This window comes from Sebastes umbrosus, chromosome 19 (assembly GCF_015220745.1).
Source record: "Sebastes umbrosus isolate fSebUmb1 chromosome 19, fSebUmb1.pri, whole genome shotgun sequence".
Classification (NCBI taxonomy): domain Eukaryota; kingdom Metazoa; phylum Chordata; class Actinopteri; order Perciformes; family Sebastidae; genus Sebastes; species Sebastes umbrosus.
In genome coordinates this window covers 8,964,824-9,091,913 of record NC_051287.1, presented here as the reverse complement: position 1 = coordinate 9,091,913, position 127,090 = coordinate 8,964,824, and the positions used below count along the sequence as shown (strand labels likewise).

General features: G+C 40.6%; 6 protein-coding genes across 8 annotated transcripts in view; 4 read left to right on the top strand and 2 right to left on the bottom strand.

Moving 5' to 3' along the window:
- The window catches only part of ssna1 (Sjogren syndrome nuclear autoantigen 1), a 5,159-nt gene extending 4,368 nt beyond the window's left edge, over positions 1-791 (top strand). Inside the window, exon 3 of the mRNA XM_037752798.1 lies at positions 552-791. Within this exon, the coding sequence (XP_037608726.1) occupies positions 552-644 (93 nt within the window). The 3' untranslated portion in view covers positions 645-791. The remainder of the gene's footprint in view (positions 1-551) is intronic.
- A 3,597-nt stretch (positions 792-4,388) lies between these two features.
- Positions 4,389-30,856, bottom strand: tprn (taperin). The gene is made up of 4 exons (XM_037753124.1): positions 28,470-30,856; positions 7,575-7,776; positions 5,008-5,132; positions 4,389-4,840 (listed from the first exon to the last, which is right to left on the bottom strand). Exons 1-4 carry the CDS (start codon positions 30,672-30,674, stop codon positions 4,778-4,780), a joined length of 2,595 nt encoding a protein of 864 aa, XP_037609052.1. The 5' UTR covers positions 30,675-30,856; the 3' UTR covers positions 4,389-4,777.
- A 3,368-nt stretch (positions 30,857-34,224) lies between these two features.
- tmem203 (transmembrane protein 203) lies at positions 34,225-37,078 on the bottom strand. Its single transcript, XM_037753112.1, has 2 exons — positions 36,943-37,078; positions 34,225-36,119 (listed from the first exon to the last, which is right to left on the bottom strand). The coding sequence occupies exon 2, from the start codon at positions 35,846-35,848 to the stop codon at positions 35,432-35,434; it is 417 nt and encodes a 138-aa protein (XP_037609040.1). The 5' UTR covers positions 35,849-36,119; positions 36,943-37,078; the 3' UTR covers positions 34,225-35,431.
- Positions 37,079-38,137: 1,059 nt separating this feature from the next.
- alad (aminolevulinate dehydratase) lies at positions 38,138-44,395 on the top strand. Of its 2 annotated transcripts, XM_037753110.1 has the most exons (12): positions 38,138-38,291; positions 40,382-40,507; positions 40,720-40,770; positions 41,314-41,410; positions 41,600-41,735; positions 41,859-41,942; positions 42,417-42,505; positions 42,956-43,011; positions 43,104-43,191; positions 43,270-43,356; positions 43,495-43,624; positions 43,773-43,831. In XM_037753110.1, exons 2-12 carry the CDS (start codon positions 40,389-40,391, stop codon positions 43,829-43,831), a joined length of 996 nt encoding a protein of 331 aa, XP_037609038.1. In that variant the 5' UTR covers positions 38,138-38,291; positions 40,382-40,388. The 2 variants fall into 2 exon arrangements, with proteins under 2 accessions (XP_037609038.1, XP_037609039.1); XM_037753111.1 differs by lacking the exon at positions 38,138-38,291 and having other exon boundaries at positions 40,389-40,507; positions 43,773-44,395.
- Positions 44,396-48,198: 3,803 nt separating this feature from the next.
- On the top strand, positions 48,199-115,178 carry LOC119478336 (atrial natriuretic peptide receptor 2). 2 transcript variants are annotated; one of them, XM_037753006.1, is made up of 22 exons: positions 48,199-49,157; positions 63,288-63,469; positions 64,858-64,971; positions 66,297-66,432; positions 67,324-67,418; positions 72,275-72,410; positions 74,918-75,002; positions 82,067-82,187; positions 83,410-83,484; positions 84,491-84,568; positions 87,850-87,954; positions 89,982-90,053; positions 91,413-91,572; positions 91,680-91,844; positions 97,591-97,759; positions 105,705-105,851; positions 106,572-106,695; positions 109,193-109,261; positions 109,461-109,635; positions 110,813-110,911; positions 113,214-113,305; positions 114,582-115,178. In XM_037753006.1, the coding sequence occupies exons 1-22, from the start codon at positions 48,473-48,475 to the stop codon at positions 114,642-114,644; spliced, it is 3,147 nt and encodes a 1,048-aa protein (XP_037608934.1). In that variant the 5' UTR covers positions 48,199-48,472; the 3' UTR covers positions 114,645-115,178. The 2 variants fall into 2 exon arrangements, with proteins under 2 accessions (XP_037608934.1, XP_037608935.1); XM_037753007.1 differs by having other exon boundaries at positions 48,200-49,157; positions 91,689-91,844.
- A 5,368-nt stretch (positions 115,179-120,546) lies between these two features.
- Positions 120,547-126,770, top strand: spag8 (sperm associated antigen 8). The gene is made up of 6 exons (XM_037751956.1): positions 120,547-120,755; positions 123,594-123,753; positions 124,027-124,072; positions 124,812-124,926; positions 125,796-125,858; positions 126,318-126,770. Exons 1-6 carry the CDS (start codon positions 120,705-120,707, stop codon positions 126,423-126,425), a joined length of 543 nt encoding a protein of 180 aa, XP_037607884.1. The 5' UTR covers positions 120,547-120,704; the 3' UTR covers positions 126,426-126,770.
- Positions 126,771-127,090: the final 320 nt, after the last annotated feature.

The following is a 127,090-nucleotide window of genomic DNA, read 5'->3' as shown; positions in this document are numbered from 1 at the left end:
GTTGATCTTTGAGTCCAAGTTGACCTTTGTGCAGAATTTGAACAAATTCCCTCCAGGCGTTCCTGAGATATCACGTTTACAAGAATGGACCGGACGTACAGACATGTTTCACTATGTTTATTGTTAACAGGCTGATGAACTGACTCTGCTGTCTTTTGGTACAGCATTATGTTTTCGGTTACGCACCATGATGTTGTTCTTCTGCAGCAGTTTCATCTCACACAGGCACATCCCACTAACTGATGGCGAACTCCCTGAGCACCCCCCCACTAATCACTGCAAACAAACCCTCCAAAGCTGCTCTTATTAAAGAACAACAAGACAGTCAGCCGTGCCTGCCACCCTTTTTAAATTACTTTTACAGTATATACCACACTATCAGCTGTACGTTGTCTACCTAGACAGGTCTAGGCACCCCTTTTTTATCGTTGAGTAAACTGACGACCCCTGACTAAGTGACATATTTTATGGATATTTCATATTGTATTTGATGCTTAACAACAACAGCGCTACTTATTAATGTGATTTTTTTTTTTTTTCTCCACCTATAGATCTTGGAGAGTTCACAGTCTCTTCTGTGCGTCCTGAAGCAGGAGGCAGGAAACCTCAGTAAAGCCACAGAGCCTCGGAGGAAGGATCACTAATGACGATGAAAGGTCACTGAACATTGACCACAACAGCAACGCTTGACTCTGCACTTTTACCAGTTAATACTCCACTCTGGACTAATTTGAATACAATGGATTGATTTATTGTGAGTTTCTTATTCTAATAAATGTGTTTCTTATCACTCCCATGACTCTTCCTTTTAGAAAAATTGGACAGATTTGTATTACTTCTGGCAGTTTTTGAGATTTTTTAAGCCATTTATCTCCAATTTTAAACTCAGATTTTCCTAGAAAAGCTAAAGGTGGTGTTTCTCAGGATGGAAATGACACATATACAGTATTTACATTTGTTCAAGTTTTCTATTTATTGAGCTTTCATTTGTACAAGTATGACATCACTTTGTTTTTTTTTTGTTGTTTTATTTGCCCAAGTCATTGACAATAACTTTACAGTAAGCACATCTGCTGCGATGTAGATTTACAGACGAGGGGGGAAAGTAAAGGGGGGGGAACAAGATGGAGCTTCTAGCACAGAGTCGCTACGATGTGACCAACACAAACTGCTCACTTTGCAACCGGAGTAAGCAGATGGGAAAACGCTGCAGTGAGAGGCCGCACGTACACTTCAGAAGTCGTATGTTCCACTATAGCGGCCATCAGAAAAGTCCTCGCTGGTGTCATTTAAGACAATTAGTGGAGAGTCCCATAATTCACTCTGCCTTTTTGGTCCTTCAGTTCACAGAAAGACAGAGAGATAAAGATTCCCACAAAGAGGAGACGTCCTCTTTTGGGGTTTTGGACATTTGAAGGCAGCAGTTACCACAGATGGATCCACAGGCGTGTCATGTGACCGCCATGTGACCACGGCTCCACAGCAGGTCCAAGTGAAAGAACCATACCAATGTGTTTGGGGACTTTAAGCATCTTAATTACAAATCACTGGTACTGATTGACTGTATATTTCCTACTGTTTCAAGCAGCCATTGGTTTCCATTCATTTCCTCATGGTACGAAAATGTATTAGTGGATTCTCTTGAGTTGCGTAATCCATCACAGTGAACATCAAGTCTGAATTGATTTGTCGGTTACATTATGATAATGTAGGGTAATGTAGTTGAAGTTAGAGCTGGGCAATATGGAGAAAATCAAATATCACAATATTTTTTGACCAAATACCTCAATATCGATATTGCGACAATATTGTCAGGTTAACCACTGGTGCTTTCACAAAACATTTACAAAATCAGATTTTTGATAATCATCAGTAATATGGATATAATGACTAAAAGCAAATAATAGAACAGCTCGAACAGTCTGGTACGTTCAGAAAATGACATCACTTTACTGTAATGCAGCCTTTAAAACCAGAGAAAAGGTATGTCATATTACGATATCCAAATCTAAGACGATATCTAGTCTCATATCACAATCTTGATATAATATCGATATATTGCCCAGCAATAGTTGAAGTGTAGATTGATTTGAAAAGTCTAAACTGCACACTATAGGCCTGGATACTGAACGTCAATACTCGGGGAAGGTCTCAGTTTTTTAAGTTACATTATAATCTGTTCACACAATGGCAATACAAAGCAATTAATACATGTAAATTGTTACATATAGTACCTTTTAACCATTATTTTTTTTGATTAGACAATTGATTTAAATTAAAATGTTGCCAGTTTTAGACTAACTTGAGATGTTCAGCCTCACTAAAGTGTTAAATAATGTAATGAGGTATCAAAAAATATGTAATTTTGATATGGAAATTCTTAATATAGTAGATTTTCATACCATATGAAATTGAGTGGAAATCAATGGACGTATGGAATGGTTTAAAAAAAAAAAAAAAAAATACATTCAAACTTCTAAACCACAGTAGCACGGTTTTGCAAAATGGGCATGCGGTTTGTACAAAATGGGCTAAAAATATACAAAATCAGCCACTGGCCAATAACGACAACTTAAAAGAAGGACTTTCGGGGTAATTTCAGGCCATAGATGAAGCCCTGGACCGTAGTGGTTTGTGGTCACAGCGACGAGGCTGACAATCATAAGACTTTTGATGCAAGGCTGTGGCAAACAGTAAAAAAAAGTGGACATGGCATTCATCGGCAGTGCATTCATCACGTACAGTTGAAGAGTTCTATTTCATAATGCTAATCAATCATTTTGATTAAAAAAAAAAATTCAATAGCTGTAGTCTAAAAAGTGTTATTCCACCAACCAAATCTCCCTCATCTACTGTACCTGACATACAATCAATGGTTGTATAATAACTATAGTTTTGAAACTCTTCAACTAGACTTCTTGTTCTTTTAAGTGCACATATCCTCTGTCGCCTCCTCTTGTTCCTTTCTCACGAGGTGCAAAACAAAGCTAAAAAGCAAGACAGTGCAAAGACATTTAACATCCAAGACTCCAGACGAAACAGAGAATTCCTAAATTCATCAGACAAAGACAAAACATCTCATCTCCTAACGGCAAAAATCCAACCTTTGAGGACTGAACAAACTCCATCTGATTGGAGAAATGAGAGAAATGACAGGAGAGAAATAAAAAATCTTCTGAAAATATGGAGGAAACTACAACAATACTGGCCGAAGGGGGTCGATCCTGGGCGTGTGGAGAATGAACGTGACGCCGTTACAGCAACACTTTAATCACTTGGCATTATGAGTTTAAAAAAAAAAAAAAATCATCTGGAAACTTGGTGCATTCTTGTATATAAAAACAATCTGAATTAAAAAAAAAACCTTTCAAAACACACACAATCTTGCATTCGCTCTCACAAACGTGCCATATTATGAATGATCATAATCGTTGTTGCCTTCGTTACTTGGATGGACCGGGTTCTTCTTCCTCCGTGGAATGTGAAAGTACATGAGGTCCGACTAGAAAACAACAACAACAACAACTAAACCATCTCCTTCCACACCAGCAAATTTGTCTTTACAAAAATGATTTTTTTTTTGTACATGAGCAGGTCTCAGACATGCAAACTTCAACTTTAAGCAGGAATAAATACACGAGAAGCCAGAAAAAATAGGTGTCAGGAGGTCTAACAGCTGATAAACGTGACACAGACACCTTGATAGAGGATATACAGAAACATTCTACAGTATGATGATTTTGTTTTTGTCACCAGCAATACGGACGTACAGACGTTATTGGCCAAGGTCACTTTTTCAAGCGTTTCCCTCCCTTGTCACAAACAAGGGAAGTGTGTTGAAGTTTGCTTGCTGTTGAGACTCCTCTACTGAACGTCCAGCAGCTTCGATACAGCATAGTTCGCCAGAAAACTAAAAAGGCATACAGAAGCTTTACAGTAAAAGAGAACCAACCGAGCTGTTGGCTGAAATCAAAACATGCAGGTACAAAAAAAAGACAAAAATGAAACTACAATTGTGGCACCCTTTCACCATGTTTTTGTTTCTGTTTGAGTGTGCCAGCGATCTACACAAGCATGTCCTCCACGTCCTAAATGTCATGTTTCCATGCTAACACTGAACTCTTGTCACCGTGGCGTTACCTATACGTGGGCACTGGTGGCTTCCTGTTCTTTTTTAAGGAGTTTGGTCACTCGCTTTTTAAGCTCCTTCGCTTGTCAACATCTCCCAAAGACCTGAAGCAAATGTTGAACGACTTGGAAGCAGAGAATCACAGGAGAAGGGGGGACGTGAAGCCAGCGGACGTCTTCCAGAAGTCCGGAGAGGAAGGCGGACGTCTCGGTAGATTTTTCGATTTTGATTCAGTCTGATATTTCGTTAGTGAGGATGAGGAAGGAGGGAGGTAGGGAGGGAGGCCGACAGGTCAACTGTCCAGGATCGTAGGGGGAAAAGACAGTCCAGCTGCTTTTGGATTTGTTGCGTCGGGTCAGGAGGAAGGTGGGAATCGAAAACACCGGCCACCCTGGCGAAATCTGCTCCGATATGCGGTTGATAACGTGGCGTGTGGTGGCTCCGTGGCAGGAAATCAGCCAACAAACAAACAAACAAACAAAACAGAATACTGTTTCCTGTCAGATCAGGAAAGATGTGCTTAGAGAGACGGCTGGAGTGTAGAGCTGGAGGCAGTTCAGGCCCAGGTGTGACGGACCTCGCTGGGGCTCTGGCTGCAGGCTGGTCCCACAGGTGTGATGCTACTGTACAGCTGACTGGTCCCACTGATCAGAAGTAGAGAGCGGGCTCGCTGCTGTAGTCCGACAGGGAGGAGCTGTCTGCCGGCGTGAGCTGAGGAGAGAAGACGAAGTTTAAATAATGAAGAGATTATTGATCACACAAAAGCTCCACTTTAAATCTGGCGTTGTGCTCATATGTTTCTTGCAAAAGCATAAAAATAGACTGAGAGGGGGCAGCCCCTAGCAAACAGTTGGATGAATGGAGGATTTCTCTCTCACCATAACTTCCTCTGTCGTCTGTGTCTGTTGGGAAGTGGAGTCCTCCTGGTAAACACTGTCATCATGTTTGTGCTCCTGCCAGGCGCTGAAGTCCACAGAGTGCTTGGGAATGTAGCTGGAAAGGTCTGCACACAATAAAAACACACACACACACACAACGTGTTACTAAAATGTGTTGTTGCCACTGTTAAACCTTCATGCATTGTTGTATTTTTATATATCTGGTATACTGATGTGCTTGTACCTTTCCCTTTTTTAGTCATTTTTGATTTATGATTTATGAGATACTACTTTTGAGAACCAGTTCCCAACCACATAACAGTAATATTTATTAGGAGAAACAAATCTCACAATTGCCTTCACAATAAAAAAAAAAGCCTCTCAATTATAATACAATGAGGTATCAAAAGGGCCTAAAGATCAGAGTTCCTGCTGTGTGAGGTCTGCATTAAGTGGAGGAAGGATCAGATCATGTCCTGGGTGAACAATTCCCCTCCTCTCTTAATCCCTAAAGAAAGGGCGTCGTCACACCCTGATTGGTCCAGAGGGGAAACGCACCAAGCTGCTCTCAGTTCTTAATTAGGAGCCAGTCCCCTCCTCCCCACATACATCCTGCTCAACAGGTGATCTGAATAAAACCTCCAATCAACTCAGGGGAAATGTGACAGCAAGTAACAAAGAATGAGGGACGGCTGCAAAACACACTGTGTGAAATGTGGTTCACAATTTGTCCAGTAGAGGTCTCTGTCATCATACCTGATGTTATCTGTTTCTGTTAACCTTGCACCATCCACATGAGGGTAGTGATGCTCATATAATACAGAATGACCTGATCAGACAAGTAGTATTTCTAGTATTGATATGAGAAAAAAAAGTGTGTTTAGCTTCAATCAAAATCTCTCTCTCCTTTAAATAATTTTTTCCCCTCAGTCCCTCTTTGTCATATTATCTTTTACAGCCAAACCATATTATTCAAAAAGGCAGTAACACAGGTGCTTAGTCTAATGCCAATCATTGTACATGAGCTTTAAGAAGGGAAAACAGCAGTTTTATGTGCATTTTCTATGATTTTTCAACACAAAGTGGGAAAAAGAAATCATTAGAAAAGCAACGGTGGACACATAAAACAGAACTAGACTCAAAAAAACTACTCAAAAGCCCCCGTGACTATACGTCAACAGCTTTACAAGGCAGACAAGGCAGATGTTAAAGGATAACTTTGGTACTTTTCAACCTGGACCCTATTTTTCCATGTTTCTGTGACTCGTTTAGGAGCTGGTGGCTGCATCTTTAATCACTAAGACACAAAAACATGGGGAAATAGGGTTCAGGTCCAGGTTGACAAATACAGAAGTTATCCTTTAAGGGATGGGCTGCTATATGTAAACTGATTAGAAATATAAAAAGTAATACAGTATCCCTGTTTCCCTTCTTCCAAGATCTTACCGACATATCTACCGTTTAGCAGTGGTGTCATTTACACCGAAATTAAGTTTCCACTGCCTCTCTAATCTTTTTATTCGGTCATCAATGGTCCATTACGGAAATGCAGAGTGAGATCTTCACTTCATCCCTCAGGGAACTGGAGGATATCCTGATTCAAATATGGGCCAAAAATACCACTGGAGTTCAATACTTTCCTCATATGTCTTGTAATGCATTGTGAACCTCTCTTCCAAATAAAAGTACGACATATGATGCTGTTTTGCTGCAAATCTTTCATTTAAATGCACTTTTTGACAAGAAGTAATTGCTGTTGATCCTGCTCTGTATGGATTTTTTGGTTCTTGTTTATCTATTCTCACTACTGTATGACATTGTCCTACTTTTAGTGTTTTTTTCTCTTTGCTGAAGCTTCTGATTTTTTTCATTTATTTTGTTTTTCTTGATCCAATGTGTCCCAGATGTGCTTTTACATAAGTGCTACATAAATAAACTTCATTACACGATTTGTATTTATTTCCATCCAAAGAGGAAAGCTCATGGTCTGTCCAAAAAGGAAAAAGTTCATCCTCTGAGGAGCATGTCAATTTAATGACAATGCTGCCAGCAAATTTACATTTTTTGTGTATAACAAGTAGACATTTTGACCTAATGGTTGAGTGAGAGTCACCAGCATAGACTGTATATAAAGATGGACGACATGACAGCTCCCCAAAAGTGAAGCCAAAACATCTGGATTGCACTCTGGTGGCTGGCTGCAGTATAGGTCATAAGTCCCGCCCCCTCCATGTTAGCGGATGGGACATGGGCTAAACTAAGAAGTCAAAGTACACGTCAAATAAATGTTTCCCAAAAATGGTTTCTGTCATTTTAGGTAGTTGTTATCACGCTGACGTATGTTCAATTGTTCATTTTTCTGATATGTTTGGTTTTAATTAGTTATTTGATGCTTTAAAAAAAGGGGTGAGACATCATATTTGACAGCTGTGATTGACAGCTGCTCCGAAGTAGTCATAAAGCTGAAGGCTCAGGAATTGTACGAGAGAGGAGATGTAACTTTAGCTTTCATCTTTTCATCAGATCGACCGTGTTTCTCCCCTCCGTCACATTTCAGGTTGTCTCACCGTTACTGTTGTTCGTGTGCGTGGGCGAGCTGGTGAAACTGGGTCGGGGGATGTGGATGCGCCCCACCATGCTTGGCTGTTCGTCCGCCACCCTCCCGTCTCGTTTCTCCTCCTCGTCCTCGTCCTCGCTGTCCCACACGCTGCTCTCTGACGGATACTCGTACGTACTGTGGAGACTCGACTCATTGAACGAGATCTTGAGCTGCAAAAGAAACAGACAGGAAAATGGGAATAAGTGATTATCTGTTATCTTCAACATGTTATTGAACTGCTTTGATTTGGCATTTTTGTTTTTTGCTGTCCTCATACAGTATTTTTCCTCATTAATTCATAAAAAAATAACACTACGAGGAACAACAAAAAACACAAATATTACCAATGGGACATCGTTTTTTTCCGTTTGTGTTGTAGATACATGGTGACACTGATTTCCCCTGCCTCCATATTTTATTTTGGCTTCACTGGCACCACGATAAAGAAAATAAAACCAGTCACCAGCCAAACTAAATTTGGGCTGGTGCCTGTCCATGATTTGGAGCCAGTATTTTATTTTTATTTTTTTTATATAGCTGGCTTTGGAAATAAGAAAAGGAGATAATAAGGTACGGTTTTTCCTGATAGGAGCGACTGCTTTCACAACATTTATTTTACCCCCAAAGGCCACTGTTCACACCTCAGACACTTGTCAGTTTACATAGGGCCGGCTCAAGGAAGATTTGACCCCCCCACCCAGCAACAGTTAACTGAAAATGATGCCCTCAAATCCCAAAACTTGGTATAGGGACTCTAAAATTCACCTGCAAATTATTTGTTTGACAAAATAATCTTAACTCGAGGTCCAATTACTAGCGTTTCCCACAGTCGCTGTAGCAAAATGCAGCCTGTGTCAAGAAATTGAACAGCCACCTCACTAATTTAACGCTAAAATACTAACAAAAAACAATGTTTGCATTTTGGATCATAAATATGTATCATCTTAATTACAGAAAAATGAATGTAAAAGTAGAGAGGCCAAACTTTACAGGCTTTAGCCAACATTTTAAAGTATCAGATTTCAAAGCACGTTTTCTGACATAATACTGACATCACTCCTGTCTGCATTTTATGAGCGCAGTAAACATTAACAGGTTATTACTTCCTTATTGCTCTGTAATAAAACCATCTATACTGAACATCATCACGTATCTCAGCCCTTTGCTCACGTTGCAGTAATGCCAATTTACCTAGCGTGCCTCAACACCGACCAACTACCTCATAACTTATTCAAAGGGGCTTTTAATTGGGATTCTTGGAGAGCCAGCTGCAGTTTGTTTAGGCGCGTGTTTCGCAGCATGTATTGTACTTTAGGTGTGGGACAGGTGGCAGCCTCGCAGGAGCTCTGGGCCTGTGATTGATCGTCTCAGAGCGTTCGCTGTAAGACATGTCTGTTTGGCAACGCTTCAGTGGTCTGCAAACATGGATCCGTGGGGTGAGACGGGCCCTCGCACTTTGCTGCACCGTGTAATCCAACATGAATGGCAACTCTGCCACCAGAGACTTCCGTGGTTTTAGCTGTCAGGGAGCACACCGACTGGCACGTATTCTCAACGGTGACATCTCGACCCTTTAGAGGAAGAATGTAAAAGCTTTTCTGAGAAGTTACTGCTGCAATAACAATTTCAAGATACTTTTTAAGTTGCTGTTGTAACATTCAAAGGGAATTCAATTCTGTTTGGAAATTTTGAGCAATCAACATTTGTCAATTTTTTACAAAAACTGATAACACCTTCTTGATTATTGTTTATATATTATAGATGTGTTTCTTCTTTTCTTTTGTTTCTTTGCCACATTTAAATTTTCTTAAAGCTGAAGTAGGCAAGTTGGAGCAAATACGATTACAATTTTTTTATTACGGTCACTATATCATGACAGTAGTGCATGAGACAGGTAATATGAAAAAAATGTATGTGCCTCTGTGTCCTCCGGTGCTTGTAATGGCATCTGCAAGATTTCACAGACCGGAGGAAAACAACCAATCAGAGCCGAGCTGGAGCCTTTCGTCTCTGAGCAGCTGTCAATCACTCGTGAACTCCGATCAAACGGTCAAACTAGGCAGCGCTTATCAAATATGAATCAATATTCTGTTACTGAAATGCCTATTTCTCTCCTCAAATGTTTTCAGAAACATCTTTTAGTGTACTGTTTAGCTGTAAAATGAGAGAGTTTGTGACCCGGCAGCCACGTTGAGATCTGTTGAGGAAATACCAAGCATATTTCTGAAAACATCTGAGGAGAGAAATAGGTATTATAGTAACAGAATATTGATTCATATTTGATCTGCAGAGTTTGAACTTTTGATTGAGTTTGCGAGTGATTGACAGCTGCCTCCGTTGAATGAACAGCCAATAGGAATGCTCTCTCTCTGAAATGACCTGTGATTGGTCAAAGTCTCCCGTCACAGGCTAGATTTTGTAACGTCTAAAAACAGAGCCATGATGAGGTGCAGAAGTCTAGTTTTCTCTCAGAACACTTGAATTACAATATGCTGAAAGGTTATTATGGAATTTTTGCCCAAAGATTCCAAAAATGTTCTGCCTACTCCTGCTTTAACTTCTCTTTTGGCCCTCACAAATCTGAAGGATACCGTTTTAGAATGACCAAAAGACCACAGATGGTTTCTAATAAGTTACCATTCATGTGTTCTGGCCACAAGTAGGCGCTTTATTTTTTCTCCTGGGTTGCCATGGGGATGACAGCCGATACGCACGCATATAACAGGCACGTTTTTCCATGTCTTCCCCGAGGCCGTCAGCTGACTGCTCTTAAAGTATTGTACCTGGCTCCATCTACTCTGCAGGCCGTGATCTAAATCTGCCCTAATCTCCGTCACAAGGCCACAAACCGGCAGCGTCACCTCCGAACTCGAGACCAGCCAGGGTTCACTCTCCACCTCAATTTCAAAATGTCATGCTTGCTCCATATCCTTTATGACTTCCTAATGGTCCATACCTGTGAGTATGGTGACGTCTGTGATGGTGGAGAAATAGGTTTTTGCAACATAATATGTCAGTCTGCACGTCAAAAAGACGGAAGTAATTTTTCTTACTAACTCAAGAACCTTGGAATTGAACAAATTTCCTGACATTTACAGACATCATAGAGTCTTCTGAAGTCCTCAAAACCAGCACAAAGTACAGATGCTGTACTGTTCAAGTATCATCACTGCGGTAATATTGACACAATACCTACCTATAAAAAAATGCAATTTTCGGGTATTTAAGTGTATTTTAAAAGTTCTTAAAAGTCTCTTCTATTGTATATATGACACACAAAAACATTAATATTTTACAGTACAATGTATTTATATTTAATCAAACAAGAAAAGAAGAATAAAGTAGCATCTCAGCAGGTTCTGATATGATGACTGACTAAAGGTTTGGAGGCTCAGGACAATTTGTTTATAGATTTAGGACGAGGTTCTTTAGATATTAAACAAGCGTCTACAGAGGATCTGTAGTTTCTGGATGAGGATCTATAGATTACAGACTAATGGTCTACAGATTCAACAGACGAGGGTCTATAGATTACGGACGAGGATCACTAGATTTAAAAATGAGAATTTGTAGTTTGAGGTTGAGGTACTCAAGATTTAGGGTCTACAGATTGAGAGCGAGTGTGTACAGACTCCGGACGAGGATCTATAGTGCAAGGACGGTGGTCTAACACATTATGGACAAGGGTCTATAGATTTCAAATGAACGTGGACAGATTAAAAATGAGGGTCGGCAAAGGGGATTTACAGGTTTACAGATTAAAGACAAGGGTATATAGACTGGGTGAGAGTCTTGAGGCTCAGGACTATAGATTAAAACAAGAGTCTTTGTACGGTGCAGAGTCTACAGATTCCAGATGAGGCTCTATAGATTCAGAACAATGGTCTATAGATTAAGAACCAATGTCTATATATTGAGGATGATAATCTAAATGAAGACAATAGATTCAAGTTGAGAGTCAATACTGTAGATTAAAGAAAACGGTCTATAGACTAAGGACAAGGGTTCAGGACTATACAAAAAACAACAAGGGTCCATCGATGAAGATCTACATATTGAGGACAAAGACCCATAGATTCAGGACTAGAGTGAATAGATTCAGGACACAGATCTATAGGAACCACCTTTAATCAGTCACAGATTTCTCTTTTTAAACTGGCTAGAACATTTGAGGAATCCTGACAGATGGTCAGAGGTATGAAATGTTCAAAATGTCCTCCACTTATCTCCACCGGAACTTCCTAATCATGTTTTGATTGTTTAATAGTTGCTGATTAGGGCTGATAAAAACAAAATAAAATGAATTGCATCTATTGAGATAATGATATCAGTGAGGAGGCTGTATGGTTTTGCTTTCCCATCGGTCTTAATGTCATGTCAGGGTTTGTGAAAACTGCTCAGCACATCACCAGGACGGAGCTGCCGTCCATGGAGGACCTCTACACCCGGCGGTGCAGGAAGAAGGCCGACAGGATTATTAGAGAGACCTCGACCACCTTAGCCAAAAACTGTTCTGCCTGCTGCTGTCCGGCAGACGGTACCGCACCACCATCACCAGGATCAGGCACAGCTTCATCCCACAGGCCATGAGACTGCTGAACTCTTGAGCTCCTGAACTCATCACTTTGACACTGTCACTTACATATAATACTTAATAATCACATGCAGTTTGAGGCAAATCATAGTCAAGTCAGCACACTGACACACTGACAGCTGTTGTTGCTTGTTGGGCTGCAGTTTGCCATGTTATGATATGAGCATATTTTTCATGCTAAATGTAATACCTGTGAGGGTTTCTGGACAATATTTGTCATTGTTAATTGATTTCCAATAAGATATGTATACATACATTTACATATAGCAGCATATTTTCCCACTCCCATGTCGATAAGAGTATTAAATACTTGACAAATCTCCCTTTAAGGTACATTTTAAACAGATAAAAATGTGATTAAGTTGCGCTTAATCGCGCTTAATCGATTGACAGCCCTAATATTATTGTATGTTATATTTTAACTTTGCACTTTTTTATCTCTTAGATTCCTTTTTTGTACTTATGTGATTATCTTTTTATGCATAATGAGCATTATCGGAGGAGATTTTCATTGCCAACGACTGCTTCCCTGTTACTGTCGTGCACATAGTGACGTAATAGGCTGTGTGGAGTAGGACGAGGGTTCAGAGGCCAGTCTGTGAACCTTGTGAACTAAACAAGCAGCCTTTGCAACTGTGACCTTTCAACCAATTACTCACTAATGTTACCTAATGAGAAGTACTTTAACGTTTAGTGTGTGATTTCTGGGGTTTTACTCACAACGCCACAGTTTTAAGATACATCAGTTGTTTTACATTTCTGTCTAGAGTTTCTTAAAGAATACTATCGATCTCTTCTGCTAGCTGGAAAATTAAGAGAGCAGAAATATCAAAAAAGTTCATGGATAATGGCTCGTTCTTTGAGAAGATAAGAAGTGAAGATAAATGTGATAGTTTGAGATGACGTCGTTCTTTTAATTTGAAAATATTCAAGGTATAAGTAACACCCTGGATCTTTCAATACTGACCAAACTACAAGTAATGTTTCAAACCTGATAGATTTTCAACAAAACAACAGCATCTTTTCCTCCTGACAACCCGACTAGGTTTCTACATTAGTATTCATCCATAGTAACAGTACAATCTACAAAACAAATCAAATCCTTTGTATAGATACTGACACTACCATCTTTAAAAAGAGCCCAGAGTCCCACGCGTCGACTATTTTTAGCCCCAAAACCTCCTTTTTTTAGTTCCTGTGTTCAATCTGACACCATACAGAGCGTTTCCTTGCTAAATGGGCATCCTGTCTTAGAGGAAGTCTCTGGATGCCAAAAGCGAGTCTATCAATAAATCAGGCTAGCCGCTGGGCTCTCTTCCTCTTTCACTGTCTTTCACTTTTCTTTTCGTCTGGTCCACCAGCACTCTTCTCACATGAGACTCCTCTGCAATGCCTCAGTCCATGTCCTCGCTCTGACTTTACGTTTTAGCTGCAGCACTGATCCAACTTAGAGGTAAAGAGAGAGCAACGAAAAAACAAATTGGGGGTAACAGAGCTGTGATCTTGATATATCCCAGCCTGCTGCTGCTCATGTCTGAGCTTCAGTTGTGGGTCTTTTTCATCTCCGTGATGAAAGCCTGCATCATGGAGGCAGACGTGATTCGTCTTCTGTCCTCGGGCTGTAGGACGGGTCGACGGGGGCCCCGACTCAGCCCTGTTGTCCTTCTCGTTCACCACAGGCTGCTCAGACAGGACGCTGCGGCATTGACAGGCCACCAACAACTGACTAATTGGTCTGGTTCTGTTTTATATATATCAAAGTCTGACTGTGTACCGCAGTATACGTGCTCATATGTGGTCATACGTGCTCATACGAGTGTGAGAAGCGGAAGCTTTGCGTCAGCTCGCATTATTCTTTTTTAAGAAATGCAGCTTGATTTGAAAGTAGCACAGGGAAATCCTGTTCAGTAGGTGACCTCCAACTCCTTAACCTATAGAAAAACACTATTTTTGTAGACATTGCATTGTTTTAGCATGTTATTATTAGGTGGTATTATCATTAAAACAGGTCATTTAATGTAGCAAGTCTTACAATATGACCAATAAAACTTGGTCTGGCAAGTATGGCTATGAGTTTAGACATTACATACTATAAATACACCGAGCCTCGTATACATTGCTGATACTGGTTTAAGCCACGCCGCAAAATCTTGGTTGAATAGCCTATTTCCCCATGTCATCGCTAGCTGGCTAGCAGACAATGCATCTGTTCTGAGCATCCCAGCTGCAAACAAAACATGAGTGTTATTGGTTCCCCCATCCTGATCTGCATGACGTTAATGCGAGAGGAATTTGGTAAATTATTAATTATATAAAATAGTCAAATTAAGGAGAAATGAAAGAAATGGGAGGGAAGATTTCAAAATAAAACAAAAGAAAGAAAGGAATCCTTGCGACACAGTTAAACAGGAAGCTAGTAGAGTCATTTCAGCTCTGTGGAAGACTTTTTTGCTTGCTCTGAAAAAAAACAAGATGGGTTTTGAAGCTGAATACAAAATGAAAAGGACTTGTTAGGACTGCGGTTGTCTGCAGAGTCAGGAACTGCTGCTGTTGCTGCAGCAGCAGCAGCGGCTTCAACTCCACCAGACTGAGACATCAGACGGAGGAAGACGTCGAGCTGAGTAAATAATATTTATCCCACAAGTTCCTTTTACCCAGGTTCCATCAGCTCAGTTTTTTTCGTTGTTTGCAAGTTGTGTATGAGACACAAAGGAACGTGGGAGAAGACAGACAAAAGAAGAAGTGAGGGAGAGAGGAAGGAGAGAGTCGGCAGATGAGATTATGTCTTCATCAGTGTCCCTCGGCCAATAGGCGAGACGGGAGCTGTGCCAGGAATTTTTTCCAGGCCACCCAGCATGGCGTGTCCTCGTTTGGTGAAAAGTGGTTTCTACTGAATGAACACACACACACACACACTGGACTCCGAAGCTGCTGAGTTACAGTGGAGCTGCGACACAATAGCGCAGCTCTCACTAACAACTGAGGGTGCAGCAGCATGTGAGCGTTTGTGTTTACATGATGTGCGTCTGACTGGGTGACGCATCTCTTCAAAATGCAATTCTATAGTAATCTCAGTGGGGCCAGGTGGCGTAGGGCGTGGTGCGGACCGCCGTGTTGGTGTTGGGTGTGCACCTGCCCATATACTGTGGTATGTGTTAGGGCTGCACAATTAATCAAATATTAATCGCGATCACAATTTTGGCTTCCAACAATTAAATAAACACGATCGCCTGCGATATTGACGTTTAAAATGCGTGTTCTGCTCATAGAAATCTCTGCTGCTTATTAAATCAGCTGGCGATCGAGATGTTTTGAAGGATAGATATTATCTATACAACCATTGTGTTTAGGATTAAATAAAGAGCATAATAAAGTGTTTATCTAGCTCTTATTGTCGCTAATTTTGCTCTTGAAGTGCGCCGGATTGAAGCATTTCACTTTAAAATGTAGCTAACAAAGGGGCGGGGTGTATTTTCTCATATTGCAATATATATAGCAGAAAAAAAATATTGCAATGTCAGTTTTTTCCAACATCGTGCAACCCTAATTTGTACATTAACAGGGATGTAGCACAGCATGGAAGTGAACACAGCGCTCTGTTAATGTAAAATATATTGTCGTTAAGATCAATGAATAATCGTGATATCAATATGGATGAAAATAATCGTGATTATCATTTTGGCCATAATCGTGCAGCCCTAGTATGTGTAGAAAAGCACTGGATACCTCTGGTGCATGCTAAAACCGAATTATTTCAAAAGTTTTGCCAAAGCACTGTTATAAAGTCCTTCAAAAGCACTAACGGTTCGTACCTGCACAGAAGAGACTGACCAGGTGATTAGAGCTAATCTCCAACTAGGTAGATAATATTAGAACAGCACCACAATGAACCGGCTGAGGAGTTTAGCTGCAGCTGCATTAGCGCCTGAAGAGAGGGATAATAAAAGCCTACATGTTCTCTAACAAAGCATGCGGTGTACCTCTCCACTGTGCTGGCAAATTGGGATAACTAGTGTGAACCGGAGGACCTCATTTGGGGAGACAAAGTGACGGGCGCATCATTAATGATCAGATGGAGAACATATTCCCGTCACATTTCAAACGTCTGTTCTTTTCTTTTTATCCGTTTTGGATTGTGACCTACATTTAAGACATGAATAGAAACTCTTCCACCTAACGACTTCTTACAGCCGCACCAGTAAAATAAGCGTAAAAGAGAATTTTAATAAGAGAAAATCAGTATCAATTTCCTCTCTGTATGTTCAGATTGGCCCAAGCATTAACACTGCAAGCATGGGGACACTGCTAGAGGAGCTTTGTCAGAGATGCCTTCTGGCAACACCAAATAAAGAGATATTGTGGTTTAATGGGTGTTACCGCTTATGAGGCTGATGTTAGCTGACGTATTTCAGGCAAGGAGATATAAAAGACTGCCGCTATGCTAACAGTTATGACATTACAGAAGAAGGACATTCAATCACACAGAACTTCAAAAGGATTATATAACAAAGTCCAATACTTTTTCTATTGTGGATGTTGACGTAACCAGCGACCAGGTGGCTTTGACATCTTACTACCCACAAAGCAACACAGTAAATACCTACATACTTTCATAAATGAAATCACTCCAAGTCCTCCAAAACAAACAACCAAAACAATTTATCCAGGTTCAGAGACATTCATCTCTGACATTTATGTCTTCACCCCAACACAACAGAGTTGAATGGAATTTATAGTTTAAATAGTGACTTTTTCTTTGGTAAAAAGTAGTTCCAGTGAAAACTGTTGACAATTAGCGCCTTTTAGGACAACATTAAACATGCGGCCCTCAACATGAGGACAGCTGAGCTGGCGGCTTGCAGCTAACAGTGCTACCAGCGCTAACAGTGGAAATAAAGGCAAAAGTGCTGACAGAGCTAACAGTGTTAACCTCAGGGGGTTCAGTGACGCCGCCATCCGTCGGGGCGGCGGTGTCAGCTGTAACCGCCGTATGAGAGCAGTGGAGAGCGGCGAACGTGAGCAAGCCAGTGGGGCCCGGCTATGTCAACGAAGCACAGAGAAGCTCTGATTACAACACACACAGAGGGAGAGCGACTTCATTCTCTGCTCAGGTAGACATTCCTCCTCTATATCTTTACATAGCAAATAGTTGTTTGCTGCTATATTAATGCTCTGGATATCGTATGGAGCGATGGTTCCCAAACTATTTTCCTTGAAGCCCCCCTAGTTGTATCGAAGAAAATTTGAGCCCCCCCAACATCATTACACTAACAAAAACTACAAATCCTCGAACAAAATTTGATTCAGTGTATTAAATGAGTAAGTCTTTTTATTAAATCAACTTTCTTTAATGAACAGAACTTGTCAGTTTTGTCAACATAAATAAAGTGATGACGTCTTGATGGATTCGCCAAGCAAATGCAAATACATATGATCTTTTTTTTTGTAATGACTTAATTAACTTACTATAATAGCATTAGACCCAAAATATTTTTTTTGTGATTGTGCTAAAATAAATGTAATGGTATTGTTAGATTGCTGCTGGACCGCCCCGTTAACACAGGTGTGCATCAAGCAGGCGCACAAATAGGTTTTTGACGGCAGTGAAAATGTTGTTTTTGAAAGGCTAAACGCCAACAAATATGGATTGAAGCTGAATATTTTGTTAGATTTTGCAACTAAGTAGCAAAGACATATATATTTTTAAATAGATTTATATACAGACTTCTAAATGTATAAATTATCCAGTAAGTGTGTTATTATGATTTTAGTTATACATGAGCAAATCGAATTTTGACAACCTCAGAGTAGAAAAATCTTGGCGCACCCCATTTGATCTGTGATCTTTCGCTATACCAGTGGTTTCCAACCTGGGGTCCGGGCCCCCCTTAGGGAGCACCTTCATCTGTGAATAAAATGTCAGTGAGTATTCCTTTCAGGCTGCATAACGCCCCAACAACCTTCACCAATGTGGCACACCACTGTACCCGCTGCTGCTTGTTAAGCTTATTGCCCAGAGGGCATGGTAATAATAACTGCAGGTGACTCAGATGAGTGGACAACTCCTCTCTCTACGGTGGCAGGACAGCGAGAGAAGGGAACGGAAGAGATTTAAATTAGAAAATCAACCTGAAAGCTGAAGTCTAGACGGATATGTACTGGGAGGAGAGAGGTCGTGGTGTATTTGAGGACAAAAGAAGTTCACCTCTGTGAAGCACCGTAAAGTCCCAAAACACAATAATACATCACCAAATAGGCCGTCAATGGTACACAATGTGTCAGTAAACTTTGAAGTTCCTGTCCATGTGTAATAATTGGGATACTTGCTGCAACCGTAATTCATTAAGTAACCATTAAATGTGCTTTTTGTTGTTAATAACTGTAATGATTACTCTTCTTTGCAGACAATAATGCCACAACAATACAAGCACACAACCCTCTCCTGCTGTATATAAGTGGAATGACGTCCTGCCAGACTGAAATGAGGCCCAGATTTGTTTTAAATCATTAGCTTCTGTTGGCGTTACCTGTAAGCACATTCTTTCCAGCAATTATGAGTAATTTACTGAATGTCAACAGCACCCAGCTGCCAATAAGACACACCTATGATGAGACAGCAAACTAAATAACTTCCTGCAATGTCCAGCTCTAATCCGAATATCAGAGATTCAGGCTATCAGTGACCTAAAATATGTCAGTGAAAGGTCAGTGCACATACCGGAGCTACACCTACTGAATACCCCTGCGGCTGTGATCCATGCAGTAGAGTCAAACATGTACATCGTGCTCTTGTGTAGACTTCTCATCACATACTGTATGAGGTTAAATCAGTTCAGTGTTTATATGCAAATGCTCCCAAGTGCTACAAAAACCATCAATGATCACAACACTGACACAACTGCGGAAACTCGTTTCTCGAGCGTAGGTGGTTGCTGCTTGCAGTTCTGGCTGGCGGCGTGGGCAGCGAGCAGAGCAAAATGTGAAAATCTGTGTTTACACACTGCCATGTCTCAAGACTGCGTGAGTCACTGCTGTAATAGTATGCCCTTTGTAGCCGTGTGTATGTGTTTAAGTCTCCCTGCACTATCAGGGGCTGGATTATCTGACTGATAAGAAATGGATGGAAGAGGAGACATATTTCCAAAACTTGTTTGTATCAACAACCCCTTAAACAGATCAGCCTCAGACCAGTGGAGCTGTCTTAACAGTATCTTTGTCCAAGCTAAGAACATTTTTGCTGATAAGAATGAGCTGGCACAGGCTATAATATGACACATTGTATATGTAAGGTGATACCAGCAGGGTGGAGTTCGAAACCTGTCAGCAATCCACACACACTGTCATTGTGGGAGCGTTTAGGGCGTTTGATACAGAATAGCTCACTTCTGGACTGTCGAATGAGAGTGTAAATAGTCAGGCGTGTCTTAAACGCCACAATCAGGACAAAAGGATGGGATATTATCCCACACTGGATCAGGATTAAGGACATTCTCTGGGGTCCGTGATCTACGTTAAATCAGAATCTCATTGTTAATATAATGGTTTGTCCATTTATAATCTATTTCTTAACCTTTAGGAAGTGAAGAAGAGTCGAGGGGTGTGTCTCACACTGCTACTTAGTTCAACTGGTGGTGAATGGCTGTCCAGTAAATTGGATTTCCGGCAGAGATAAGGCTATTGTCTCAGTGAACTTTGGGACAGAAATGGGTCAATGATCGACACAGTTTCAAGGCAGCACATACTAAAGCTGTCACATACCAAATACGGTTGGTAGTGTGCACATTCAGGACAAAAGCAGCATGAAGAAGCCATGGAAATGATGTAATAATAAAGATTTTTTGGCGGAGCTTGCAATATTCTGTGTAAAGGCTACTTCTCTTTTTTCTTTGAATGATGTCACGTATGAGCAACATCTTTTCTAGAATTTCGGTGTAAATAGTTTTTCACAGTGATGGTAAGTGATGAATAAACTGAACAACCAGTTTAGTCATCCACTTGTAGTTGTTCTTCTCAACTGACCTCTTAACATAGCCTAATAAACACAGCTGCAGCAGCTAATAACATTAATAAAAGGGTATGTATGTCTGATTTATGTTATTGTCAACTCTTGCTGAATGACAAACTAAAATCCAAACATTTCTAAATCAAAGTTATGCTCTGACATTTGGGGGGAATACAAACATTTGCTGTTGTACCAGAAGGACATTAAGAAATACAATGTAAGTCAATGTAAGCTCTTCAATAATCATATTTAAAGCTAGGGTTGGTAATGTTGAGAAACTAGCAAGAGTACGCTAATTATCCAACCCGAAAGTACAGCCCAGTGTTGCCAACTCTTAGAGTGACACTAGCACTAGCTCCAAAAGTCCCTAAATCTAGCTAGAAAGTCACCAAGTCTGTTTCAGCGCACTAAATAGCATGTTAGTATGGAATTTCGGATGCAATCTGAGACTCGTGGGTACTCATAGAACCCATTTTCATTCACATATCTTGAGGTCAGAGGTCAAGGGACCACTTTTACGATGGCCATGCCAGTTTTTCCTCTCCGAAATTTAGCATAAGTTTGGAGTGTTATTTAGCCTCCTTCATGACAAGCTAGTATGACATTACCTTAGGTTTTCTAGTTCCATATGATGCCAGTATCTTCACTAGCCTTAAAAAACTGAGCCCGCTACAACCTCCGAAAGATCGATTGTGTTATTATTGCGTTAACCTTGACAGCCTTCGTTCTAATAAAAGCATCCTGGACAATAAAATGGTCCACATAAGTGAACAAATGAAAACAGAAACATGTTTTGACTTCTTCCAATCCTGCACTGGGATAAGTAACCTTGGCTTTGCACTGGACCTCATGAAAACACACCAGTCCTCTCTTAAACATCAGAGGGCTGTTTGGGTCTCCACCCACAGAGAGGCTGATTTGGGTTTGCTGATTACAGAACATGCTCACCAGGAAACCCATTCAAACGTCTTTATGAGACGATATCACTCCTCGTGACAACTACGTATCCACCACTTAAAAAATCTACAGCATCAGCACTGATGTAACGACGTGTGTGTGTGTGTGTGTGTGTGAGAGACACAGAGAGAGTGTGTGTCCTTATCCTGGAATCGTAATGACAGGATAGAATGGCCGCGACTCGCGTTGCCCCGGCGACAGGCGCCATGGATATGTGACAAAGGGGAAACGGGAGAGTGGAAGTAGAGACAGACAGTCAGAAAGAGGCAACTATGGCAGTAAGACAGACGGCTTTTGATCATGTAGACAGGAAGACTAATTATTGAGGGGCATCAATGATTCGCACGAGGACAGTGTGCAAATCAAGAGCAGAAAATATTATTTATTTACATGCTGCACATCTCAGGCTTAGCACGAGGACTTGCTTACCACCAAAACAGTCAGGTACTGTGGAATACACGCAGCCTCCATGGAGAGAGTATTTGAATAAAATTTACATTATGCACAAAAAGCACCACATACTGTACAGCCCCAGATTCCCAACAGTGTTTTGCATGTGTAATGGAGGAGGGAGAGAAATGGATGTATTCTTCAGTCATCGAGGCTTTTTACCAAAGATTTCACTTTTCAACCATCAATACAACCAAACAAATTGATGCAGGAAAGATGTATGTCACAGCAGATGGTGGAAAAAAACCCCCACTACAGCTATTAAAAGTCAGTGGCTTTCTACCTGCCTCTGTCACTCGCCCACTCTGCTTCTTTTTATAAACTTTCAAAAAGCCCCTTCTGTTAACGTCCTCCGCTTTTAGTCTCTTCATCTTCTTACTCATGCACTCTAAAAAGACACACACATGGACACACACACACACACACACACACACACACACACTGAATTAAACATGACTATGATAGTGGGGCTTTGCTGGCTGAATTCTAATTACACTGACTTTGCAGGGTTGCACATGTGCCTGAGGCCTGTGTGGGAAACCTGCGAGTGTGTGTTCGTAGGGGGGCAGAAATTAGGCATGGTGCTGCTTGTGTGAGTGTGCATGTGTGTGTCCACATCCTGCAGCCACAGAGCCCTCGGAAGAAATGACTGTTAAGAGGAAACCATATTTGCACCGCCTGTGACAACAGTCATAAAAAACAAAACTAGCACCTCTCTCCAAATAAAATTTAAAGCAACTTTAAACCATCCTCAGAACATCCATCACCTGTATAAGTAGTTTAATATCTGATTAGAAGAATGGTATACATGGAAACTGCAACGTTTAAGACTTCAAAAACTGAATTCAAAGCTGCACTCATTCATACTTTTATATTGCCAATGGATCAAATGACTGTGTAATGTGAAAGGGGGTGCTTGTAGAAGACAAAGAGAATTATCACCCTACACACTACACCGATCCTCAGCACCCTGCGCTGGCTACCAGTAGCTACTAGAGCTGGGACGATATGCCTATCTCTCGATTCGATACTATCACGATACTTGGGTGCCGATTCAATATGTATTGCGACAATGGCTCAACAATGGGATTCCCGGTGGAGCGCTAGACCCAAATTCCAATAAGCATAAAAATGTGATAGGGTACCACATTCCCGATGTCAAAATCAAGGAGGACAAAATACTAACATTTCACTTGATTAATTGGCTCCCATCACAATAGATATACGCTTACGCATTTCGTCCGAAACTACACTAAGATGCTTTTAAAAGGCTTTTAGCTCATTTTATAGCCACGACTTTCTTGTTTTGGTTGAGTCTTACTGCTCTCATCAACTTTGACCAAACCAAAGTTAAAAAAGGACAGTGAATATTTGACTTATATTCATCAAAGCCAGAAACACAACTGCAAAATGAATGCTAATGCTGGATGTGTAATAGGCAACTGTTTGCTAAAATATTAGTCATAGCATGTTTCTAAGGAGATAATACTGTTTGTCAATGTTGTGTTTAAAGCTTGTTCTGCTGCCCCCAGGTTTCCACATGAAAAAGTCAAATCAATCAGCTTTAAGACGTAAAATTCCACATTAAACTGTATCCGAAAAACTATTTCAGACAACATAAAACTTTGCCAGGTGCCTGATAATGTGTAAGCGCTTCTTGTTTTATCTTGAACACATCCTGACTGACAAACCCAGAATCTTTGCAGACTTGAGACTCTCCACATCACCAGGAGAGTTGCTTTCTGTCTTTATATATCTTGATTGGAGGGTGTTGCCCAGATCAGTGTCAGTGACGCTGCCTTGGACTTTGGGGATGTGAAGTACAAGGAAACATCACAGAACAGATTTTGTTTTGGTCTACGGGGCAGCATTACTCGATTTCATTTAGAAAAAGACAAAAACACTGCTGTTGAATCAATTGATATTATTATAGTACAATAAAGAAACTATAGATATAATTTACTAACACAGTTACTCTTCAAAAATGCACTGTCCCAAGGCTATTTTGTAGATACACCTCAACTTCAACATATCTGAAACGTTTCTCGTGTCGCTTCACCTCAGCCTCAATAAAGAAAAAAAAAAGCATGCAGGGTAATAAGTGGCCGGCTTTTATTTTGAAAAAAAAAAGCAAGGGGGTGGGGTGGTAGGTTTTCAGGAAGTGTAAGGGAGGAGAGATGGGGAATGTCTGCTGGGTGGTAAATAATTAAACACAATGGACTTTCACACCTGTAGCCCAGGCGCACAATGTAAATGTAGGAGTGTGCCCTTTCATTGGCCTTCCTGTGTTACAGGGAGCTTTTACCCATTTAGGTTTGGATATTTTTAACCTGCTGCATGCATGACATTTAACCACGGGGAAAAAAATAGTGCTTTCTAAACACGGATGAAGATAATGTCCTTCACATGCATGCAGGGTGGAGGAATGTAGTCAGTGCTGCAAAAACATGACTTTGATATGACTGGTTTAGAGGGAGAGAAGTCTAACTTTCTCATGAAGCACACAAGTTTAAACTTAACTGTTGCAACAATGCATGGCAAAAAAATTCTGAACTAGAAAGATAAATGCAAGTCCATTCATCTTTTCTGGTGTCATAAAGAGCTCAAAAACTAGTGATTATGAGCATTATTAGTCGAGACTGCAACTGGACTCACTTTCTGACGTATCAGGATCAACATGCCTGCACCCACGTGCTGACTGACGCACATATGCGTTACCATGGTTACCAAATGATCGTGTATAATTATAAACAATATTTATACTGAGCGCTTAGGACAGTGGTTCCCAAATATTTTTGTCCGAAGCACTCTCACAGCCCCATTAGATGGCTTCAAGTACACATTCGATAGATGAGATGGCCTTCGTGGAATCATTCAACAGAACAAAACACTGGCTGTGGGGGATCCTAACAGAAAAACTAAGATTAACAGCAACTGAATAATTCTCACTGTCAGTAAAAAAAAGCACAAACCTAATCATTAGCTTGACAGAATCATCATAATTAGCAGCAGTTTAAACAATTAGTCATCTGAGTGGTTCCTATGTGCCAATACGAGGAAACTAGGAACACTGGAAAAAGGCGGGTGAGCTCATAAAATCTCTTCCTCTCTTTCTCTCTCTCTCTCTCTCTCTCTCTCTCTCTGTGGATGTTGTGCTGACGAACACATGGGTTCGTCTCCCTTTTCCCATAATAACCGGTCAGAGGGAGCAGAGACTTCAAAAACAAACCACCCCCTCCTGTGTCCTGTTGCCAGCTGTATCTCTCCTTGACAGAGAGTGGCGTCGTCTACCACAAGGAAATCAAAAAAAGTCAAGTCAAGAGAACCCAATCCAATCAAACTGCAGATGAAAAACCGAGTCAATCCTGGCCTGTGTATTTCACTAGAAAGCCACAGTCGATTTTATGCAAATGTAGGAGTGATGCGGTACAAGAAGCTGCACTTGACCTACATAGCTCTTCTACAATTCCTTCCCCAATAGAGAGGAGGAGATCACAGGAAGCTGGAAGCAAGAGGACCGGCCTTATTAACCACCACCGCACAGGAATAAAGCAGTGCACTGTGGGTAGAGGGGGGGGAAAAAACAAAGCAGAGTGGTGCTTGAGGAGCGATAAAGAAAGCGAGTACACGAGACCGTGCTGGATGTGGTCCAGCATTCAGTCTTGAGAGAGTTCAAAAATCAGAACATGCAGCAAGAGAGTGTGTGATGGATATGGTAAAATATTTTTGGAAAATCTCGAGGAAGAGTTGATGATCTGCTTTGGTTAAGTTCTCAAGTACTGACGTGCATATGGAACATTCTTTTTCAGCCAAGGTCCTCGTAAAAAAAAAAAAAATGGTTTGGCTGGAAACAGAGCGCTCAAAAAACCCAACACCAGACCAGAACGCTGAGCCGAGAGGCCATTCTCGGAGACTGCTCTCGCACAGAAGCGGCACTGAACAAAAATTCCGCACAAATTATACAGGCCAGGCCAAGCCTCGGTGCTTTTGTAATTGCCTGCGCGGCCCTGCCCAGAAAAGAAAAGGGCCTTGATGATGACCAAGAAGAGCAGACAGACGACAAAAGGAGAAAGTGTTTGGTTTGTGAGCGACAAGGACAAAAGACAGGATGTGATGATCATGTCTCATGGCCACGGTCACTTGTAGTCTGCATGCAATAAAAACACCACATCCAGGTTGCAGAATGGGTTAGGCTTACTCACACAAGTCAGCAGCTTAAATATCCGTCATTATAAAGTCATGATCTGCAGGCGAGCATCACTCAAACCCACAGGACTTTATTTTAAATTCTTGTTATGATCACAGAGCTTCTATCGATACCAAAAATAAGATTTTTTCGATGATGAAATGTGGAGAAAATGCACAGATTCCCATTTTAAGTAATGCTGCAGCAACAAAAAAATATGCCAATATGACAGTTGATAGAGTTTTAGTCCCAATACCAAAGCAATACTTTACTGATATCCAGCCCGTTCCAAGGGTGTCAAATACCGACGCTTTGTCACGGCCATTGGCGTTCGATATTGCCACACAAGGCACCCTTTAGCGCCAGTAAACCCATCTGCGGCAACAGTAAACGCACATGGAAAATGCTGTAGTGGTGACGTAGTTTAAAGAGCGAAAGAGACACACAACAAACACAAGGCTTTCATCCAGGAGACCGCTGTTCGCGTCCCGTGCGTTACGTTTCACTTTCACTTTACAACCAGCTGTTCGTTCGTGTCACATTTTCCAGTCACATTTTCACGGTACAAACGTAGAAGTTTAAAGCCTAACCATGTTGTTTTTTCCTAAAACCACTAAGTGCTTTTGCTGCCTAATCTTAAGCAAATGTTTTTGTTTAATTCACAACATTAAGTCTTTACTGCGAGCGAGAAGTGATGCCGAGGGGTCTGACAAAGCCTCAGTGTGATAAGCTGGGATGAGAACGTGTTATGATACCTTGATACTTTGAGAAATATAATCAGGATTTTCTCCAAAATGCTTTTTTTTTTCATTTAACAAAAGAAGCCAAAGTCAAATGTATTTGTCTAAATAAAGTAACCGAGATGTATTGAAGTTCAATATCCAGCCCCGCACGGTATAAATGTGATACAGTTTCAATAAAGTGACTGCAGAGTATATTTCCATTTGCTGGTCACTGTTTCCACCTGATAAAATCTTGAGTAGCCTGAGTTTCATGGCCCAGTTGTAAGAGGTAGTTGGATTTACTTGGAGAGCAGAGGATTACAGCAGACCAGGTCAAGGAAACAGGACTGCCGGCCAATGTCTGGAAGGATACCGGCCTAGATTGAAGAGCTGCCAAAAGGCTCAAAATATTCAGCATTAGAGGCGATGCGGTGCGTCTTTGTAAATCGCAAAGGGTTGTGATGTAACTGAATGCATATGACGTTTCCTCTTTGGCAGACAGAGTACAGTAGGCTAATAGGAAGGGTGAGGCTGGACTCATACCCAGCAAGGATGCTGTGGTTCCACACCCCCACACCCTGAGCATCTGAACCATTACGATGCTCCTATAATATGTTATGTTGGGTAATAATTCAAGCCACAGGACAGGCTGAGATCTTTGGCTGTCAAGAGCAACACAAACATGCTGAAAATAATGCTCATCACTCGTGCTGATCCGGAGCGGAGTCTGAAAGCAGCCTGCAGCAACTCTCAAAATTAATTAGAAACATTCTCTGATATCTAATTAATCCTCTAATGCTGATGAAACAGGAGCAATTTGCAGCAAGACCTTCGCCAAGCAAGCACCAGATATCTGATTATGATTGTAAGATAACTGTGATGCCCAAAAACAAAAACTTTGTTATCATTTAATTATGATTTAGGACCAGGCCTGGTAATATCTCTCAGCTTTGGGCAAAAACACAGATGAATTCATCTGTAAAAGAACTTAATAAATGTGTTACTCTGGGACAGGTTCGCAGAGTTGGCCCCAAAATCCCTGCGGCAAATCCTGAGAACTGAATACAGCCTTGATGAGATTGTTCAGTCAATAGGCTTGGAGGGCCACCTAACCCAATAATGTGCTCTGTGACAAATAACATGCCTTTGTGGAACGGCAGTCCGCAGGAAAAAAAAATCGCTGTGTCGCTCCAAGTGGCTGTGTAAACACACGCTTTTAATCCACTTAGGCGTCAAGGCCTGAGAGCGGGTCAAGTGATGGGGGCGTGCAGATTTAGAGGAGGAGGCACACCCACTCGCCACAACACATGAATATAACTGGATTTAACCATTGAGGTGGAAATGCTGCTTGAACCCGTAAAAAGCGCAGGTGAGCGGAGTAGTGCACTGGCTTGGTTAAAGAACAATAAAATGATGCACTGAGATAAAACACAACACAAATAGAGCCTTTTCCTGTGTGACGCCCGACTACTAAATTTAGATCAGAGGAAACTTTCATGATCCCTCATGGGAAGATTTGGTGACACATGTTATGCATAAGATTGTAAGGACACAACAACTGCGTTGCTGCAGTGTCGACGTGTTTCCATTTAAGAACAAAGATCTGGCAATTAGGTCAGCAAAATAATGAGTATTTTCCTCATTAATGGATCTTTCTGGTGTGTTTTTCATTAACTGATATATCAGTTAGTCTTTTAAATATCAGAAAATATTACAAAAATGCCCATCACAAAGTCCCAGACGACTAAGGTGATGTCCTCACATGGCTTGTTTTGACTGTTAGATGGTCTATAACCCAAAGATATTCAGGTAACAGCTATTTTGTGGGCATTGTTGCTTGATAAATTAGATTATTAGTTGATAATCAAATGGTTTGACTAATCAATTAACCATCTAATCTTACTGATTCCCTACATGCTCAGTACACAGTTTGGTTCAGTTTTTGCTCTCACCTTCTTGCCCATGGAGCCCATCTTGGAGATGCAGGACTTGGCGAGGGAAAGGTACCCACCGACGACCTCGATCTCCTCCACAGCGGGGTAGCGTTTCTTCAGCAGGGAGCCCAGCTGAGCGTACGGAGCCTGCGGGGGCGTGGACCCCGGCGGGGCCTCACTTGAGGCTTCCTGCTGGGGCGGCTCAGGTGAGCTTGGCTGGCCCTCGGCCTCCGCCCTACGTTTAGGGACCACCGTGAAGGTGTTCCCCTTTCTCCTCTGCACCCCGGGGCTGGGAGCGGGGACACGCTGCTGGGGCTCCACCTCAATGTCGTCTATGTTTGTTACCGGCAGCTGATCCACGGGAGGTTGTTCTGGAGCCGGGGAGGGGGTAGAAGGGACGGGGGACGGGGCTGGGGAGTCTGAGGGAACCAGAGAGAAGGAGGGTGAAGATGGGACAACCGGAGAAGAGGGTGGTGAAGACAGGGCAGGTGGAGAGTGGGGAGCAGGAGATGGAGACCGAGGTTCAGAGGTCGGCGGTGGCGGAGGACTTGTGGCAACAGGAGGAGATGGTTCAGGCTTGGATGGCCTCTCCACTTCCTTCTCCTCCTGCAGTTTCTCCTCAATCCTCATTGAGGGTGTCACCATGGGCATGGGGGCGTGGGAGGTTGGCACTCCTGGCGTGGACACCTTTGCCACTCTGTGGGAAGGGGAAGACCTGACGGGGCTGGATGGCGTTGGGCTGCTCGTTGCAGATGATGGAGCAACACGGCGCTTGGGGATCACCGTGAAGGAGTTGCGTGACTGCAGGCGCAGGTTCGCGAGGGCCCTTGCTTGGGAGTCCCCATCTGGAATTTGGGTGAGGTCTGGCTTTGGGGAGGGACGGATCTCAAAGTCAGACGAGGAGCGTGACACCTTGAATACGATGGGGCTTGTTGGGGACTCAGCACGGATACGACGGGTCTCTGGAGAGCATGGCACCTTGGGTTTGGGTGGCATCTCGGAGCCCTCCCAGTCTCTCTCTCTGACGGGCTTGGTTTGCCCCCAGTCTGGCTCATCACCTCCACTCTCCTCGAACCGTTGACGGTAGGAAGACACAGGCTGAGGGGACCCGGGAGAGCGCTGGGGGCTGCCCAGCTCAGATAGTGGCTTTGGTTTGGAAGACGTTGGACTCTGGAAGACAGGCGACGATGGCTGGCTGCTGCTGACCGATGGCGACGGGCCCAACGGCCTGACCTTTGGCACCAGATCTGGCTGTGGCCTGGACCAGAGTCGTGGAGGTGGCCTGCTGCTGCTGTCCAGATCCAGCAGGTTCTCCGTGCTGTGGGACTTCTTCTGCAGCTTCCCGTAGTTGCTGTCAAACTTCTGCAGCATCCGGCTGACCCTTCCATGCCCATCACCTGTCCCATATGATGATGACGATGATGATGATGATGGGGCCTCATGATGATGATGATGATGCCCCAGGGTGCTCAGGTTCTCCTCACTCTTGCTCAACGTGGTGTCATAAATGACCACTTCCTTGGCTCTTATCTCGGTGACAGCACTCCCTCTGCGGTCCAGGAGGTCGTTCAGAGAGCTGTAACTACTCACACCGTTCTGCTGCCACTTGGATGGTTTAAACCCTCCAGCTTCCGGGAAATAATCCGGATCCGACTCGATTATGATGATGTTCTCAGCGCGGATAGTCCGGATACCCGGTACGCTGCCGTACAGCTCCAGGATGTGCTGCACCGGACGAGCTGTGGAGGCGGTGGAGGCAACGGTTTCTCGGTCCTGCCGCCTCCTGCGCTCCTTCTCCAGCTTGATGAAAGGGTTCTCATCCAGCGGGCCCAGGCTTTCCTGGAGCACCAGGCTCTCATGTCTGTCGTCCTCTCTCTCCAAGGCGTCCGTCGTCTCTTTGTTGTTGGAGGAGAAGTGTTGACTGGCCGTGGTGATGGTGTAGCTCCGCCCGGTGCCTCCGCCGCTCTTGGGTCCACTGTTGCCGTTAACATTCCCCGTTTGCTCGCCGTTAACCCGCGGAGACGACGAGCCCGCACCGCCACTACCGCCGCCGCCGTTGGAGCTCGTGCTCGTCGTCGTCGTCGTCTCCACGGCAACAACACCGGCTCCTCCGCCGCCCTTCGCCTTCCTCCTCTCCAGGATCTCGCGCTTCCAGGCCGGCATCCTCGGGCTCTCTTGGCCGGGCTCTTGGCGGAGGACGCGTACCTCTCCTCCGCCAGACATTTTGGGATGAAGAAGAAGAGGAGGAGAGAGAGGCAGTGAAACCTGTATCTGTGTACCTGCAGCACCGATCACCACATCTCTATTTTTCCTCTCCTCTCCTTCTCTGCTCTCTCTCTCACTTCTCTGACTCTCTCCTCTCTTCCACACAGACCCTGAACGCGGCCCCGCCCATCCGCAGCAGCACGGCTGGTCCCATTCTGCTTCCTGATTGGTCGTTACTGCTTATAAGACACGCCCCCTTTTCTTTCACATATGACGCAAACCACGCCCGTTTCTATTGTTGACCGGGCAAGGAAGGCCTGTCAATCAAAAGTGTTGCGTTCATGGTCAACCCGCCCCTCCCTGTTTTTGTTTAGTACTGTATTTAATACTATACCAGTGGATGCATCTTTTATTGAGTGATTAAATATAGATTCGTTGTACTCACACTGCTATATTTAATACCCTATTTAATTTTTAGAAGTTGTAATTGTTGAATTACAACCCTACTGCAAGACTAGGTTCATTTAGCACATTAGAAATGTGTGAAATGTTATTATTGCTAAAATCCAGTAGCTTCTTTTTTATTATTATTTGACTACATATAGTTTTTCAATAGTTGAGAGACTAAATATATATTTTTTTGTACTCGTACTGCTATATTTAATAGCCTATTTAATTTTAAGAAGTTGTAATTATTGAATAACAGACCTAACCACACACATTGCAAAACTAGGTTCAATTAGAAATGTGTGAAACAGTATTATTTCTAAAAAAAACAAAGCTTTTTTTTATTATTATTTTTCTACATATATTAGTTCAATAGTGTTCCGAATTCATTGTTTTTTTTTTTATTTTCTTTGTATAATTTTCCTTTTAAAACCGCCTGCAGTACTTCATTTCATTTCAAAATTTATTTCAAACATGTAGAATACAAATAAATAAAGAAAGAAAGAAAAAATAAAGAAAAAGAATGAACATACCAACAAGTGGACAGTCAGAAACAAGTAGTATTTACATACAATGAAAAGCATAAGAAAAATAAATTGTCAACACTTGATGCCTCGATTTACATATTTCTAAAAGGAGTGAGAAGAAGTATAAATGTATTTAATCCCACCTCTTCTCCATAAGTCAATTATTAATTATTAACCAGCTTCCTTATTGAGCCATACATATACTCTAATTAAATGTACCTACATTTGTCTAACTATAATTATTATTATTCTAACTATAATTATTACCTTTAATCTGTGTCATACAGAAATATTAATTAATTACTGATATAATTATCCTTACCAAACTATAAATTTGTTATCAATCCAGAATTCTTCTCATTCTACTTCTGTAACCAGTGTTGCAGTTGATGCAGTATAGGGATACTTTAGCTCTAAATAGTTTTTTGTTCAGGTAAGTAGTAGTATAAGTAGGGAATATCCAGTGCCTGGTGGAGGCCGACGACTATTCATTCAGCATTTGATGGTGATGCCACCTGTCGATAATCCGGCTGCAGTAAACACCTGAGCTGAGAAGTACAGCCTGCTGCACATGAATCAGCACTAAGAGGTTCTATTCTTGGGTACTACAAGCAATTACTGTACCTCATCAAACATTTATCGCCGAGCCATAATTAAGAACAGCAAGGGCTAAAGAGGACAGGGGAGGAAGATAATCAAATGCATAAAAGAAATAGGTCAAAATGTGTCTGCAGAAATTAAAGTACAGCTGGTGTAGCTGGTCATGCTAATATTTCTGGGAATTTGATTGGTGACGTCAAAAAGAAGGAGTTTTCATTCTATCACAGACATACACTTTTATTTTTGGCTGATTCTAATATTTCTTTGGGGTTAATCTATTAAAATTTGACAGTTTAAATCTGTATATTACATGGGCAAGATATTAAATCCACTAATTTAACCTCTTTTTTAGAGGGGTAGGGGTGGGGCACAGGGGATGTTCAGGGCGAGATAAAAAGTCAATATATGTTACATAGTAGTGGTGTACATCATCTGAAAGCTGAGAACCTGAAGATTAATTTGAGGTGCAGCTCAGCACTTGTGTGTCAAGTTGTTCTATTCATTAATAAGAAATAGAAATTAATAAATTAATTAATTAATTAAAATAAACTGTGAAAGTGTATGAGGGTTTAGAACATTATGATCGAAGTATATGATGGTCATCCTCATGCTCTATAATGTCTCATAAATTGTTGCAGCAATTTGTGGTTTGATACCATTTGTTACACAGATTTGGTGCTAAATTTAACAATTTTTTTACCATTTGAGAATTGATAAAAAATTATCAATAATCCCTCCAAAATACCACATTAAGACACCAAGACCTTGAGGAACACAATAGAAAAACCCATGCTGTGATTTGGTTTCAAAAACTTTTGACATTTGGAGATTTCTGCAAGAACTGCATTTTTATTGGATGGCGAGCACTTCTGTTCTGGAAGCTGCTCAGAGACCCTTTTATTGTCAATCTAGCTAGGAAAGCTAGATCATCTGAATGCTCTAGGTCTGTAGTTTGTGGCTGTAAAGTTTCATGAGGCTGTGATTATCATAGAGGTCACCACAGGTCATTTTAAAAAGTGAGGTCAAGTTTTAAAAAAATAGTCTCTCTACAATCAAATGGCTACTATGGGGACTAACATCATCACGCATGAATACAATTGGGCTTTGATACCCAATTTATGTAATCCCAAGACTGTTTTGGGACTCCAGTATGCAGAAATATTCAAATACACCATTTTAGAATAGGCAAAAATAACACATTTGTACTATATGCAAGAAACTGCATGTGATTATCATAAAGTGGGCATGTCTGTAAAGGGGAGACTCGTGGGTACCCATAGAACCCATTTTCATTCACAAATCTTGAGGTCAGAGGTCAAGGGACCCCTTTGGAAAATCACCATGCGAGGGCTCGCCTTTGGAGTTTTAAGGAGTTAACACTCAATCCATCACTTTAATTGACTTGCTTGGTTAAATAAAGGTTAAATAAAATAAAAAAAATAAAAAAATGAACATGTCTACATGCAACAATAATGCTGTTTATCTTTGAAAGAACCCTAATAGATGTACAGGATATGCAGTGTGTTGCATTATTTAAGTAAACTGATTTTCACCACATGCTGAAGTTACAGTAAAACACAAGTAGGAAACATTAATATTTAAAAATAAAGTTATGCTTTGGAAACAGTATTTGCAGAATTTAGCTACAATGTGCAAATATTTTTTTTAAATCGTTAAGGTCATTTACGTTGTGGTATACACCATCCATGGTATTTTAACTGCTGTTTTTTTGCCTTATGCATATACATGTGTGCACTGTCTGTTTATGTATGTATATATGTATATCTTGTGGTTTGTGTTGTTTCATATGCAAGCTGATGTTCCCTACATGAGTCTGTAAATGAAAAATGTAAAAAAAAAAAATATGGTCTACACACACATATAAAAGGCCAGTGGTGCCTCCTGGTGGCCAGGGAGACCAAACCCAGTAACAGACTACTGTATATCTACTAACACCCATTACCAGACTTAAATATTCATTGGACGACATTGGATAAATGTTGATGGTTTATTTACATGTATATACAGATGACAATAAGGGTGCCATAACAAGAACATAAATAAGATTCGGGGAATTTCTTTCCAAAAATCAACATATACATATTACACATAATTTCACAACCTTAAAATGAGGCCTTAAAATACATGCAGCACATACACAAAGTAGGATCACGCTCAAATCAAATTACATTACATATTGTACAAATAAACAGCAATATTCAGGGAAGACGTGTGCACACAATTGACTGCTTGTGGAAATCACATTCAGTTCCTCTACATTGGGGTGAGGCTGTGAGCTGACAGCAAGTTTCAGAACCAGCTTCTTGCTGCTCAGACCATTCTCACTGATGGAATTGACAAGCTAGGCAACTTGGGGGTTGGGGTTGTGTGAGCAACACTCCCTGTAACAGGCAACAAAGTGAGACACATGATAATAAACCTAACCAAGTTGTGCTGGCAAGCAATGTCTTCTTCTTCTAAGGGAAAAAGCAATAAAGCTGCAGCAACTCCTTGAGCTCTGTTGCCCAAAAAAGGTGCCTGGGGCATTACAGCCTTTCGGTTTCACCTGTTTATTAAATTTACATGTGATGTGTGCACATGTGTATTAAAACATAACTGGTATACATTTTCCTCATGGCTCATTGTCTACCATTGATTGCACAATATAAAGGCACACCATGTCCCAAATACACATTTACTGCCCTGACTTTTTGTATTCCTAAAAGTATCAAAAACTTACAGCCATAATCCACCCTGATGAAAAGGGAGCTTAGAAAATATTATTATTATTATTATTCATTTTCTAGTTACAATTTGCTTCCATTCAGTCCTCAGAATCAATTAAAGGTTCACTATAGCAATGGGTAGCATTAAGTATGTTTACACTACGCGGCCAAAAGTGAAATACTTTTCAGTATACTGAAATACTGCATTATAACTTAAGCGAGCAGTGATAGTTTCAGTTCATTGTGAAGCTATTAGAAACACAAATGTATACACACTCCATTATGGACCTGGGAACATGTGTATGGCAAATTGTTTTGGGTTTTTTTCTGTAAAAAAAAAAAAAAAAAGGTAGCAATGAGCCAAAACAAAAACCACACCATTGTTATGCTTTAAATCTCTAATGGCAGATGAAGATTGCGCTCTGTTCCTGTGTTGTCTGTGATGTGAAAACACAACTACACTAGCTGCCTCTCCTCAGTTGACGCGGCACGCTCGTATCATCAGCAGCTGCAGCAGGATGAACAGCGGCGAGACGATGAGGCCATACCACAGGTCTCTGGCTTGCTCCTGCTCCGCCAGCTTCTGGCACAGCAGCACCTCGCACACCAGCTTCAGGCTGAGCACCGTCAGCACCCAGAGGAGCCGCAGCACTGCAAGGCGCTTCTCATTCTCCTGGTAAAGACGGATGGACACGATGGCCGTGAAGTAGGTGCTGAGGCCGTCGGCAGCAAACAGCGGGACGAACACCAGCCACCAGCTCAGCGAGGGGGTGAACAGGTCAGCTCGCAGAGCAACCAGCATGCTGAAGACAAGCAAAGCTAGCAGGTGGAGGAAGAGTTCAAAGGTGGCAAAGCCCAGCCACTGGACCAGTTCCCTCAGGGAGAACAGCATAGCTGAGGACAGCAGGGTCTTCAACCAGGGGACGGACTGACTGAGGACGGCCGAGTCACGCACTAGGCAACCCTGGTAAGGGGCCAAAGTGCTCCACTTTGTTAGGGTGGCAGAGGGTGGGGAGGTGATAAGTCACTGATTATGCCTGGGCAGGAATGGTAAGGTACTGCAGAGATGACCCACTGCACTCTTGGCTACATCTTCAACTCCACCCTGAGGCGGATGATGATTGGGGAGGTGACTGCAGGACTCCAGTCTCTGGAAACCCTTCCTTTTGTACGATAAAGAAAACATAACATTAGAACAAATCCACAAATCAGTGGAGAACACCCTGCCTGATGATGTGAGGAGCTGCAGCTCTATCAGCATTTTCAAAACCAACTTAAAACGTCTGTTGAAAGCTGCTCATCTCTGTACTCACTGATCTTTACTCCATGGTTTTCATGACTTGCTTTTACCTGACAAGCATACTTTGTGATGTGCTATTGTGTGTAGCTGTGTATTGTATGTTCTTTCTTGTATGACTGTAGTATGTTTCTTTGTTTTGACCTGTCAAGGGACTTACAGATGTGAATTAGATTAAAGCTATAATCTGGTACGGTGCATCAAATGGTGACATTTATGTTTTAAACTGTACATGGTCCCTTTTAAAGAAAATAATAATAAAATAAAAGAAAAGAAAAGAGGATACAATGTGCTACATCTGACAGAACTGATGAAGAAAAGGAAAACACCCACACATTGTCTAGTAAAGCATGAGTAGACAGGGCCCCAAATCACATCACATCACTAAATTAGTAAACAGCTAGTGGGAATAGGCTGTGATTCCAGCTATATCATTCTTTCACCACATTGTCAGTTCAATATTCAGACTGATTAACCTCAGTTAGATACTTGCTGACTGGCAGATTGACTTTAAAGTGACACTAACAGTGTAAATATTAACATTACAATTACATGGATGATACAGACTCCTAGCTATGTGAGCTAACCACAGACAGTCAGAGATGACACAGACCACCTAATTACCAACACAACACACGTATATAGGCTTATAAAAAATGTATTTTTACTTTCATCCCACATTAATGTACCTTAATAACAGAATAACGTTGTCTCCTCCATCCAGCTGGACGCGAAACTGCCAGAACACAAAGCTAACAAGTCGTTAGCATGGCAGCTTCTTCTTCTTGTTCTCGCCTTCTGGGAAATCTCGCGGGAAGAGAAAAAAACGGGATTGTACGGTGGCCGAAAGGACTAGTTTTGGGTTTAATTCGCAATTTTTTCCATATTATGTTTTTTTCGTGTTTTAACATGTAATAATCACTGTACGTTGTATGTTTTATGTTACATATATATATATATATATTAATACGAATACAATATTTTATATTTAGTGGTTTCTTTATATAGTTCAGTTTAATAAACATAAGACTCCAGTCCAGTAGGTGGTGGTAGTGCACCCCAAGTTGCCCGCAAACCAACGAAGAAGAAACACTGGTTAGTGATGGGGATTCAGGCTCTTTTTAGTGAGCCAGATCATTTGGCTCAGCTCACCAAGAAGAGCCGGCTCTTTCGGCTCCCAAACGGCTCTTCATTTGACTACTTCTGCCTTTTATAATTCAGCCAAATTTAGCGCTGTTTTGATCTATGATTAGTATATGTGCAGATATATTACTTAAATTATTCAATATAATTATACTAAACCTTATAATTAATCAATTAATTAACATTATGATAATCACATGCAGTTTGGGGCAAAACCATGCAGTTTTTTTAATGCAGTGTAAATGTGTTATTTTTGCCTATTCTAAAAATGGTGCATTTAAATATTTCTGCACGCTGTGATCCCTAAACAGTCTTGGAAATGCATAAAGTGAGTATGACTGGAAATGAGCCCAATTGTATTCAGCAGGTGGGTTTTAGGATGTTAATAATTTTAAAGATAACATAATATTCAATTAGGGGAACTTGGGATCCTCGCACCATTTTGCGTCTTAACAATACAATACATGTTTACTTTTGGCCTGTGGTCCACCATTGAGTTCCAGTTTTGGCCCTCCAAGGGAAAAAGTTTGGGCACCCCTGCTGTACACCGTCAGCGCGCCGCGCCCCCCCCCCCCCCCCCCCCCCCCCCCCCCCCCTGCTTGATGGTATGATCCTTGTCTGTCATCACCTGATTTGTCGCACTGACGTCATTAACACAACATTCAGTCACAGTCAGTGCATGGAGTGCCCGTGGCGCGGAGAAGATCGTCCCCATCATTCTGCCTTGAATTAATAAAAAAACAAAAAAAAAACGGCTCTCGGACGGTAACCGGCTCTTATCTTCACTTAAAAGAGCCGGCTCAAAGAGCTGACTCGTTCGTGACCGACACATTACTATCACTGGTAGTTGACTGAAGTGTGGAGAAGAAGAAGTCGCAGACCCTCACACTCAGAGGTAAAGTACACCGTCTTTATTTAGCATTTATGCAGTGTTCATTGATATTTTTGGATTGTAATAACACCAGTTGAAGACATTAGTTGCTATGGGTCGAGGCTAAAACAGTCCCAGTGCAGTACACAGCTAGTTTGAAGGTATTTTCCCCAGTCAAGGTGACAAAATGACATGTTGTAATAGTAACTAAGCCTGTTCTGGTTGAATGACACATGAGCAAATAGAGCAGTCATTAGTCGTGTGTTTCAAGCTCATGTATAAAATATAAATGTATTTAAGTTCACTGCTCCATGTAACAGAAATGGCTTGTCATCTTAAAGTTGTAGTTTGGCATTTTTTTTATTATTATTTTTTTAATTTATTTTGCACAATTTAAGATCACACAACATAACAAAAAATGAATATGAATAATATATGAATATGATTATATAAATACAAATTATTCATATTAAAAAAATGAATATGAATAATAAAAATAATATGAATTCATAATAATGAATAATATACAGTGCAGGAAGGTGACATAATGACATGTTGTAATAGTAACTTAGCCTGTTCTGGTTGAATGACACACCAGCAAATTACAGCATTTTCAAGCTCATGTATAAAATATAAATGTATTAAAGTTCACTGCTCCATGTAACAGAAATGGCTTGTCATCTTAAAGTTGTAGTTTGGCATTTTTTAAAATTTATTTATTTTGCACAATTTAAGACTACAAAGCATAAAAATTAAAAAAGAAAAAATAATATACAGTGCAGGAAGAGGCAAAAAAACCCCACTGGCCTTATCTGAAGCCTCCACCTAGAGACAAGATTAATATAAAGAAATAATATGACTACATAATAGTGATAACAAACAATTACAACAAGATATATATAATAACAACAATAACAATAGAGTAAATATATTAAAAAAGACAAGTATGTGTGGGTTTTTATTTGTTTATTTTTTGTTTATTTGTTTTGCACAATTTAAGACTATACAACATAACAAAAAAATGAATAATATACAGTGCGGGAAGAGGCAAAAACCCACTGGGCTTATCTGAAGCCTCCTCCCAGAGACACGATTAATATAAAGAAATAATATGACTACATAATAGTGATAACAAACAATTAGAACAAGATATATATAATAACAACAATAACAATACAGTAAATATATATTAAAAAAAGACAAGTATGTGTGTGTTGTGTGGAAGTGTATGGTTAGTGTTTGTGAGGAGGATATTGATTTAAATATCTATAAAGACTTCTGGGCAATCGTAACCAAACAACATTGTGAGTGGGAAAAAATAAAAAGCATAAAAACAGATACATGGACAACATGAGGAAAGCAATTACAAGACAGCAATTAAATGACCCTTTAAGCGACTTTTGAGACATTTGACAGATGAACAGTTTTTTGATAGATGTGAAAAGCTACTCCATAATTTGGTTCCCCTAAATCTTATTGAAAACTGACCTCTACTAGTGAGGAATTTAGGAGGATGAAGATCTAGAGATTAACGGGTTGAGTAAGAATGGACCTGAGAATTTGTTTTAAAATAGGTCTTGAACTACTCAGGAATATAATTGTTATTATTGTTATAATTATTGCTGCCGCTTTGCTTTAATATCCGAGGTCATGCATTTAATGGGAATTATATTATTGCACCAAGGGTAACATCAGACCATTGTTAGCAATGCAGGCCCTAATATCACAACATTGTATAAATTATACTATTGAATTATTGCCCAGCCTTATTGTCCCTTACATAAAATGTATTCATAATTCAAGAAAATTATCTTTGTTCTGCTTTGAAAAACAAAAGTAATATCATTGGTGCTCAGAAAATGCATGGAGAAAAAAATGGTTACCCATTAAGATAAAAGGTTCATATTTAATAGAGTTTGAAAACCTGCAGCCTGCTTATTCTGCAGGGAGACAGAGCCAAGCTGCTGTTTAGAGAAGCAGCATCACGCATGCCTGGTCAGTTTTAACGGTGACTGAGCTGAGATGAAACACAAGAGTGTGAGAGCGGTATTCTGACTAAAGTCCCCTGTGGAACTTTTTGTTTTCTATCACTAACGGTCTCTCATCTGTCTCAGAGGAAAGATGCAGACACCAGCGGAGTCCATCCTCCACAGTGGCTATTTCCACCCAACACTCCGATACTGGCAGACCTGCGCTGCCGATTTAAGACCTGACAACCTCATCTACCCCATCTTCATCACGTAAATTAAATTCCTATGTTTCCAAAAATGTATCCAGATTGTAATCACATGAAAGGACAAATAAATTGTAGAGGAGTTTGACTGATGTCCCAGAGATCAGGGGTCAACAACTATGTTTTCACCACGAGGAGTGGAATGTAGTACAATACTTTGGACGTTACGCTTAAATGAACTTGGTCTCTATCTTGGTTCTTTGTCACTCTCTCCTACAGAGACAGTGCAGATGCTGTGGAGCCCATTGGCAGCCTGCCGGAACAGGCCAGGTAAGAATCATAGCAACACATCCCATCATAGCCATCCCATAACTGCAACAACAAAGCACCTGTTTTCATGAGCAATTTAGAGCACTTGTTTCTGCCCATAAGTGTGTTGATTGGGGGGGTTAAAGTGTTCATTCAAAGAAAAATCACATGACACACAGTGTCACCCTGCAGCTGTGAACCCACTGGGGGTGTTGTCTTCAGATAAAAGCAGTCAGGCAGGGCGGACCCAGAGCCAAACACTGGACCTGGACCAAGATAAGAAGAGAATCCGTTAGACCTTTATTCCTCACTCAACAAAACCAAACTGCAAACCTGCCTTCACATTTTGTTTCCTTCTGAATTACAACACACAGGGACGGAACTGCACACAGTTCTTGGAAGTTCCTGTTGGAAATGTGATATTTTCTGTCAATATTTCTAATAATATAATTTCTGGTTCTTGAATAAAACTTGATGAGGATGATCATTTTCATTGTGATTTCAGGCATTCCCTGAAAGACCCTTTTGTGTTTTGATTAATATTATATGTATTCCCATCCGTAGATACGGGGTGAACAAAGTGGAGGGGATGTTGCGGCCACTTGTGGAGAACGGCTTGAAATGTGTGCTGCTTTTTGGTGTCCCTGCAAATATAGAAAAGGTATGTAAAACTAAAAGAGAGGGGGAAAGACAATTTAAAGAGGCCTTATGATGCTTTTGTACTTTTTCTCTTTTTTTAGTTTTTCTAATATTTATTTCTCTCATAAATGAGCAACCCAGCCTCTGTAAATTGGCAGCAAACCTGCTTCTTTACACTCAAACACACTGTGATCTCGTCTTTTCCCGTTAGGACGAAAGGGCTTCGGGTGCCGACTCAGACGACACGCCGGCTATACTGGCGGTGAAGAAGATCAGATCTTTGTTCCCGGAGCTGCTGGTGGCGTGCGACGTCTGCTTGTGTCCCTACACATCACATGGACACTGCGGTCAGTGTCTCCTCTGACGATTTATCTTCATTTCACTCAAAGAGCAGCGTAAAAAGGACAGAAATAATGTGCACACATTTGGATTTTATTACTAATGTTATTTTCTGTTTTTGTTTCCTGCAGGTATCCTGAACGATGACGGTACTCTGAACAATGACGCCAGCTGTCTGCGCTTGGCGGAAGTGTCTCTTGCTTACGCCCGAGCTGGTAAATCCTGTTTCCAAACATATAATAGAAATAAGCACTACTCTTCCTTCTCCTTAGTGAGCCTCTCCATTTGGTTGAAATAATCTGTGAGAGTTAGGGATACACCTGTGTTTGTATTTATTTATTGAGCCTTTATCATCACATATTTTCACTCACCCATATCTCGATAGAGAAGCTGATATGTCTATATCTATGTCATTTTGGCTATGAAACATTGCAAGTGGAAAAACAAGCTTTTCAGTTTTGTGTATGTGTCGTTAAGTGAGTTCTAACACATGTCAGAGCCAGAGCTACCATGTAACTTGTATTCTGGGATTTGGGGGAGGTAGCAATTAGTGGTAGATACACTTTACAGTTAAAAAGAAAGAGACCACATATCTTAAATTTGACTAATTTAAGACCGACCAAACTGATCGATAATGACTGACAGGTGCGTCCCTAATCGTGTTGTCTTGGTCACGTGTTGCTCTGCAGGCTGTCACATCATCGCTCCCTCTGATATGATGGATGGAAGAGTGAGAGCCATAAAACAGGCCCTGATATCCAATGGTTTGGGAAACAAGGTAAAGGACTAATCCCTGCAGTTTTAAGGAGTAGATTAATACTCATTTGGTGCTCTAGTGCAGTGGTTTTATGGGTATGTGGACCCACGAGGGTCCTTGAGGGGATTCCAGGGGGTCTCCAGCAAAAAGGGAATTGAATTTCACTATAAGTAGTAGTAGTAGTAGTAGTATATGTGTGTGGGATTGAGTCAAAATAGTCTACAGTGTGTGTTCATTGTAATGAAGGACATGTCATCCAGTGCAACAGTGTGACTCACTGATGTGTTTTTAATAGTTTTTGCACAACAATGGAGCTCTAAATCACAGAGGAAGAAACACACAACACTTATTAGTATGATCTATTCATTGTTGGTTTTGGTCTTTTCATGGGATTTGTTGACAGTAAGAAAGATATAGTATATATATATATATAGTATATATAACAAGATGTCTCTTTACTCTCTCCTCCAGGCGTCAGTGATGAGCTACAGTGCAAAGTTTGCCTCTTGTTATTATGGTCCCTTCAGGTGAGTAGGCGCTCCAGCATCAGGTGTAAACTCATCAGTGAAATAGCACTTTGAGGTGAGACTAGACTGAAGCTGCTTTTTTTTGTATACAGAGATGCTGCGCAGTCCAAACCTGCGTTTGGGGACCGACGCTGCTACCAGCTGCCTCCTGGAGCGAGAGGACTCGCCCTCCGAGCTGTGGTAAGTTGATTTTGCGTCTGTGTACATTCGGGTTACGGGTGTTACGTAGAAGATCTCACCGTTGTTCTGTTGCTGTAGGAGCGAGATGTGAGAGAAGGAGCTGATATGCTGATGGTGAAACCAGGTCTGCCCTATCTGGACATCGTGAGAGAAGTCAAGGACAAGGTCTGTAACTAAATCAAATAATGTCATGCAAAATGTCAGAGAGATATCTTTTAAAATATTTTTGAATATAATTTTCCATTTGGAGGAAGTGTACGCACTGTGATTAATCTTAGTTTTTCCTCACACGTCTCTCTTCAGTTCTCCACTCACCCCCTGGCTGTGTACAGCGTGTCGGGGGAGTTTGCCATGATTTGGCATGGAGCGCAGGCCGGAGCGTTCGACCTGCGGACTGCTGTGATGGAGGCCATGACCGCCTTCCGCAGGGCAGGTGAGAGGAGGAAGAAGGGCGGGGGGGTATATATGTATAAGTGCAATAAAACAATTTTGTCCCCAAATATGGATACATGTTATTGTAAATTGTCTCAGTTCTGCTCTAGATGTAATCTGACTTGATGCAAAAATGCTCTGTGACGCAGGTGCTGACATCATCATCACCTATTACACACCTCAGCTGCTCAGCTGGCTGAAGGAGTGAAGAACCAAAGGCTGGGCGGACATAGAGACGGACCAACAGACAGACTCCTTTTAAAAAGAACAAACCTGCAGTTGACTCAATCATGCTAACAAAGAACGCTAAGGGAAATAAAATGAATGAAAACAGGCAACCTGTGAATTTTTAGGCCTTTTTATTTGACTTTTTCTGTTCACGTTTTGAGATAATTCACATATCAGTATGCACGTGTTCATCTGTGCAGCAGATTGATTTGCAGCAGTGATTATTTTTAAAGAGTCCTGTATCCATGTTATATTTCTGTTTTAAAGCTTTTGAAGGGCTAACATGGAGCTGAACACTTAAAATGTAAAAATCGACAATCTTGTTGGTGTTTTCTATCAGGAGATGTCTCCTGTGTGTCATTGGGATCAGCATTAAATGAAGCCAGTCATCTCTCTTCACTAATGGGATTATGGAATGTATATTTGTATGACTCGTGGGAACACAAATGTCTGATATATATGTTACTGATGCCTCAACTTAAGCACTGTCATCCCCTAACAAGCTCTTATTGACCAGAGGGAATAAAATCATTCATTCAGAGCTCCAAGTGTGTGTATTTTTTTCCAAGTTAATGCATATTTAGTAATGCACCACCTTTTTACTTTGTTAGACAACCTTACCAAGACTGTATTAGATACCTTTTTGCACGTCCTGTCTGTTACGTAGCATCACAGCGTGGCAGTTTAAACAGCCTGAATGTCATTACGTCAGAGTTGCAGTTCAAGTAATATTCAAATATACTGACAGTGATATTTTGACAGAGGATTTCCTTCTCCGTAGGTTGTTGGGTGTAATTCTGGGAAATCTAACTGAGTCTAACTGAGGAATAGACTAGCTGAGGGTTGAAATTGTGTACAGTATACCACAAAAGTAACTTCTGGAATAGCCTACTATAGACATTACAAAATCAGTTTGCTCAGAACTGCTCTATTCTAGCTTGATGATCCGTTCAGTTTGACACCAAACAGAACTACAGCCTCCAGCCGCTTCGTAGTACAGGCCTCTAGCGTCCAGGTGGAGGGGTCGCACAACAGCAATAAGTATAATTTAACATCTTTATTTATTTATTTTGATGGAGTAGTTTTTTTCTGTCTGCTGCAGATGGTTGAACTCCCACACTCCTCTGGAATATTTCTGCGTTGCCATGTGTTGATGACAGTTAAATGACTCATTGCTAAACTAAATGAGTTATAAGTTGAATGCTTTTGCAGTGAAAAGCCCTTGACTGCTGACGTACGATGAATCATTAATGTCTAATTTAAGGTGCTGCTGTGGGCGGAGGCGATTACAGCTTGACAAAAAAAAAAACATACAGTAATACAAGCAGCAATCAACAGCATCCAGGCACACATGAGGGACTGGAGCACTGACCCCCAAACTGACCTCTGACCTCACCAAAGACATGCATGTGCACAGACTGTGAGTTTCTAAGGAGGGGTTGGACAAAACAATTGATGTTTTCTGTGCAAACCAACAATAACATTCTCTTGTAATATGTCTAAAGCATCACACAATGTTGATGCATTTTACCTTACCCAGACTTTTGGGTTTGTTACTCCTGAAAATGTTAAATTTGAATGATTTTTTATGAGCCACTCTTGCAGCTAAGGATGGCAGTGTCAGTAGGTTGGTCCACCACTTTGATACAGGTGCCAGTCAAATAATTGTCGGGCTTTTGGCAACAAATCATAATAAATAGGGCTGTGAAGGGAGACTTGAGCCATAATCCAAGGCGAGGCCAGCAGGAGGCGCAATTCAGTCACTTTGATTAATATGCAGCCATGTGTAGGCAAATCAATCAAATCAATCAGTCAATCAACCATCAACAGGCAGCTTATTAACTAAAAGTTGACACCTACAATCTGCTAGAAACCTATGAAATCCAACCTGTTAATAACTGGCCACACTTCACTAAAAACCCACTGGTTGCTCAGCAGTAATGATGCACTGGAGACTGTAGCAGCACCTAATGCACTCTGGGAAGTGGCAGGCAGAGGGAGACTCACACCCACTTTGAGAGCTTTACTCACACACTGCAAAAAATTAGGTCTATCAAATAGATTAACATGTAATTTAGTCTCCTGCAATTTGCTTTACTGTCACATTTTTCATGAAACAGGAACAGCTTGGCTCCATGTCCTCACGTGCTCCTCTTAATTCCCATGCAAGCGAGTTTGTTTTAAGAAAGTCAGTCATGATTTACCCTATTATGTAAGGAAGTAGAATAAAAACACATATCTCATTTGATAATAACATTTACACAAATATGATGTACACTGAAATCACCTCAGTTCACTGGAAACACATTAGGTAACATACAGTGGCGGCTGGTGGAAATGTTTCTAGGTAGGGCTGTGGTGCCACATCCAATCAATTTCAGCAATCATCCCGGTATGATTTAATGCAAATAAAAAAAGTGAAGGTATCAAAAACACATTACTACTTTGCAGTTCAATAATTAACAATTATTTTATTCCAACAGGAAGAGTAAAGAATGCTTTGAAAAACACAACAGTATAACATGTACTCAGTGGTGGAATGTAACTAAGCACTTTTTTGAGGTACTTCTACTTTACTTGAGTATTTCCATGTTCTGCTATACTTTCTACTTTCTACTCAACTACACCTCAGAGGGAAATACTTTTTACTCCACTACATTACATTACATACTCCTCTACATCTGACAACTTTAGTTACTTTACAGATTCAGATTATTAATACAAAATATAATCACATTACAATCAAATTACACATTTTACTGGGTGCATTCCATATTTAAAGGGACTGTTTGTAACTTTTTACAGGTATAAATCTACCGGGTCGGGATCCCATGCGCGCGCGCATATGCGCGCTTGCATGGGTCTCCGCTGCGCTGTCTGCTTGCCTTTACTCACACAACACGCGCGTTCTCGCTCTCTCACTCTCTCGCTCCACCTCTACAGGTGCATGCGCGATCACGCCACACTGCAGAAGAGTTAGTAGCTCTGAGAATATCTAGTGAATGTACAGGGGACGTTTGTGCAGAAATAACTGCTGCAGCTCCTCCAGACCAACAGAGGTTTCCCGTGTCTTGTGAAGTGACGGGGCTCCGCAGCGAGAAACGTTATCGTCTCCCTGCGGGCGCAGTCGGGAGACAATAACGTTTCTCTTCCTGCTTCAGCCCCGGCACCGACCCGCTTCAACCCCGACCCCTAAGAAAAGCGAACACTAGCTTACGTGTGTTGCCTCACTGTTTTTCGCTCATAACAGTGAGGCGACACACGTCAGCTAAAACCACAATATCACTCTATATTTCAGCTGCTTGGCAGTAATGTTAGCTGACCAGACGGAGGTCTCTCCATGAATCACTGCTGATCCTAGTGTTGGCTTTTCCTGCTTCAGCTGAAGCAGGAAGAGAAACGTTATCGCCTCTCGACTGCGCCCGGAGGGAGGCACCGGAGTTTTGGTCGGACACGATAACGTTTCTCACTGCGGAGCCCTGTAACTTCACAAGACACGGGAAACCTCTGTTGGTCTGGAGGAGCTGCAGCATTTATTTCTGCACAAACGTCCACTGTACATTCACTAGATATTCTCAGAGCTAAACCAACTCTTCTGCAGTGTGGAGTGAGCGCGCATTCACGTCTAGAGGTGGAGTGAGACAGCGAGAACGCGCGCGGTGTGTTAGTGAAGGCAGGCAGCGGAGCGGCGACTTCAACCACACGCGAGCGCGCATATGCGAGCGCGCATGTGTCCCGACCCGGTACATTTATACGCTTAAAAAGTTACAAACAGGGCGGCTGGTTAGCTCAGTCGGTAGAGCGAGCGCCCATGTATCGCCAAGGCTCAGTCCTAGCAGCGGTGGACCAGGGTTCGAATCTGGCTTGTGGTCCTTTCCGCATGTCATTTCTCTCTCTCCCCCTTTCCAACACTCTATCCACTGTCCTATCAATAAAATGCTTAAAAATCACCCCAAAAAATAACTTTAAAAAAAAAAAAAAAAAAAAAAAAGTTACAAACAGTCCCTTTGACGGCCACAGGTGTCGCTGTTAACAAGCATTTCTGAAAGTTACAAATAGTCCCTTTAAAACACACAAATATTGACAATTTGTATAATTTTTATTATTATTATTAGTAGTAGTAGTAGTAGTAATGTTTTTTTTTGTGTGTGTGACTTATTGGCCCCCACTGGAAACACATATTTACCTGAGGAATAATCATTTTTAAACCCAATGGTCAACTGATTAATGGAGGCGGACTTTCTTTTCTTGCAGTGTGTGACGTGTGGTGTGTGTGTGTGTGTGGGGGCCGAGCAGCAGAGAGTTGCTGCTCTGATTTAAGTTGCAGTCATCTGTTTGGATGTTATCACTCTGAGAGAGAGAGAGAGAGACCAGCAAGTGAGAGGTGAGGAACCAACCACGCTGGAGCGCTGCAGGAGACGCTTTGGGAACTTCATTTAAAGGTGGATTTTACGCATTTGGAGACGCATGGCACCACCGGGTTGGCACGACAGGATGATACCTTTAACCGAGTTTATTTGACGCTTGAAAGAAAAGAGAAAGAGAGAGAGTGAAGACGGATACTTATGGTGTGGTGTCAAGGTGCGCACAGCTGTACTTTCCTCTCTGCTTGCACGCGAACATGGGATGCAGAAGCGCGCTTGGATGCGTCCTCTTCCTCCTGCTCCTCCAGAGCTCCAGAGGTAACATCACAGTGGCCGTGATGCTGCCGGACAACCACCACAAGTACCCGTGGGCTCTACCGCGCGTCCTCCCGGCCATCCGCATGGCGCACGAAGACCTGCACGGTAAACACGGTCTGCTGCTCGGCCGCACCGTGAACATCCTGAGCTTCAGCACGGAAGACCCCGCAGCGGGCTCGTGCGCTGAGAGCCGGGCGCAGGTGGTCGCCGTGGACGCCAAGCTCTACAACCGCCCGGACGCCTTCTTCGGACCCGGGTGTGTTTACCCGCTCGCCTCCGTCGGCCGCTTCGCTTCGCACTGGAAACTCCCGCTGATAACAGCCGGTGGACCCGCGTACGGCTTCGACAAGCGAGAGGAGTACCGGACCATCGTGCGCAGCGGACCGAGCACCACTAAGTTGGGCGACTTCGCCAACGTGCTGCACACGCACTTCAACTGGACGTCGCGAGCGGTGGTGATCTTCCACGATCTGAGGCAGGACGACCGGCCGCACTACTTTCTGTCCGAGGGGATCTACCTGAACCTGAAGGAGGAGATGAACATCACGGTGGAGGCGCTGCCGTACGAGGACGACTACAAGGACCACAAGGATCTCATTAACTTCATGAAGGAGCGCGGGAGAAGTAAGTTCAACGCTGATGGAAAGTGTGATTTAAACTTTTTTTTTTTTTTTTTTTTTAATTCATTTTTATTTGGAGACTAAGAGTTTCTATTTTTTTTATTTTTTTTATTTTTGAACTTAGTTTTTATTGCAGTTTCAGCAACTTAAAGCAACTTAAAGGTCCCATATTATGACTATTACATAACATAAATATAACGTGACATATAATGACTTATAACTAATCTATTAGAAAATTATCATTGATATTATAATATATTATAAGTCTCATTGTCACAGTGAGGTTGCCAGGTTTGGTACCAACTTGCTTGTGCAGAGATCAAAACCAAAACAACTGTATCTGGCAACGTGCTGTATAGCCGGAGATGCTGCATAGAAGTAGAGCTGGAGTCTGGAGGCGATTAGCTTAGCTTAGCATAAAGACTAGAGGCAGAGAAAACAGCTTCATTCAAGGTAAAAAAAATAACACCTGACAAGCTCACTATGCATGTTGGATCTTGTTTGTTTGACCTATACAAGAACAGAAAAGTAAAAATGACGATTTGCTGTTTTAGAGGAAGTTGCTGGAACTATTTCTCGAGCAGCCGGGTGCAGTGACAGCTTCCTCTAAAGTCTCATTGTCACAGTGAGGTTGCCAGGTTTGGTACCAACTTGCTTGTGCAGAGATCAAAACCAAAACAACTGTATCTGGCAACGTGCTGTAGCCGGAGATGCTGCATAGAAGTAGAGCTGGAGTCTGGAGGCGATTAGCTTAGCTTAGCATAAAGACTGGAGGCAGAGAAAACAGCTTCATTCAAGGTAAAAAAAAATAACACCTGACAAGCTCACTATGCATGTTGGATGTTGTTTGTTTGACCTGTACAAGAACAGAAAAGTAAAAATGACGATTTGTTGTTTTAGAGGAAGTTGCTGGAACTATTTGTCGAGCAGCCGGGTGCAGTGACAGCTTCCTCTAAAGTCTCATTGTCACAGTGAGGTTGCCAGGTTTGGTACCAACTTGCTTGTGCAGAGATCAAAACCAAAACAACTGTATCTGGCAACGTGCTGTATAGCCGGAGATGCTGCATAGAAGTACTTGTTCGTCTACTTCCAGCATGTAACTCCCCCTAAAAGTGCAAATAGTTATTTTAAATTTCTGTTCATGTACAGATTATGCAAACAAGATGCAACATGTTAGTTATATATAGCTTTAGAGGTGTTGGTAATCATATCTATAAACTTTGGGGAGAGCCAGGCATGTTACTTCTTGGTTTGTATTCCTTTGTACAACCTGTCAAACCAAAAGTTAATGACTCATAACTGATCTATTAGATAATGATCAGTGATATTTTTAACCAATAATAAGCCCTTCAGTTTCAAGTTAAACCTCTTTCTAAAAAGACTAGAAATTCATATCCATTTGCGTCAATCCTTTGGATCAGAAATTTATTTGCAACAATGGAACGATTTTGTGAATCCAAGAAGAAATACTATTACGGAAAAAACATAGTGGTGCCTTCAAAAAAATGAAAATCTCCCAAACTAAGATAAGTATCAATGAAATAACTAAGTGGAAGAACTTTCCATGCTTTCAGAGCAGTTAGAGGATTACTCAAGAAAAAGATATTCAGTTTTGTACCTAAACCTAACCAACCTTTAACCATTAATGTTTTAATGTTTAATGTTTTCCCTCTTGTGTGCCATTAAAGGTCCCACATTATAAACAAGTGAGATTTCCATGTTTTTTATATTATAAAGCAGGTTTAAGTAATATATAAATACTGTGAAAGTATCAAAACACTCAATCCATGGAGAAATACACACAGCCCGTATTCAGAAACTGTGCGTTTGAAACAAGCCGTTATAGGATTTCTGTCCATTTGTGATGTCACAAATATACAATATTTAGACCACATCACAGTTTTAAATGTAAACATACTAAATGTGTCCCAGTTTATTCCTGTTGCAGTGTATGTGAATGACATCAGCTGACAAGATGTAAACATGGACCCAAGCTGTTTCCTAGCAAAGCAATTTTGTTGCCATTCCGTTGAAATGCGCTAAAACGGAGCGTTTCAGACAGAGCACGAATGCAGGTATATTCAGACAGACAGTATGAGAAAAATAATGTGTTTTTTGAACATTAAAGCATGTAAACATGTTCTAGTAGAAACCCAAAATACAAGCATGAACCTGAAAATGAGCACGATATGGGACCTTTAAATCCATGCGCATACTCAGACCCAAAAAACAAACTATAAGCTATCACCTCCAAAAACTGTTTTTGTGTGTTTCTTATACAGGTTTGAAAAAAAAATAAAGCATGAGCTTGTCTTTGAAGTGACATTATCTTGAAATAGAGCAGATCACCAGCTGGTTACTATAAAGATAATGTCAGCGGATGGAGAAGGAAATTCCCTCTATATCTGATCTGGGAAACAGTTTAGTAACATTATCTAACGTCTGCAGGCAGATTTACATTTCTTGTTTCTGCATCAGTCTATCTTTGCTTTAGTTTAAAATATATGTCTATTTAAAGTTGGAGCATTGAGGTGTTTTTAAGGAATGATGCAATGGGAGATTCCGCTCTTTCACAACGAGGTCACACTTCCCAGTAGATACAGACAGAGGTGGACTGGAATAGGTGCCTGTTTATTCCGAGTTATTACAGAGGAATGTTTAGGCTGTGGGCAGTCTGCTGCTGCTGCTGCTTTATTGCCTGCAGAGGACCACCACCTGTGCTCTTTACAGGGAGAGAGAGACAGTGATCATATGGGTGCCCTCTCAGTCTAAACATGCCTTGTTTGCATGTGTGGGTCACTTTACGCTTTCTTGCGGCTGCTGCTGCTCATTTACATGGAATGACAATCCAAAGAGGAGTCAATGTAAGCTCATTCTGTGAAGCCAAACTTTTTAATTTCTTAGTGGAGATGCCAACATTTCCAAAGATACCAAATGTGTCAGGATGAATTTTCAGGAATTTGTGTAAAATGATGCACAAGACATCTAGAGTATTTGTATTTGATGGAGTGATGCAGGCATAAAAAACACACAGAGTCTTTGACTATTTCACTCAACTTCATAAAGCTTCAATGAGGATCTGGAACAAGAAAGAATGTGGAATAACAAAGATCCCCCACCCTTAAAGCTACTTAAGAGGTAATAAAAGAGTAATGCTTGATATAATTCATTTTGAAATATTTGATTTGAAGTTGCAAAACAGTCATTATGTTTATAATAAATGGAAAGCGCAGCTGTTTAGCTGATGAGGCGTAAATCACACAGCAGAGTGGCTGTTAAATCACTCGTCACTGTTCTCGCCTTAAGTTTAATTAACTGGAAACATTGTGAGGCTGACTTCATCATCACTGCTGTTGTGAGAAGTTAATTGTGTGACTGAGAGTCTGGATTATGGCTCGTGCTGCAGCTGCACATCTGTTTGTGTGTGAGAGGAGGAGAGACAAGAGATCAGCTACACCAGAGCTGATGAAGCGCATCATTTGTAAAAAGCTGCTGAAGCAAAAGTGTGCAAAATGACTCTATTCCTTCTTAGTTGTAACTGTTGGCTTTATTAACGGTAAATGATTCATTGCTTTATCAGTCACAAGCTATTAACAGGAACATATTTTGGGTTTCCAGGTTGTGAAAAAGCCCTCATCCTTTCTTTTTGGTAATGTTTTTAGTTATAACTCCCATGTCTGTGTGTTATTAAGAGCTGGAGTCTGGAGGCGATTAGCTTAGCTTAGCATAAAGACTGGAGGCAGAGAAAACAGCTTCATTCAAGGTAAAAAAAAAACAACACCTGACAAGCTCACTATGCATGTTGGATCTTGTTTGTTTGACCTATACAAGAACAGAAAAGTAAAAATGACGATTTGTTGTTTTAGAGGAAGTTGCTGGAACTATTTCTCGAGCAGCCGGGTGCAGTGACAGCTTCCTCTAAAGTCTCATTGTCACAGTGAGGTTGCCAGGTTTGGTACCAACTTGCTTGTGCAGAGATCAAAACCAAAACAACTGTATCTGGCAACGTGCTGTATAGCCGGAGATGCTGCATAGAAGTACTTGTTCGTCTACTTCCAGCATGTAACTCCCCCTAAAAGTGCAAATAGTTATTTTAAATTTCTGTTCATGTACAGATTATGCAAACAAGATGCAACATGTTAGTTATATATAGCTTTAGAGGTGTTGGTAATCATATCTATAAACTTTGGGGAGAGCCAGGCATGTTACTTCTTGGTTTGTATTCCTTTGTACAACCTGTCAAACCAAAAGTTAATGACTCATAACTGATCTATTAGATAATGATCAGTGATATTTTTAACCACTAATAAGCTCTTCAGTTTCAAGTTAAACCTCTTTCTGAAAAGACGAGAAATTCATATCCATTTGCCTCAATCCTTTGGATCAGAAATTTGTTTTGTAGCAATGGAACGATTTTGTGAATCCAAGAAGTACTACTATTACGGAAAATACATAGTGGTGCCGACAAAAAAAAAGAAAATCCCCCAAACTAAGATAAGAATCAATGAAATAACCAAGTGGAAAAAACTTTCAATGCTCTCGAAGCAGTTAGAGGATTACTCAAGAAAAAGATATTCAGTTTTGAACCAAAACCTAACCAACCTTTAACCATAGCAGTCAGATGAGAAACACTGATATTAATGTTTTAATGTTTTCTTAATGGTACTCTGTGGCAGTTTTGGAAGGCATTCACAAACAAACCCTTCCTGCCAAGAAGGACGTCAGAGCAGAAACCACTTGTATAAGTTGTTTTGGAAATTCATAAATGACGTATTTTGTCCTTTAGTTTGGAGAACGTGTTGGCTCCTCTACATGTTCTAATAGTTCTCTGAAACACTTAAAATAACGTTTTGCTCACTGTGACTTTACGTTGTGTCATCACACGATTGTTGTATTTCCAAAGTTAATATATATATTTATGGAAAACCATTAGCCCGACTGGTGTAAGTAATTGGAAAAGTACAGTATTTCCCTATAAAATGTGTCAGTTAGAGTAAAAGTTCTTCCCATCTGTGCTTGTCTGCTACACACAATTATGCCAATCCAATATTTTTAGCTGTTTTTAATGCGTAGCTGATCCTGATATTCATCTATATTGCATGGGTGTGTACAAAATATTTATCTCCCTATCCTCCTGACAACGTCTGGAGGGAATGATATTTGGAACCAGCTCAACACCTCAGAGCAAAGTTTGCTTCCAACCACTAAAGTACCAGAGCATTACGGTGTCTGGCACTGTGTGAGACAAATAAGACAATCTGTTGTTACAGTAACAGCATCAACAAATAATGGAATAATCACAGCGTAAAGGTAATTTAAGGGCGGCGCAGCATCAAGGAAGAGAGGTGAGAGGTGCGAGCCGACAAACACCCCCCTCCTTTCCCAAATGAATTATGGAGCTACCGCAGTGAGCTGGAGGTCACGGAAGCTAATGGTTTTGTCAGGGCTTGTCCTGGCTCGGCATTCAGCTCACTTTTATCCCAGCAGATAACCTGCGGGCTATCAGCTCTGTATAATGTCACCCCGACTGCCGGCTGGGTTCAAACGGCGAGAGGCTGAGCCGAGGTGGTAAAGGAAAAGTGGGGCTTTTTAATGTGAAACCACACATCATTGGAGCTTTGACAGCTGACCAAGTTAATTGCGTGCTGTTAAACGCTCCTCCCACCACCACTTCTAATTCCTTGAATTCCTCATTTTAATACCTGGAAAATGCAGATGTGAGACACAACAAGTAGACTTACTCAAGTTTTAGGAACCGTATGAGTATTTTTTGAGACTTTATTCCTCCACTGCATTCTTTTTACTCCTTCTGACAGCTGGAAGTACTGTACTGATTTAACATTCAACATTAGATAAGCTCATTACTAAACACCCAGACTCTCGAGGCCCTCTGGGGCCCCAAAAGTCCAAGGTTCTCCGCATGTCAGTGTTTTTTGGTTGTTTGATAAATTGCACATCTGAAGGGAATTTGCACCACTAAAGTACAATATCAACTAAGGCAAGTCCTGCATTATTACTGACTGTAATTTGGTGGCCCTGTCTTGTTGAGGTTCCAGGCCTCTAAATCACTGCTTAACAGCTCTACTGTTGTGCTAATTGAACAAGACTAAGAGTCTACAGCCATGCTATAGCAGCTCTGTGAGGCTGTACTAACCTCAGTGTGCTAACATGCTGATGTTTGGCAGGTGTAATATTTACCATGTTCACCATCTCAGTTTAGGGTGTTAGCATGCAAACATTTGCTAATTAGCGCTAAACACAAAGTACAGCTGAGGCTGAAATTTGCACAAATTGGTGATCCTCGACTTTTCATCTAGTGCCATCATCAGGTCAAAATTTTTAAATCATTACAAGTCCTCCTCTACGTACCTTAAAGAGGAACTATTATGCTGATTTTCAGGTGCATACTTGTATTTTTGGTTTCTACTAGAACATGTTTGCATGCTTTAATGTTAAAAAAAAGCTGTATTTTTCTCATACCGGCTGTGATCCGGCACCTCTTTTCGCCTTCTGTCTGAAACGCTCTGTTTGAGCTCACTGGCACACTCTGTTGTGATTGGTCACCCGAACCAAACTCTAACTAGCTTCGTTTGAGGGCGTGCCAAACTAACTGCTTGGCAGGTATTATGCAAATGTGTTACTTGGTGACATCACCACATTATGGACGAAAAGGCAGGACTTCAAGAAAGGTGTTTCAGGCAGTTCAGGAGCAGTGTTTCTTTGGGGGAGAGTAACTCCCTTTGGTGTGGACTTTGGGTTTTGTAACTTTGCAGACCTTTTACATGCACAAAAAAAAGACACTAAAGGAAAGGGAAAAGCGTAATAGTTCATCTTTAAATATCTGCATCACATTTCACAGCAATCCATCCAATAGTTGTATAAGATATATCACTCAAAAACAAAAAGTGATCCCCAAGGTGATGCTTGAGGTAAAGTCAGGGGATCACCAGTTGATGGATTCATCCTTTGGGGCCGTGAAATTTCCTGGCAAATGATCTAATAATCTAATATAGAAAGACCGACATTGCCACCCCTAGAACCATGCCTTTAGAGGTGCTAAAAACAGTCAAGCAAATCAGAGCTTTGTAGGCAGGATTAAGATTGACGACTTTATCTTACTGAGTCAGAAAAAATGGCAACAGCGAAAATTGACACAATAATGGGGACATGGATGAGAATGAGATTGACGTTGCTATACAAGTAAGTCCACTTACAGAAATAACTCTTGAATTGGCCTATTTCTTGAATCGTGGGAAAAAAGTTAACTGCTTTGGCTCTGCAAGGAAACACTATCCGGGGATTCAGAACGAGGACATTTTGCACTAAAATGACTAACTTTGGACTTTACACTTACCAATTACTCTTTCACAGTACATATACATGAGAGAGTATTGTATTAAGATACACTTGATAAACGTGAAACTTCTCTAAAATGGGAATTTGGTGATGACAGGGTACATACATAATGCATAGTGGATGGTAGGTGGTGGTTGGGGGTCGACTGGGGCCTAACAGTGAATTTGTGTTTTCAAAAATGTCAACATTTCAGAAATTCACTGTTGAAGTCGATGCCACGATCCATTTTAGACATATCAAGTGTTTTCTCATCCTGTAGAGGAGAACGTAACCTTTCGGCTGATCTGAAAATCTATCTCATTATTATCTCATTGGGAGTTTTCATTTCCATAACACTCTGACAGAGACCAGTCTTCACACTCTCACAGTCTTGACTGAAACTGCTTTTTTACCAAACAGATAGGTTGATTTTTAAAAAAAGATATTTTTCTATGTAGTGAGCATCACAAGTGGAATTCCATTGTATTGGGGGTGGAGGTAGAAATCTCAGAGATGGATGTCTAAAAACCAGGACAGATAAAACACATTCTGTCTGTATGACTGTCTGACCCTTTAAGTAAAGGTTTGAAGACCTTCTTCTCGCTCGGGGGCAGTGTGAGATGAAAGCAGTACTCTGAACACTGTGAATATATTGCAGCTCCCATCACATTGCCCAGTGACATTCTCACCTTGATGCTTTTCAGTCCATTAATGGCACACAAGAGGGAAAAAAATTCAGCTTTATGACTGGAACAGTACATCACGCTGTGTTGCGTTATTTTTTTTTTTTACAGTGCAGTGGATTGTAGCTCCAAGTGAGTGATGAAAAGTGTCTCTTCACAATGAAGCCCGGGTAGTGTAATTACAGGAATCCTGTGTCCTGTGAAAACACTCCCAGGATGCAACAATAGCAGACTAGATGTTGCTTTCACAGATTTAGATTTTGCCATGTTTTCTGTGCACACAAATGCTACAGAGGCAAAGCAATAAATCAAGTCGTAAAAAAGCCCCCCAGACAGATTAGAGCATGGAGAAACAAAGAGCCGGAGGATAATCGTCTTTGAAAAAGATTCTGCTACAAGACAACCACGACACAGAATCATGTTAGAAAATCCAGCACAATACAATGGAGTATAGTGCAGTAATTGGCTTGCTTTCTGTTTGTGCACTTGCAGTGATTCTCCAGCTCCGCTTTAAGAGTCTGCAACTCGTGTTTTCTTAAAAGGTGTGGAAAAATGTGCCGCTTCCAATACAAATCAGCTTGTTTTCAAAACTTTATATAATATAGTGTCATTTAGGCATATACTTGATAGTTCATCCATCTTTTTTTGTCTTGTTTCATGACATTCACCTGCTGGGCTTCTAACTACCTCAAACAAGAGGAAACTGTATTGCAAACAAGTAAGCGATAACGTATACTGATGTGTCCTATAAGAAAATAATGACAGTGTTCAAAAAAGTGTTGAATCAACTTTCTAAAATTGTGTCCCCATGTATGTAAGTTGGTGAGGTAAGTTTAAAACCTGTAGGCCTATGAAGGAAGGATTTATTGCAGGACAGTTTAGCAAATAAACGAGCAGAAGAGAGTAGGTTTCACACTGTGAAAAGCACTATTGGCGAAATAGCACAGACAGAGCCAGCCATGGTGACAAGTACATGCGGTCACAGCTGTGAGTTTATTGGCCTGCTTTACAACGGCTCAGCCAATCATAATCAAGGGCCGTAACTATCCCAGTGTTTCCCCTTTAACCTACCATTGCCTTGGGGTTGAGAAAGAAACAAAATATTTAATTTACCTAATTTATGTGCACTCCTTTCATTTCAACGACGGAGTATTAGGGCCACACTGAGGGGGGAAAAAAATCAGAGATTTCGAGAATGAAGTCATAATATTACGAGAAAATTGTTGTAATTTAATGAGAATAAAGTCAAATATTTACAAGAAAAAAGTTGTAATATTACGAGAATAAAGTCATAATTTTACGAGAAAAAAAGTTGTAATATTACGAGAATAAAGTCATAACTTTACGAGAAAAAAAAGGCATTTCCTCCTCCACAAAAGAGGCAATTTCCCCCAGGCCCGTGTGGTTCTTTCTTCGGAATAAACACAGTTTCTTGCACAATCTTTTCAAGGTCCTGATACTTATGATAATGTGGTGCTGATGTGCCAAAAGATTAAGTATTTCCTTATTTATGAAACCTATACTAAAGTATAACTTCACAAGATGCTCCACGTTCCTCATTTTCACACAGCTGCTCTATTTCCCCTCTAAAATAACACTTAAAATTACTACTTTATACTATTATGATTTTATTCTCATAATAGTACAACTTATTTTATTCTCGTAATCTCAGATTTATCTATATTTCCTCAATGTGGCCCTAATACGCCGTTGTACACTTCAGCTCAGTGTGAGTCTTTACTGCGTTTGTTTTCGCAAAAGACTATAGAAGCAAAGAGATGAAACTGTGTTTTTTTACATTTTGGACTGAAAAACGCTTATTATATTATAACATTTTATTATTCAACACAGGCCATTTCGGTAGAATATGACAATAGAATAGAAATAATTTTGTTTTATGGTTGTAGGGAACTCTTTAGCCTGGCGATTTACTGGCTTCCAGTAGTCGCTTTCAGTCCAAAATTGCGGAAGGGCCCTGATGTTGCAATGGAACATCTCTGTTTCACCGAAATATTAGCTAGCTGCTCTGTTTCAGCAAGTTTCAACAAAGTTTAAGCTGAAGAAACGTGCACGCAGGTTTAAATTCAACCGTGGTGTTCTTTCGGGAGATGCAGGGACTTAAACCAAGTAATAGTAACGTTAGACTCATCACTTATGCAGAGTAAATAACCATATAATGCCATAGCATAGCCCTCACCCCCCCAAAACAACAAGTGGAACGCTGAAAAAAGTCATATGGTCTGTTATTCAGCTCTCGGGGGTTATTTTTCTTATGAGGTGAGATATTTCCATATGTTTTATCACTTTGTTCTCCTTGGCACAAATCTGGAGGCTCATTATCTTGAAACATGGCGGACTTTATTGTTATCAGGGAGAGAGCAGTCACACATCTGTCATCTATATGTTCATTATCGTAAGTGTTATTTTTAATAATAGATGTTATTTATGATGCATTCAGATCTGGTTCAACATCAAAATACACATTGAAAAAGAAAATCACTTGATTTAAGCGCAGTAGTTCATAAGAAAAACAGCAATTTTGTTATCTTGAAATGTTGAGAAATACATATTTTTTAAATATCCTGCATCATAAAACAGTTGACTTGTGTTTTGTGTCAACCTGTCAACAGTTTTTTTGCGATATCTTGCCAAATCAGACAAAAAAAAACAAAAACAAACAGTATTGCAAAAATGAGTCTTGATTATGTAAAATTATTCAAACATGTCTTGTGAAAATATGAATATGGGACTTAATAACAGGCTAAATTATACAAGAAGGACATGTTCTGCAGCGCAGAGCAGGAGCAGGGCTGATTACCATCCTGGAGTTTGAGAAGTGGAACAACTTGTACAAAACAATTTAATGTGCTTTTGTGTGAAGTGCCGCCTCGGCAGGTCCGTATACTGTGCGACTGCTACAACACAGGAGGACATTTTCCCCCCGGCTGTGTAGCACATTTATTTTGGGAGCGGTCCAGGAGACAGCAGGACTCCTTGGCATGGTGAACCATGTTGGAAGAGATGAGAGTTGGGGTCTAAGCAGCAGCAGCCGACTTTGGTCTAACACATGAGGAAATGTCTGCTAACTGGGAGGACTGCCTCGCAGCTGGCAGCAGCCAGGCCTCTCTGACATACGCTGCGAATGGAAATAATGCTACGTTTTTTGTTTTTTTGTATTCATGACTCAACAGCGGGAGGGTGTAGGTGGCAGGGTGAAGGTAGTGGGTAGAGACACTGTCAGAGCCTGGAACAGAGGTCTCCAGTTTGATTCCTGCGACGGCAAACAATGAAATGTTGCAGCGTCTTTCAGCAAGACGGTGTCTACCTGCGCATTGAGTTTAAAGCTAAAATGTTGAATATACTATTCATGTTTGAATAAAGTGTGGGTGGTGAAACTCAATGCTTTTTTGGTGCAGATCAAAATGTGTCTGTAGTATCAAGTATCCAACTAAAAGTTGACAAAAATAAGGTCTAAAATGTTATACTCTACAGTACTATTGTGCAGCTGCTTGTGTTTAGAACATCCTTGAACGGAAAAAAAGGCTTTTGTAGTATTTTTAAAAACATGTTTCTATATATATGGTTTAAGTGGTTACAGATAATGGATGGATGGATGGATATTTCTATATATTGTTTTCTTTTTGTTGCCGAAACTTGGGTATTTACAATAGCACTGATTTGACGCCACAACAGGATGACATTGCATTTTGGTTTAGGCACAAAAATTACTTGGATAGTGGGAAAGTTCAAGGTTTGAGTTAAAATAAGTATTTTGTTAAGGTTAGAGAGGACTTTTGTTGTCATGGTTACAATAATCATAACTTGGTTACGGTCAGGGAACGACCGTGGTCCTATAGTTAAAAGAGGGTGCCCATCCACCCAGACTCTCTCCTCATAACTCCTGCAGCCGCCACAGAGCTTTGTCACTTTAACGTGTTGTTTTGGGGGCATTTCCTGAAAGGACTGATGCTGTTGCTTTTTTTTTGAGGACAGTCTTGTTTGAATCCCTTTCCTTCCTTTGGTTGTTTCTGCTGCGAGAAGTCCTCTGAACCAACATTAACCCTCAATCTTTGAATGATTTCTGTCTCCATTTTGGCTTCTTTGCTGCCTCTGATAGACGTCTTGTTTATTTATTTCATTTGTGCATATGCTGCAGAAGATTGTGTCAGACTCTGACATCTATTATCAGACATTGCAAAAGTTGAGATACGCAGCAGCTATATTGTTTATGTCTAGAGCAAATGATGAAAGCTAGACGACTTCTTTGAAATGTCTAAAACTTGTTTTTGTGATAGCAACAAGTATATCGACAGAATCAAAGGTCACTTGAGGCAAATATTTGGACTGAAATGTTTGGCTGAATATTGTGTTTCTCCATCCAAGTGTACTTTCCCTTCCTCGTGTTATGCTGTTGATTTCAATATGTGTAACTACTATTTTTACATGTAAAAATGGTGGAAAATATGGCTTTTTTAACAGACATTATAGGTCAGCTAGAATGGTACAGTAGCAGGCAATTAACCTGAAACACATAGAAGCAAGTCCAGCAGTAACTGTGCAGGTCTGAATGTCTTACAGCATCCTGCACTAAACACAAACATTACAATATTTTTGAACTAAAAGAAGTCTAATTTCCTCCCAGCTCACAGTGGATGTTTTGAAACTCAACACAGCTGAGGTTCAAAACATCAACACAGAGCGAGCTGAAAGGAAATTTGGGGATTTGGTCGAGCAGCAGCTAAATCAAGGAGTATATCTATATACTAGTGAAACCCTGCCCACCTGCTACAGGCTCCCCCCACTGCTCCAGTGGACCCTCCAGCTTCAGACCGGAGGGTTTTCAAGCCACTAGCCCACCTCCTGCTCTCCAGCCTCAGTTATTATGTCTGTCCTGTTTGTGCCTGTTGTTGCAGATGTTGATCTGGCTCTGTACGGCCTTACATCTGGGATTTATTCATGTATGCTTACTGCTTGTTTTGACTGTAAATAATCAAATATGGCTCACTGTTGAAACCAAAAAATAAACAGGTGGCCAAACAAATTCAGATGTAGACAAAAAAATCAGAACAGTGCGTGAAGTCCTGTGGTGTAAATGTGGCCTTTGACTTTGCACGGAGAGCAAGTGAAATAAATCCACCAACACTTTCTCTTCTTACACTGCAAAAATTCTCCATCTTATAAAACAATTTTTGTCTATTATTGAAAAGTCTTGTTTTTAGGGCTGTCAATCGATTAAAATATTTCATCACGATTAATCACATGATTCAGTTAATCGTGATTAATCGCACATTTTCTATCTGTTCAAAATGCACCTTAAAGGGAGATTTGTCAAGTATTTAATACTCTTATCAACATGGGAGTGGGCAAATATGCTTGCTTCATACAAATGTATGTATATATTTATTATTGGAAATCAATTATGAACACAAAACAATAACAAATATTGTCCGGAAACCCTCACAGGTACTGCATTTAACATAAAATATTTGCTCGAATCATAACAAACTCAAGCCCAACAGGCAACAACAGCTGTCAGTGTGTCAGTGTGCTGACTTGACTATAACTTGCCCCAAACTGCATGTGATTATCATAAAGTGGGCATGTCTGTAAAGGGGAGACTCGTGGGTACCCATAGAACCCATTTACATTCACATATCTTGAGGTTAGAGGTCAAGGGACCCCTTTGAAAATGGCCATGACAGTTTTTCCTTGCCAACATTTTGGAGCGTTATTTAGCCTCCTTTGCGAAAAGCTAGTTTGACATGGTTGATACCAAAGGATTGGATATATTAGATCCTAGTTTCATATGATGGCAGTATCTTCACTCTAGCTTTAAAACTGAGCCCGCTACAACCTAAAAATCCCAAATTGCCTTAAAACAAATTTGCGTTAACGCGTTATTGTGTTAACTTTGACAGCCCTATCTTGTTTACTTACCTACTTACTTGACTTGTTTCAATGAGTGTATCAGAAAGAAGACAAAATAATGCACGAGAATGAAGAAAAATCACACTTGAATCCAGAGACTCTTGACCGTGTTTAATGAAAAGCAATAGTTCAAAGAAACAAGTGAGTGCTAAAGGTAAACATAATGTTTTTTATTGTTCTGTTTGCAGTTGTATACATCTGCGGGCCTCTGGAGACTTTCCTGGACATCATGAAACTGTTTCAGAGTGAGATCCAGGACCCAGAAAACTACGCCATTTTCTACCTGGACGTGTTTGCGGAGAGTTTGGCGGATCGCAAACCGTGGCAGAACACCGACGCTGCCTGGGCCGATCCCATCAAGGTCTTTAAGGTACAACGAACACACATACACACGTATGCACACACGTACACAGTATGTAGCAGCAGCCGTGCATCTGTTGATAAATTGAGACCGTGTTCGCATTCTTTGTAGATTTATTGAACGTGGGCTGTCACTGTTTCACTCGCTTTTGTAATTGGATGCAGGAAATAATACAAGTCCAAAACCACCATTTGGCATGAGAAATGGAGGTCCCTGACAACGCATATTTTATTCGCTGCTTCTGTTCGTTTTCTCCCTAAATCCCATAATCGTTATCAGGCTCTTCTTACCGAGAAACACAGAATGAAGTCCTCAAATCCAGCTGAAAGCTGACAGTTGGTTCAAATACTTTCAGGATCATTTGTTTCTAATTAAATCACCTCGTTCCAAGAAGTTTCTTCAAACAAATCAACATCATGGGAAGCTTTTATGGTAATGACACACATGTATGTGCACTCTAACTGATGATCTCAGGAGGCTACATCATTTCTGCCAAGGGGTGGGCGAATGGAGTCTTCCAAAGGACAAGGACCCCTCGAACCTTTCGACCACATTAAGGCTTGAAATTCTTGCTCGACATTAATGAATGGGGGAAGTGGGGGAGGAAGTGTTTTCACAGGAAGCCATTTAGCCACACAAATTAATGTACTGAGACATAAGAGAGTAGGCACAGATGTGTCGCTCGTCTAATTTATCTCCCTAAATGTCACACTGGCTTCTCTTAATTCTCTTTAATTTAGTGCTCACAAAGTTTTGATGGAGAGCGACTTCCTGAATATAAATCCAGCATAATATCAAATTGATTACGGCAATTTCTGTCATAATGGACTCAACATATGTTCGTTTAAAATGCTTAAAACGGTTGAAACATTAACTTAAGAATAAAGAAAGATAATGAATAATCCTTTGCTTTCCATTTTGCAGGACTTAAAGGTGACTTAGTGTTAATGCATTCAAGATATTGTGCTATGATAACTATGCCTGTTCACAAAGGTTACATTTATTTCAAGAAGAAAGCTTTAAACACATCTCAGTATCTGTTTATCTGAACTGCTCCTAACCTTGAACCTGAACAAAATTGTGGCTCCCATTTTTGCTGATCATGCGTTAATTTGTCTGCGAGCCATAACAGGCCTCATTATGGCAGTATGCTTCCTTCTGAGCAATTATTGCCTGTAGTTAGTGATGGGATTCCAATAACTTTTGTGACATGAAAAACGATATAGCTCTTCCAGTTGAGAGCAAAGCGAGTGGGTTTCCTAGAAATGTCTAAAACTTGTTTTAGTGACAGCAGGAAGTTTATCGACAGAATGAAAGGTCAAATATTTGGGCTGAAATGTTTGGCTGAATATTTTATTTCTCCATCCAAACACTTCATCTGTTTGTGTCTCCTCCAGTCCGTTTTCGTCATAACGTACCGGCCTCCTGATAATCCAGAGTACAAAGACTTCCAGAAGAGACTCCATGCCAGAGCTCAGAGGGAGTTCGGTGTGCACTTGGAACCATCGTTGGTGAGTTACAGCCTATGAAAACCGTGTGCCGTCTCAGCAGCATCACGACCTCTTTAATCTTTTATAAGATATTCAGTGCCGAAAAATCCCCACTGTGCAGTGTAATTGGCAGCAGTTAATGATGAATGATGTTGACAATGATGTTAGCAATTATTACTTTCCCCTCCTTTTATTACTGCTTTCATCTCAGCTATTAAAGGGACTCTATGGAAGAATTGGAAATTGCTTGTTAAGAGTGACACCTGTGGCCGTTAAGTCAACTACAGTCAGTGTCCTGTTGCTCGCGTGCGCGGTCAAAACAGTGAGGCCACACACGAGACTGAATGCAATTGACGGGCATCATGTTGATTAACGTTAGTAACATTAGCCAGCTAAAAGCTCAATATCAATATATATATCACATGCTTGGCAGTAATGTTAGCTCACCAAACGAAGGTCCCTCCATGTATCGAAGGCCTGGTCGATGTTGATCCTAGTGTTAACTTTTCCTGCTTTAGCCTCCCGACCGTAGTCAGAAGGCACAGGGGAGACACCGTAGTTTTGGTCTCCTGGGCCGGAGTCGATAACGTTACTCACTCCGGAGTTAACTCCCATCATTTCACTCAGCAGCAGGGAAACAAGACACGGGAAATCTCTGTTGGTCTTGAGGAGCTGCAGCATTTATTTCTGCACAAACTGCTCGCTCGTTTTCTCACACACTTGCTGCCGCTCTCTCTCTCTTGCTTCACCACTCACTTCCCACGTGCACACACACTCCCACAACACTAGTTTTTTCTCCGACGTCGGTCAGATTCCTGTTTTGCAAGACAGACTTCTCTAGATATAACTTTGTTTTTTTTGTACTTCCGTGGAGTTTGTGTTGGAGTCTGAGTTGTGATGGGGGCTTTGTCGTTTGTTGGAGTTAGCGGACTCCATTTCTAACTTAACGTTAGCTATGGTTGCACACTGTTATCCCTGTAAGTGGAGCTGAAAATAAAGGCACTTGCAAGCATGCATGATGTCAAATCCGTTCGATTTTCGCAATAAAAAACGATTAAAAAACGTTTAAAAACTAACTTACACTCCCTTTAAGTATGGGAGTTTCACTAAAGAACAGTAGACTGTACTTTTTAAAATTAATTATCATTTGGTGTGTTTGTTGGTATTTGGCCAAAATCGCATCATTTTCATAGAAGCAGGCTTTTGAATGTTGGCTGAAGGATAGCCATTTCCTCCCTTAAATATTAGATATTTTATTTCATCATTAAGGTCCTCAATCATAGCTGTTGTATCTAAAAAATTCCCATAGTCGCTGGTTGTTCAAAATTACATCTCTCTCCTCCTAGATGGACTTCATCGCCGGCAGCTTCTATGACGGTTTTGTGTTGTACGCAACGGCTTTGGATGAGACGCTGGCAGACGGTGGAGCCCAGAACGACGGCATTAACATCACGATGAGGACGCAGAACCGCAGCTTCTGGGGTGAGCAAATGTGGTTTAACTCCTTCATACATTAGAGTAGGATTTAAAAGATAAATGTTGGACTGTGACAACCTGTTATATTTCTACTGTTTATTGCAGAAGTCACTCTCCTTAAAGCCATGGCTGCCTCTCAGATAACAGGGATAAACATGTAGTGAGGTCAAGTGACCGGCCCAGCTGGATGTTAATGGAAAGCACCGTTGAACCCAAAATGTGATTAAACTATAACCCTTCAACACAATCATTACAGTGTTATTGAACAGTTATCACACAGCACTCTAGTTAATAGTCCATTTAAAGCCTGACGTGGGTGCTCACACACTTCCTTGTTTTCTTTGCTGGCTGCCAGATCTGCGCTCACATCAGAAGCAGAACACCGGGATGTTGTTGCTTCAGATTAAAAGGGTTGATGAGGGTTTTGTTTTGCTCAGCGTGATAAGAAGAAAAAAACAAGGAAAATAGGGCCAATGTTGAAAATAATAATGGAAACTTGTGTGGATGTTTTGACGATGTTACCTGGTATTACAGAAGGAAAGACTTCTTCATCCAATACTGGCTCAGAAAATGCATTTTCTTCTACTTAGAGGTCCTGTTTCAACTATTTTTCATGACAGTTAAGAGAGACAAGAAGAATGTAGAGCTATAAAGTGATAAAGTGATGCTGCTGATTCATTTTAAACAAAACTAAATGACATAGGCAGTACATCAAATCAGCAAAAGTACTGTACTGATAGGGGGGGACAAAGAATCCAAGTTTATAATGCAAATACTTGAAGATGCAGTCCAAATTTGAATGGGAGCAGATGCAATGAGCACTTTTCAGTTTGGATAAGGACCATACTATATGACGTTGAATCAGACCCTTAATGTGGACATTGTTTGTGTTTTTAGGAGTGACTGGACTTGTTACCACAGACCACAAAAACGCCAGGGATATAGACGTCAACCTGTGGGCGATGACCAACCAGGAGACAGGAGAGTACGGGGTGAGTCCTGCTTTCACTGTCACTGTAATTGATTTGATTTGTGTTTAATGTGTTTGTGATCTTCAACAGAGTTTGATATGGTGGGTAGTAGATACTGAACAGACATTTTGGATGTGGACTATTCCTTTATAGCTCTAGTGTAATCTAAAGAGATGGTACCATTAAAGATAGACTATAGGAGTAGAACGGACATTCCCATTCAAATCAACGTAGCAGGATGGTCACATTTTTATGTGTACTCTCGCCATAGCGACTGTTGTAGCAGGCTGACCGCCACATAAACTGACTTACGGCAAGTCGCGGACTCACTGAGGTGAAGTTTGAAGTAACGATTAAAACGAGCAGTAGAGTAGTAACGTTACGAGGCACATAGAAAATGTAAATGAGTCAAATTGAACACCTTAATGATTCTTCCACACACTCTTGTCACAGCGGAGGAAAGAATATTGCTGTTGTCAAATGAATGACAACTTTGTTTGGCTCGTTCTTATTAAAAATAAGAGCTAGAATAAGCTCAATTACCACAGCAAACAGTTCAATGACCCTTCTACTCCTATTGTATTTCTAGGGATGATACTTTTCTACTGTGGTGCGAAATGGTTTTGCATGAAACAGGAGGTTTGGCAGCGGATTTAATGTCATGGGGGAAACTGATTTAAAAGAACAGAAGTCAATGAGTCAAAGGCTGCAAAATAAACATGGATATTGGATCGAACAGAGGTGAAGAGCAGAGAGGTCAGCTGACTGGACCAAAATCTCTGCTAACACTTTATTGGATTGGATTTTCATAAATACAATGAGTGCAAGAATAGTCATTGACTAAATGTTGGACATTTTGCAGGAAAATGATGGTATCTTAATAGAAAAGTATATGCGATTTTCACATGTTTTCTATCAAACCTGTATTTGGACTGTAATGACAGATTGTGGAACGATGCATCCAGGGGCACACAGATTGTCACGGAGAGCGGTGGCAGTCTGTAAGCAGATTTGGCATAGAGACATTTTTGTTGGGCATGGACGGAGCTGATAAGCAAATGAGGAAGGACTCAGTCGACCTTTTTCTTACATACCATGTTATCATTATTCTTAGCTTTTTAACACTAGTGCTATATACTGGTGCTGGTTTTGAGTCTCAAAACCAGCACCAGTTTTTTGATCCCATTGTTTGGGACATATAAACATAATTTTGTATAAATCATTTCTTGTCATCGCTCTGCTGTTGGCTGTCTTATTAAAGCACCTCCCAAAAACAACCCTTTTTCATTAAACAAGAGGTCAGAGTTCCCAAATATGAAATGCTGAGTTAACACAAACTGTCATACTAGAACTTTGCCCAAATAAAATAGTCTAAACGTGGCAGAATTTTTTGATTAAGTCATGGATCAGAGAACAAGTAACAAGACTACAAATCTTACAGGACATTAGATGTCAGCTTTTGGTACTTGACTGTTTTCAATCCTCAAGGTTCTGTATTTGTCATTTGTCAATTCTAGCAAAGCAGCAATGAAAATCTTTGGTCTCAGGTTCCTTCATCAATGCTCATAAAATATGTATATATAAAAGGGGAAATCAAAAAAGTAAAAGCAAAATTATAATGTAAGGCATAAAATAATTACTTAACTTAAATATAAACATAAGTAAATATAAAATAGTAATGTAAATTTGTAATTTTGTTGAAGGAAAATGATGAATGCTACAAACACATTGTACCAAAAAAGAGCTGAGGTTCAATTATAAACATTTTAATGACCATAATTACTGTAAGTATTAATAATATTCATCAAAATAAACACATAAATCATGTCTCCTACAAAAATCAACAACTTTGTCGTCATTTAGTTATTCATGAATCAATTTCAGTCTCAGTTTGTGGAGCTGTCGACACAGATTAATGTCTGAAAACAATGCAGGTTTAATTCACTTCATGTGTCAATAATTAGCAATTTAAAATCCTAAATTCTTGTCAGCATAATATGCGTTTAAAACCTCAGCCTTTGCTCGTCTTTGGCTTTTGATGCGATGCAAGCGAATGGATATTACTATCTGGGACATATTCTGGGGTCCTGACTTCTCTAATGATAAGATGCATAAAACCTCAAACTTCCCTCGCAGTCCAATGAAAATATGTGTGCATGTTGTGCTCTGCAAACACTGTTGTGAACGGCACCAGTGTGTTTATTTTCTCCTCTGAGGGGAGAAGAAGTGGGTTAGCTATAGACTTCAGTTAGAATTTCATAGCGGTCCTCAGAGGCTGTCAGCGTGACTTCCTGGTCTCATTTATCCTCGGCTTTTAATTGGTCCATTTATACGACCAATTGACCCGAGTAACCAGCAGCCGGGTTGAAAACAGCACAGGTTGATTTCAGCTTTCACAATCTCAGACTGCTGAATATAATGAAATAGAATATCAATATCAAAATGACGCTGATTTATTTTGATGGATGGCTGACTATACTATATATATTTTATGTGTTGTTTGTTGTTGTTTTTCAATAAGCTGTCAAATTATGACTCTGCTTATATATGATAGCAATTACGGAAAAAAGACACACTCCATCATACTCCTGTTTTAGTTGTATATCTTACATTGCTGCTCACATTGCTATTGACATAATAAATCTGACTGAATGCGGTGTTGTTCCACAGTGGATGTACAGGTGTTTTAAACATCTGAACACATAATAATACACGTAATATGATCTTACTATAAACTTACAAATGTTATTTTTGTGAGGACAAGAGTTAACCTAAATAGGGAGGTACATTATATGGCCAAACGTTTTGGGACACTCCTGTCCACATATCTCTGTGACAAAGAGAAATCCTAAAAGCGTACTCAAGAGATTTAACATTGCACTCCTGTAACGTTGTCTTCAGACCTAACCATAAACTGTACATAAGAAATGGACCTAGTGTTTGGTATGTAGGCCGTCACCATCTTGATTTTTTGGAACCAGCAATGACACAAGAGGGTGGAGCTAAGTACATATGGTCTATTTGACTCTAAATGGGACCATAATTAACTAAATGAACATCATGCTGTATTGAAGAAGACTTGAAACTAGCAATTGAGACCATAAACTCATGTTTACAATGTTTACTGAGGTAATAAATCAAGTGAGAAGTATAGGCTCATTTTCTCATAGACTTCTATACAATCAGACGTCTTTTTGCAACCAGAGGAGTCGCCCCCTGCTGGCTATTAGAAATAATGCAAGTTTAAGGCACTTCAGCATTGGCTTCACATTCCTGTTTCAACATGACAATGCCTTCTTGGACAAAAGTTAGGTCCTTAAAGAAATCTTCATCACATACAATATGGGTGTAGTGTGGCAGGTATCCACGAACATTTGGCCACATTGTGTATATTCCATGTTTTCAACATATATTTACTCTTTATGTATATCATTTATATCCTATCAATAAATTGTTTAAGCTGCAGAGGAAGTAAGCAGAACTATCCAGCCTCAGTTTGCAGACTTGAAGGCATTAGAGGTTTTAAGAGTGCAGTGAAGTAAACACAGGCCCCTGAACTGAGATACGGCAGCTATTTCAGACGGCGCTCCCTCTGCCCCTTCACCCATCACATTCTGCAGTGTTTTGATGACCCTCTGTCGGGGTGACGGCCTTTACGGTTTTAGCAGAGACGACACAACACTCTGGGAGCATGGTTGGAAAACAAAAAAAAAAAACTCCTCAGGCTAGTCAGAAACACAGGAGTCGTGTTTCACAGCAGGACAACAGATGCTGCTCATGAGAGGCCGTACCGTCAAAATAAAGCTCACACATACACAGACTATTCAGGATGAAACATCCGCTGTCTCAACTACTGAAGCCAAGACCTGAAATTATTATTTTAGCCTTGTTGTTTGTGTGAAGTCACAACTGACCTATCTTGTTTTCTTAAGATATGAAAATGTTGTCTCATAATTGTGACTGAATTATCTGATTATATTGACACATTAGCTCAGTTTTTTATTTATTCAGAGATAATGATTGATTTCTTATTTGATCTCAAGGCAAGTTAAAAGTCTCATCACATAATAGACCTTCACATAATCTCGGGGTAATTAAATAATAAGTCCAAAAATTGTGAATTTAATTGGAAGTAACGAGATAATTGAGTCGTGATCTTGTAGTAATTGGGGCTTTTGAAGAAGATAATTTGTTAAATTACTGCTGCATCCTACATACTTAGAGGAACAGCGTGACATTTTACTCACATTAACTTTTGTCGTCGTCACTGTGAGGTTACCAGGCAACCAGCGGAGACTCCAGGACAGAAATTTGTAATGCATTATGGTATAGTTTTAATATTGTAGTGAGCATAGATCCACTAGATATTACAGTGCATTGTGGCAATCAATAAGTGTCCTCAAATGTATTCCACAAATTTGAATTACATGTCGGACACTAAAGAAAAAAATGACTGACCACGTAATAGCGTCCTAAAAAGTGAATAGTGATTCATTCTGGACACAGCCATAGACATTTGAAATAACGCAAATACTCAAAATCAATTCTTAGACAATTTGAGACAGTAGAGACCACAGCTAAAGAGTTGGAAAGAAGACTAAGAGTCTGCAGCCATGCTAACAGTTGTGAAACTAACAAATGTGATGTCATATTTCATATGGGAGCTAGTGGAACAGCGGCTATAGCCTGGAGGTGACATCTGCGCACCCTCCGTGATTGCACAACAACTGATAAACAATGTCATCAACATCGTCCTTAACAATAAATGGATAACATTATAAATTGCTATGGGAACATGCTGTGAAGTGAGCTTACAACAGGCTCAACGTAGCTTTACTTTCATCCATTTAGATGAGCATTTTCCTCTGTGTTTGCAGCTTGTTGCGTACTATAATGGAACCACCAAAGACATCATTTGGTCCCAGACAGAGAGGATCCACTGGCCCAACGGGGGCCCGCCGCTGGATAACCCCCCCTGTGTGTTTTCCACAGACGACCCCTCTTGCAATGATGGTATGTCAACTCCGCCTCATCCTTCATAACAACACACTTAACTCTCTACTTAGAGTTAAATCTGCCTACAGATGTTTCTGAAGAGAAGAATTCTCTAGAAACAAGATGCAAACGGTTGACTAATGGACACACACATATTTCGGGAAATTGCATGAAAAGAATTATGACAAGGAAGTTCATGCACAACATTATTCCACACTTAATGGCAGATTCTTTCTCTTGACTTAGAGTGAGATTGAATCGCTCATCAGATGGATATTACAGTGCACTAATGCTTTGTTCATATTATCACTGTCATCTCTTCACGGCTTGTGATATTTTCATTGATGCCGTGATGATAAATGTGTTGTTTTTCTTCAATTTCAATCCCAACCCTCTTCCACAATGAAGTGAAAGAGCAACATGTAGAAGTATAATATTTGCTCGAATAACAAGGCGGGGGTGAAAGATAAGTGCTGGAAATGGTCTTTGTTGCATGAACGGAGTGACAGTTTCAGAGGGAAATGTCACCGATGATGAACTGAGGAGGAAAACCACTGCAATTATAAATGTATTTGGGTGTGAAGGAGGGATAATGAGTGGAGGAGCAATAAATCTGACTCCCGTCACAAATCCGAAGCCATCCGCAAATAGTTTGCAGAGTTGAGAGCCTGGATGTCGCCTTCACCAGTGTCGCTTTCAGCACCAAGGACAATGAGTGTTCAGGACTTCGATGAAACATATTGACATGTACGGACACACAAAGCACAATGACAGCAGTGTCTCGTCTACAGAGTAAAGAAACGGAGAATCTTAGCATACTGTAGTCGTTTTGCTATTCTAGGCTAAACGTTTCCTGGCTCAGTCTGGTCTCCTAAAATTTCCGTTTCCATACAACGAAACTGCGCTGTCACATTGACTACATTTTGATGGAAACCTATTTTTTTTCCAGATTACATTTGTTTTTTACGTATCACAAATACATTTCTAATCACAGCCTGTGGGAATCTGCGTAGGGCATCCTTGTTTCCTAAAAATGTAGATCCCATACAACTAAACAACATCCTCAATTACGTTTGGAGGGAAACAAATTTTGTTGCAGATTACGTTTGTCTTGAACGTATCCCAAATAGTCCACGGACAGCCACTTTGAGTGACGTAGTACAACGAGCAATGGGCAGAGGTGACCATTAATGAAAGTTGCGTTGAATAATAACATTATTGGCCTAATAATGTGTATAAAAAACAAGACAGTCCACTAAGGGAGGGCGGGAGGGTCAAACAAACACAGGAGTTTCCCCCAGGAGACTGCTGTTTGTGTCCCGTGTGAAACTAAAAGTCAGAGTTCACCTGCGTCATTTTGAGCCAAACCATGATGATGTGAATAATGTAACAAATGTACTTATTTTAAGCCAAACCATCATGTTTTACTAAACCTCACCAAATAGTTTGTTGCATTTCTGTTTTTGTTTCAACTTATAACATCAACCACGTGTTTAAAAATTCTGCAAACGTAATCTGAGAGAAAATACGTTTCCCTCGAAGCATAATAGAGACGTAGTAATGATGGTGTAGCCAGCGGATATCGAAGTCAAGTCTTCCCTTCTCCGTGCGCTGCTCATTGTTGACAGTCCGATTAGCAACTTGTACGACGTGTACGACTGGATTGTTGCACAAGTAGCCAGTTTACAAGCTCATTTTAAACCAATAAAAAGCTAAATCATCGACAGACAATAGCTGGTTGGTTCCCAGATTGCATTATGGCCAATCCGTTCCCCCTCTTTTGCTCTCTACACGGACCGTTTACCTATTCAACCAATGCCTGCTCAAACATGATTGGTAAGGGAACGTCATTTTGTTGGAGACAGGGTTTGTCTGGCTCCAGCTGGGTAAATCTTCTCATCTCAATCTTGGAATGAAAGCAAACGTGTATTCCAAAATGTTGAACTATTCCTTTAATGTTTGCTATTTTACCGTATTTGCAGGTAAGAGAACACAAACACAAAAGATATTTTTGTCCATGATGTGGAAAGTGATGTGCTTTCTTTGTAAATTTCCAAAAATGTATAGATTTACACAGCTACGCAAAATTTGAACACAATTTAATATCTGCTCATAGTGAACCTGCTGAATAATATAGACTGTAATTGCTCGTTTACAGGTCTTCAGTTCACTGTAAAGCAGTGAAGTGAAACATCTTCTGGTGTTGACAAGTGTTAGAAATGATGTTTCCCTAATGATGAGTATCATCTTATCCTGCGATTTACAGCAGGTGGTACAATTAGTCTCCATTAGGGCTTTAAATATCTATCAGGAATGTCAGAGAGGTGTAATTGTGTGAAATTGTTGCCGGTTTTTGTGGTTGACATATTGCTAAAGCACTGCAGCTGTACTTCAGGAAGTCACAGCTGTGTTTTTCACAGCACAGCGCTCTTTTTTCTTCTCTCTTTTCAAAGATATGAATGTGGACATCTGTTGAACATATGAGAGACAACTGAGTGTGGAATCCTTCTTCTCCTGTTTTCCAGGTCATCTACCAGTTCTGGGTATCGTAGCTGTGGGATCCGGTTTGGCGCTCATCATTTTTGGAATCTCCAGCTTCCTCATTTACAGGTGAGTTTGATTACGCCGAGCTGACGCTTCCTGTCTGTGCTGCTTTTTAGCTCAAACAGTAGAAATGCAGATATTACTTCTTTTTTTTTCCTCTCAAAGAAGGAGAGAAAGAGAGAAAGATGTGTGTTTGAAACAGAATTTATGGGTCATGCTGCTATAGGTGCCAGTGTGGTATTTACTCAATTGTTGCCACGGCAACGGCTCAGCAGGTGACGGCGTTAAAGCAGCGGTGAAGTGTGTTTAAGCTGCCAAGTGAGCTCATATACTGGCCTACAACAACAACAACCCCTCACTGCAATTCTCACTTAATGATCATCAGTGTGTTCATTAAGTTCAGTTTCATTTGTGCTGGATTAAAGCTAATCGCTACCTATTTTAATAATTCACTCGAATGCTGATGTCAGATGAAAAACCAGTCAAGGTGATTGTGTGCTTCTCTCAAAGGATGTTTGTTTGTTTATTAAAGTCTTTTGGCAAATATGTCTGGTTTTCAACTTGAAAACAAGGCTGTTTTTCTTAAACAGCAAAAATCTGTAATTGAGTCCTGAAAGTCCTAGTTTTTAAAACAATTGGAAAAAATCTGCCTCTGTGGTGAAGTCATTCTGAATGTGCTTCCAATGCAGAGCGACTGTTTCAAACAATTGGTGGAATCGAGTATTTTATTCAGTTGTTTCCTGATAGCTACTGATAGGAGCTGAGGTTTCTTCCCCTTTTTGCCAGTTAAAGTTTTTTTGGGAAGGAGATTTAACTTATCCAAGCTGAGGGTGTAAAGATTGCAAAGCCCTTGAGGCAAATTTGCAATTTTGGGTTATAAAATCAAATTGACATGACTTGATTTGACCGTGGCTTCGGACACTGAGGTGATGTCCTCAGTATTGTTTCCTATTTACATTCTACAATTGCAAATACATATATGTATACATTTTTTTCTATATCTTTCAATGTGGCAAAACTGCACTTGTGTCATCATGTGGTGAGATCAATTTTACACAAAACCTTACGGAGCTCATTGAGCCTTAGAGGCACAATCACTGGGCGACAGCACAGTGAAGGCTACTGTTTTGGAGCGCTGGAGAAGAATTGATTTCCTGTTAAACAAGTTGTGTTTTCTTTCTGGGTTAATAAATTATGGTATCGGATCGCTGCATAGACTGGCGTACTCACCGATCCCGAATTTTGGGCAGTATCGGACGCATTTCTGATACTGGTATTGGAACAACCATAGGTGACATTAACATCTTTGATAGAAATATGTGATCTAGATTGTCAACCTGCTCTCATACCTAACTCGTCACATACGGACGCTTGGTCAGGACCCCTCTGCATCACTTTTTAACGCACTGGGTAGCCCTACGCGCCAAACTATGACGCTCCACTATGGTCGCAGTTTCCAACACTTGGTTAATGTTGTGAATTCAAACAAAACTACTTGAATATTTTTAGGAAAATATTGTGGTTTGGTTTAAAAGAAGTATGTTTGTTATGTAAGTTAAGTTATGAAGCCTACGTAAGTTAAGTAGTCAACGTTGACTTTTGGTTTCACACGGGACGCTAACCTAATCTCCTGGGTGAAAGTCCTGTGTTTGTTTGACCCATCCATCCACCCCGACCTCCTCCCTATATGCGGACTGCCTGACTTTAGCAGCAGTTGCTCTGAGCATCTATTATATTGCCGTGGATGGGTTTACGTTGGAGTTACTTGAAAGCCCGGTGCGTCTCATACAGACCCTAAAGGGTGCCTTGTGAGTCGGTATCAGACGCCGAGGGCTGTGACAAAGCGTCGTATTTGACGCCCTGGGAATGAGACCAGGCTGAGATTGTTTTAGTTCAAAATAAATGGTTATGTAATGAGGTGTTTAAATAAGTGTTAGTGTTGATTGCCCGCCCCCGATAAAATAATTGCCTGCCTCATTTCTAACGGTTGTAACTTTGTGCTCTGCATTCAGCTGTAAAAACAAATTCAAATGAAGTGTTACAGTGTCCCAAGGGGCACAGTTTACATGTTTATGGAAATCATTCTGTGCTATATTGAGCCTCATTTAATTACACAAGAAGTTAATCATACATTGCCCTGAGCAATTAAGCTACTGGAAGGATTGCTAATGTCATGGGTGAAATCTGCATGTAATGAAAGAAAATTCATGTTTCTATCTTTCCCCTTTTCATCACTTCTTCTTCTTCGTCTTTCGGTTAATTATGTTCACGACTAATAAACGATGATGTAAGGAGGAGCTGATTTATATGTCACCCCACAGCTCTAACTAACAAATCACACAAATCACTTTTTCTAATACTGACTATTAACACAAACAAGTGTTAATCACCAGCCAATCAGAATGGATTTTGATCAGAGGAATGGTGGAAGAAAGACGGAGGAGCAGCTATCCGCCTGAGGTAAATCCACTGAACCTGAATCTGAGTTGATCTTGTTCAATATCAAATAACTACCAGATAATTAGACGCAGAGTGTGCACTTCATTCTGAAAACATTGACATCTTCTTCTCTGTTTTTTTTGCAGCTCACAGTTCAGCAAGCACAGCATGGCGTCCTAACTAGCTAGTTTTTCCTGGATTCTTGGCCAGTAAGTTTTTTATGAAATATGCTTCTTCTTTTCTTGGAGTTCATTTTTTTAAAAATTCTGGGATCCAAGTGTAACATTCGGTGACTTATGGTAACAAGTTTCTATTTCTGTTATGGGAACCCAACAGGGAAACTCTGTGATGCATTTTTGGTCCTGACCCACAGTTTTTGCACTCTCTGCTCTAGTTCAACTATATTTAGATTCATCATTTACATAAATGACAGTTTTATATATGGAAAGCTATTTCTCACAGACCAGAACCTGTCGTCTTTTATTGGATTTTGAGTCGACTTAATGCGCCCCGAGGCCGTGAAACTGTAAATATAAACCTCCTGTTCAAGTAAAAGCATAAAAATACACCATCGGTAGAAGTTCAAAGAGTTTCTGCGAGGGCTCTGTTTGATACTAAAGGCTAACAAATCACTTCCTGTTTTTGCAGACACCAGTGGAGCTTTGCTGATGGACAGAGAGGCCGACAGCAGAGCTGTTTACAGCCCGTCTTTAAGATCATCCAGCTGCTGAGAGGCCTCCATGTTCACTACTTGACCTATAAAAAAAAACACCACTAAAAATGTTTTAAAACACTTTGGAGTTTTGTCACTGTTAGGAGTTATTCTCAGATCAATCAGCTGATAACCCAGAGTTTCACAACCTCGGGGTCGCTTGATATGCATAGGGGGTTGCAATTTATAAGAATGATATATTAAATTGTATTTTATATATTTTTAATAGGAAAAAAATAATAGAAAATATATTATTGTTTCTATCTTTTTATAATTGCTGCTGTTTTTTTTTTTTAATGAAAATCAAGATTTTATACTCAGATTAATTATATTTCTAATAAGCTGGGGTGATGGGGAATTTTATATCTAGTTCACAGGGCAGAAAAGGTTGAGTCTATAATAAAATGAGGGAGCCCATTACTGTGAAATTATTGGTGTATTTTGTATCAGAAATGGGTGGCTGGTTGGATAGTTTTGATAATAGGTTGCTCCTTTGACATGATACAACTATTGCCTGTGTAAAATGTACACAATAGTCAAATTTGGTGAATATACAATTTAATAAAAAGCAACCTTTGTATTAAATTCTCTGTTTCTTTGTATTACTTTTTGGAGCTACAACAAACCATTTGACTGGCTTAATAAGTCTAATTTTCTTAAAAATAATTCTTGTTTCAAGTCAGTATCTCAAATAAGGCAGGTGACTGCACTGGTACGGTATTGGTGAGACAAGTTGATTTCAATGACAAACAGGTGATTTACTCGACACTGCAAAAACATACAACGCTGTCAAAATGAAACAATGCCCACTGATTTCTACTTTTCATGGAGCGACGTTAAATCACGTAGCACTCAGTAGATATTAACCCGGTGGACTGTCGGCAGCTCTCCGTTGATCTTGGAGTCTGATGTGCTGCACGAGTGTGAGGGGATGTTGAGCAGAGCAGCAGTGGCTCTGTTGTTTTAATGGAGGGGTTGGTCCAGCAGAGGTATTCACATATGGGACTTATGAAACAATAGGCCCAGTGTGGAGCCCCACACTTTGCCCCTCTGGCTGCCAGAGGTCTCTAAACGAGGCTCCTTAAATAGAAAAATACCTTTTTTTTTTTTGGTGGTGGTGGTGGTGGTGGATGGGGCTGGAGGGTACCGGTGGTTAAATGGTGTTTCCTGTCCTTAAAATGGTTGCACATAGGCAGGTCCTGGAGTATTTGTAGATACAAACATCAGCATCAGAATCAAGTTTCTGGACCGTCCGACTGCACAGTTTGACCCTGGTGAAAAAGAGGTTAAAAAAAAAAAACGGAGCCACATTTGGGGGCCAACTGGGATAGTTCGGGGAAAGGCTAAAACACTGATATGCAAACGCTGCAATAATTTCCTGCAGCCATCTGGAAGTGTTTTACACCTTTTAGATTGGGTTGGAATGCATGGCCTCTGCTCGTTTTTCATTTCAAGTGTTTCAGACTGAAAATGAATTTCCTCCTCCGTCCCCCGACCCAAAAAAAAAAAAAACCTCTCCGGACTAATAGTTTTATTTTTTTGCCGTAATCCTTAAGTATCCAGAAACAGCAGCTCCTCTGAGATTTGCCCCAGATGTGTTGATTCGCTGGAATGCCTTTTCCCCACTGTGGTGCTCGGTGTTTGCCAGTCAGACTGATAATAAACAAACAAAAACAAAAATAACACTCAAAACATGTCAAAAATATAACTGACATGAAAATGACTAGATTAATTAATGTGGTTCGGCTGTGCAGATGTTTGAAGGTTGTTTGCTGTTGTGGAGGACGGTGGAGCAGTTTCTGCTGTCATTCATCCACCTATGACTCACCATATAGGACACAGAAGTGATCAGGAGAATAACTTACATTTCTTTTCATTTTTTCACTTTATAAAGTTTCTGTTTCTGTAGTCTAAATTGTGAGTTACTGTTTTAACTTACTATATTTTCGTTGCTGAAGTCTAAATACTGACTTCTGTGTAAGTTACCCAGTTGTTTCGTTGTTGTTTGTATAATCTTTGAGGGAAATAACCATTGCAAACTCTGTTTTCATGGGAATTAGTTGCTGTTTGAGAGCAGTATTTGAAAATGATTCAAATTCAAATGATAAACATGTGCAATAGTGTCAAGTTCTGATAAACATGGCGCATGGCGCATTACTTGTGCTGATACAGCTGTATTCAATCTCTTGCTATGTGAAATTTTGAACCTAACATTTGGGTTCCATTTAAGATATTTAAGACATTTATGGCATTAACTCTTTCTGGTTTTAGTGGTCCAGTTACTTTGAGTTTTAAAGGGACTGTTCGTAAGAATCAGAAATGGCTTGTTAACAGCGACACCTGTGGCCGCTAAGTCAACGAAAGTCAGCGTCCTGTTGCTCGGGCTCGCGCTTGTGCTCGCTTTACAAAGACATGAACGAGCATCGCTCAAAACAGTGAGGCGACACACGTCAGCTAAAACCACAATATCACTCTATATTTCATTTATATCACTCTATATATCTATCTCTCCTTGAATCAATGCTGATCCTAGTGCTTTTCCTGCCTCAGCCTCTGATACACTCCCAACCAGAGTTTTGGTCATTGACGATAACGTTCGCTTCACAAGACACGGGAAACCTCTGTTGGTCTGGAGGAGCTGCAGCAGTTATTTCTGCACAAACGTCCACTGTACATTCACTAGATATTCTCAGAGCTACTAACTGTCCTGCATTGTGTAGTGTGCGTGCATGCACGTGAGAGTGGAGCGAAAGAGCGAGAACGAGCGCGGCGTGTGAGTGAAGGCAAGCAGGCAGAGGAGCAGAGGAGAGACTCCGGTCCTGGAGACCAAAGCTACGGTCTCCCCCGCGTCCTCCGACCGCGGCCAACACTGTTTTGCAAGACGGGCTTCACTAGATATAACTTTGCGGTTTCGGTGCTTCCATTTAGTTTGTGTTGGAGTCTGAGTCTGAACAGCGTAGCCACACGGGAGCGAGCATGGGACACCGACCCGGATTGATTTATACGTGTAAGAAGTTACAAACAGTCCCTTTAAGGAAGCACCGTGTTTACAGTGTTTGAGATGGGAGTTATTTCGGTACCAGTGTTAGTACTAAGATAAGGTTAGAACATCTGAGTCCGCTCTCAGTGAGGTTGATAAAAATAAAGAGTGTGGGTGTAAGAACTGAAGTGGATTCTAATCTTCATCATGGTCATCATTGTTTTTCATTTTCTGAGAAGAAATGACCTATGAGTCACTTCTTTAAAGTAAAGAAGAGAGAAGGATTTCTCTCAATCAGCTCATCATTTCAAGTCACAATTAATAATGAGAAGGGTTCAAATTTGACTTTTGACCTTCTATTACGTAAAGTTAGTGATTTTAAATCTGTTGATTCCAGTATGGGTGTTTACAGTTTAATGTTGTTGCATATTTCAGCATGTGTTTGAGAGAAAGAGCCCTTTGTCCAGGACTATAAAAACAAATCACCTAAAGTAGTTTTCCACTTCATCAAAGTTCAATAAGTGCAGCATATATCCCAGAGAAGTTAACAATCTAATAAAATGCAAACACACGCCTGCACGCGTAAACACACGTACATCACTGCATACAAACGCTGTTCTGCAAATCAGATCTGAGAGCACTATCTCAGGAAATACCACCAGAAAGATGGAGATGCTGCACAAATAGAGCGATTAACTCTTTGTTTAAGGTTGATTTACAGATTCAAACCATGTTGTTTTAAATACACTTTGTCCTCTAAATAAAACTGTGACTCAACAGATCACCTCACCTCTGTTGGATTTTTATTAACTTATTTCCTTTATATAAAAAGTGAAATTGGAAAGATACAGAATTCAAGCAGTTCAAGTCCCAATTCTGTGGTAAAAACATCAGCTCACCCCTGCTTCTGAACCCAGTGCACTTTATGTGAGATTGTTCCTCTGTTCTTTGTGCTTCTGTCCTTGTTGATTTCACCACCTGCTTTTTCTCTTTTTGCAGGAAACTGAAGCTGGAGAAAGAGCTGGCTGGAATGCTGTGGAGGATACGCTGGGAGGACCTTCAGTTCGAGAGCCCCAATAAATACCACAAGCGAGCCGGCAGTCGGCTCACCCTCTCGCAGGTACGTTACCTTCTCAAACATTGCTGCTGTAAGTACAGATCGATGTACCAGCACTGTCGGACAGAATATAATAAAAATGTGCAGGTGAGGTGACAGGAAACAAACGTACCAAAGCGCTTCTGAGAGTCAAAAAACGAAATACACCCACATGATCTCATATTAAAGCTGGCAGCTCTGAACATCTCATCATAATTCTGGGCTTTATATCACCTTTTTATTCCGTCAGTGTTGCTGGCACGGCCTCCGATGTGTGATTTACAAGTTGTTGTTCTTCTGGCAGGTTACATTGCAACGTCTGCCAGTGGGAAAGACTCAACACCGGGTCCTCAGCTTTCATTCACTACAGGACTGTTTATCTGTCTAGAGATGTAACTGCTGTAAAAATTGGACCCGCCAGGAATCGACGATGCTAATGTTGACATGTTTACACGCGGTGTAGCTGTGTATTAAAACTCAGTTTGTGTTTTTTTCTTAGAGAAAGCAAAACTGCGGCCCTGAGAGAGTCCAAATCCTTTGTTAGTTCACACATTCCTGAAAGCTTTCCCAGTGGTTTATTGAAGGTGGCTGGGTTTTTGCGGTGGCAGACGCATATTAAATGATTGTTAAAATAAGCCCCCGTCTGGCCCCGCTCCCTACATCTATAATACCTCATCACGTTCTTCAAGTATCAGGTTCTAGTTGTCTGAGGGGCTAATGCATCTCCTTCGGGGTTGTGCTTTTTTCGACCCACACGTGCAAGCGTTCATGAAAAGCACATGCGCACACCTTTTTCATTACTAGGTTTTCCGTCCAATTCCTGTGGATAATGTGCGTGTGGAAAACACAGTCATTTTCCAGACCGATGTATTTTCCAGCGTGCCATGTGTTGCCAACATTTGCATTTCTATACAAATGTGTAGTTGACTGTGCTGGCTGTCTGTATGCAGCGCGCCCACTTGATTTTTATTCACTCTGTGTTGCACTGCAGACATTTGCCCAAGGACTCGCGTTATAAAAACTGGAAACACTTTATTTTCTCGAACATTTAAGTGAAAGGCAATTTCAGGTTTCACAAAGAAAGGTATTTTGGATGAGAATGTCTTTTTAGGAGGCTATGTTTGCGGTGAAGTGGAAGCAGTTTTTAAATGACCAATATTTAATCCCCTTTGCTCTAATCTACACGCCGCTAACTGACTTTTTTTTTTCTCCTTCTTCTTCTCACTACTCCTCTCCACCTTCTCAGAGAGGCTCCAGCTACGGCTCCTTGATAACTGCCCATGGAAAATATCAGCTATTTGCAAAAACGGGCTATTTTAAGGTAAGGCTTAGTGAGTTCTGACATTTTCAACTCCTGCGCACTCCTTTCCCACCCACACATGTGCACACTCGCAGAGAAAAAGCCGTAGAGCTGGAGAGGAGAGAGAGAAAGAGAGAGTGTGGGCGAATTTAGGTAGTTGGTTTTAATGTGAGCTGCAGAATGCGTCAATTTTCTTCTCCTTTTTTTTTTTTTTTTTCTTTGTTTCTACACTCCCGCCTCGCAGTCTGGACATGGCCATCAACTTGTTGCTGCGGTTAATTTGTCCGTTTAAGATGGAGGAGGTGTGGGGAAATGTGACAAAATAGAGCCTGCTGAATAATGAGATAGCTGTCTTTGTGTTTAGCTGCATGATGCAGGTTTTTTTATATAAATGCTAATGTCACGGTGCAGCTTGAACGCCTCATGGACCATTGGGGGGGACTGATACGCTTCTCAAATTCAATACAGGCCTGAGGTGATTAAATCTGACACCAAACAGAGAGAAGCTCGACAACCGAATACAGGAAAAAATAACCTCTGAAATAATCTTTATTCAGCAGTCATAAAGCCAAATGAATCTGCTCTCAAATATACGCCTTTACTGTATATATATTACTAAAGCTCCCACATGGACTCACACATGAACAGGTTTCATATAGTTGCTACAACAGCCTGTGGCTCTGAGATATTCACGTCGCTTCCTTTGGTTACTGATCCTCACATATCAAAGCGACAGATACAGTTCTTCTCCTGCAGCATCAGCAGCAGCAGAGAGAAATAGGCCCCAAATGTACCTGTAGGCTGTATTGCAAAATGCTGTAATGCTGCAAATCCTTGTTTGCACTTTTTATAGTATCAGTATGTTTCTCTTGTCGTTTTATTTTCCCTGCCTTTTTTTTTTTACATCTAGACCAAAGTGCATCCTCGTCATGGTCTTAAATGTCCTCATAAAAAGCCGTGTATAAAGTGAACCATACATCAGTGTTGTCTGATTCATTGCTCTGTCTCTTCCTCGTGCTGCGCACAGGGGAACCTGGTGGCCATCAAGCATGTCAACAAGAAGAGGATAGAGCTGACCAGACAAGTTTTACTGGAACTCAAACATGTAAGTGTTCATTAAATGTCCATTTTTATCCTTTTGCAGGGCTGAGTGGATTATTTTGTATTAATCAAGTTGGCTTAATTTGATTTATATAGCCAAAAATCACAAATGTGTCAGTGCAAACAATCTGTACAACACACAAGACTCTATCCGTAGACCAATGATTGAATGAAAGTGTATTTGAGGAGGTCTATTCTTAAATTTTTGTCCATTTTTTGACTTTGTCATCTGCAGTAGGTCCAAAATGCGGCTGAATGGCTTTTAATCCAACCCCGTGTCCCTTCACTGGTTTCCAATTACAGTACAAGAATACAGCTCAAATTCCTCATAAGGAATTAAATGGGTTGGCTCCACGCTATGTTTCTGACCTACTAAACACATTCTGTACAAAGGTGCTCACTAATGTCAGTAGAGAAAAAATATTTCTTCTTATAGTTCCAATTTTTTTTTTTACCAAGGATGACTGAACATTTTTTGTCATGGCACCCAAACTATCGTTCACAATCCACGCTGCTACTTCTGTATTTTCTTTTAGACGTGTAGCCTTTAATTGACTGTTTTTTGTCATTTTATGTGGTTTTTAGGGCTGTCAAAGTTAACGCGATAATAACGCGATAATAACGCCACTAATTTCTTTAACACATTAACGCAACTTGCAATTTTTAGGTTGTGGCTCAGTTTTAAAGCTAGAGTGAAGAAACTGGCATCATATGAAACTAGAAAAACTTAAGGAATCCATTGGTACCATGTCAGACTAGCTTGTCATGAAGGAGGATAAATAACGCTTCAAACTTGCGCTAAACTTTGTCGATGAAAAACTGTCATGGCCATTTTCAAAGGAGTCCTTTGACCTCTGACGTCAAGATATGTGAATGAAAATGGGTTCTATGGGTACCCACGAGTCTCCCCTTTACAGACATGCCCACTTTATGATAATCACATGTAGTTTGGGGCAAGTCATAGTCAAGTCAGCACACTGACAGCAGTTTGCCATGTTATGATTTGAGCATATTTTTTATGCTATATGCAGTACCTGTGAGGGTTTCTGGACATTATGTATCATTGTTTTGTGTTGTTAATTGATTCCCAATAATAAATATATACATATATTTGCATAAAGCAGCATATTTGCCCACTCCCATGTTGATAAGAGTATTAAATACTTGACAAATCTAAAAAAAAAAAAATCAGTTAATACAGGTTTAAGGAAAACAATATCAGTTGGTTTATTAGTCCGCAGCACAGACTGCCTTGAAGCTTGTATATTATTGGTACCCAGAAGATGAATTCTGATGTCGTTGGTTATCTTTCCTCCGGTGCCACAATAAGGTTGAAATGTAATACAATGAAGTTTGCAGAGCTCATTCCTGCACCCCTGAGGACGAACCCTTTTTTTCTTATAATGACCTCATGACCTTTTCCTCTATGGGCACCCTCAGGGGACAAAACTGATACGTCTAGCCCCACTTCTTGTATTTCGAACCTCTATTTTGCTCTCAGTTCTTTTTTTTCCTCAGAAAAAGTATCCAAAATTTCTTGCATTTGCCCATGAAATCCATCTGAGAGACCGCCGGCTTGTTGCTGTTTGTTTCTGAGTGTTTTCAGCGTTCTCAGTGTGACGAGAGCCGTGCGCAGAGACCTTGGGGGGTGAATTGTAAAAAAAAAATCAATCTCCATCTCAACAAGTTGTATTCAGCAAATCATTTATTCACTCATTTAAAATAAAACAACCATGAATTGACATTATTGTAACCTACCACTGCAGGGAAAAGACCTTCATACAAGGTTCAATCACTCCACCTGCTTTACAAAACAAGTTGCTGAAAAAGTCTCACCATGTTGGCATAGAATTTCTGACTCAGTAGGACAGTGAAAGCTTTATTTATTTACTTTTTTGGACCTGTTTGCAGGAAGTGGGAGTTGGCTCTTTATTAGTATGTTGGACCAGTACCACTGTTCCCTAAACTGTCTCTTCAACATCGTCTGCAGCAGTTGGTGAGGAAAAGGTCGGCTAGCGAGAGAGCGATAAGGAAGCTGACAGAGAGAAATGTATGTGGTTTGGTGATGGAAACACACTATGGCACTGGGAAACCCATAACTCGGAAATTACATGGGTGCTCATGAACAAGATGTTGCGCGTGGGGAAGATTTTTGGCCATTTCTTCACTTTTAAAATCAGTCTCCAACTCTCTCCGTCTCAGCTCTGTGTTTTTGGTCCTTTTTTTTTTTTGTCGTGTGAGCTGCAGTCCGTCGGAGGAGAGGACTTTGGGCTTCTTGGATGCCTCTGTGGCCTCTCGGTCAGTCAGCAGGCACACATGGGAGAGAGGCTGCTGTCTGAGCTGGCAGCCTCTCAGTCGCCCCGGGGGCCTGATCGGCTGTCAAACCTCAGCTCATGAAAAAGCCAACCAGATGGGGGAAGAGACGGGGCCTGCCAGTGGAAACTTAACCACTTGTCTTCCAGCACTCCCTCCTCCTTCCCCTCCTTGGTGGTTCTCCTCCCCCCTCTACACCAGTGTGCAGCAGGGGAAATTATATAGGCCAAAGGGTAGGCTAACATCTCCGGAGCCGTGAAACAGGAGCGACTAACTCCCTGGTTTTGGTGTGAGAGCGCTTGTCACTCAGTGTGCTCAAAGCAGAAAAGTACGCTGTTGAAAGTGCGAACACCGTTTTTGAAGTTTCATGCTGGCTGCGGAGAGATTGCCGCTTCTGTCAGCGCTTCATACGGGTTGGAATGAAAGCACGAGGTCCATGTAGCTTGTTTCTATAAAACACACTGTTCCCTCTTAATCACCTCTCTGTTTTCCTACTTTTTCATATTACAAGTGATTGATGTGTTGTATTGTAAAACAAGTGTGTGACTAGCGATTATTTTCCATGTAGAGCAGTTTTACACGCTCTGCCTGCTCCCGCTCTGATATTCCTACTCCGAACATCCTCTCTCCGACACCTCAACGTTTTTTCTTTTTTCATCATCCTTAGCACACAGGCTCATTCATAACCTCCAAGGGCAATTTATGCACATGCACATGTTTCAACAGGGTGCCCTGAGCAGGAATGCGTCTCAACACGTAGAGAAAAGACACCGTGCCAGCTAGCCGACTGCAAATAGACTATTTTGATGAACTGCTGGCAACGTTATTCTCAAAACTTTGTATATAAATGAACCGTCAGTCCTCTTCCCCCCCCCCCCCGCCCCCTGTCCTCTGTTTCCATGGGGTTTGGGAATGTGATGTTTGGAAAGAGTTACACTCACAGTTGCAGTGTGTTTGTGTGGTTATTTTCAGATGAGAGACGTTCAGTTCAACCATCTAACCAGGTTCATCGGAGCCTGCATTGACCCTCCGAACATCTGCATCGTAACGGAGTACTGTCCCAGAGGCAGCCTGCAGGTAATGTCTGCTACATACTTTTACCTTGACGCATTACTACGCTGTTGCTGAAGAAAGTTCTGACAATATCAAACAAGTCCTCCTCCACTCAAACATACATTTTGCTTATTGTCACCTCACTTGGATGTTTGAGCTTCACTGTGCAGAATGACACTAGACGGCTGTTTTTACATTCTCCTGAAGGAGGAAAGTTTCTCCTTAAGACACATATGTTTATGACATCACAACTAGTTTAGAAAACCAATTGTGGTCCAGTATGCAACTTACACAGGTGTGTAGGCCACATACACAAAGAATGGACTTTTCAGTGAAATAGGAAGCGTCTTGTGTCCAGCAGTTAAACTTTTGAACCAAACAATATTTGCGTATTCATAGATTTTGGATTTTTCAATCGATGTAATTTTAAGAATTTTAATAAGTCATTTTAGTTTAACTTGTGGAAAAAAAAACATTGCAGCAGAGTAATTTATATGTAATATAAAATATATGTATATACACGGTTCTTATCATTGTTGTACTACTTGTAAAGTCACTGCTGTTTTGTTTTTGCACCAATAAAAAAAAAAAAGTCTGGAAGGTAAGTTTTAAACAATGAAAAAAAAAAGTCTAAATTTGTTTATAAAGTATTTACCCATAAGATCACATAATTTACACTGAAATTAATCTTCAAGAAACATTTTGAAATTGTACTTTTATATGATGAAAATCAGATATACAAAACTGACAAGTAAAATTGCATTTGTAAAAGAAAACAAAAGAATTCTAATTGATAATTTAACTTGCTGCTAATAAAACATAGCAGCAGAGTGTTTTTCCTCTACATTGATCATTTGACAGAAATATAATCTCTTGAGAAATTTTCGATTCTATTAGTCGAACAACAGAACATTAAAGGAATAGTTCAACATTTTGGGAAAGCCGTCCTCTGGTTCCAGCTTCCACAACGTGAGGTGAAGCTGATCTTCTTTGTTTTCTATTATTGTAAATTGAGCGTCTTTGGGTTATGGAGTGTTGGTCGAAACAAAACAAGCTATTTAAAGATGTCACCTTAGCATTTTTCACTATTTTACAGACTCATACTGATGAATCAACAATGCAAATAACTGTTAGTTGCAGCCCTATACATGTGCCATATTTCTGTTACATTCAAGCAAACCTCTTGTTTCTTGGCTCAACTTTCCACCAAATTTCACTGGAGAGGTTTTTGACTTCAAAACACATCTTCACATACATACCATAACTTCAGGAATGATTTAATGCAATGTCCTCAACTTTTAGTGATTTATACATTAATACATGCAGCCTAATTAATCACTGAATGAAAAGTTTCTAACATAAACCAACTAGTGGACTTTTCTTGTTGCAGCACCGTGAGAGTAAACACTTTTTAGCATAGACAACCTCGTCAAGCTGCTATTCCTGGCAGTGTTTGTACCGAGCTCTGCCCGCTGAGCTCTACGGCACCAAGTGCCTTATTTAGTCTGCAGTGTGAGCTTACACTACATGGCCAGCTCACCTTTGAAGTGTCACATATTTTTGTCTTTGTATCATATTCCATCTTTTGCGATTTGTATTTTTTTTACTCTAAAAAGCAGTACATGATGCCTTAAGTGAACTTGTTCTTGGCCTGCATTCTTCTGTTGCCGACATGCCAGCGGCTGGAAAACGATGGGAAACTCAGCCATGGTTTTCATCACTCACACTTAGAGAGAGCCTTCTGTGTAAAACACAGATAGCTGCCACTGATGTGATGTGGCTGGATGTCAAAGCTGGACCCAGGTTCCAGTAAATGGCCAGCTGCAGGGCATTTGAGGGTAACGTCCTGCAGGGATCAATGTGTGACCCTGAGGATGAAAGAGAATACATGGTATCTAGACTGAAGGTGGTTCTGTATTTAGTCCCAAAATAAACATTAGGACTGTCCTGGCTGCGGTCAGGCGCTTGGAAGTTTAAAAGATAAAGCAGAAACTTAGCTTATCTGTAAAAATGTTCTGCTCCATTGTTGATTTGTTTTTTGTTTTTGCTAGGACATTTTGGAGAATGAGAGCATCAACCTGGACTGGATGTTCCGCTACTCGCTGATCAATGACATAGTGAAGGTACGTGGCGGTCAGACAGAAAGTTCTGCAAACAGAAATCAAACGCAGGACAATCGATTTTATGATGTTTTTTTATATTCATGTTGGCAAAGAGTAGGGCTGTTGCAATAACCACAATATTGCAAACAACCGCCACAACCGCTATGTTTTTTTTCTCCCGGTCACCGAGAGTTGAAAAATGTTGAACTTTGGGTAAAACGATGGGCTCGTCACTATCACTTTTTTACCCAGGAGGTGCAGGAAAAAATACCACAAAGATCAACTGTCACATCGTACATGTAGGCTACAAGTGCTGAACAACAACAACCACAATGGAGGAGATATTAATACACATAGACCGGCGGTTCGTCCTCTCTCCTTGCGTGTGTCAGCCTTCCTTTCATTCAGATCAAGTACCCTACCTTGTGCCGACACTTTTACTTCTGCGGATATTCCGTATCATATCAACCAAAGCGTCTCAGTTGAAAAAAGAGTCCAGCTGCGTCATTGCCCTTATGTGTGTATGTTACATTTAACAACACATATTTAATATAAAGTGTATTTTATATAGCACTGAAAATTAGGATAAATGGATGCAAAAAAAAAAATTGTGCTGTTGAGTCAATCGTTATCACCGCAGGGGAAATTCCTTCACCACAACAGCCCGAGCACAGAGGTCACTTTTCAATGTTAAATTAGATGCTTTGTGTGTTTTGAGACACACACACACACACACGAAAAATGTCTTGGTTGCCATGGTTTCACATGAGGCAGAGAAAAAGAGTAAGGGCATGCACAAAAAAAAGTGTTTTTGGCACAGCCCAGTGTATGAAACTACAGTAAATATTGCTGTTATATAGTGTAAAGTAGGACAGAAACATAATCATAAACTTTGCTAAAAATTTCCATTCAGCTCAATCCAAGCTAATCATGGACTTACTTTAGAAGATTATATTTAATCTGTCCCTAACAAAGAGGCTTTTTGTGAGCGGCCTCTTGGATGGACCCGATATTGAACTCTCCGGCTAAATTTCTCCACACAGATAGCAGCGCTCTGCAGAAGAAGAGGCGCTGGTGAAGCTCTGAGGGATGTTTGACTCACCGTTTCCACAAAATATTGAACACGAGTACACTCAGTACCCGCCGTCTCTTTCCCAAAGGAATTAACAGTAATTTCACAGAAATTCCCCCGTGACTGCCTTGAAACATGGCCTCGTTTCAAAACCTTCAGCATACATCCACTTGTCAGAGCGTATTATTTCCATATGTCTTGATTGGTGTGTTTTCACGTATGATTTGCTGTGACGAAAAAAAAAAAAAAAATTAAGAGAGAGAGAGAGAACACCCCTTAATGCTTGACTTAACGCTCCTCTCCATCAGGGAATGAACTATCTCCACAACAGCTACATCGGCTGCCATGGAAATCTGAAGTCATCTAATTGCGTGGTGGACAGTCGATTTGTTTTGAAAATCACGGATTATGGCTTGGCCAGCTTCCGTTCGTCCTGCGAAAACGACGACTCGCACGCACTCTATGCAAGTAAGTGGAGTTCATGTACTCTGTCACGGCGCCGATTCTTTTCATTCACAAAAAAACATCAGCTCCTTGTTGTGTTGCAGACATTTTATGAGTGTTTCCGATTCTTGGTTCCCCAGAGAAGCTTTGGACGGCTCCCGAGCTGCTCATATACGACCGCCATCCTCCTGAAGGGACTCCGAAGGGTGACGTGTACAGTTTTGGCATCATACTGCAGGAAATCGCCCTGAGGAATGGACCTTTCTATGTGGACGGCATGGACCTCAGCCCCAAAGGTAAACACAACTGTGTTTTATGGGCCTCAGGGAGGCCAGCTGACCACTGGGTTCCTTTCAATCACGCATGCAGCAAACTAACACGCAAGACGTGAGCACAAAAGAAAAGTAAACGGAACGGATAAATCAGCACGAACATGTTTTGTGTCAGTTATTCACAGAAAAAAAAAAAAAACATATCTCTGTTACATTATAAAGCTTCTTTATAAGAAACTTTCTGTTTCTGAAGACTCGGACAAGGACAGAACAGACGGAAGTTCACATAATAGGAACTTCATTCATTGGCTTTTCACTGACATTTCAAAGGGGACCTTGGTAAGGTCAGACTACTATATCGCAGCCCTGCAGCTATGGACACAAACAACGAACACATGTTGACCAGATGTCAAAGGGAGGCATGTCAAACACATCTCATATCTGGGACAAGAAAATATGAGAAATAACCCAAACAAAGGAAAAGGAGTAATAAGAGTAAAATAAGTAAAAAAAAAAGACTATAAAATGTCAACGGAGGCAGCTTAAAGGGCGGGTTCATTATTATTATTATTTGTTTTTAGGTTTTTATATCACTCTGTAGCTTCCCAGCGGTGTTCCTTATGTATTTAAATCCGAACATTCACATTTTGGTCGAAGTACGTATGTTTTAGCGTCAGAATGCTGTTTCCAAGACTTTCTAAAAACTTGAATGTCAGTTTTTGAACCACGAAAAAGGCCAAAATGTGGCCTGCAACAGACTAGGTAAGGCTTGTTTTAGCCTAGCCGATTGCCGGAAATGCTGATCTACCCTATCCTCTATCAGAGGACTGAAGAGTCAGCATTCGATGACGGTGTAAAACAGTCGATAAAATAGGTTTTTCAAAAATTGTGAATCACCTCAACTACGAGAGGTCCTTGAGGATACAGTCATAAATAAGCACAAAAAATATCAGGCTGACGGGTCCAGTAGTATGCGAGATTAGCTGCGGACAGACAGACAGATGCACGCACACGACCGAACACATTCCCCCCCCTCCCCACCAGGGTTACGTCTTAAACAGAAACAGACTGATAAACAGTAGCTCATGAGAGCTAAAGGACTGGGTGCCAATATGACATAATTCTTATGAAAATGATATCTTTGGAAAACAGCCTTCCTGCTTTCTGAGAAATATTTTGCTTTGCAGCTTTCTCCCACTGGAAAACTCCTAACACAACACTCTTATCTTCTTGAGATAACTAAAACAAAAAAATGTGATCTTATATATGTGACCTGACGTAGGTTTCTGCATGATGACGTTCTACATACAGTATATATACGGTACATATATCCTTATCCATAGTCTGGGTGTATTACCTACAGTAACATAGATGACGCTCCCAGTTTGGAGAAGCAGACAGGCGTACCGGCATGGAAGCTAGTAGTAAAACTACTGCTTTTGTCAATGGATTCTAGTGGCTTTGAAGAAAGCGATATAACGGCTTCAGTTCCCAGTTAACGGCAGTATAACGGCTCAGTTGAAAATATTCTAAATATAGTATACACTTAAACCAGTATGGATTTTTTTTAGGTGGCTAACATACATTTTTCTGCTGCTCCCGTCTACAGCCGCTTTATCTTACCGTCAAACAGCCCTTTCCGACGGGGAACTGAAGCCGTGATATCGCTCTCTTCAATGCCACCAGACTCCATTGACAAAAACAGTAATTTTACCTCGCAGAACACAGGAGTATACATACAATCCCACTTCAAAAAATCCGAACCAACCCTTTCAGTTATTTCCAAACTTAGCACAGCTAACTTTGACTTTGACTTATTCATAACCTTATTGATTAGCTTACTTTGGCAACCTATGTCACTGCTTTCTGTGAACGGCTGAGAGGGCGCTTCCATTTGAAAACCTTTGGAGAAGTGAACAGATTGAGTCGACCTTTAAGCAGTTATTGTATGTTGATTTAAGATACTATTTATGTATTTTGACTGTAAACATTTTATTTACGTGTCCTATATTTAGCTAGATGAGATAAAAATGAATGAGATACAAAAAAAAACTAAACTAACTAAACACATCAGTATACAACAAGATAGATACGAGCCCAGAGCATCAACAGCCATAAGGCAGTCAACGTCAAGTCAGCGATGTGCAACAACAGGTTTCGTTTAAGGTAGATTGCAGAAGGACTATGTAATGCTTCGAAATAATAATGACTTTTTTTTAAGAGTAAAGAAAGCAAAGAGCATAGGAAGAGAAACAAAGCTGATCCCTAGGGGGGCTTACGAAAGCAACGCTGTCATCATAAAGAACGTTGCAGGTTTGAGATGGAAAGCAAAGCTGCTGATTCTTCGGGATTCTGGGTTGAAAAAAGTTACATTCACATTTTCAAATTAAAACAATCCTCACAAGCCCTTATGTAGATTGAAAGCACCGTCTGTCACTTTCATTATTCTCTTCTCCGTGGTTGCAAAGATATCCCATCCTAAAGCGATTTCAATGTAAGTGATGGGGGACAAAATCCACAGTAATATTTCTGCGGAAAAATGAATTCCAAATGTCAACCAACACTAATATGAGGCTTCAGCAGTTCAAATCAAATGAGTATCTTCCAAAATGATTTTTTGTTACTATCCCTCCTCTGCAGCTCAGCAATGGAAACACTCGTAACTTTGAAAAATATCCACTTGATTTGTGTGACTCAGACTGTTGAAACCTCGTAGTGACTTCAGATGAACTTTGGAATATATTTTTTACACAGAAATAAGTGGATTTTGTCCCTCATCACTTCCATTGAAATCACTCACAATAGAAAGGTTTCTGTCTATGACGAGTGTGGACAGTAGGAACAAGTGCAGCGACCACTGATGCTTTCCATGCACACTGAGCATGTGAGTGTTGTTTTAATACGGGCTTTACCAACAAGGCCGAGTGAAACCTTCATACCATTCATTTGTGTGCTAGATTGGTCGGTTGAGCATCAAAAGCATCAACAAAGGAAACTAGAAAAGTCCCTCTTCCCTCCCAAACAAAGAAAAGTTGAATCTCCGTTACACTCAAGATTGCGGCGAAGATGACAAAAACGGGGATTTAATCATCTCGTAACGTGCCTAACTTCAGTAGATCATAAGATATCGGGTATGAAATTAATCTGCAGATGTTACAGTTCAAAATGAGACCAAACTTTTCAATGGATGTCAGTTTTTGAACCACGAAAAAGGCCAAAATGTGGCCTTCAACAGACTAGGTAAGGCTTGTTTTAGCTTAGCCGATTGCCGTAAATGCTGATCTACCCTACCGGCCGGGTCAGAGGACTGAAGAGTCAGCAGTCGATGACGGTGTAAAACAGTCAATAAAATAGGTTTTTCAAAAATTGTGAATCTGCGCAATTACGAGAGGTCCTTGAGGATACAGTCATAAATAAGCACAAAAAATATCAGGCTGACGGGTCCAGTAATTGATTAGCTGCGGACAGACAGACAGATGCACGCACACGACCGAACACATTTCCCCCCCTCCCCACCAGGGTTACGTCTTAAACAGAAACAGACTGATAAACAGTAGCTCATGAGAGCTAAAGGACTGGGTGCCAATATGACATAATTCTTATGAAAATGATATCTTTGGAAAACAGCCTTCCTGCTTTCTGAGAAATATTTTGCTTTGCAGCTTTCTCCCACTGGAAAACTCCTAACACAACACTCTTATCTTCTTGAGATAACTAAAACAAAAAAATGTGATCTTAATCCCGGCTGACACTTTGGCTCTTCAGCTTCCTGCACACATGTTGCTGTTTGACCGGTTTCTTCACCAGCATCTACTTTGTACCTCCACCGCTGCTGGTTCTGCTTACTAGTGACAGCAGGAAAAAGTTTTAACTTCTAAAGCAATGCGAGATCAGGAGTTCAAACCCTCCCAGGGCACTTCCTCTATATGCGATGACTTTGATTAGTCTTTTATTCACAGTCACGCTCGATGCTGATTGTACAAGTGCCTGATAATTATCCATTAACAAGCTGAGAGCAGCGCTAGCCTGCACCTGTTCTCTCATGCCTGAATATGTAATTTTGTGGTTTAAAAATTACTTTTCATGAAGATACTAATAACAGAATGGAGAGGATGTGGAGGAATCATTTTGGGAAGGATGTCTCTTACAAACTTTTTTAATTGATATGATTAATGCGTCAAAGGGGAGAAATCTGCAATGCTGAATATATTAACGCTCATCCAGCAGAAACACAGAACTTTCAAAAGAATATCAATATCCTGAAAATAGTACTGTAGGTTTGAAAGTTAACTGTGTTCAGCTGTCACTAAATTATTAGTTAAATACAAGATCACTAAATGTTTTCAGCTGCAGTAGTTGTGTAAATGTAGAAAATTGAGGCTTGAGTTCACGTTCACATGAGAGGAAATTGTGTTAGTGTAAACTATCAGAAAGAGCTTAGAATACAAAAGAACATCATAAAGAAACCTACATAAAATGAAAACAAACCCAAAATATCACCAAAAAAAAGATAAGATGTGATAAAATCGGATGGAAAGTGTTTTTTTATTACACTTTGATATGATGGAACCTGCTTCTGTTTCTTCTACTGTAGACAAAGCATGTATGATATGCTGCCTCTCGCCACTACAGGTGGTCACTGATCAAATAAGAAATAATCAATAAAAAGAGCAGGGGTGTTGGAGGTCGCTGTAACGCAACAGATGGGGGCTGTTAAAACAGATTGATCTATTAAAAGAACAAGAGAAACCACAAATACCACCTTGGAATGAGGCAATAAAATACCCTAATGTATCAGTTATTATATTTAGTGTTACGTAATCAGTATCATTTATTGTTATTACTTGATTTATTATATCTCTTGAATATATTCTTACAATTGTAGATAAAGGACATTTTATTTTCACATTTCAGAAATTCCTTTAAGCACTTTAATTAAAATAGGATAGTCGCTGTCTGGACTGCTTGTGTGCATCACTCGCAAACAAAACGTGACACAGGAAAACTGATGCACTCTTACAGGAGCCCATCGCTGTTATCTTTTTATCAGCTAAGAGAAACAGCTTTTAATAAATTTTGCAGATAATCCAAAGTGTTTTAAAGGCTTTCACGAGGGGAATTTTCTTAAACTTTAAAGAGGATCTGCATATTATGTGTAAAAAACTGCTTTTTCTGCTCAAAATTGGCTCCTCTGAATTCTCTTGGCCTTCATTAATGGTGATAAAATAGGCTAAAGGTGATAAAATAGGCAAGACTCCGAGGTTTATTATGTCAGCTGGTGTACTAAGTATAAATAGCAGAAGACTGGCTAACCGTCGCCCCATTTCCTGCCTCTCGTGGTGGTTGCGCTAGCATTAGCAAGCCCGATAAACGGGCAACACACACGCTCGATGATAACAGCGCTGTATGCAGAGTGTCATGTTAAGTGTGATAAACAGCAGGGCTATGACTCCCCCACAGATATACAGACACACACACACATACACCCTGGAGAGCCTCTCATAGGAGAACTGCTAGCTCAGCTACAACACAGGAACCCCCACGCTGGGCCGGCCCGAGACTTTTAGGGGCCTTATTATGCAGGATTTGGTTTTGGGGCCCTGAACCAACTTGTGTATTGTAAATACAGTATTTGTCTATTACCCCCTAATCCTATGCATGGTCCTTCCCAGGGCCTTTCTGGTCAATGCATGAATGAAATGTGAAATGAGTCCGATGGCTATAACAGCCTGCTCTAATCACAACACACTCTCTGTTCTCTCCGGCGCAGAGATCGTGCAGAAGGTGAGGAACGGTCAGAAGCCGTACTTTCGGCCGACGACAGACAACAAATGCCACTCGGAGGAGCTGACCATCCTGATGGACGGCTGCTGGGCCGAGGACCCCGCAGAGAGGCCCGACTTCGGCCACATCAAGATCTACATGGCCAAACTCAACAAGTGAGACCCACACTTCACTTGTTTTTATTTACCCAGTCTCATAGTGCTTTTCCTTAAAGAGTCATCAAAAGCGACCTCAGAAATCAAGACATATCTTTATAATAAGAGAGCAAAGTGAGGGCATTTTTTTTGTTATTTGGGTAAACTGGCCGTTTATGTGACAGAATTAAATTATACCAAAAGACCAGGAGCTGGAAGCACTCTTGATTAATTTAAAGTTCTCTACACTTCTATTCTTTTTTCCAAAGTGGAGATAATTTGACAAATTGAATTAGAGTCTGTTCTTTCTCAGACTATCAGTATCTATCTGCCAACTCAACACGTGAACACCGCGTTGAGAACACCGCTGTCCGTCTGACTGCCGTGCAAGTTGATAAGTTTAAGAGATTCAAAAAGACCAACGGGAAAAAGAATCATGTTCTGGAAATCGCCGTGGCAATTTTAGATAAAAGGCCGTTTGTAATTCCTGACAGGCAGCTCTTGACAGGAAGTGCTCTTTGCTGCCTATCCATCTCTTGAGTGGGTGTGTGTGTGTGTGTTTGTGTAAGAAAGGGGAGTGTGTGAGTCTGTGTTTCTGGTATTGTTTTCAATGATCCCATGAATCATTCATATGCATATTTTGGTTCTGAATTGTATGTCGACCGACGCAGGAAGGGAGGCACACGTGTTTTCCCTCGAGTAGGGCTGCTCTCACAGCAAGAGTTACTGTATGAAGCATCCCTGATGAGACAAAGTGACACCAGTGCAAACACACAAAAACACACATGGAAATGCACAATTTATAACACACTTTACATTTGAACTAGAGGTTTGTAGCAGCTGTTTGGGAAAATGTAATATATTTGTACTAAGGCTGTCAATCGGATAAAATATTTAATCGCGATTAATCGCAAATTAATCGCACATTTTTTTCTGTTCAAAATGTATCTTAAAGGGAAATTTATCAAGTATTTAATACTGGTTAAATATGGTGCCGAACTGTGAAGAAATGTGTGTAAAATTGGGCGTAAAGATATCTGGCAAATTTCAATTTGATGTAACAATGCAGCCATAATAAAGTTGAAAAAGTGAAATATATACGATATGTGTAGCATTGCCATACGTACGTTTCCACATACGGAAAAAAAAGGGTTCTTTCTTCAGCTCCAAAGGGTATATTTAAGGGTAAAATCCGGGTTGAGGAGGTTAAGCAGAGGGCCTGAGAGAATACGACCAGTCGACCTTCCTGTCCTGAGAGTTGTGACGTACAGATCAAAACACTGGTCACGGTCAATTACACTGAATGGCAACTTGGAGCTTTCTACTCCTAACATGGTCATGTTGTGCGGTATCTAGCTTAACTTAAGATGTAATTATACTTGACTAGGTCAGTGCTGATTTTCACTTGTTGACACTGGACAAATGTGTCACACGTGATACAGTCTAGGTTGTGCTTTAATTCTACACATTTATTGTGTTTGCATTCTTCAATTCAGTTTGTGATATTGAGCGATGACGGGAAGGTTTTCCACGTCTTGCTGCTGAACAGGACACTCTTGCAGCGCAATCAATAGCCAAAGCAATCATGTTGACATTCTTTCATTCACTATAATAGAGAGTGGCAATCGCAGAGAGCAGGAGCAAGAGGATATGGAGATGGCTTTGCGAGATGTGTGTTATTGAAAAGAAGAAAATCCCCTTGCCTGACGTTGTCGTCACCATCAACAATTTCCACTGGCATCGGACACTTGTAGGAGAAAAACACAAGCAGCCCAAGCTGACAATCAGTATCTATGCTGTAGCCTGTTAGCTCCTATAAACCCAGCTTTAGCCATGTATGATCACAGATTGCCCAGGTATCACAAAAAATACAGCTAATACACCAACGATGCTTCCAGTCTGTCTCTCACGCCAGCTGGAACTGCTTATGCAATATTATTATTATTCATTAATTTAAAGGAGAACTTGCTGTTGTCTTAAAGGGCCCTCTACAATCAGCACAGATAATACTCGGCTGTGTTTAGCCAGAGCGTCAGAGCGGAGAGAGAGTTTTAAGTGTGCTTGAAACAAATAATCCATCACAGGGAGGATTTCATTCATTGCCTTCATTGTTTAAGTGCATCACCGTCACCTCCTTGTCGATGAGTTCAAGGCCTCTCTCGTGTGCGAGATTTGAGAGTTGGATGCGACGGACCGTTACATTCATGAGCTACGTTGTTGTGAAATCAAATCCATACGTTGCATTTCTTTGTGCAATGTTGTGTTGTATAAAGACTGCTGAGCCGTGAACCTCAAGGACGAACAATATTCAAGAGGATGCTGTGAACTGTCGTGTTTCTGCATTAAAAGGTTGCGGTTCTCAGTTGACTCGTGGATGCCAGACCATCTTTTCACTTCACCAGCGAGGAAGAGTTTTCAAACCACACAAATCGCAAAAGCTGCGACCCTTTAAAGACGGAATGAGCGTGACAGCTGCACAGAACTACAAATGCACTTGTGTTGATTTGGTGGAGTAGGGATCTAAAAACAGGTGGTTTGGAAGAGGCTCTATAAACAGACCTGTGTGTGGTTGGTGTGTTTTTCCTCGCCGCCTGCCTGACCCTCTCTTCTGTTAGCTCTGTAAGTCAGTGCAGGATGAGCCCGGTGATGTATAGCTTTCCATTTGTAGCGGCTCGGAGTAGAGAGCTCTCTATGATTGACATCCTCAGCAGCACTCAAGGATGCTATTGACAGCCGCCTGCAAAGCACCTCCTCGCGTGTCTGAAGCCCCTTCGCCACCGAGGCCTGTGCGTTAATGCTCTGTTTGCCGGTTATTTTCATTAGGTAAATGTATGTTGTTGACATGACCTGATGGATGGGCTGTTATTTTTGGTGTGTGTGTGTGTGTGTGTGTGTGTGTGAGAGCTTGGGCTTGAAGGGCGCGGTAACAAGAGGGGTGTTCAGCAGTAAACGGTTCGGTTTAACCCGCACAGGGAGCTGACACTTCGCTCGCCATGAATAGCTGCACATCAAGTCTCTCACTGCACTTTCTATTTATTTCACTTTGTGTTGAGCAATGAGATGTTATGTCATAAAATACTTTCATTCTCAACTGTGTTTTTTACTGAAACGACTGGCACATCAGTCCACAGATTTGGGGAAAATGTAACTTCCTGAATGTTTAGCCGCTTTGTAAACAAGAAAGCACTCAGCGAGCGCGCTTCCCTCCGCCAGCGCTGCTCAGCCCTCTACATTTGTTTTATAAATAGTAGAAAATGTTTTTAATTTTTAATCAGCGTCTGGATCCAGATCGGCATCAAAATATGCAGAGACAAACATGCGGACTGGCTGGTGACGGACATGATTCCCTGAAACTACGTAAATCCTGGTTGGGAAAGTTACAGCTTTGTACAAATAACTCAGACTCATGAGATGTTTTTGAAATGATCTAAACAAGGTGCTGTCGGGTCGTCTCCAGGTGAAATGCCACCAGATTGTGCAGGATCACTCAGATTTCTTATGTACCTGTGTCATCTATGTTTGGTTGCAATTGCACAATGTGTTCAAGAGTTATAGCAGTTTAATTCAGTCAGGATTATTCTAATAATTTCATAGGAAGTTTCCTGGAAAGGAAAGTATAATTTGGTACAAACTTCAGGGAAAATAGAGTCACAGGTCAGAGACGTTAACGAGACAGTTTAGCTAGTTGTGTTGCGTTTAAAGGAGCTGTTTAAATCCAGAGAAATTTCCTTAAAATAACTGCTTCATTTATACGTAAATAATGACAGTAAATCATCATTTATTATTGGAAACTTTATTCTTCATATTTGTTGAAATATTTGCTCGTCTGTAGACAAATTTCTACATGTTCAGGTGACCTGCTGTGCACTGACTAAAAGACTCGCCAGGGTTTATGGACAATATTTATCATTGTTCTCTGTTGTTAATTGATTTCCAATAATAAATATATACATACATTTTCATAAAGCAAGCATATTTGCCCACTCCCATGTTGATAAGAGTATTAAATACAAATCTCCCTTTAAGGTACATTTTGTACAGTTAAAGAAATGTGCTATTAATTTGCGATTAATCACGATTAACTATGGACAATCATGCGATTAATTGCGATTAAATATTTTAATGACAGACCCAGTTATGTAACATTTTTAAGAATATTGGTTGAAATTGGTTGGAGGATTTATGAAAGATTTAAGGTTCTTTCAGACAGCAAGCGGTTACAGCTGCAAATTTCACCCTGTTGGTGTTGTGTATTTTGACGTGATAGCAGTAGACTAACTCCACCGCCGTGGCTACCGACATCCTCCGACTACATGGCTTAATAGAGCGGATTGTAGCTTGAAGTAGAGGGAATGGTTAGTAACACGATTAATATAACAAGTTTACCTACTTAACATTGTTTATCAAACTTTGAATCTGATGTTAATACTTTCATTCACTGCTGGTGAAGATGTGCACAATCCAGGATATTCATACCAGTAAAATTAGCCTCTCTATCGCGTTCCTCTGTGTGGTTTCTGTGGTTGTCATGGTTACACGGCGAGCCACAGCGGCACCAATCATCATCAACTCAGAGACGTGAGCAGCAAATAACCAATGCGAGGTAAAAAAGCAACAACTGCCCTCCCTCTCCTTGCCACTGACCTCGGTGTCATGGACATACGGTGGCGGTATTGACACCAAAAAATGTATTAGCTGTTCCCTTGGTTCCTTTTCCACAACATCTCAGTGAAAACAGTCGAGCTTTTATAATGTTCTTCTATCAACAGATAAACAAACGGTAAACAAATGACTTATGTGATCCATCTGAGAGATGTTTTTCCGCACTAAAAGGATTAACAGGATTAAATCACTTGCTGTAATGATTATTTTCTGGCTTCTCGTCTCTTTTAGCATCACGCTCGCTCAGCTTGGAGACAGTTGTCAGTTTTCACCGTCACCAGCAGTTTGGATGAATGGTGGGAAAAATACGGACGTCTGTGATTTTGCGGTGCAGTAAACAGTGCGTGGCCTGTGTGACTGAGCTCGGCGCGTCGATACTCATCACTGTCTTTCATGTCTCCCTCTGATGTTTTTCTCCTTTAAACTTAAACAACACGTGGGTGTGTGTAGGATCCGTGACCCACAAGGAACGTGGCAGGAAGCCAGGCATTGATGCTTTGAGCCGCCGCGCTGGTGTGGATGACTCACCTTCTTGCTCCGTCGGACTAAATGCGTGTTGTACATGCGTGTGTGTGTGTGTGTGTAAGCACATGAATGTAGAAATCTCCCGAGGCACACACATTATACAATACATGTGTTATGTAATTATGAAATATATGTGAAATGCGCAGCAGTAGAGACGTAAATAGAGAGCTTTCACAGAATGTTCGGAGCGTCTGTTTTTCCTCCGTGTTGGAACAACAGCTGCTGTGTGCTCATATGCGAGAGATACTGTATACAAACAAAACTGCCGCAGTCGTAGTGGAACAGTAATGTGCATTTCTGGTGTTTTTTGTGATTTACCACTGCACAGAAAGAGTTTGTTTTTTGAAAGTGGTTGCCAATGGTCACAGGTGGGAGGAGAGACAGCTACAGCACTCAAAGACTCTGTGAGGCCACTGAATGATTCGATTTTTACCTCAATCATCTACACTGCTATTTAGCCCCTGAACTCAACCAAGTATACACATTAAGGTCAGTTTACTTTACAGTAGTAGGATGTCTTCTGCTGGTCTGGAGGAGCTTTGTCAAGTCTGAGAAAATAATCCTGATGATGTCATCATCACTGTTATCTCAGCTTGGGCTAGGAAACTAAAAATGTCTTAACAGAAAGCTGCGTAACAAACTGGGCATTTACCAGACAGCGAAGGTCTAACAAAAACATGCTGTTGTTGCATTATGGGAAATCTGGGATCTAGAGAGTTTGGCCCATATTAGGGACTAAAAAAGAGGATGTCTCAGCCTCCGCTGCTTCAAATTTCTTTTCTTTTTACCAACTTTTATGGAACAGCAACATTAAATCACTGGAATAGCCATTAAATTCCATATATGTCATGTTAATAACACCTCCTGGCTGACTGGAACGTCCCCCGCCTCGCTCAAGTGTGCTGGTTCCATCAGTTGGACGCCAACTGCTGCTGATGACTCCATCAGTAGTTTTAAATGTGGGGACAAGTGGGACAAGGGTTTCCACAAGGGTCAATCCTTAGACTTGTCCTCTTTTGACATTGAGAAGGTTTGACATTAACAATATAAACAGTGTTTTTATTGTTTTTATTATGTTTTCGGGTTGCCCCTACGTACGTCTGGACCATTCTTGTGAACGTTAATATGTCAAGAACACCTAGAGGGAATTTCTTCAAATTTGGCACAAACGTCCACTTGGGCTCAAGGATGAACTGATTAGATTTTGGTGGTCAGAGGTGTCAAAGGTCAAGGTCACTGTGACCTCACGTCCGTCGCATTCTCGTGAGCGCGATAGCTCAGGAACACCATGAAGGAATTTCTTCAAATTTGCCTCAAACGTGGTTTTTAGATGAAACAGGCGGACACACTGCACTGCAGGCTGCAGAGTGTGTTTACCGCTGTGACCACCAGCAGCCCTCGTCCCATGCCGTGTTGCTTTTTCATATGTCAGTGGACTAATTTGCCAAATCTTCGTAGGTCTTTAGACCGCGGTGGAAACACAGACAACAGTCAACTGAAGAAACCTTTTAGTTCCTTGAAAAGTAGTTCCTTGGACTAAAATTCGGGAACTTTTGATGGAAACCCGGCTTTGGACTTAAGGATGAACTGATTCGATTTTTGTGGTCAAAGGTCCTCACAAAAAAAACTCACAAAACACGTTTTTGAACTTATAACTCAAGAATTCATATGCTAATTATGACAATTCGACAGAAATGTCTAAAAGACTAAAATTCTGAAGTGATTCCATTTTGGACAGACATGGGAGTTGTAAAGACGTTTTTCTCTCACTGACCTGGGGTCTCATTTATAACCGTTGCGTACGCACAAAACGGGGCCTGAAATGTGCGTACGCCACTTCCCACGCGATAGTTGTGATCTATAAAAACAAACTTGACGGGAGAATGTGCGCACCGGTACGGAAACTTTGACCCGTGCGTACGCACATTATGGAGGCACCGAGGCAGGGGAAACTGGAGACGCAGATGGTGAGGTGGTGAATTGAAGCCAGACTGTAGACATTAAATGTCATTATACGTATAATGATGCCTCTCACACATTTAACTTCTCTTCATACTTATATCCACTTTATCATAAACATTTAAACTCTGCCTCCTCCAGTCACCTCCACCCGGCACATCTTCACCAGTCACCTCCACCCAGTACATCTTCACCAGTATGGATTGTGTAAATTAACAAAGTGTGGAAATAAAGCCAGTGACAGCTCTCACACAATCGTTACTCTCCATATCCTCATTATCATTATCAGTCCTAATCATAATACAGGACAAGTTCACTATAAAAACTTAAATAATAAATAAATTGTGTTCACCTGTTAAACTTCTTTTTTCTAATGATATCCAGCGTGGTGGATTTTACTGATTGTCTTGATCATTTTGGCAAGTTGTGAATCGATGAAATCGATTGCTGTAAAGAAATAAACACTGCAGTGACACTGGTAACATGCTGCATGGTGCTGGTGGATATACCGGCACTGAGGACTAAATGACGTGTATAACAGAATTAAGAGGGAACGAGTGTTCAGAGACCTCCTCAACTACAAGCACCCTTGATCTCTGTGTCAGAAAAACTCCTTTTCTCGGTCTTCCTCTTGTCTTCCATTGCGTGCAGGTGTGCGTACGCACGGTTTATAAATCAGATTTTTTTTTTGGCGTACGCCATTTTCGGCTTTTGTGCGCACGTACATTTTTAGTATGGATCCTACGCACTGTTTTATAAATGAGACCCCAGGAACTTGTGTGGATATTATCTAATTCTACTCTGTATGTGTTTTCCATAGGGAGGGCAGCACCAGTATTCTTAACAACCTGCTGTCCAGGATGGAGCAGTACGCCAATAACCTGGAGAACCTGGTGGAGGAGCGGACACAAGCCTACCTGGAGGAGAAGAGGAAAGCCGAAAACCTCCTCTATCAAATTTTACCACAGTGAGAACAAACGACAGTCACATCTCAAAACTCCAATTAACTTCAACCCAGCAAATAGGCTGAGTGTTAACCACCGTGGCTCGATGACACTGCCAATTGTGTTAAATCCCTGCATTAATTAAAGACTCCAAATCGCTCCCAACACCACGTTTTAGTAACAGACACACATTTCCCCGCGGTGCGATCTCATCGTAGATGAAAGGGAACGGAGCGAGCTGACAGGCAAACTGCTCATTAAGGGAGACAGAGGAGCAGACACGATAGTGAGTTTAGACGTTTGGATAACACCACAGTAGCAAATCCCATCTCTCTCTCACCAATTTATCTTCTTTTCCTGCTGAAAAAATACAGAGAAGAGCCTGAGAGAAAGGACAGCTATCGGTTCTCACCGCACATTTGAATTAGACCAGCTTACTTCTGCCACAAATTGGGATTATTTGATTGAGAGAAACTTAAGCAGAATAAGCAAACGATAAACTGACATCCTGTTATAATTAAACCTGCCAGGCATTCTGTAGTTGTGTTTTAGAAATACTAGTCTTCGAGGAAGACGAGGAATCTCATCACCTCTTAGAGCCTGCAGCTGCTTGTTTGACCTTATTTTTTATTCTCCTCTGATAACTAACTATCCCTTGCTTCTAGATTTTTCTTAACTTATCTTTTTTCGGTTTCACAGCATGAACAGTTTGACCTCATGTCTCTCTCTCTCTCTGTATGCAGTTCAGTAGCAGAGCAGCTTAAACGAGGGGAGACGGTGCAGGCGGAGGCGTTCGACAGCGTCACGATTTACTTCAGCGACATCGTGGGCTTCACGTCGATGTCTGCGGAGAGCACGCCGCTACAGGTACACACGGCAAACCACTATGTCACCGCAATCCTCCAGTGAAGGATTCCCACTCTGCGCCTCACCGTTTCTGTCTGTGCAACTGTTCTGACTTTTCTCAACATCTGTCAAGCTGTAGTCTAAAAGCTTATAAGAAAAAAAAATCACTGTTCATGTTCATGAGGGTTCATGTTATGGTCATGAGGGTTGGGTCATGACCGAAAGAACGAGGTCGCGGGTGCAAGCGGCCGAAATGGGTTTCCTCAGGAGGGTGGCTGGCGTCTCCCTTAGAGATAGGGTAAGAAGCTCAGTCATCCGTGAGGGACTCGGAGTAGAGTCCTTGCTCCTTTGCGTCGAAAGGAGCCAGTTGAGGTGGTTCGGGCATCTAGCACGGATGCCTCCTGGGCGCCTCCCTTGGGAGGTGTTCCAGGCACGACCAGCTGGGAGGAGACCACGGGGAAGACCCAGGACTAGGTGGAGAGATTATATCTCTACTCTGGCCTGGGAACGCCTCGGGATCCCCCAGTCAGAGCTGGTTAATGTGGCCCGGGAAAGGGAAGTTTGGGGTCCCCTGCTGGAGCTGTTGCCCCCGCGACCCGATCCCGGATAAGCGGTTGAAGATGGATGGATGGATGTTCGTGTTCACAGTTGCAGTGAACTCTTTCTCTCTCTCTCTGTTCATACATAAAAGTGCTCACCAGCAGCATCAGTGTCTCTACCTACAGTGTGTCTCATAGTTCCCACAGTGTGTGTTCCCACACACGGGCTGCAACTCGAAATAGTACAGTTGTTAGATGGAAGAGTATGTTGACGCAGAGTTGAGTCACATTATGCCACCACATATCTCCCTCTCACTCTCACCAAAGGGAGGTTTCTAGAGCAAATACATTATCATGATCTCGCATCCAGGCAGAGGGTCTTGAGTGTTGATTGGACAATCTGACACCTTCAGATGGAGTGAAATCCCCCCACAAGAACGGACATTAAACTCTTCTTCATCTCTTTTCTCTTCTCAAGTTAAGGGAAAGAACCAAGCTTACTTTTTGACAAGGCCAAATATTCATATCCTGATCCGCCAGATGATTTGTTACACAGAACCATCTGAGAAGTCGACATTGGAAACTGTTTGGAAAAGGGCAGGCACTTTCAAAAAAAAAAAATACTTGGCAGGTGATTGGATGAACCATCTGTCAATCAAACATTTGCCGAAGCCTCTCCTTGTTCGAAATCACATACTATGCACTACACACTCAATAGGTCTACTATCTTGATATATGCGAAGGATGCACACACCTTGCTTTATAGTTCGATTTATGTTAATCTTGTGAATAAGGCAGAATTATAAAATTGGTTATACTGCTTTTATAATAATGGCAACCCAACAACATATGACGAATTCTATGAAAATTACTTTTACTAAAGCTTTATCCTTCTTATGTTGTATCAGACCACTATCCTTTACTGCGTTCACAATATAGAATATAAATCACAGTATAGATTACATGTTTTGGGGTTTTTTGCAACCCCCCCAAAAACAAATACAGAGGAAGTGACAGCCCTTTTTTAAGCCCCCGATAGTATCTGCAGCTGTTCCCGTCAGGCCACGTACAGGTTTGGCCTTTGGTCCTACTGTCAGCCGGTCATTAATCAAATACTTCACCTTGTGTTGACCTGTAATTGTAGTGGCCCTCCCGTAGTGAACAAATGAAGGATATCACTTGCATTCAGAGCCAGTCAGTGTAGATTTTACAGGATGATGCAGCAGTTTAATGTCTTATTAACCCTGGAAGATGTAGCTGTGTATGATATACTGTGTGTACTTGAAAGGTGTAAAAATGGCAGATATTAATATGAGATGATGCACAGGCATAAAGTAGTTCTTTACGCCTCAAATTGAATTCTAATCCTGGTGTTTAAGTGCCAGTTTTGCATATTTTTATAGTGTAAATACCACATAAAAAACAACTCAAATGGTAACTTATCACAATACAAATATGGGCCTGCCTTAATGTAGTTTTTCCATTAGAAATTACAGCTTTAGAAAACATTATTAACTTGTATTTCCATCACAGTTTAAATGATCTCATTCACTTAACAGTGCTCACTCTAAGTACAGCACAGAATGTCCCGACTAGATAAAGAGACAGCTGTTTTTTTTTAAGTTCAGACACAATTATAAACAAAATGAAGATTAAAGATGAAGACTAAATAAAACATTTGTCTTTGAACAAACCAGCCAACCTGTCACACACTACATTACAACTGTTACGCCACACAATTTGGGCACATTGTGTTTGTAATAATCCATCTGTGGATTTGATTTATGATCCTGTAAATGTGCTTGTCAGGGAGCCTCAGCGGGCGATCGTCCAGCGACTGACAAAACAGGACAGATTATGTGGGAGACACGCTGGCCTCCCAATCTGTCAGCCTTTTAACAAAAGAAAACAGTGTCAAATGTTGGATTTACGGTGGTAAACAAGTCCCGTCATTACAACTCTTCTGTCTCCCTCTACAGGTTGTCACGCTGCTCAACGATCTGTACACCTGCTTTGATGCCATCATCGATAACTTTGATGTATACAAGGTAATAATAATGATTACAATATGGTGTATTTCTTTTTTTAATCTTAACTTGAGTTTTGTCTCTTACTTTATGTTAAAATATACAAGGTTTTAGTACATATGTTTTATAGCGTGTGGGCTATAAAATGCCTTCAGGACAGCAAATTGATATGAATTGCATTTTACTTTTACTCTCTCATTCCTTATGATTCGCCCCTCAGGTGGAGACCATCGGTGACGCCTACATGGTGGTGTCAGGGCTGCCGGTGCGGAACGGAAAGCTGCATGCCAGAGAGATCGCCGGGATGTCGCTGGCGTTGTTAGAGCAGGTCAAAACGTTCAAGATCCGACACAGACCCAACGACCAGCTGAGACTCAGGATAGGTATACACACAGGTGAGTCTGATCCGGAGCTCTGTACATCTGCACCGAGGGATGAACCTGGATACGTTGCGTAATAGCTGGTGTTCATCCAGCTGAGGTTGCCTTGACCGATGCACTGATGACTCAACACAGCTATTGGTACAGCTGTTTTTCCCGCTCTGGCACGGGAGGATGATTATCCCATACTTAATTCCGCCTTGTATCCATCAACAATTGATTGTCTCCCGCTGGGGAAAACAGCCGGTAGTGAGCACAGCACCAGACCCTTTTGAATGGTCGAACAAATCGCAGATGCGGGCAGTGATTTAGAGGTCTGAACCAGGCATATTGTAATTATGAGGACTTGTTGTAGCTTCCATTACCAAGAAGATGTATAATTAGCTGTCCAAATACTGTAAATTGTGTACAAATTGCTCTCTTTCCCCCCTAATAGGCTTCTGGGCTGATCTAAAATTGGTTACAATACATTTTTCCCCCCAAAAAATCAGCCACTGTGAGCAATAATTTTCACAAACTTGGACCAACCAAAGCTCATTTCTCTATCTCTTCTTTTGTGTTATCAAAGGTTTGCACAGCTTTAGATAAACTGTAATTATAGTGTGTGTAATGTGACAACTGATGCTCTAAAACTGGATGAATAGACTGAAAAATACTGAACCTTCATGCAAGTAGGGTTTATATATTGCGGGACTGTTGTATTAGCCTGTATTAGTTTCAGCTAGTGTATCTCATAAACTGGCAACTGAGTGTATATCAAGTGTAGGGCAGTTGTGATTTGTAACTTCCCACATCTAGATAGCAACGTACTGACTGGACATAAACACTCAGGATGTTTTATCTTGACCCGTCTGCAGCATTTAGTCTGATGCCATTTGCAAGAGGCTTCTGACGCAGTATTTAGACTGTATCAGCTCATGGCGGCACTGTTTATATTCTTAATCAGACACTTGACATGCAGCAGAAATGGACCAGCGTGCGTAGGCTGGTAGTACTTAGCATTGTCACAGTCATTTAAAGCATCCTGAGCACAATTTCAATTCACTCACAGTCACCTCTGTCGTCCTATTTAAAAACATTTACACTGCGGTGGTGGTTGTGTGATAATGACTGACAGCAATTCCCAGCATTCCAGATATTATTGTTTTTTCTGCTGTAAAAAATGTGTCTATATTTTGCTCGTGTTTTATAGGTCCGGTCTGTGCCGGCGTGGTCGGTTTGAAAATGCCCAGATACTGTTTGTTTGGAGATACTGTCAACACGGCATCTCGAATGGAGTCCAACGGAGAGGGTGAGTGTCACTGTCACTTCATTTTCTTCTATTTTTTTTAATTTTATATCACACAGATGTGGAATTTGAACATGTTTTACACCAATTTATGTGACAATGTCCTCATCATTTGCTATTTTTCAGTGTTTACAAGGACTTCCAGCTTATTCCTTGTCTTTGAGATTGTCGTCACTCTGCTGTGTATTATATTTATTTATTTATTACATGGCTTTGCTGAATTCTCAATTCTGATTGGTCAATCACGGCATACTGCGGTCTGTTATTTCTTTATAACAGACCGTTGCTATGTATAGTAGACCGTTGCTATGGGCGCAGTTCTGATGTCGGACTCTGGCGGACCGTTTTTGCGTCAAATTACTGATTTCTTAAGTAAGTAGCCGTGTAATGAGAGGGGATAATGCACAGCTAGCAGGTCATTTTTTTTTATATTTGTTAAAATTGTCATTACATTATCATCAGTTTACATCCATCAGCAATCAACAAATCAAATGCTCTGGTATCTGTGGCTGTCGCAGGACTCTACCTCAAATACCCTCAAATCATTTCATTCGGCCGCACGGATGTAATGATTGGACGGGCTGCCAGCCTGTCATTGTTGCCAACTTGGAGACTTTCTCTCTAGATTTAGGGACTTTTGGAGCTAGTGCTGCGAGCTACTTTCATTGGAAAAGAGTTGGCAACACTGGGTTGGGTTTTTCAGTTGGATAATTTTTTTAAATCAAGCGTACTCTCGCTGGTTTCTTAAGATTACCTACTTACTGTAGTAGTAGTAGCAACCCTTGCTTTAAGTTCTTTTTTTCCTTTTGAGAAGTTTTTCCTTATCTGAATTGATGGTTTACGGATAGATAAATTGTAAAGCGCTCTTGTGATTCGAGGCCATATTTATAACATTTTCTGTTTTAGAGCAAATGACAATCTACATAAGGGCTCATAATAACTTCTACTGCATGTGAGACATTTTTCTTTCAGAAATAGTGTACAGGGTTAAAACTAAAAGCAAGTATAGAGTTTTTTCCTGCTTTTCTCTCTCTGACTTCCGTACCCTGTCTGTAACTCTCAGCCCTTAGTCCCATCCTACTTAAGATGCCCAAGTGTATAGTTTCATTTTATAAATGGCTCAGTAATTTCCTACAGCTTGTCACTGTAGTTGTTAACAAACGTTATTCAAACAGGAGGAAACAGTGCATTTGTTTGGGACTATTTTCAGCTGCGGATTAATACACATTTGATGTTCTAGTGTGTATTTACATCAGCAGGATGGTGTGTGTGGAATTGAGTCAGAATAAACTACAGTGTGTGTGTTCATGGTAATGAAGGAACATGTCACCCAGTCCAACAGTGTGGCTCACTGATGTGTTTTTAATAGTTTTTGGACAGCAATAGAGCTCTATGGCACAGAAGAATAAATATATCAGGCGTTGATACACACACAATACTTGTTAGTAGATACATTCATTTCTGTTTTTGGTCTTTTCATGGGATTTGTTGACCGACTTCTCCTCTAACTGTCTTTGTTTAGTGTAGAGTTGATATTGTTTTCCTGAGATTAAGAGATTATAACCGTATGATTAACTGGATTTAGTGTAAGTGTAAATATGTGTTGATTATGCTGCATTTCTTTAATATGGACCACAGGAAGAGTGGTTGAATGGTTGTTGCCAAGGTAACAGATAATTGGGACCCCAATAAACAGTAAATAAACACTTATTTGCACAGTTTATTAAATCTTCAGAACATATTCTGTGATTGAATCTCACAGAATATGATGGAATATTAAGTTATTGAACTCTCATTTCATGTCTACCTTTCTATCCGCTGATGGGATGTTGGATGGAAACATTCTTCAGTAAAAAAAATATGACTTGACAGCTGAATATAAGACGTATTGACGTGCTGAGTCGAATACTTTCTGCACTGACATTTCTGTTCTTAACTGGCAGTGACAGGAACTGGTGTTATGAAACTGTGGTTGGATAGTTTGCGAGCGAGTCATCAGATGTATTGATTAACTACTGAGTCGCTTCCTGTATTGTGCCTCCTCTGGTAAATAATTGATAGCACTTACAGCTAAGGGCCCTTAGCCAGCGATAAACTGTGCAGCCCCGAAGCTTCACAGGCAGGAATCTTGTCTCACATCTCTGCATTGTGTGCATTAATTGGACCAAACAATACAGATTTTCATCACCGTTTGCATTTCAGCTGCTGACGAGTGCAGCGTGGTGGTGATGCAAATATTGTTAGAGTTGTCGTTTGTCATTCACAGTGTGAAAATGATCAGTCCTGCTCTTGATGTGTTTTGCAGCCTTAAAGATCCACCTATCCTCGGCCACCAAAGAAGTGCTGGATGAGTTTGGCTACTTTGATCTCCAGTTACGAGGAGATATAGAAATGAAGGTAAGAGAGAGCTTCCTTTGCTTTTTTTTTTAAAACTTACCAAGTTGAAGCACCAGAAAAAAGAGCAAGCATTACACTAAGAAAGGTTGTCCCACTTGTGTTTGTGACCGCTGAATATAGTGAGCTCACACTGCAAAAAACATCTGTCTGTACAACTCATTTGACCTCAGATTCTGTGTTAAAGCAAGACAAAATAATGCAAATAACTTGAAACAAGTTCATTTGTATTGGAAATAGATGAAAGAAATTTTGTTTAAAGGGGACATATCGTGCTCATTTTCAGGTTCTTACTTGTATTTTGTGTTTCTACTAGAACATGTTTACATGCTGTAATGTTAAAAAAAACACGTTATTTTCCTCATACTGTCTGCCTAAATATGCCTGTATTCACCCTCTGCCTGAAACGCTCCGTTTTAGTGCATGTCAACGGAATTGCGTTGCTAGGCAACAGTTTGGGTCCATGTTTACTTCCTGTCAGCTGATGTTATTTACATACACTGCAACAGGAAATAAACTGGGACACATTCAGAATGTTAACGTTTAAAACCATGTAAGGGTCTAAATATTGTATATTTGTGACATCACAAATGGACAGAAATCCTGACGGCTTGTTTCAAATGCACAGTTTCTGAATACGGGCTGTGTGTATTTCTCCGTATATTGAGCATTTTGACAGTTTAACAGTATTTATAAAGCACTTAAACCTGTTTTATTATATAAAACACATGACAATCTCACTTTTTCAAATATGGGACCTTTAAGACTTAATACTCAACACAATAACTTGTCAAAAAAGAAGATTTTCTATAGTTTTAAGTTGGAAACTAGGATCCTACTGTCTAACAGGGCTGCCATTGAAAACCTTACATCTCAATTTTATGCCTTTTAATGTTCAAATACTTGAAGAATCCTTTGCTGCTTCATGGATTGGGCTGCAACTGCAGATTATTTTCAGTATCGTAGTCTTATTAAAGAAAATGATGGAAAGAAAACAAGAGTTGTTGGTCATTTCATCTTAGATCTTTTGCAGAAACAAGGTTTTCACTTGACATCAGCGATATGTTTTTAGCTGTTGTTGTAACGATGTGGTTGATTTTCCTCTGACCATGCATAAATGCTTCATTTGTGGGGAGAAGGTGGAGTTGTAAGCTGAGCTGCAGTAACCATCAGGGTCACCCTTAAACGAAGGCCAGCCTAATAGAGGATATCACCCCCCCACCTCTCACCCCCCACCTCATCTCCATTGATGAACCTATTGATTTCTGTGTTTTTCCAGGGCAAAGGCAAAATGAGAACATATTGGCTTCTTGGGGAGAAGACTGATGTGTATGTTATCTGAGAGGCCTGCTGATAATGTTGCAGCAGCAGCAGTGGAGACGACAGCAGGAGCTCCGGTGGCAGAGCCACTATTTTATTTGTTCTAGAATAAGTCCTTATTGGTGATTTCCGTGCTGAGGAAAAGAGAACGACACCATACGAAAAAAAACCCAGAGGGAATTCCAGGTATATTTATTACCTGCATACTGTAACTGCAAAAAAAAAAAAAAGAAAAGAAAAAAAAGACAAAATATTGTAAAAGTTGTTTTTTGTATGAAGAACCTTTCTGTCCTGAGAGTGAGTACTTTTCACTGATAAATTCTTATTTTTTGTGCTTTCTATATTAAGATTTGTATAATGTGTTTGGAAGTCAATGGTGTATTAATATTTCCTAGAAACATCCATTGAAGTTTGGAGGCACAGCGTTACAATTGATGTCACTGCAGGGGTTCACAAACCGTGTTACACAGTACAAGATAATATGTATATATGTATATCCAAGATACTGTAAGATATTTTGTTCAATAAACTGAGTAAAACACTCTTTTTCCATTTATGGACCGGGCAGTATTTTTATGCTCTTGCTATTCTTAGTGTGGCAAGCTATTGATATTTGCATCCACAAAGGGGTGTAACATGAGGAAAGAGCCTGCTCTTTTTTATGCATTAAAGCTGAAGAAGGCAAGTGTCCTCCGTGTCCTCCGGTGCTCCTAATGGCATCTGCAAGATTTCACAGACCAGAAGAAAACAGCCAATCAGAGCCGAGCTGGAGCCTTGCCGTCTCTGAGCAGCTGTCAATCACTTGCGAACTCCGATCAAACGGTCAAACTAGGCAGCGCTGATCAAATATGAATCAATATTCTGTTACTATAATGCCTATTTCTCACCTCAAATGTTTTCAGAAATATCTTGTAGTGTACTGTCTAGCTGTAAAATGAGTGACCCAGCCTTTATGTTGAGATCAGTTGAGGAAATACTAAGCACCGCCCACCAGCCGGAGCAAACTTTCTCATGTTACAGCTAAACAGTACACTACAAGATGTTTCTGAAAACATTTGAAGAGAGAAATAGTCATTAGAGTAACAGAATATGGATTCATATTTGATCAGTGCTGTCTAGTTTGACCATTTGATCGGAGTTTGCGAGTGATTGACAGCTGCCTCCGTTGAATGAACAACCAATAGGAACGCTCTCTCTCTCTGAAATGACCTGTGATTGGCCAAAGTCTACCGTCACGGGCTAGGTTTTTTAAAGCCTGAAAACAGAGCCAAGAGAAGTCTAGTTTTCTCTCAGCACTTGTATTACAATATGCTGAAAGGTTATTATGGAATGTTTGCCCAATGATGCCAAAAATATTCTGCCTACTGCCACTTTAACGTTAAATGTGTGAGCTCTCTGAATATATCTGGGCCATATCCTCCTGACAATACTACCCCAAATGTTTTCATCAAAGTTTAACCCAGAAAGAATTTATAAATGACCTTGTGCTGTCCCCCCGCTGCCCTGAAATATTGGATGTCCCACTAGAATTGCACATTTGAAAGGCTCACAGAGCTAATACAGAGGTGTAGAAGCCAGTTCAGTGGAGGGGCGGTCTACCCGGTGTAACCTTTTAGGAACATCTGTTGAAATGAAGCTGCACCTTGAAGATATTCTTTTCCATTTTTATCATCAGCTCTGCCCTTTTCCCCCGCCTGTCCTGACAATTAGTTCTAGTTTATCTGATGTATATTGCCTTGTCAATTTACATTTCACAACACTGCTATCGTATTATCATTATGTAAAATCTAACAAGTGTGCCATAGAGAAACTGAGCATTAAGTATGTGCAAAGTAATTAGCTGCAAGCAGTTGTGGACAGATAAGGGAAGAAAAAGCGAGTCGGTAGCAGGCAGCTGTGTGTTTGTTGTAATGACATCACCGCTCATTAGATGCTCATTATCAGTTGTGGAACGGGGGCATGGGGCACTTTATGTGTGGCTATGTGTGTTTGTGCGTTTTCATCTCTGCAGGAGAACATCTCCCTCATCCCCCCCCTCCTGCACGGCTGTAATTACCACCCACTTTCTCACAGTGACACACCGCCGGCGCCTGTTAGAGCCACAGCAAGCAGAGTGAAGGTCTCCGCTGAACCCCGCTCTGACCTGCCAACTCCTCACAACTGACCAGGCTGCCTGTCATCCTGTCCTGTGTTATTTTCCGCCTTTTCATACAGCCGAGAACCTTGAAGTGCACAAAGCCTCCAAGCTTACTGCGGAAAAAAAAAAGTGTGCATGAGTCAAATACTTTTCAAAATCATTTTAAATAAGTAGAACATCTTGGGTGATTTCATGTCTCTTGAGTCAGTGTTCACCTGAATGTGGGTGATGAAAAGTAGTTCCCAGTAAACATATATTTGGTGATTTGCAGGTGAAAAGACATCTACGTACGTAGTTGAAAACTGGATGCTTTGTTTGAGCATGTTGGGCACATTTAGCTTTATTAACAACCTTACATTTTTGCGTTTTTACTTTTATGAATATTTATTTACGTTACATTTTACTGTAATTAATAAGTTATTTCTGTTACAATTAATGTGAAATGAAAAACCATGTTCCTATAGGCTATGAACTTTTAAATGTCATGTGAAATTACATATGGTAGATTCACATATGCTTTTTTCAAAGGTCTATTTAATTAATGTAACTAACTATTGTCTATGTAAAGATAAAGAGGAGTAATGTCTACCTGAGCAGAGAATGAAGTCGCTCTCCCTCTGTGTGTGTTATTATCAGAGCTTTTCCGTGCTTTGTTGACATAGCCGGGCCGGCCGTGCGTGCGCCAACAAACACAAGGCTTTCATCCAGGAGACCCTGTGTGTCACGTTACAATCAGCTGTTCGTTCGAGTCCCATGTTCACAGTGTTCTTGTGATTTTCACTGTACAAATGTAGTAGTTTTAAGTCCCTACCGTGTATTTCCTATACCTAACTATAGTGGTTTTATTGCCTAATCCTAAAGTGACGCCAACAGTAACTATAGTGGTTTTTATTGCCAAAATAAAGTGACAGCAAGGGGCGTGACAAAGAGGCGGTAGGCTTTGTTACAAGTTGGGATGAGAACGTGTTGGATCAGCACACATCACAGTGCGGCGCGAGATGAGCCTAAGCTTTGCTCGATGCAGCGAAAAGCCGTCAGGGCACCGCCGCGCAAGCCATTGAAAGTAATCGTTTTCAGTCACTGTCAGTGGTGCCATTTTCTCACGTTGTGTGTGAGAGGCTCTTACGGCGGTTAAAGCTGATAACGCCGTTGTCGTTCGCATTAGAAATGGTCCAATTTCTTATTTAGCACCTTTAAAATCTAGTTAAAAATAGTTCGTTATAAATAGTGAAATAATAGACTCTACCTCTTTGCCTACATCGAGGTATCCTTCTCTTCTCTGCTGATCTCAGTTAGCCTCCGAAACTAATTCAAAAACTAAGACATCAAGCAATTTCAGTACTTTTGAGCAATGGCAGTGGTGTGGATCTAGTGATGGCAGTCTAAGCCTGTTATCTATGTGTTAAATATTGGATAAATTGCCATGAGATTTGCTCCACACATCCGACCACATGGATGAATTGTAATAACTTTGGTGATCCCCTCAATGTTCATCTAACACCTCCGTTAGATCAAAATGTGAGTTTGTCTTTGGTTTACACATACACACAGAGCACCAGTGCATGTGGTATTTACAGCCAACATAATCACAGATCACTGTAATAAAATAATGGGTAGACACCTATTAGTGTGTGTGGCATGACGAGGCACAGTTTGACAGTTTACCGTCCATAAAACATTGATGAGACTTCTTACTGTGCGTCATGCTCAGGTGGTAGACTGTTCCAGATGCTCTGGCTGTCTGACAGTGAAAGAAAACTCCTCTGCTGTTTCTCAGCAACAGACTCCGTGGTTTATCTCTGTGTTTCATATCCACGGTAAAGAGCAGATTTAGCAGGGTTTGCATCGATATGAATAAACGGAATGTGATTCAACAAGGTTACTGAGCAAATAAATAAATTCTCAAATTGAGTTTTTTTTTTTCTCCTCAAATGATGATGTTGCTTCTTGGTTTGGCAGCAAATGATATTCACCTTCAGTGTATAACAAGAGAGCTGCCGCACATACTGTCCTGAAAATGTGCTGCTGTAGACAGACATTGCAGATTGTAAGCGAAGAGAAAACAGAGAATCCAATGCAGTTTTATGGATTTGGCAAAGAATTATGATTATGATTAGCTGTTATTAGATGTTATAATCAAGCAATGGGCTTCTATGATTTTAAAAGCTAAGCATTAAAGGGGACATATAATGAAAAACTCACTTTTTGAGTGCTTTTGTACATACATTTGAATACAAAATGTTGGCCATATATAGGGGGAGATCTTTCATCATGTTTTTTTCCCCCATGTTCTATAATTAATGGATATTTATAGTTTTACTGTTCACATTTGTCACTTTGAATTGAGTTTTGCCTTTTGTAATAGTGAAACATGAGAGTTCAATTAAAGAAAAAAATTATCTGACTTGCGATGTTCCTCCAGTTGCCACTATAACCCCTGGCTCAGCAGGCTGGATCTAACAATGGGGGATGATTGGATGGGTCAATCAGTGAATGGATGTAAAGACTTTTTACCAAGTGATCAAAGGAGAGTGTCATCTTTGTTCACTTTAATTGCACCTCGGGGGGACAATGCTTTCACCCACCGCTGTCTCCTGAAGACCGAGGGATGTGCTTCTGTGCTCTCCTGAAAGAATGTGAGGAGGATTATTCATCACTTCACTTTCCAATCTGAGCAAACCTTTTATAGTTGAGGCTGGTATTTCACATTTTACAAATTCAGAAAAGAGCTATATATTTTTTTATCAGACAGAATCGTGATGAAATGCTCGTAATATACTGTATGTGTTTTGGTATAATTAAGAGCAAACCATACATACAGTATAAGGTAAAATACTTAACATTTAATCTACCAGTGCTACTGTGTTACTATGAATGTTCTTTTGAGACATTTAAAGGAAAGGCGAATTTCCTTATAATGCACATTTTAATAACAGTGAACTCAGTGTGCAATACATTAAAATGCATAGAGCAAACAAGTAACATGGAAACAGGAAAATAAACCATACAATGCATGAAAATGCAACAAAGGAAGGAGAAAAAAATATGCAATACAAAAATAATACTATATATTGAATTTTGCAAACAATAATTATTTTGGAAAATATTTGGATTTTGCACTTACAGAAATGTAAGTTATTGTTGGAGATAGAAACAACACTGGTTCTTCGAATCAAATCACGTTATTTGTCACACAATACAACATGTAGTGAAATTATACAGATAGCAATTAACAAATAGTAAAAAAAAAAAAATAGAATAGAATACTAGTTATAGAATAAAATAAACACTTTTTTTTATTATTACAAAAGAAACAATAAAAACAATATTCAGTAAATATCAGAGAAATTAAAGCAATGAAACTGTATGCAATGACCATGAATGTGGTTCTCTCATTTGTTGTTTGGATGTAAATTTACATATAAAAAGCTCAATTTGACAAAACTCTCAAAAAAAGAGAGTTTTGCAAGTTTTTGCTTGCATCTATCTATATATCTATATATCAAATGTATCTATCTATCTATCTATCTATATATCTATCTATCTATCTATCTATATCTATCTATCTATCTATCAAATTTATCTATCTATCTATCAAATTTATCTATCTATCTAATTTATCTATCTATCTATTTATTAATATATCTATATATTTATTTATCTATCCATCCATCCATCTATCATCTATCTATCTATCTATCTGTCTATCTAATACATCCATGGTTACCATAGACACGACGGAGCAGTTTGCTCCGTTGTCATGGCGACACTTCCGTCAACGGAATCCTGTTGCCATGTGGGATTCGTAGTCACTTTAATTCAGAGGACGGGAGGTATAATATACCAGTAGTAGGATAGTCACTGTTACTAGAGGTTTCAGTTTATGTTGTTCACGTTGTTCACCATTCTAGTCCAGTTTAGTTTAGTAGTTATCTCGGTGCGACAATGACCCAAAAGACGAAATGTCTGTTGGACTGCTGGACATTCACAGAAGAGGTGAGTGAAGAAGTGCTAACTTAGCCTCGCTAATGTTAGCTAACGTTTCAGTGAGCCAGCATGCAGGACACCCATGATGAATGTAATTAGGTACACCTGTGTATGTGCTCTGTGAAAGGTGTATTTCCACAGCCAAAGTGTTTTGTTTCCTTTTGTTTTGAACTAAACACCTGCTGTATTTCTTTAGCTGTTACCAGCATTCTTTTTGTGAGTATGTGTGTGTTCATCCTCACACTAGACCAAGGGTCAGCAACCTTCACTATCAAAAGACCCATTTTAGGCAACAGAAAAAAAATCTGTCTGGAGCCGCAAAACATTTGAGCATTGTGATGAAGGTAACACAGTTTATAGTCTAAGTATATAGTATATAAGTCTAATGCAGTGAGGGCCAAAGTGCAAATGTACTATGGAGTATTAGGGCCACATTGAGGGGAAAAAACGTCTGAAATTTGCAGAATAAAGTCATAACTTTATGAGAAAAAAGTCGTAATATTACGGGAATAAATTCATAACTTTACGAGAAAAAAAAGTCGTAATACTACAAGAATAAAGGCATAACTTTACGAGAAGAAAAGTCGTAATATTACGAGAAATAAAGTTACAACTTTACGAGAAAAAGTCTTAATATTACGAGAATAAAGTCATAACTTTACGAAAAAAATTAAAATTACTACTTTATCTATATCTATATCTCTATATATATGCACTATTCTCATGATACTACGACTTTTTTCTCGTAATATTATGACTTTATTCTCGAAATCTCCGATTTTTTTTTCTCAATGTGGCCCTAATACTCCGTCGTACCGTCGTACCATAGACCTACAACAATGATAAATAAAAATGAAAATGTAAACAAAAACAGTTATTCATTTTTCATTTTTAAAAATCCACAGGGAGCCACTGGAGAGGAGCTAAAGAGTAGCATGTGGCTCCAAAGCCGCAGGTTGCCGACCCCCTGTGATTATCATAAAGTGGGCATGTCTGTAAAGAGGAGACTCGTGGGTGCCCATAGAACCCATTTTCATTCACATATCTTGAGGTCAGAGGTCAAAGGACCCCTTTGAAAATGGCCATACCAGTTTTTCCTCGCCAAAATTTAGCGTAAGTTTGGAGCGTTATTTAGCCTCCTCGCAACACGTAAGCATGACATGATTGGCACCAATGGATTCCATTTCATATGATACCAGTATCATATACTCTAGCTTTAAAACTCCTTAAAAATCGCAAGTTATATTAATGCGTTAGAGGAATTAGTGGCTTTCAAACGAATTTGCGTTAACACGTTTCCTATTCCTATTACCCTGGGGGTCCCTGGGGTCCCACTTTGGGAGCCAGTGGTTTAGACTATCAGCGAGGAGTTGTGGAGTTGGAGTTTGTGCTGTGTTTTAGTTCAATGGTAAGTCTTTCATACAGGGATTTTGGTGTGTGTCACAGGCTAATGGCTGTGATACTTCTCTGCCTGCTCCATTACCTTGAAAACTCAGTTGTAAAAAGAGCGACTGTCACACTATAAAGCTGGCACATGCTTGTAAAAGCTATTCAACCTGTTGTCTCGTTAGGTGCTTACACACACTATACAAAAAAACCCAGGGATATTCTGAATAGGGCTAAAAGTGTTCATCACAAGTTCCCAGAACCCATAGCGACCTCGTCAGAGTGCTCTTCAAAAACATATTCAGTTTGCTATCATATAAGACAAAGACAAGCAGAAAATCATTCGAGATTTGAGAGGCTTTAACCAGCAGATGTTTATTTTCCCTTATCAAACCTCAGAAGAATATAGCATGAAACACAAATAAGATGTTTTACATAAAAAACAAAGCAAGATACAGTATCTATGATTGAGGCCCAAACATGGTAGACTTTACAAAGGTAGTATTTACTGCATTGCTTTAGATCAGTGATTCTCAAAGTGGGGTCTGTGTCAGGGGGTCCGCGAAATAATTTGCTATAAATTATGAAATTGTGCTGTATCATTAAAAAATACATATCTATAAATGGGGACGATTTGCAGCAAAAAAACAAGCATATTGTGTCCATTACTCCCGCCCACGTTAGCTTTGGGGCAATAGAAACTCTGATATGATTGTGACGCATCACGTCAATCAGTCATGAATCAGTCACTTCACTCAGAGCGCAATGAACTGTTCCGGCTGCTGCTTAGCTTATCACACAGCTTTGTTAAATACTCAATTCTGATTGGTGTCAAATTATTGATTTCTAAGTAAGTAGCCGTGTAATAAGTGGGATAATGTACAGCGAGCTGGTCATTGTTGTGAAATAAACCCCTTCAGGGTGATGCAAGATGGGGTTTATTTCACAACAATGACCAGCTCGCTGTACATTATCCCTTTCTTAGGGATTAATATTTGAGACAGTGCATATCGTCAAGTGACGCTAAGCCCAAACTAAATTGAGAAAATATGACGACAGTTATATCGAGCGACAGCGACAGGAGACCAAAATGCGACATGTGTCTTCAGGTGCTAGTGAACGAAGTCATGAAGCCATAGTCAAGCTAACATCTGATTACAAAGCACCCGGAATATCAGTGCAAAGTGGTAATAACATGGTTCAAATTGAAATGTGTTTCTGTTTATCACTATGAAACAGGTCTGGAGTATTAAGGTTGAAAAGTTTTAAAATACAAATAGTTCCAACGGCGTCTAAAAGTACAAATGGTAGTAAGCATTACGCTTAATCGGTGTTACGATTATGAGAGGGTCCTTGGAAAATGTTCTCCTCTTTAAGGGGTCCCTGGCCCCCATAAAAGTTTGAGAACCCCTGCTTTAGATTGTAATTTTTCATCTAAACCCTGTATGTCCATTTATACAGAGGGCAGTTGTTGCTCTTGACACTCAGGAGACGAGGAAACCAATCCAGAAACGTGGACACAGAGAGCTTCTCACCATGGACCCGGAGTGTAAAATGGAGACTGTCACTACGCTGATGGCAGATTACGCCCCTCCGAAAGGTCCGGGAGTGAGGCTGCGGGGTATGTGTCTCTGTCTTTCACCAACCACTGTGCAAAACTACCATTATAAAGACTACACTAGACATGTATTTTCAGAAGAGTTGAAAAGATTTCATTCAGGTGGAAGTGTCTTTATAGAGTACCAGATTACAGCATTCGCATAGAAACTGCCGGCTGCTTTGACCTTTTAATTTAGTTTCAATTTTTCTTATTTTCGCTGCTCAATAAATCCTTTTTCAGATGATTTGCTATGCACGCTCAGTTCATCTCTTCTTTTATATTCCCATGGTTCAGGCATCAGAGGCGAGCTTTGGGAAAAAGATATCGCCCAGATGATAAGGTAAATGAAGTATGAAACAAATCGTTTGATGCTAAATAAATCATTGCTGGAAGTGGTGTTGTTTATGGAAACAGAGCCTGACCACGTCTTGAGGGGAACATGTCGGAGGAAAAGTGATGTAATATTTACACGTCTGGGCTTGTTTTACTGTACAATCACAGCTGTAATACCTTTTAAATCAGATTTTATGATGTTGTTTTACATGGAGGCCAGTCATCCTAATGGGGTTTATAGAGTCTATCCCCACAGATGAGGTTATTACCATCCCGCACGAGTTAACTGCTCATAAGGAACACAAAGCATCATGTCTTCGATGAAAACGGCTCGTCCAGCAGTAGACGGTGTGACATCACTCAGTCTTTAACCCTACACTCCTGGACTTTATAAGTACACGCCAACACTGCTTGATTCATACGGGGTTCCCATCCAGCAAAGAGCTCAGAGCAATTTGCTCGGCTGATCGGTTGTTACGCTAAACGCGATGCCATTTTGACACAACATGGAAATTCTACTCCCATCTATATGATGACCATTGATCCACTGAGTGACATTAAATGACGTGTGCAATGTGGTTCTTACATCCCCACTCTTAAAGGCCCTACATACCATTGTTTCACCAATCCATCAAAAAAATCTGTCATGTAAGACACAACAGAGAGATGGAGAAGATGCAAGGAGAGAGAAATGGAGGATTCCAACACTGCCAAATACTGATGCTGATGTCTTCTTGTTTTCACAGTGAGAAGGTCCACGCTGAAATGAACCCACCAATTCCCAAACCTGACTACCGCTCCACAACCCACAAGGATTTCTGTGTCGAGGGATTTGTACCTCTAACCCCTGAAACAACACAAGTAAGTGTATATATGTATTTATGTACACTCTATATGTGTATGCAATGTCGCGAACAGTAATCAGATCAAATCTCCTGTGTTGAATCTAAAAAAGGCCATGCCAGTTTTTCCTCGACTAGTTATTTTCCTCCAGTTTCTGCTCTATTTCCTCTCAACTCTTCCTTTCATTTTTTCGTGACCAAAATGTTTTATTAAGAAAACGAAAGTGATGACATAAACAAACAGAAAGGCAACAGACAATACAAAGAAACATAAAGAGAAAAACGAGAGAACAGTAAAAAAACAATAACAAAGCAGTGCAAGTCAAAAGTACATTATTGTACATTATTGTCTGTGACAGCAGTGTATGCTTTTCAGTTCTTCAGAGATATAAAACATGATGAATGTCACACCATAACTGTTGAGGATCGAGTGTTATATTAAGACTGCTTTCATTGCAGCCGTAAAACAAACAAAAACATTTTTCTGTCAACCTAAGATTACTAGAAGAATCCTCATTAAAGCTGCAGTCAGTAACTTTGAGCAGATTATCTGTCTCATGCACTACTGTCAGGATATAGTGACCATTTAATAAAAATATCCTTTTTTATCATAGTCAAGTTACTGACTGGAGCTTTAAGGAGACACAGACGTCACTTTGAGATCTAGCAACTTCTCATGGGCATGTGTCATGTTTTTCATTTTATAGACAAACAATTAATCCTTTAATAAAAAAAGAAAAATGGTAGATAAATCAATTAGGAAAATAGTCCCTACATTCTATGATCATAATGGTCCTAAAATAGGCTTCAAAAATAGGAGCGGGGAGTAGAAAATCATAGTCACAACGCCGTTCATTTGACAGTGTGCTCTTGTTGTCTCATTTCCAGGTTCATGATTATAGAGCTGACCAGGCCGTCACATTTTGGAGTGAAAATCGCCAGCGGATACAGGTGTGTTGCACTTTTTGGACATTGGGTGTAATGTTTTTGCTGTTTGTTTGCCGTTGTATTTATTATCCAATCAATATTTTCATTCCATTTTAAGTGGATTTATTTATAGGCCAAAGGGAATATATAATCTCTATCAGAGTATTTGCTCTCTGATGCTTTCCCCTTCTTTAAAAAAAATAACATACAGTCACTAATGGCCTCATATAATGTCAGAGGAGAATGCAGCAGCAGCTTTCAGAAGAGTTGGACGTATCCACTAAGGTTAAGAGGAGGATGATTATAGACTTATTATATTCCCTCTCTGCTCTGTGCAAAGTGCTCTCCTTTATTATTTGGTGTCAGACTCTTCAGTCTTGACACTCTTGGCATGTTCAGTACAGTGAGATTCAGGAAATTAATCTTACTGTACTGTATTGTAATGAAGGAATAACACTATTCTTGTGTTGTTTTGTGTCACAGGGTGCGACCGCCGTGGAGACTCTGAGAGCACCGTTCAGGAAGTCGGCCCTGTTCAGCACACCCATCAGTGAGCGGCTGGAGGAAATCGAGCTCCCACTTGACAACTGAGACAGTATGTCAGAGTATCACATTACATCACTTCATTACCAGTTAATATTAAAGTGGTAACCCACTTTAAGGGTTATTGTTATTCTCAACGGCGGTGACACCTCTGTTGGTGATGAGCTGTCATTGTCAAATCTGAAAACAAGTACATGTACTGTAGTTGAGAACAGTGAAGTCAATGGAAGGGCAGCATTTCAACAATAAATATCTTCTCTACATATGTATATTAAAATTTGGAAGACTATTTGGTTAAAGTATTACTGTCCGAAAAAATAAATCTAGAGCAGATGGTCTTTAAACCTGTTAAACATACTATCTCTGAACTTAATAAAAACACACTGACCGGTTTCTGTTTTACGGATTTGCTGAGAAACATTTTTGCCTCCGTGTTTGGCTCCCTAAAAATAAATATTTACTGTATTTGTCAGCACTGTGTGCAACTCTGGTCAGTACTGACTCAAAGCATCAGCGGTGACACACAGTGCAGGTCGCAGCCAGTAAACAACTAATGATGGTTACACACAACACGAGAATGGGCCCGATTCCCTCCTCTCAACAATGGTCAGCAAAGCCCAATTTTTTGGATGGTTCTAAAGATTATCTTTCCAGATATTCCTGTGGTGTGAGGTATATTAAGAGGGTTTTTTACATCCCCCCTGTAAAAATCT

Bases quoted from the DNA above. Each gene is read 5' to 3' on its own strand.
- tprn (XM_037753124.1), bottom strand. From the start codon at position 30,674: ATGTCTGGCGGAGGAGAGGTACGCGTCCTCCGCCAAGAGCCCGGCCAA. The intron at 7,777-28,469 runs GTGAGAGCAAAA...TTTCTTTTGCAG, and splicing joins TGGGCTCCATGGGCAAGAAG to CTCAAGATCTCGTTCAATGA. The intron at 5,133-7,574 runs GTGAGACAACCT...TATTGTGTGCAG, and splicing joins GCACACGAACAACAGTAACG to ACCTTTCCAGCTACATTCCC.
- tmem203 (XM_037753112.1), bottom strand. From the start codon at position 35,848: ATGCTGTTCTCCCTGAGGGAACTGGTCCAGTGGCTGGGCTTTGCCACC.
- alad (XM_037753111.1), top strand. From the start codon at position 40,389: ATGCAGACACCAGCGGAGTCCATCCTCCACAGTGGCTATTTCCACCCA. The intron at 40,508-40,719 runs GTAAATTAAATT...TCTCTCCTACAG, and splicing joins ATCTACCCCATCTTCATCAC to AGACAGTGCAGATGCTGTGG. The intron at 43,357-43,494 runs GTCTGTAACTAA...GTCTCTCTTCAG, and splicing joins TGAGAGAAGTCAAGGACAAG to TTCTCCACTCACCCCCTGGC.
- LOC119478336 (XM_037753006.1), top strand. From the start codon at position 48,473: ATGGGATGCAGAAGCGCGCTTGGATGCGTCCTCTTCCTCCTGCTCCTC. The intron at 105,852-106,571 runs GTGAGAACAAAC...CTCTGTATGCAG, and splicing joins CTCTATCAAATTTTACCACA to TTCAGTAGCAGAGCAGCTTA. The intron at 109,636-110,812 runs GTGAGTCTGATC...CGTGTTTTATAG, and splicing joins CAGGATAGGTATACACACAG to GTCCGGTCTGTGCCGGCGTG.
- spag8 (XM_037751956.1), top strand. From the start codon at position 120,705: ATGACCCAAAAGACGAAATGTCTGTTGGACTGCTGGACATTCACAGAA. The intron at 124,073-124,811 runs GTAAATGAAGTA...TTGTTTTCACAG, and splicing joins GATATCGCCCAGATGATAAG to TGAGAAGGTCCACGCTGAAA. The intron at 124,927-125,795 runs GTAAGTGTATAT...TCTCATTTCCAG, and splicing joins TAACCCCTGAAACAACACAA to GTTCATGATTATAGAGCTGA.